This window comes from Balearica regulorum, chromosome 6 (assembly GCF_011004875.1).
Source record: "Balearica regulorum gibbericeps isolate bBalReg1 chromosome 6, bBalReg1.pri, whole genome shotgun sequence".
Lineage (NCBI taxonomy): Eukaryota > Metazoa > Chordata > Aves > Gruiformes > Gruidae > Balearica > Balearica regulorum.
Genome location: NC_046189.1, coordinates 34,367,316 through 34,511,494, shown reverse-complemented (window position 1 = coordinate 34,511,494; position 144,179 = coordinate 34,367,316).

The following is a 144,179-nucleotide window of genomic DNA, read 5'->3' as shown; positions in this document are numbered from 1 at the left end:
TCTACCTAAGTACTTAAGTGCCCAAAGCTAGGTAAACGCTTGGTGCTCGATGGTGTTGCTATGAGTGCACTCTGCTTAACTGAAGCAGCTGAGGGTTTAGGTGCCTGTGCCTGACTGCTCACTTTCAAGAACTCCACAATATAAATTTTCACTGGTACAAGTAATTCCTACTAGTGAGAAACCATTCTGTGACAAATACATGGTGTGAAAATAAAGTACTGGGCTTACTGCTTTAGTGTTATGTGGATGACTATGCAAGGGACCTGGGGGAAGGGATTAAATACTTTAGAGTGTGACCAACTGCTTTTTGACCTCAACATAGGTTTAATACTCAGTAAGAGATGCAGCAGTAGTGAATCAACTCCAGTACAGCAGAGTTGCAAGCTATTGGAAGCCTTGATTTTCAGTAAGGATGTGAAATTTCAGCATCAAAAAAGCAGGCTCTGATACTTATAAGAGTAATGTAAAAGCTTTTGATGGAGAAGTACATAAACAGAGACCTGAGAGTGGTTTTTGATTGTATAAATAATGAATACTTCCCAAGTGCTTAGTGAAAGGTTCTTATTTCCTCCAGTATAAGGAGTATCTCTGTGGATAAAATATCTTAGGTTTTGTCAAACCATTTATCGTTTGCAGTATTCCTGGAAAATTTCCATCCAGTTGCAAGTAGTAGTTGTTGTAAGAGTATAAAGAAAGGATCATAGCTCAGAGAATCTAGTCTTGGAGTCAGGTTAATCTGAGCTTCAGAAATATCGAAACAGTGAAATGCTGGTTGCCTCTCAGTGGATTTGACAAATGGACATTTCCACTCTACATCATCCAGGCTGCCAAACCCTTGAAGCTTTTCCCCCATGAATATGGGCAGCCATTCCAGGTCCCTCCAGACCCAGGCACCCAGGGATTTTGGGACACGTGGCTGTGGACGGAGCGGTGGCCACGCGTGGGACTGTTGTGGTCAGAGCAGTGAGGGGACCCAGTTACATGGTGCTTTCTATTTCTGCATGACAGCTCCTGTTTTCAATTTAGGCTCAGTCATAATCCTAAAACACAGGAATGATGGCCAGTCATGTGCTTGTCAGAGCTGTTATACATGCCAGTGTTCTGATAAAGATATGATTTAGTGGGCTACAGGAACTGCTGCCAGAGCTAGGGACTTTTGCAAAGGGGCAAGCATCTCTGACAGCTGGTATTGTTAGACTCCAGCCTTGCTGAGGAGAGTTTATAGGATTGCCTTTGAAACTTACTGCACGGGTCAAATTCAGCCTGCTTTCTCTTTCATTCCTGTCAAATACTGACTGACTGTGTTTTCCCTGCAGCTGATTGTCAGTATGATATACCAAAATAGGAAGAGCACACTTTCATTATTTACGTGTCAGACAGAGGGATATGTAGCAAAAGAAGATGATGGGAAGTATTAAATCCTTCAAGCAAGATGCTTAGGAAAGCATTAAGGCACAGCTAAAAGCAGCTGAGTGCTACGCCTTAGTGCACCAGCTCTGCTAACACCCCCTGCACCTGCACTGCAGGCAGAAGGTGTTTGTGAGAGGATAATGCATACGCAGGCATGGTGTTAAGAAAATGACACATCCTCTAAAGTGTCATGTCCTTCATCCCATAATGGGTTACATATAAAACATTACTTTACAAAGCATAGCATTGCACTGCATTACCAGTGTGCCCAGCCTGGGCCCATAACACTCCGCTGCTCCTCTGCTTTTGCTGCATCAGCTCCTGTCCAGCAATGTCACAGCTCAGGGTTTCTCTCGCTGTTGGGCTGACAATACTGACTGGGACATGGATGGAGGAGGAGGGAATGTAGAAACTGCAGCTTTAACGGATATCGATCTTTTAATGCTGCATAATTTTAATGCACCTCTGCCTTGCATTTCAGTTTACCTCAGAGGTGACAAACCCAAGTGAACCACAAACTGCACAGCAGGAGACAACTGGAAAGAGGTTAAAGCCCTCAAACTGCTGTACTTGCAGGTTTGATTTCTGTCTTGGTAAACTTTCATTCCCCTGACTAGCAGAAATGTGCTGCGTGGATGGATGGATGGATGGATGAACGAATGATGGTGTACAGTCCCCGCACTTTGCATATATAACACGTGGGTGCATCTGGGCTCTTCTGAATGGCCCCTTGGACTGTTGGAAATGGATCCAAATCTGGCTGGACTATAGGTTGCAGCATGAGAGTAGTGCTGGAGCCCAAACTCAGAAGACCTCACTTTTGTACCTATGCCTGGTGTTACTGTATGCCGGGGAAGAACTGAGATGCTGGCACGTATTCACTCCTTTGCTATAACCATTTTTTAAAATTGCTTTGTTGCTATCTAGAGCTGAGGTTTTTTGAGGGGACAGACTCAGAGCATGCTGCGATGCTTGTGCACTGCAGCGTGACAGGTACAGCTGTGTCCCCTCCTCTGATGAGTTCTTCAGGTTGCTTTTATAAGCAGATGAATTCTGAATGGGTTTCAGTTGTCCAAAAAAAAAAAACCCAAGAAAAACATGAGGTTGAACATCATGCCACTCATGGCATCCAGAAGTTATTTGAAAATTAATGGAAGATTATTTCCCACTCAGCCCACATAGACATCCGAATCTGGGTACTGTCAGCTACTGCAATGTTTTACATGAGAGCATGTGCAGAATGTTTTTAAAAGAAGAAAAATCTTTCTGGATTTTGTTCTATAAACCTTCATGCAGTTGCACAATTAGGAGTTTCAGCACTGAATCTGCAGTTCATGAGTACAAATGTTTAATGTGCAAATGTGCAAATACTATGAAATCACTTAAAGGTAATATAATAACGATAGGAGCAATACATATATTCTTTAGCGAGAATGAACATAAGTTGAATTTTCTGTCATCATGAGAGCTATTTTTAATGTCATTAATCCTTTTTTAAAGATGAAATGTTGACAACACATATTATTTGCTATAAGAATAAATGAATATTGATTATGTAGGTGACTTAATTTAAATTGAATTGTCATTTCATGCCATTTAGATTTCTTCTGAATGATTTTAAAAGCAAGAGAAACTTCTGTGTTACACAAATACATGGCTACTTATATATATTTTATATTATTTTTTTGTAACTGTCTTCTTGAAGTCTTTCTTCATGTGCATGCATGAATCTTTGAGCCTTGGTAAAACTCACATATGAGCTTTTATCCAACTAAACTTGTCTTTAGTGTAACACAGTACAACATGTCATTATAAATATTATTCCTCTCTTTCTATATGTGTCCATATTTTAATCATTGTGTCAACCTTGGCCAGACACTATAGGATAGTAAATGTTTAGTGAAATTTTAAAACCTTTATGGTTTTGATGTGTCCAAAGAATTTAAAAATTTCCATTTGCAATGCCTGTGTTAAAGTTATTATAATGTGATTCTCTCAATTGCTTCTTCATGTGTGTTTATGTAAATGAAAAAGTTCTTTATTTATGTAATTTCTTAAGATTTTCCTGTGTCTTAACACATATATGAAAGAAAATAGCATGCTATGTCATTTTTGAAAAAAGTCTTCTCAGGTATAGAGAATGTGAATGTGGTGTGAGCCATTGTTTCTTTGAGTTGTTTTGAATGAGTCCTTTGTGGTGTCAGGTAATACTTGAAGGAGAGCACAAAAATGAGACAGTGTTTATTAGGATTTTTAGAAAACTGTTATAAATATTACCATAGGAGAGAAGGTTCTGAATATGTCCAAAGTTTGATACCAGAAAGGTTAGAAGGGATGCTGTAGGAAATGTTGTATGATTTCTCCATTTCCAGGGCAAAACTGGCAAGAATGAGTGTATTAGTTGAACAAGAAATCTTAGTGTTGCTGTATTATAGGCACAGACAGTGTTGTGATGCTCTGTAAATCTGCCATGACAACGAGTTTCTACTTTTTGGGTTACATTTTCCAGATCCAAAATCAGCTAAGGAGTGTAATCACATGCTCAGTCTGTCTTTATTCAAGATACTCTTGAAGATGTTTATCTTTCAGAGACTTCAGTGGGGCCGAGCATATATTCAAAGATGAGCACACATTTAAGTGCTTTTCCAAAGGGTGATGCTTTCCTGAATCAGAGAGATGCAGTGAAACTGTTTTGAAGAAGGATACAACTCCCTGCTATCTGCTTCTGCTCCATCACATCCTTTTTGATCTGCAGCTGTCTGTACTTTTTAATGGACTGCTTTCCAAATACACCAGTGAAATGTCACTTGTCATTACTGAGGAGTGGTATGGTTTGGTAGTGTGGGGAGAGCAATTGTTTGGGAAGCAGAGGGTCTGGGTGCCCCTGTATAGCTGTGCTGGGGAGGCATTGTGCGACTTGGTGTAACCCAGTTCCTTACACCTTTGATTCCTTTCCAAGCACTGAAATGCAAATAACTAATAATAACAGAGCTGTTGCTGGGGGAAAGAATCATCCTTGTATGGGTAAGTTCACATCAGATTGAGTGGGATGCTGCAAACTTGAAAATTAGACTGGGGAGAACAAAGCAGAAACCGTAAGCTTATTAGATTCACAGAGGCAGTTTTATATGAGTTTTCCCAGCGTCCTGTAAGAAGAAATATTTTCAAAATGGGTTTGATTGCTAATCTGATTATGGCAGCTCAGAAGTTAAATTGAAACATGAAATAAATGAAGGCTTTTGGAGTTATGAATTAATTAGAAAACTAATTAGGACAGATAAAAGAAATGCAAGTCAGTGAATTGTTTTTCTTATCATGGAATAAGAACATTTAAATTGAAAGATGATATTAAACAAAGCCTACAAACAACTGGAAATCATGTTAGCGGAAAGATAAGTACTAATACAGGATTTTTTTTTTTACATCATGATATGGCTTTTCAAAAATGATTTCCGAAGAGGGAACAGCAGTTTAGAAGAGTGGCTGTCTATAGGGTCTGGGACAGCTGGAAGAGAAATGCTGCAGACTGAGTAGAGAGGAAGAAAGATTGAGCTGGTGAGTCTCAGCAAGTGCTCCACTGATGTCTGTAAAAGGAGTGCCCGTGGGCTGGCCATGCTCTCACACACCGGGATTTCAGGGCAGGAGCATTTCAGTACGCATCGTGTGGTCCTGACCCCTGGCTGGGTGGACGGGCAAGCCCTGGCCCTGGGCCATCCCTGCCTGCACCAGCAGCTGCCAGCGCCTTGGGGACCATCCCTGTGCCACGGGCAGCTGCAGGCACTCTGGTTGCCTCCTGCACCAAGAGAAAGAAGGGGATGTTTTCTAAGTCACTAGGCTGGAAAAGTTGCCTTAAGACTTTTTCTCTTGATGCAAGTTGTACAGGAATGTACCATAATTGCTTGAACCATCTGTCCATTACACTTTTTCTATGAAAATGTTACTGGGCTGTTTCATATATGGGAACACGGAATATAAACCGCAATGAATGATGAAAAATAGGTTGTTTGTACTTACCAAAATACAAACTCATTTCTGCTCCAGATTCCCTATGCAGAAAGGCAAATGCCGTTTTCATGATGTGGATATTGCTGGAGAAGTGACAGAAACAGCCTGTGCTAATTCTTGTGAGAAAGTTTCCATTTGTTAATTATTTTTCTAGGTGTTTGCCTGTACCTGCTGCCCCTTTACCCTCATGTCTAGAGGAAGATGATGATTCTCTTTATTATCTCCTCTCAGCAGCATCTGCCCTCCCAATTTCCACCAGTGACTGCTCCCTTGCACACCTGAGCTGGCGACTGCAGCTTCTTGTCAAGGCAAGAGTCACCCTCTCCTCTGCTGACAAAGAGCTTATTTTAATCAAGAAGAAAATGTTGCTTTTCAGATAGCACATAATCACTTTGTGGTACTTGCGGCCTCAAGATGGTGCGGGATGCCAACATTTTATTAAATATATTTAAGGAATATAGGTCCACTGTGGCTGTTAAACACAGTGGTCTTTATGCAGACCTGGACTCAGGAAGGTTTTCTCCTGAGGCTGTAAAATGGAGAAATATTCTATGTATGTACTGATTGCTTGCTGCCAGCATTCGTTGAATGGTGTGATCACTGATCACTGGTGGTCACTGGTCTCACTGGTCTCACCCATATCTTAGGAAAGCAGCGTTCAGTGATAGTTCAAGGTATGCACACATACATACATGTGTGTATACATCCATCCACCACCTCTGCTCCTCTCACCCCAGCTCTTCTTCCTCCATCCCCAAGGCTGTTACCTACCTGCTTTCCCCATAATGTTTTGTGGCGCCTCAGAATCACACTGTAACACATGCAGGAGTGTTTTGCAGGACATTAAAGGCCATTGGTAGAACAAATCAAGGGTACAAGTCAGGTAGGTTTTTTGGATTACTGCTCAAATTTAGATAGGATCATGGGAGAAGTTGGAAGGCTGAACTGTGCAAATGGTAAATGTTGCAAAGATAAGCACTATTATGCAGAGATTGAGTCTTCTGAGGAACTTCAAAGAGGATGTGTCCTTATGCCTTTTGTTTTTTTATGAAAACGCTATATGTGTATAAAGGGAATATTCGTATACCAGTGCAATGCTTTGTCTTCATTATTGTTAACTCATTATTAATATTTTATCAGAAGATTCATATGTCTTGAGTTATTCCAAATACCTTGTGCATCAGTGAACTTTGGTAAATTTGAATTTAAAACTCTTCTGAGTTTAGGAAAAAAAAAAATCTTAAAGTTCTAGAAATTTCTGTTCTCAGGAGTTGCAGGTGCATGGGCCAGTAGCAGGGGTATGATCCTGATCTCTGGGTATATCACATAATGTATTTTCTGTTTAATTTTCTTATGTGTGAATGAGGGACAGAGCTGAGAAGCTACCAGTAGTGATTCAGACAGACAAGCCAAGCTGCCAGCATCTGGCTGCTGAACTTTTTGCTTTGCATTTGCTGGATAAGCAGTTGTACAATCAAAAGCTGCATCTGCTTCAGTTTCATCATACACTGAAGTGCCTCTCTTCAGCATTTCAAGTGCTGTAAATGAATTATAGACAATAGTAAGAGGATCCTAATAATTCTGAGTTAACAGTCGACTTATTTTTGAGTGTGCTTAAAATCTCATGTTATGGTAGGGGAGTAATTCTGACATTCAGCTCAAAGGGAGAGGGGAGTTCCATTTCCCAGAGCCTTGTGCCTGCCCATGTCTTCAATCAGTGCTTCCTAGCGGAGCACTTTGCGAGTCTAACTCTGGTATGAATGGCCCAAGTAGGAGACAGCTGCCCTATCCTGGAATGGTCTTTGCCTTGCTACAAGTAAAAAATGGGACGTGGCAGCTTGCCCGTGTGGAGCTGCAACATCCCTCTGGGGACTTGCTTTTGGAGAGGGCTGCTGTGCTATGCTCCCTGTGTGGCTACCTCATCACTCGTGATTGTAGGTCCTTTGGCAGCAACTGCTGCAATTGAAAATCTCAGCAGCTCCAATGAATGTCTGTAAGGGAGGAATGTACCAGGGACTCACCAGGGAAATCAAAAGGCGCTCTGGAATAATAAATGTGTAAGTGTTTTTCTTTCGTATAGTTTGTGTGTGATGGGGAAAGTGATTATTCCCCTGAAGGGGCGATCATTAATAAATACAGTCTCAAACATGCCCACAAAAAATGCCTTGCCCAGCAGCTTGAAGTTAATCCTCTTCTTTTGTTGCTCTCTTTTTCTTCCAAAATACTGAGTTGGTAGGTAGCACCCACCATAGTAGCACCAAGATGATGCTGAGTCAGTGGCATTTTGCAGGACAGTTTGAACTTAGGTTCATTGAAAACAGAGGCAAGCGGTGTAGCCAAGTCTTTAAAGGCAAGTGCAATCAGCACAGGATGGCATCAGAGGTAGCTTCAGAAGGGCTAGGCTGGATACTGGAGCATGGCTATAAAGTTCAGAGCTGCTTTAACCCAATCTCTTGCAGGGCGGCTGATTTTAACCTTAGTTTGGGTATCTTTCAATCATACTGTAGCTGTGTGATAGGCACATGAAATGTTAGTGGCTATATGAAACAAAGGAGTGGCTTTGAGACAATAGCTTTCCATCCCAAAATAGGCAAAACACCCTCAAATCAAGAGTTGTGGCACACCTGAGAGAACTGCAATGCTGGATCAGTATTGAAAAGAGATCATGCCAACACTGCAGTTTAAAAAATAACCCTGAAAGAAGTTGTTCTGAAGAAGAAGTTTCTGACTGGTTGGAGACGAGAACAGTGTAAGGACCTGGTACCATAAGAATATCCATTCCTTTTCCTTTGTCACTGGTACTGCTCCCAGGCACTAGCTAATGTCTGAGTCAGGAGGTGTGTCCTGGTTTTAGCTGAGGGGGTTGATTTTCTTCACAGTAGCTAGTATGGGGATATGTTTTGGATTTGTGCTGGAGACAGCATTGATAATATAGAGATGTTTTTGTTCTATGGACCTGTTGTTGAGCAGTGCTTACACAGAGCCAAGGCCTCTTCTGCTTCTCGCACTGCCCTGCCAGCGGGATGGCTGGGGGTGCACAAGAAGTTGGGAGGAGACAGAGACAGGACAGGTGACCCAAACTGACCAAAGGGATATTCCATACCATATGGCGTCATGCTCAGTTTATAAGGAGCTTGGGGGAAGAGAGAGGGGAGGGTGGCGGTGTTCGGAGTGATGGCATTTGTCCTCCCAAGTAACCGTTACACGTAATGGAGCCCTGCTTTCCTGGAGATGGCTGAACACCTGCCTGCCCATGGGCAGTGGGGAATGAATTCCTTGCTTTGCTTTGCTTGTGCGTGCGGCTTTTTGCTTTACCTGTTGAAGTCTTTATCTCAACCCACGAGTTTCCTCACTTTAACTCTTCCAGTTCTCTCCCCCATCCCAATGGTGGGGGGAGTGAGCAAGTGGCTGCGTGGTGCTCAGCTGCCGGCTGGGGTAAAACCACGACAAGGTGGCATGGAGAAATTACTAAAATAAGACCCCTCATCAGCCCTACATCTGTTACATGTGGCTGCAAGGGGAAATTGTTCCACCCTGGTCCTAATTTGGGAGGATCATGCCTTGTCCTCACAGCCACTCAGGCTGTCCCACCACTGCTACCCACCACAGAAGAGCCAGGGCAACTCCAGTTCTGCCATACGTCTCACAGATAACAATATATAATTAAGAATACAGCTATAATGCCCTTGCTCACCTCCAGCTGATGCTGAGGAGTGACCTGAAGACTCCTGAGCCTGTGTTGCTGGTGCAGAGGGATGTGGCACTAAATAGCAGTGACCAGTGGGAAGGGACTCCTGCAATGAGGATAGGGAGTTAATACTGTTTTCTTGGCTACCTGTGAGAAAAAGCATGAATGGACTTGTTTGGGGAAGGGAAAGGGAAAAATGTCTGTCTAAGGAAAATCCCATACATCCCCAAAGTAGAAGATCATGGAGAACATTCCTTGCTGAGTTTTTATAAAACAGTGTTACTTCATGACAGAGCCTTATGAAGCAGTCTACTCTGTGATCTAGGAGTTTTGAAAGAAAAGACAAACTTGAAGGAAAAATGCAAAAAGAATTACCATAATAAAATACACTGTAGGAAGCCTGAGAAACTGAAGTTTGGCTTAATTGACAAAAAGTGTCAGTGAATAAAGGATGTGGTTTAATAATTGACCTTCTCACATTTTAATATTTTAGTCGTAGTCAGATATTGCGGAAACTGGAGATAGCGAAAGACTTTTTTTAACTGTTTCTTTGAAGTTTATGATAGGTTGATAGTTGCTGTTCAAAACATATTTTTTTCATCATTATAACCCACAGAAAGCTTTAGGACTTTAATGGACACAGGAAGAATTCAGATAACTATCAGAGCAGTAAGTTATGCATCATGTCTAAATGAAGTAAATCCTGCGACTCTAGAAAGATATTGCAGGAAAATGTGATCAGAAACTATCTAGATCGGTAGGAACAGTAATGACAGTCAATGTCAACTTTTCAACAATAAAAATTCTGTTCAAGTTAAGCTCACTTATGCTTTGTGGAAGAGTTCAAACACTGTCCATATTGATTGGATCAAACAAAATGAGAAAAAGGAGGATTTCTCTTCTGAGTTTATATTTTTAGCCCATGCAAACCAGTCTTTTCTGATCATAATTTGCACAATAAGTTCTCCACTGCTGGAACTTCAAGCTCAGAAGCATGTAGAAGTGCAGTATGGGGATTAGTCAGGTTTTGAAAATCCCTACAGCTCCCAAAACCTTCTCAAATGCTAATCTCCAAAAGGACTTTTTAAGTTGCATTCACTTAGTCTCAATTTTTAAATTTAATATAGTGAATTAGCAAAAGAGTTTTTCTTAAATTTAGAGCTATTGCCTCCGAAATAGATTTTGGGTTTGCATTGGCTATGGGCTAGCCTGTTTTATATCTTTTTTAGAGTGTTTATACCCTCTGGATGACTGAGACATGTGACTGGAACAGCTATATGTGGTATTATCAAAAAATATTTAGAAGGCCTTTTTTTTTTGGGCCAAATTTATGGCCAGCAAGGCTAGGTTCATTGTCTGATAAGCGGTAAAATGAGAAAGGCTAAGCCCAGAACCTCTGATTTGTCTTCCTGCCTGACACTGTAATATTTATTTCAAAGATACTTATAATACTATTAAAGAAACCTTAGAATACAGTGCTGAGTAGGGCAATAACGCTACAGCCACAAATACAGTTTGGAAATAGTCTCAAGTGCAACTGGAGATAATATAAATTACCTCTGTATCCTACAAGAGTTTATGAGTGTAGCTGGAAGAGCAGTATTGCTGTGTTAGGGGAGGAGAGGCATTACACACCACCAGTGAAGCCGCTGGGCAGCTTGAGCCTGCTCTTGAACTCAAAAAAGTGCCTTTGGTTGCCTTGTCTGAGCATGTGAAAAGAAGCCAGGACATCGACATGCTACGTGAACTCCTGCCCTGCAGAAGAGTCCAGGGTCCTGGTCTAGGGCTCACTGAATGCTAGATAAATAATTAGCCAGAGCACAGGCTCTGAGAGCACAAGCTCCAGAGCATAAGCTGAGTTTGTGATGAGCAAGAGAGGCAAATCCTTGCTGCAGCCAGCTTCCTACAGGCAGGGGTTAAGCTGTACTGTGGCGATGCCTCTCCCAAGCCAGGACTAGTGCTGGGGAAATTGCCTGCAGAACTGCACACCTGCACATGGCACAATTCACGCGCCATAATGATGCTGCAAGCTCTATTTTGTTTAAGAAGACATTGGTTTAATTTTTTATTAATTTTAAATTTTGTATATATAGCTATTTTCTGCTTTTTTAAGATCAACAGAGACACTTGTCACCATATCACCATGGAGGTAGAAAAGGAGAAGGGAAATGCCTTTTGAACAGCTAGACTGTCACCTGCCATTTGCACAGGCTTACTACATGGTAAGATAGATTTGGATACAGTTTTGTGAAGGGTGTGCTGCACAGATGCAGGCATGCAATTTCAAATTGATTTTTTTGAGACTGTAGAATTATAATACAAGCAATAGCCTTATTCCACCCTCACTTCACAGATCATTATGCCTCATGTGTATGTATGTGTATGTGTAAGTATGCATGAACACAGACTGTGTTTGAATAAACTAACGTATGCCTGAAATCAATGCTAAATCTGCTTAGGGTTAAACTAGCTGAAGTCATATTAAACCATCAGCAATTTTCATTCATTAACCTGATTTAATGCCGTTCCAAAGGCCAGAAAAAAGCATTAACTGGATAGCAAACACATTTAAAGTATCTCTGCTAAATTGCCACAAGCAGAAAACACTGCCTGGCCTTTTAACTCTGAATCGCTCCTGGCTCCTTAGAAGTTTTTCAGACATAGGTTTCTGATTATTATGCAAGGATAAAATATAATACATACACACTGTTCTGGAATGATTTGATAAGCCTGATAACCTACCTCTCATAAAACTTTGAGAATTTAGAGTGATCTTTTTCTGAAGTGTAATTTAGCTAATCAGTATGCGTCATCCTGGTAAGCAATGAATTGAATCACTTGTATTACAGATGATACTAACAAAACCTGTACTAGTTAATAAAACAGAATGGTTTGCTTACTCAGCTTTAAAAAGCAGAACGACTGGTAGTTACCTACTACTTTACTGAAAGTGCTGTATAATGCTTATGAATAAAATAGAACTCAATTTAGGAGACTGTTGCCAACTTGAGAAGAGGTGATAGTAGAGAAACAAATTAGCTTCCATGTGTTTTCTGTCTCCAAAGCGAAGAGCATTTTGTAGTCACATTTACTTTTCTTTCTCATAGTTCTACGCAGCACATTACTGTAATTGCTAATGATATGGGGCCTTTTCTGTATTTATGTGTTATGTGTGTTATGTCCATTAAGTAATTTTGATAAAAGATGTCATACAATTAAGATTTAAAAAACCCAGCTAGCATTATTTAGCCTGATATGTGATTCATGCCCTTTGCAGTTTACATTAAGTGAGTGAGTAAAGGATCAGGACAATTTCTAGGATTAGCACCAAAGTAATAACAAATCTATCAAAGTGTGCTGTGCATGGTCCTAAGTCCAGAACCACGTTCATCAAAATCCTTGCTCAACTCTTGCCTTGTAGTGGTGACATCTAAACTGCATGCAGCCTTTCTTCTGGTTAGCTACACTTAATTCATCAAGAAATGTCACAAACAATAAACCATGTTTAAATATTTAGAAAGTCCATTAAAGACAGATGACCTCATAAAATCTGTGTTCATTTCCCAAGGTAATCCTGGAGGTGCTTTAAATCTACCCAGAAGTGTGAGAAGACCTGGGGTCTGAAACGGGCCGGGGCAAAGGCATTGTATGAGCGCACTCACCCATGGGGGCTCTGGGGTAAAAAGTGCCATGGACTTTTCACCAGAAATCCTACTGGAAAGAAAAAAATTACCTCTTGTAAATCAAAACTGACATGTTGCAAGACAAGAGTTAATTTCTACAGAGTGGCATTTTTTTATAGATAGCTGTTTTGTTGGAAACTTTATGACCAGCTGCAACAGCAGTCCTTTAGCCTGTTCGTATGAGGTGCAAGGACGCTAACCCGGCATGGGCATTTGGGGAATATACATTGCAAAAGCACATGCCATCCCTGTAACTGGGGGTTAAGTGTTATACAGATGGTCTTGATGGCATCTTTCTAAGAGGAGGTAATCCATGCTGCTGAGGTGTTTGGATTGTAGATGTTTCTGGCAACAACAGCACTTACAGCTGGATTCTTCACCAGAAATAAAACTGCAGCATTAAGCAGCTGATTATGCTGCAAATCACCATCTTTTTGTCATCTAGTTTGGGTATGATATTTCATGGGGTAAGTAAGTGACTCATGCCTCACTTTTTGCTTTCAGAACAGGTACTGAAGTTTGAGTCAGAACATCCCCAGCGGGACTGTGATAAAGCACCTCATTTCTGAACATTTCACGGGCTCAGCCCAGTCCCAGTGCTTGTGAGTTCTTCTTTAAGGATGCAGCCACCTAAGGGAAAATGCAATGATAAAGGACTTGTTTCTGTCGGCTTATTTTATATCCATCCTTTCATTGGCCTTTTGAAATGCAGTATTATGCCAGAACTTAATTGCAGTGCTGTTAATTGCATGCAGAGCCATAAACACTGGGTTAATATATTGCATATGATTTTGCGTGTGTAAATGTCAATCACAGATTACTTAGCTACCTTTTTAGACATTAAATTTGTGAATGTTTCTTAGGAAAGAAACCTTCAAGAATATGAAGTCTTTCGAGCTACAGTGAGATATAAGCCATGCGGAGAGCTTACTTCCCCCACTGCAAACAAATTAACATTGGCATGGAAAAGTTTAACACATGAGACACTGATAGCTCATCTCTGGGTAAGATTCAAATATATATACCTGTCAAAATCAACAAGGAATATTTCTTACAGGTTAGCAGTAATATTTTACGAATGCTGACAGAAATAATTTCACAGAAAAAGTGTGCTGAGCTACTCCAATCATGGCCAGATCTAATTATAGCATTCATAGATGTTTGCTTCTCCTGCAATTTTTACTTCCGTCATCTTCGTAGTGTGTTAGTGTCATTCATTCAACATGCTCATCTGATCATTGTATTTTCAAATGCAACAGCAGTGTTGTACATTGCACTGCCCAAACCCAGTGGAGTTTCTAATGAGCTAGCGTTCACATTCCAGGTACCAAACTGAATGCACTGTGCGTGGGGCAAAGGGAAATTTGCTTCACCCTGTAGGTGTTGTAGGAGGTTTAAAATCCATTTTCACTATGCATGAAGCAGGGTGGAGTGGGCCAGCTTTTTCTGTCAGAATTGTCTCTTACTGGCATATTACTTTGCTAATTAAATGAAACTTTTGTGTGTGTGTGTGAAGTGTCTGCTTTCTGTCAAAACCAAGGATTTTTTTGTTTTGTTTTAAATCTAGAATTGAAACATAAAACATTGAAAATGAAAACTTTTAATCCAAAACCTGGAATATTTTTATTTAGAAATGCTTCCTTTTGGAACAGCAGCACCACCAATAACTAACTGTTACTAGCTCTTGCTGTTCTAGCACAGGTTTGCCTTCAGTAGCTGCTGCCGCTCTTGTCAGCAACTGCCTGCCTCCGTGCTGGCCTCTGGCCGGCTGCCAGGCTGCCCTCCTGGATCCCCCCAAAACCAATTGCCTTGTTGCTACAAGCATTTGTTAGGGGTTCCCCTCCTTTTAGGACCAGAAAGGGGCCAGGTGTGTACTGGCCTTAATTGTCATCTTCCAGCAATGCCTTTTTTAGGGACGTGCCTTCTAAATCATACACTATACACAGCTTTAAGTACTTGTGTGCATAGAGCTCACAAGCATTTATGCATCTGGCTTTTCTCAAAACAAAATGTTCTCTCTTGGGATGGAATCGAATACATTCCACTTCAAGTAATTTGTCAGAGAATTTCTATTTTACATGCAAAGAAGGGTTGCATTTTAATAGTCGTCTTAATGCATTCAGATCATTCCCATGGAAAGATGGAGCTAAACCAATACAGCAAACCCCTGCTCTCAAATTTCTCAAATGTTCTCAAATATTTGTTCACAGTTCACTTTGATCATTTTCCTGGCTCATGTAAGAGCATTCAAATTTTGTCTGGGAAGAGAAATTTAAAGTTAAAACTAAGAAACAAGATTTGATATTTGTGCATGCACATATTTTTACTATAAATCTTTATGCTTGTCTAATATGGGAACAGAAATACAGAAAGGAAACCAAAATACACCCAATTATAAATTTCTTATTTTTCTGGGGAATTCATACTGCAGAAGCTGGTCTAGATCATGTAGCGAATTTGGTAAAATAAATAAGCAAGGTGGACATAAATAAGAGAGAGTTGTTTTCTCAGATTCATCATAACAAACTTTATTTATTTACCTGCCTGTATCATTTGCCAGTCAAAATCAGGGCTAACAAGGCATCTTTAAGGCAACTGCTTGCTAAGTATTGGCATCTTCTGTATGATCAGATATGGCCTGAACTTTGGAGGAAGGAGAAACCAGTCTGCAATCACAGGAAGCTCACAAGTTGTCCATAGGTAAAGATCAATTGAAATATTTGAAAAATTAATTGATCCATTTTCTAAGGCGTATATTTGTGGTGCAGGCTAGGAGAGCATCAGAGGCATGGGCACCTAATGGGAGCCCATCACAGTGCTCTGTCTGCAGCCAGTCGCAGCCACTTGAGGCAGTAAACCACGCAGTAAAGGGATGGTGCAAAATGCATCTGGTGGGTCAAGCCCAGAAAGCGCAATCAATCTTCAAACACGCCAGCCCTCGCATCCCTGGGTGGTCTTGCGAAATGTCCCAAAGCAAAAACCAGCTGTGCTGGGGCACTGCCAGAGCGACAGCACAGCAGTGGTGCAGCTCTAAATGTGAGAATAATTTAGCATATAGATTAGATAATTTTGTTGAAACAGAATGGCGGTGCCGAAAAAGCTGCCACTTCTTGGAGGGAGCTGAGGGCATTCTTCTGTTCTGACAGAAGTCCTGCAGTATTTAGGTGCAGGAAGTTATTATGGTGCTTGGAGAGGGGATTTGACAATCACATCAATTATGCTTCATTTTGTGAGCAATTTCAGGAGCATAGTAGGGGTCAGAGAAGAGGACAAGTCTTGTTCCATGGTATGTTTAGTACGGTGGTGCAGAAATACTTTCCTCTTTCCCTGCCCTCCCCTCAGTTAAAACAAAAATGTCTCATTAAAATCCAGTAAAAGATACTGAATTTTTTATGCACCCATAGATTCACCATTGCTTTCTCTTCCTTGTGAGAGCTGAGACACACTGTAATGATTCAAATCTGTCCTTTATGTAACTCTGTTTTCTTCAGTTAAATTAAAACAGGGGGGAATTAGCCCTTTTGATATTTCTCTTCCAAAGCTGGTTAGAAGTGTTGTATATGTGGAAAATGAGGTTTTAAATGGAAGGTGAATGACTCATATTAATTTAAAACCAAAACTAAAGAGATAATTGCATATAATATAACTTCTGTTATAATGAGGAGTTAGTCATAAGTGATTACATAAATTTTAGAGTTCAAATGATTTTTTTAAAAATATGTTTAGGGTTAAATGCTGTCCTGGCTGGAATGGAAAATGCAGAGGCATCCTGCCTCTTTGATAGAGAGGCTGCTGCTGGCCAGATGAAAATTTATTGGGAAGGGCTCAGGGATTTGCTGAGGGAACACTTCCTTGCTTACTCCAGTCCTCTCATTTATCCAGCCAGTCTTGCTGCTTTTTGGCCGGTATGATAGAATCATAGAATCATAGAATGGTTTGGGTTGGAAGGGACCGTTAAAGATCATCTAGTTCCAACCCCCTGCCATGGGCAGGAACACCCTCCACCAGACCAGGTTGTCCAAAGCCCCATCCAACCTGGCCTTGAACACTTTCAGGGATGGGGCATCCACAGCTTCTCTGGGCAACCTGGTCCAGTGCCTCACCACCCTCACAGGGAAGAATTTCTTCCTAATATCTAATCTAAATCTGCCCTCTTTCAGTTTAAAGCCATTGCCCCTTGCCCTACCATGACATGCCCTTATAAAAAGTCCTTCTCCAGCTTTCCTGTAGGCCCCTTTAGGTACAGGAAGGCTGCTTGTTTATTCCCCATGCTACGTGCATTTGCATAGAGGCATTTAAGTTGAGTGCCCAGTGAAGCTGACTTACTGGCTGGAGTGGCTGGAATTCCTTTGAGATATTTCACCCTGTTGGCTCCTGTTACCTCAGGAGCCCCTGGCTTATCTCTGTAAGACTTCAGGTGTGCCGCAGTGTATCCAGCACATCTCCCAGCAACAGGCTGAGGGCCCTTGCTAGCACCCCATCCCTTTAACCTTGGCATGTCATCCCACATCTTGTCACAGGCAAGCCTGATATTATCCCCCTCCCACTTCAAGCCTAGTTTAAGTCTCTGTCAATGATCCCCACAAGCTCCGGAGCAAAGACCTTCTTCCTCCCTTTGAGAATGAAAAGGTGAATCCCATCTGACGCCAGCAAGCCTGGTGCCATGTAGGCCATCGAAAAACCCAAAATTGTGGCAGTGACACCAGCCACAGAGCCATGTATTAATAGACTGGGTCCATCTGTTTCTTCCAATGTCACTGCCTGCAACTGGAAGGAGAGAGGAAAAAATAACCTGTGCACCAGATTCCATCACCAACCATCCCAAGGCTCTGAAGTCTCTTTTTATCACTCTTGGACTATGCATTGCAGCTTCATCACCACCCACTTGGAAGAGCAGTAGTGGGTAATAGTCAGAGGGCTGTACCAGGCTGGGGAGTTTCCTGGTGATGTCACAATTATTCCTTACACCTTAGAGTTTCTTGGGTTTTGGGTTCAAATTTGCCCTCTGAAAGCCAAAAAGCTTTCCTTATTATTTCTCCCTCTCCTTTTCTTTTTGACCAAAGGTTATCTCTTATTTTTTAAAAAAAGCAATTCCTAATGCGGACTAGCAATATTCACTGCAAATATCTTCTCTATATGAACTGTGGAAGAGAGGCCCAGTTCTGTGGAGATGCAGTTCATTATTCAATTAGAATTACTGGATTGATTCTAATTACAGTGGTAGGCTTAATTAGCAATAGCTGGGAGAAAAATATTATTATTTGTTTCAGCAAGGCTATATTCCAAATGCCTTGGGAAAAACAGATAGGTGGCTAAACCATCATATGACTCATAAATCATCAGATGAATCATGCAGATAGGTGGCAAAATAATAGTAATGTTATGCACTACTATTTATTTTGAAATGTTGTATACATTGGAGTCTCATTTCACCTTAACACAAATTATTGTCTTGCCAGTAAAGATGAACAAAGCCTTTTTTCAAATTTAATGCTCTTTTGAATGCTTAGATCTTACCAAATTCCATGTTCTTAAAATAAAACAACAAAGCAACATTTCTCCCCGACCCAAAGCCTGATGTTTTGTATGTACCAGAGTAGTTTTGTTTTAAAAGCAGAGCTTAGATTTAAAATGTCTCAGTAGAGGGGCAGTTTCTTTTATGGTCTTTACAAAGCTTAGTGTAACAGCAGCTCTGATATTTTCTCTAGGTCTTTCTTACTCATATTGTTATAAGTATTTCAGTACTCTTTACTAAGTTATCCTGTCTTCAGTCTTGGCTCTTCTTGTTTGTGGCAGATACCTCGGGGAAAGAAACAACTAAAAATGTTTCAGTAACTTGGAAGGGCATGTTCCCATCATTTGGCATTCAGACCTTCCACTGACACAAAAAGAAATTTTGCTTTTAGAGAGATGTCAGTGTGACAGCTCTTACAAAATAAAACTGATAGGTTGCTGCTGCGTGATTTTTGTTTCTGTAATAGAAAGATTTACTTCCAATAAAAGTGTCCTGCATGAAATCACATTGCTTAGCTGGGTGTTAGGATGAGGACTCCCTAGTTGTTCTAGTCAGGGATATTATAGTGCCACATGTGTTCTATCTCCTTCTGAATAGGGTTTCCTTCCTCCTGTGACACCACATTGGGTGCCTTCAGCCTCCTGGCCCAGCGTGATGCTGAGCTGAATGCCACTTGCTGGCATCCGCTCTTGGGAGGGCATCCGGGACTTCAGGAGGTCATTGCTCTCTTTTTCAGCCTTTGCTTGGATCTGGTGCAAATGACAAGGCTCCTCTATTCTTGGAATTAATGAGTTGTGTCACCATTACCAAAAATGTGCAACATCCTGAGCTCAGATAGGCATGCTCTTATACAGTCAAACAGTAAATAGATACATATGTTCATCCCAGACATTTCTGTTTTCTGTTGCAATTTGTTATACACTAAATCGATTTTTCTTGCTTCTTTTTCTTGCAAATTCTCTCATTAAATTAAATAGTCTGAGAGGAATAGCCATTAAAGGTTCATTCCTTATTAATTAAGTGGTTTAAAATCTAGGTCTTTGAACACTTTCCTAATTAATTGTGTAAAGCCGGGTACAAAGTTAACAGGGAATGAAAGAGTATTACTTTAGGGAAGCTCTTTACAATAAACTAGCAAGCTATCTACCAAGTAGTGCAGAAGCTGTAAGACATTTGTGTTCTTACAGGCTAGAGGTGAAGAAGTCTCCTTCCAACAGCAGCTGTGATGGGAGTAACACCTCTCACAGTTACGTCCTGATTATAAACTAACGTGATACCAGGTGAGCTTCGAGTTATTCAATGCTGATAATATTTTCGTGTCCGTTGCACAACTCGTATGTCCTGTTCTGCCTTCAGCCTCCTCTTCTTCTCCTCTCCCTCTCCAACATTTTTAACAAGTCCTTTAAAAAATGTGAAAAGAATCCCTCTTGGGCATTTTGGGTTCTGCTTCTCATGTAGCCAGATATTTGGTCTACCCTCTCTCTCGTACCTTCTCAGTTGTGGACATCACATTTCATTGGGGATTTTCTATGACAAGTCCCTTTCATTGCCAGCGTGGCCAGCTATTCTATTTCCCACCTTTTAAGAAACTTTACTACTTGACATTTTGCAGTTTTAAAATCTATGTTACTCTGGCGATTAATTTACATAATCAAGCAGTTCCAGATATTATTGACTACTCAGTGGTCTTTAATGTTACAATGACTTTTATTAATGATCACTTATATCTGCTTCTAAATGCAATGTACAGCAGCACTGAACTAAGACAGAGATGTACATTTAAATTTATGTTTTAGATCTATCAGTTCTATAATTTTAATCTATTTAGCATGAACTTTGTTGTGCAGTGTCATAGTGCTCTAGTGCTCCTTCCAGTTAGAGCATCTTCTGGAAGCAAATCAAATGAGATACAGAATTTTATTCCATCAGTGCAGCTAGTTTTACAGCCAAGTTTGTACTTTAATGGAAAGACAACTTGAATTTTATTTGAGAAGACCTATTTTCCATACAGCCATGTACACTGGAAATAAGTATACTACTAAGTCCTAATTCTTTATTGATTATGTCTTGTTGGATATTTTTTGATGCTGAGATGTTTGCTCTTTCCTAGGGCCGTGGAGCTCCTTGTGTTTCACAGGCTGCTGTGATTCAGCATGAGAAGCACACAAACCCTGTCTTTTGAAGCTCCCATTGTGGAGGAGAACATGCACAACCTCCTAGCCTGAGCACAGCACGCCATGGTGCACAGATGTGCTTTGCCAGGTGAGTTTGCACCCACATCGCTCCCTAGGCACCACCCAGTGTTGGTCAGCAAACGCGCACAGCCACTGAGGCAAAGCAGACTGAGATTCTAGCAGTAGGTGAAAGTCTCAAATCTGTGTTAGATGTATATGAAGGAATATTTTTTTTCCCCTGTTTAGCTGAGGTGAGAACTTGCATAGATTTGCTGTTCTGAAATGGGGCAAGGAGAAAATGGTGCTTCTGAATTTTGAAGAATTCAACTCCTTTTAAACAACCTTTTCTCTTGTTGAACCTAATACTGTAAAGTTGTGTCTCAGCTTAAGGATCCTCTTGTCTCCCTCCCTCCCTCCCTCCCTCCCTCCCTCCCTCCCTCCCTCCCTTCCTTCCTTCCTTCCTTCCTTCCTTCCTTCCTTCCCTCCCTCCCTCCCTCCCTCCCTCTTCTGCTTTAATATCCTGAGACTGCAAAAGACACTTCCATCAGGCGCATGCCTGGTGCTGACTGAAAGTTACTGTAACTAGAACTAAAATTTCAGGACATGAAATACCTTCTGACAGAACAAAGCAGTCCATCAGTTTATAAAATGGATTTTATTATCTGGCCACCTGCAATAGCAAGGGACTGGACTGAATACCCCAGAATGTCTTTCCAGTCCAGTGTACTATGATTAGAAACATAGGAAGCAGCAAATATGTACTCCCTGTTATCAGGTCTCTGCAGTGATTCTTTATTGAACTCCAAAGTCAGTCCAAGACCTATTGTGCTGATAATCAAAATCCTTGCTGTTTCCAGACCAACATCTCACAACGGCTGCAGTCCACGAGACCAATGAAACCACAGATGAAGATTCGTGGGAACACTAGGGTCATCGAATACACTCTCTCGCAGTTACAAGCTCAAAGTTATAAATCATTTTCATAAATATATGAACACAGAAGATAAAGCTGAATTACGGAATTAACTCCTGTCTGCAGTAAAGGCAACAACAGAGCCTGTTTTATCCAGAATTTACTACAGAATCTTACTCCTCCAGTCCAATTTTTTTTTCCCCTTGCCTCCACTCACTTTCACAAATCCAGGTTTGAAGCCTGTTCTTGCTTAGATGCTCCAGAGAGAACAGGGGAGAAAGAGATAGCGTTACTGGTGACACTTGGGTAATACATTTCCAGATCCAGGCTAGTCCCTGGGCATTTATATGTCAAGAAATCGGGATGAATGAAACAGATTAGCACAGGGTGAGATTCCCAGGTGGTATAAATTGGCATAGCTTCTTTGGACAACTTTTCTACTAAATGAAATTGTTTTTCACCTCTTGAAGATGTGAACCACAAATTGAAGCAGTATGAAGATTGAAAAATAAATAAATGCCATATATTCGCTGATTTAGCTTAAGAGTTTAGCCTAAACCAGTCTCATTATAAGGTCTATTATTTATTCACCTTTTTTTCTTTGGCATCTATCTCTTAACAGACAACACAGAATAGCTGAAATTTCTAAAGACTCTCTTATTAAAGATGTTCATTTTGTTGCCTCTTTGCCCCCTAAAAAAGTAATAAGAAAAAGAAATCCATTGTGAGGCAATGCAATCAACCATCTCCAGCATCCCATTATGAAAACTGCTTGAATAATTCACTTGTCTTGAGTGTCGTTAGTGGATCAGCTGTCAGCAGCCCAGGGATCCTGAGGAAGGGCAAAAAAATTCCCACCTAATCACTTCTTTTTCTGTACTTTCGTAGCAAACTCCTGTCTCCCTGCTGAGAGATGCTGCAGCTGCCACCCAGGAGTGAAACGGAAGTGTGGTGCCATGTGGGTAGCAAAAATGGTAAGATTTCCCCCTGGTGCCATTTTATTGAAAAAACAAACAAACAAAACCCAACCCACCTCTCGAAAAGCACAGTTAGCTTTTCCTCCTTCCTAAGGCAGTAACACTCCTGATGACGAGCAGTGAGGCCAATCTTTTTCGCTGATCAGGCTGACTGCAGACACATTAGCCATGCAGATCAGATGCTGCAGTCCTGTTGTATGTGCTGTTCTCATTCAATCCATTAAAAATCCTGTATTTCCCTGACAGGTCTCTGTACATGTTTTGGTAGAGAAATACATTACAGAAGGCTGAGCAAGGGAAAAGAGTAAGTTTCCTACCTTTGAGACTGAAGCATCCTGTGGCATGAAGGTGTTTTGATTCAATTTCCCAGTTTTAAAATGTGGTAATAATATGTAGCTGTCCCTTAAAATGCTGGGCTTTGCAGTGATCTCTTTGGATCTGAAGACTGCCAGGGAGCTTTGCTGTTATGTTTATAACTCACATTGCAAAAGAGATTTTATTTTCCCCAAATTTGCCTTTTGGGGATCTTACAAAGTGAACAGCTAATGCTCTCAAAGTTTGTGCACCCACACTTTGTCGAGTGAGGAAAGCCAATACAAAATCCATGTTTTATAATACAGAAAGAGCCAGTAGCCCTTTTCAGTGTGAAAATTGTCTTGAAAATGTAAATGGATTACCAGTTAATTGTTAGAATTACATATCTATTCAGTTCCCCAAGCTTCCTTTCACCCAGCACCCCAGGGGTGCGGTTTGAGGATTAGGGAACCAGCAGCTATTTCACAGCTATGTTAAAAGACCAATTTGTATCACCATCCTCTGGTGCTATTGACAGTGTTGGGACTCCAGCAAGCACCCGTAGACTGTCTGCTTTAATTTGCTGAGCAGCTTGTAGGTAAATGATGATATTTCAGAGCTAGCACAGCAGAAGCAAGGCTCTGCCTGTAGGCCAGTATTTACCCAGAGCTTGGATGGATCAGAAATAAATTTGGTAAAGGAAAAGCGAAGTAAGCATAGAAATTGAGACCTTTTCTCTGTCCAGACGAGCACCTCCTGAAGCTTGGTATGGCTGATGGACAATGTTGTATCAAGTCCTTTCCTTTCTTAATTTCTCAAAATCATCGACTGAAATGAAAGAAAGGGTCAGAACATGCCTGTCAATGCCTAGAGTATTCCTAAATTTGGGACTGAGGATTGTAATAGATTTGGTTCAAACTGCCAGCAGGATAAGCGGCATATGTAAAGTTCTGGACTGCAAAGTTTAGAGAATTCCTCAATTCCCAAGTAGCTCCTTGGCATTATTGTTTTCATATCGGCCACATCTATATTGTGTATAAATTGCTTTGGGATCCTTGGGGTGAAAGGCTTTAGATAAGTGTAAATTACTGTGTTGCCTGTAATTATTTTGAAGTGGTGATTGCTGGGCCATGCTTTTTATTTGTATTATGGGGGGTTATGATTCTCATATAGAGATATGGCAGCTTTGGAATTGGAGATGAAATATGTTCTGAGACTTTGATTTATGTTTTTCTATTCTACTCTTTGAACATAAGTAGGAGGGCAAGAAGGAGAGCATGAACATTTAGTGAACGTGCTCCTGCAGTGTAATTCATCTTTGAGACTGAAACAGCAGGTTTATAAACTTGGTTAAGCAAGCTCAAATTTCTCTGCTCTTTTTCTTACACCTGCTGGAAGAGCTTTTGACAAATCATGCACTTTAACAAAAACATACTTTCAAAATGATTTGGAAAATATACTGCAATCAAAATAATGGCTGGATTATGTGTTTGGAGCTAGCGTCCTTTTATTGCAGGTACAGGATGGCTATGTTCCATTTGTCTCAGAAGTTATAAGTAAATGTAATGAACAGTGCTTGCCTATAGGTACTGTAGCTGTCAGTGATGCCTTGCATTTGAGGCCTTCAGCATTCCAATAAGCATAAATTGTAGTATTTTACCTAAACTGACACCAGGATAATATAATTTCTGGATTTAGTTATTAGACGATTGCACAATTGCCGGAAAATAGGTAACTACATAAGAGACTCAGTTGTTCTTGACAAATTCCTCCCAACACTGTGAGTCTCACAGGTCTTCAACTGCTCTGGGATTTACTAAAAGGCTCACAGCCCAGCAGAAAGAAGAAACCATTCTAATTTCATATCTTCTTCCTTGGTTAGTTTAAATATTGCAACACTGCATGCAATTTCCATTGAAACCATCCTTGGTTCATTGCAAAGTACAGGAGTGGATGATCCACACTATTTGTCCCCACATAGTGTTCTACCTTTTTATAACCAGAATATAAAAAGGATGCTGAAGTATAAGGAAATTATTTCTATGCATGTTTAAGTGATACTGGAATGAGCAGCTGGCAGTAATGTTGCATCTCATTAACAAGGTGGTATTTCCTATCTAGTTGGGTATGATACCTGATGTCACTAAAACTCACTAATATATATGTGTGAAGGTGCATTGGTACATAGCAATATGAGATGCAAATATCTCATAATTCTAACAAAAGGAAGTAAAAATGTTCACAATGATTTTGGGCAGTCAAAACTTTCACAGCTTGTCAGCTGAAGCGTGGCAGCAATCGTGGTCGCTGAGTAGCGTGGGTTTTTGGCTGACACACTTGTGATTGAAAAGAAAAAGAGAGATAAGGAGGATTTCAGATGTTTTCTTATTGAAAAGGCATCATGAATCTGAAGAGACTGAGAAACATTACACATGCAAGAAGAGGACTATTTCCAGGAACATGGTCAACAGTAGCATCTATGGCTGCAAACAAGAGCAGTTAAGGGCATTGCATGGCCAAGTCTGGTTCTGGACTGCAACCCCACTGTCATCTTCATAGCCCTGTGGCAGGGATTATATCTAAAATGTGAGGTTTATTGCCTCTTTCATTGCTCATGCTTTGGTCCAGTTCTTCCTTCAAATTCCTGTGGTCCATCTTCTCCTACCTTCATTTAGTAGTAGTTGTTTAAGCTTTTTCCCCACTGGCACTTTCCTTGTACCACCTTGCATTTTCCTTTACTGAAGCAACATTTAGAGATTGTGCAGAATCCTTGGTTGACCAGGTAGGTTCACTCTCAATATCAACATTGCCAAAATTCGCATGAAGCTGCTGCTATTTTCAGGTTGCTCTCTCTTGCTCCAGAGGTGGGGAGACAAAGTAATGTCCTTGTAACAGCCTTGGAAATTCAAGCTGCAGTCCTTCTAACAGCTTTGTTCACTATCTCATCTCTCATCCTGTTTAATTAGCATGATGGCTTTTGCCATGACAAAGAAACATGTTTACAAACTATGCCCAACCAATAAATTAATATTGTGAGGAAAGAATAAGCCAGATGATTAATCATTCATCTGCTATTTTATACATGTGGCAATGAGTTAGAGCCTTCTTCAGCATCCTGGGCGTCTTATAAAAACATCTTCGAAGCAAGGAGACAGGAACACATGTCTTATAGGGGTAAAAGACTGGGTTGGCTTGAGGGGTAGAAAAAGCATCTTTTCATTTCTGATGGCAACTGCTGCTTGTTACTCCTTGAGCAAACTGCTCTGTAATGTTTTAGGGAAAGTACTTATCTGATTGCAGATTATCTTTTATCTGTAAAAAACCCATCATGTTATGTGCCCTTAGATTTACACCGAGTGAAGAAAGGGAGAGTTTTCATCTGTTATTCAGTAACATTGAAGCATAATGTTGGGAATAATTATGGTTTCAGTATAATTCTTCTGAAGTTGCTTTTTTTTTTTTCTCCTTACACCCATAGGTGATAGCATGCTTCTAAAATTTTGTTTAGGTATGTGTTAAAGAAAAGGGTCTACAGTAGCCAATTTGCTTTCTCTTTTTTTTGCCGTTGTCATTGAACTTTTCTGTTTTGTTTAACCTGGAAAGCATCTGTCTTTCCTGCAGCCTCTGAGATCTAACACAACAAATCTCCTCCCCCACTCCAGTCTTCATAGCTACGAACTATTAAGTAAAACTCCAAACCTTTTAAATATGTGAACTTTCCTTTTTTTTTTTTTTTATTCCAGCTCTACTGCCAGCTGATTTCAGGATGCTACCTCTATATTCAAACAGCTTGGGGTAAAATTTCTCAGCCCAGCACAGTGGCTGAGAATGAATTTTGCTTGTGTGTTATATCTAGTGCAGATATCCCAGATGCAGAAGGAATCACGGGATAACTTCTTTGCATTGAGAGGGCAAAGAATTTAATCAGATCAAGTTCTGTCATAGTAAGCTTGCAAAGCCTTGACAAATTTTCAGGGCCACCTATTAGGTGCATAAATTCTTGGAAAGCTGGACTGACTCAGTGTGGGAATTTTTATAAAGTTTCAGAAGTTTAGCTACTAGCTGGGGTCTGATCTTTAAAAAGGGGAGTTGCTTCTAAGTAGCTTTTTACATATACTGAAAATAAAGGAGAGGATCCTGCTTAGACAAAGTACCCTCAGTCTTGACATTTCATTTAAGCTTGTGTCTTAATCTCAAACTTTCAACAGAGCCCCTCTGGACTGTGAATTTTGGATATGATGTCAACCCAGAAATACGATGCTTGAGCCTGTCTTCAGCAAGCAAAAATATCCCTGGAGGATCAGGGCTGTGATGTACTTGCAGACTAAGTATTCTGCATGGGGTTCAGTGTTTTCCATGGCAAGTGAGATTTTAAGGCTTAAAGAAGCATAAACTTGTAGAGAAAGACACTTTACACTACTTTTGGCATGTCTCCAGTATTTTGTGACAGTTCCCAAGTGCTGCGCAATGAGACTGGGAACGTGGCTGTGCTCATAGGTAGGGAGATGGTTAGCTGTGTTCCTGTAAGTCTTCATGCCTGCAAAAACATTACTCATCCTGCAGCTCTTGCATGGTAGAAATATTGAATCCTGTTAGCAGTGTGAGTAATAGTTATGCACGAAATGATATCTACTTCTCAAATCAGTCAGGTTCACCTTTTTCTTTTTATAATGCAATAGCTTCTGCAGATAGACAGCTAAATGAATGCAGTAGGATGGAGCATAGTGCTCCTGGGGTCTCCTGTGGACTTCATGTGAGATCGAAGAAAAAGGATTTGTTCTTCTTTCCCGAAGTTCCTCACATGTAAAGTATGTGTATCTGTCAATCAATTTTTTATTTTATTTTCTACACTTTTGAGGATTTTCAGGCCAGTTTGTAAATGCTGTGTGAGTTATATTCATACTGAGTAGAATATAACTTTGGTCTCTGGTGCCTAAGGAAAGATCACAATGTAAATAGGGAATCAAAATGAAACACTTGTGGGTTTTGGGCAGTAGTGTGCTAAAGCAAATTAATACATTTTGGTGGCTATTTTTTTTTTTTTTTGCTTCATTTTGTTTGTTTTCTTAAATAGTATTGGCTATTACTTTCAAGCCTCGTTTGAAAACCAAAAGGACTAAAGGCTTCTCTTTTCTCATTCCCTGTTTGAGTCTGGTAACAGGCATACACAAAACAGATTGAAGGGATCCTAAAGATACTCTTTCCTTCTGCCACTGCTTCTGATTCATCAGAATTCATTCAGCAGCCGGGAGAGACCTGCTAAGAGGTACACTGCAAAGTGCTGCTTGTAAAGTCACCTACTGTCTGTGCAGGTTTTTGCAGGTGACACGTTCAGTTCATTCAGGCACAGACCGTTTTCTCTTGCCTCTGCTTACAGTTTTCTATCTCAAAAACTACTTGCTTCTCTTCCTTGGTAACAAGGCAGTTGTATGCAGGCTGTTTTTCACTTCCATCGCTTCTCACAACATATTCCCCATACTGAGTCAGTGATACGTAGACATTACTGATCCTATTTTCATGACGTCCCATGTTTGCAGGCAAAATCAGTCAGAATAATTCATTATTATTGTAACAGGGAGGATTTGTTTAATCTTCTGGCTGTAATTTAATACTATTTACCTTCACTTTTACAGAAAATTAATTGAAGGAATCATTGTGTGTGTACCAGAGTATTTTAGTACACTTTTTGCTTCTAAAAAAAAAGGTACAAATAGTTAATCTAAACATTTTCTATTAAAATAAATATAGTGAATAAGAACTGAAAGTAATCATAAGAAATGTAACCATGTACTTCTGTGGATATTAGCTTGTACAAATGAGGAAGATCTGTATTTGTTTCTTCATCAGTTTCATATATTGGACTGGACATTGTAAGTTTTGAGCATGTCTTCAAGCAATGGTGTGAATTCTCCTTGATTTTGTTCAAAATATCAATTACTGAACCATACTGGGCTGTTTAGAAAACACCCCTCAAAACCTGAAGACAGTAAGCTGTGAGGGAATTTTGGTGCGGTAAAAGGAGTGGAAATACACACAGTGAGTAAGACAACACCTTGCAGGGATAACGCAGCACTTTCCCAATGGGAAAACTGTCCACTCTGAGGAATCCCTCATTCCAGTAACCAAACATTGACATTGAGGGTTAACAGAGCAGCGGCAGTTCCTGGCACTGCAGCCTGACTGAAGCCTGGCATCCCGCTGATTCATAGACCCTGTCTGAAGTTACACTTTACTTGAGGGAATTCTCCTTCACATTCCCTCCATCAGCTGCAGCCAGGTTGATGGCTGCGGGGGACATGGGGTTGTGCATGTGTGTACACGTGTGTGTGTGTAGGGCCGCATTGACATCCTCCAGGAACCGCTTTTCCCGGGATACCTTGAGCTGCGTGTGAACTTGCTGGCCATGACCAGCAGCGTGTGATAGCTGCTGGCCTTTCCATTGACAGCTGTTTGGGGTAAAAGGAAAGAAATAGAGGATTTTTGCAGAGCTGACTGGAGGGAGGCTATGCCCTCTCTTTGTTTCACGCAAGGCCAGCATCGACATACAGCACGGCTCCTTGTGTTTAATAATTCTGAGGAAAGTGGCAGCCTAGCAGTGATCCCCAGTCAGCCTCCCTTGTGGTATTAAAACTTCTTTGTCCATAAACAGAGAAGTCTGTAATGTGATTATGAACCGGTGTGAATTAGAAATTGAGTTCACTTGTGTCAATAGCTGCCAATGTATGTAAGCACAGAATTAGGCCCTGGGTATGTGGAACAGCAGTAAGGGTACATTTTCTGTGCTTGCATAAAACAGAAAAGAAAGCAAACAGCTATAAGAAAACGTGTTGTCATGAAATATATATAATTACCAATATACACTTTAATTTTTTATTTCTCAGAACAGTGATTATACAATATAATTGATGAAGTGTGACTCAAAAAATGAAGAAAGAGTTGGGGGGGGGTTTTAAAGAACATAAGGCTTAGAAAGCAAGCGAGCAAGCAAGAGGCAGGAAAATGTGTGGCTGGGGAGCTATAGCGGGAGTTACTAACAGCAGGTTACTGCAGGACTTGAATAGTGATCAGGAACCTTTGGGAACTGCCGTCTCCAGCAGCAGATCCGGCTGCCCTTTGCCACTCGCTGCGTTTGGGCCACAGGGTAGGCAGGGTTTGCTATCAGAAACAGACATTTTCTTTTTACTTAAACTTTCTGGATAGTTTAATCAATTTTCCTGGCTGATCTCGTTGATTTCTTACTCATTTTAAATATTTCAGGAAGGAGATTCGTTCAGTGCGCTGAGGGGCTGCTCTGACACCAGCAGGTACCACCTGCTCTATTGCAATATGTAACAGAGGCATCTGCTCGCAGCTTTAATATTCTCCAGCATATTTTGGTAATCACTCAGTTATTTAATTGCACCCTAAAGCACTGAAATTTTTGAAAACCTCCTTGCAGGGCTAACATGGATACTCGCATTAGCAGTCAGCATCCAGGGTGAACTGCGTTTTGCTAAGCAGTCAGTTCCCAAAGAAGATTTCACACCACGGAGGATTAACGGCTGCATCAAGGAACGGGAGAGATGGCAGTGAATGACATTACCGGAGAAGCAAGCAGCGGAGTGGTGCTCTGGAGGATTTCAGTCGGCATGTTGTGGAATCCTACTCTATTGATCTAACTTGTTTCTGAGATATTTTATAATGACAAACGGTACACTTTTAGAGAGTCATTACAACTCCTGATCACCTTTCTTAGGTTCATACTCTAATTAGGTTCTACCTTGGGAGAACGGGAGGTTAATCAGCAAAATTTATATTTTCTAGGCATAGATACGTTAAAATTTGTGGAAGTTGATTTAAAAACAATGCCAGCAAATTATCGATCTTATCTCTGTCTTTGGCAGCTTTTTACCCAAGTGGATTTTTCTTTGTTATTATAAGGAAGAGATTTCTGTGTTCACTTAAACCTGGTTTTGGGGCTTGCATGGAAGGTCAGCCACCGTGAAGCGTAAAATAAAGCATAACAACTTTATGCAAAGTTCTCACAGGAGCTTATAAAAATCCACAGATACTTAGTCCAACTAAAAATATTGTGAGTTCATTCTTTTGGCTTAAGTAGTTCCCATCTGAGATTGTTAAATGTATTTCAAGATCAAGAAGAAGAAGAATGTCTTTGAATCCTCCAGGCTGCCTCTGCTTGCTTGAGCTCCTGGTGCAAATAACTCACAGTCATCATTTTCTTTTCACGAGACACAATATGGTGAAAGTTGGACTGTTAACCCTTTTGCCAAACAGTTGTTTACTCATTCCCTCCTCCTCAATAGCAACTGAAGAACCTTCAAGTTGAATCAAGTTTCATTTTTCAGTGCGTTTTTTCCCCGTAAGTATCCATTAAGTTTCACTCCTGCCTGCGTACAAGGGAGGGAGGTGAAAGAGCACTGCTGAGCCCCTGATATGCTTGCTAAATGTGGTTTTTATTGCTCAAAATCCAATAAATCCAATAAGGTGAAGGAGGCTAATGCGAGCAAGTCCTGCAGGCTTAAGGCCAGCCCGGATGCAGCACTTGCGGTGCCCGGAGGTGACCGTGTCTGGGCCAGGAGGCACCCTCTTGCTGTGCCTTTACTCTGCATTTGGTGTCCATTGGAAATGACATTTTTCTGGGTATCACTGGAGTAAACACTGTCTGACAACTCTCCCCTCTCTGGAGGGGACGTCTGTACCCAGGGCCAGTTCCCGCACAGGGCTTCCTCAGCGGCTTTCTGCAGACTGAGCAGAGGACCAGTCTTTTCCGCACCAGCTCAATCTCTTTTGCCATCCATTGGCAGCAGTATCTGCCTTTGAGTCTGAGTTAAGATGTGCAAAATGAAGTTTGATTTTTGAGATATTGGATTTGAGATGATTCAAACCAGATTTCCTTCCAGGAAATTCAAATCTTTTGAAAATGAACCCCACTTTAAAAGAGCTCAGGTGGACATCTGAAGTCATGATGAGATCTACAAGCACAGTGCAAGGTCACCATAGTCCTGGAGTATGTGTTGAGCTGTGAGTGCAGCAAGGTGTCAGCCTTCTCCCTTTCCCCTCCCTTGCAGAGTGAGGTGGACCTCCCACTTGCACCTCCAGGCCTGAGCACAGGTGCTTGGAGGACATGAGTGGCCACCTGGCATTTCGACAGCTTGAAGTCTCTGACAAAACTTTGGGTTTTTTTTTTCCCTTTTTTTTTTTTTTTTGGCATCTCTACTTTTTGGACGCATGCTTTGTACAGTTTCTTCAAATTACTTAAAAAAAAAAAAAAAAGAAAGGGAAATGGGGCAAAACCAAGAGAGAGAACCAGAGAACAACCTCAAGCTGGGGCCTGAATTTTTAAAAGCCGTTTTATTTTTGAGCGATAACTTCCTGTGCTGTGAGTGTAGCTTTTGATAAGGTATCAAATGGTGCGCAACACGCTCCCTCTTGAAAGAACAGATGCTTCAGAGATGCCTGAAGCTGGAGTCTCGTGCAGTGAGAGACTCCAAATCAGCAGTTTCTTTGGGAGATTTGTGCCGTGGCTTGTGGCTCTAGTCTGTCCTTTTTCTTCTTTGCTTCCTCCTGAACCGACTTCACCTGCCCCAGCTGCAGTTTCATGCGCCCCTCAAAGACGTTCCAGGCACGCCTTGGTGGGTGGCACACTGTGTCTTGTTTTACTGGGAGGTTTCTCTCAAGTAAGAGATAATTTAAGAATGTTATGTGTATATAAAATATTCCTTGCTCATTATCAGCCTGGGGTCTCACAATCTGCTCACAGAGCTTACCAGCTTCTGTTCCCAAATCCTCTGGCTTTGATACCAGCTCTGGGCCGGGCCCCTGGAAAGAGCGTTTCGTGTGTTTCTGGCAAGTCCTGCTCATGACTCTGGAGGGGACTGTTTTTTTAGACTGTACCGCAAACAAACCCACAAAAAGTTATTTGGGTAAAAATCTAATCAGAGCTGCATTTCCTCTGCTCTATGGGGAAGCGTGGAGCTGTTGCAGTACTTCACAAAGCCCAGAGATTTCGGAAATCCCGTGTGCGCTGGCGGTGGATGCGGGGCTGGTGCTTGTGTCTCGTACCTGCGTTCCATAACACCGCCTGTATCCCGCTACCGCAGCGAGCTGGACTCCTGTTAAAGCCGAAGGAAGAGGCGGCAGGAGGGAATGGGGGAAGGAGAAAGGAAAAAAATGCTGGGGAACAAGAAGGAAAAAGCGGCCAGAATAAACTTTCTGTTGCAATCCTATTAATTTCAGCTAAGAGCACTGCGGGGGTTTGCTTTCACAGAGCGGGGGCTGCTTTCGCTCAGCCTCTGCTGCCCGGCCCCGAGGGCGAGGGCGGCGGCATCGGCTGGGCGCGACCCGGCCCCGGTCAGCTCCAGTCCCGGCTCAGCCCCAAGCCCCGGTCCCGGTCCCGGTCAGCCCCGGCCGCGGCTCAGCCGGTCCCGGTCCCGGTCCCGGTCCCGGCGGGCGGTACGGGGCGGTGCCGGGCAGGGCGGTGCCGGGCGGAGCGGGCGGGCGGCCCCCGCCGGGCGGAGCTGTCGCGGCGCCCCGGGGTGCGGAGCCGCCGCAGCCGGAGCCGGAGCCGGAGCCGGAGCCCCCCCCGGCAGCTCGGAGGCGCCGGGAGCCGCGGGCGCCCCGTGCCCGCCCGGCGCCGCACCCCGCAGCCCGCCGAGCCGCCGGAGCCGGTGCGCGTCGCGGCGGCGGCAACATGAACCAGACGGCGACGGTGTCCCACCACGTCCAGTGCCAGTCCTCCCGGGCCGTCAAGGTAGGGCTCGGGCGGGGCGGGCGGCTGCCGCTGCGGGGTTCGTCCGGCCCGGCGGCGGGGGAGCGCGGAGCTGCCGCCTCTGCGCCCTCGTACCCGTCGGCCTGGCGGGGAGGAACCGTGCCGGGCACGGGGAAAGTTTGCTCAAGGTTAGGGTGAAACGCCGAGGAGCGTGGGGGGCGGCGGCGGGGAGGGGGCGGAAGCGGCGCGGGGCGCGTTGCGGGCAACTTTGCCCGGTGCTTTCACCGTGCGCTGCGCGTCCGTGGGGCGCCTCTGCGGGAGCGGTGCCCCGCTGCTGTCGGCTGCTCCACCTCCAGGGCCCTTTGCGGGTCTCTTCCAAAAGTTTGCCCTGGAGGAGCTGGCTGCTGGGCACGGAGCTGTTGGTGCCTCCCCAATCATTAATCTGTAGTAAGTTACGGTTAAAGGCTGTGATGGAAGCATACAGCGTAAAATCGACTTGTTGGTCGTGATTTTGTCAGTGCCCGGTTGGAATGACCCGGGAAGGTAAAAGGCTGTGTGTCTGCTGGTTTTGTTGTCATATGTGGGAGACGCACATGGGTGCTGTGGCTGGGCAGTGAGGATGATGGTGGGGGAAGACCTCAGGGGAGTAGCAACTCTCGCCTTGATTGCCTTCTTCCCCAGCCTCTAACCTGATCCTGCCTTTGCATTGATCAAAACCTACTTTCTGGCCGAGGTACTGCTTTCTACGGTGATAAAATAACATCCCTAAACAGATTTGTATTCACTAGGAAGTATCTCTGCAGAAATAAGTGGGTTTCCCTGAAATAAAATAGTAACACAAGCAGTGACTGTATTTGTTTATTGATTCTTAGTTCTGAAAATACATCATCGAGAAATTTTACACCAGCGATTTCTTTTCATATAATGATGTGAGAGCTTGAAAAGTTCACTTCAGTGCTTTGGTGTCCGTGACTCAGGATCGCCTGGTGTGAGGCTGCGTGCAAGTTCATGTGGTGCGACGAAAGCTGCTGGGGCTTCGCTCCGTGCGCAGGCAAAGTTGGAGGGTTTGGGCTTGGTTTGTCTTCTCAGAAGGAGCAGCTGAACTGCACATCGTGTTAGCAGATTGTCGGTTGGGCTTTATCCAGTTAGTGCTGGGAATGAAAATCACGACCCAGAGTTGAGGCAGGAGGGGTCTGAAGGTATAAATCTTCTGTTAGTGCTGTCATTTTTATATAGGCTGCATTACACTTTGCGGTGTATAATCAGTAATGTAGAATGGCTCTAGGCTCGTGGGTGAGGTGGGGATTGACTTGTGGCTCTAATGACCAGTTGTCTGACGTGTAACCATGTCCATCACACCATAAATGGACGGTTAGTTCATGCTCAGATGGGCAAGGTCACAGGAAGTGATGAATTACAACTGCCCTGGCCACTTCAGAGAGTCAGCGTATATAATATTAAATTGCTTAAAACCATTTCATTCTCTCTAGGTCTATCTGTGACAGTACCGGGGAACAGAGCACAGCGTGGAACTTGCTCTGGGAAGTATTCCTCTCTTACTATTGGGACAGCCAATGCTAATTTTTCACTGACAGCAACATTTATTAAATTCATTTGGCTGGACTTCTATGCCAAAACAACAACCACCACCAGTATCAATATGCCATTAAAAAAAAAAAAAAAAAGACCCAGACAAGTCAATAGTCCTCAAAAAGAGAGAACATGAATCAGAGCCTTCTAGACATGAGTCCATTTTACAACCAACACAGTAATACTGATGCCATTAGAAAACTGTCTCATTTTTCTGCTCTTAATTCAATATGTCAGGTGTAAAATGTGCTTTATAAATAGTTTCAAGTGCTTCCATGCTAGGCAAATGGCTACTCCACGAGGAAGTATTTATGGCCACAGATGAGCAGTAACTGCCCTGTGGTAATGAGGACCTTGTATTTGAAATTACTTTGAAAAGACAGCGTTAGTGACCAGACAAATATAAATTGCATATTAATCATACTTTGCCAAGAAACAGTTAATTCCAGAAATTATGAAAATTCAAGAAACAAGGTTACAGGAAAACTTCACACCTACTGGAATGAGATCTATGAAAACCCTTCTTTTTTCTCATTTTGTTATACTTTGTTTCTCTCCAACACATAAAGCCATGACATCTCAGCTCCTGTGTGTTATGGTCAATGCAACGTTACTTCTCCATGTTCCTGGGATCAGGTACTCGCTGCTCTGTAACGCAGCATAAACTTTTGAATCCACATAACAAAAAGTAGAATGATCCACTTGTCCAGTAAATTGAATTGGGCAAACTTTATCTGTGACAGTGCCTGCTCTGAAGGGGCATCCCCTTCCTTTCTCACATCCGTCCTCGTTGAGGGAAAGGTGCGACTTTTCGCATCCAGGAGCGCTGAGAAGTGAGTGCACTGCAACCAATGTAGTTTTGGCGACGCAGAAACAAACTGACAGAGGAAATCTAATATAAAGCAAGAAAAAAAGCCCAGAGATACCAAACCACTTGGATAAAATGCAAAATCTCCTAATAAAGCCTCCTTTTACCTCTAAGCCTTTTTACAGCTTTTCTGAAATGACTGCAAATCTTACCACCTTGCTGAAGGTGCATTCATCTACTGTGAATGATGATCTTTCACTCTGAGATCTGTAACAAAAACTTTTAGGGTCTAGCTGGGAATGCTAAATCCCTGCCTTATTTCTGTACCCTTACAGCTTCCACTTCAGGAGCCCACCCAGGGCAACGAACCTGGTTCTATTCTTCCCGTTCTTGGCTCGTCTTGTCAACACGGCAAGTAAATTGGCTCTTCCAGGGGAATCACTCTGTTGTTGTGCACTTTCATGTGGCACTGATGGCCAAATGATTTTTTTTAAAATTTTTTTTATTCCTCTCCAACAGAGAAAAAGTCTGTTAAAACGTTGTTTGCCTTGTTTGGAGGAAAAAGAGAAAAAAAGTCCCACAACCCAGAAATAGAAAAGAATTATTTTCTTGGATGGCTATGGTCTGCGATTATAAATTCTTTCAAATCAAACATTTGTACTGAAATTACAGGCACCATGGAACAGAAATACTGAAGTCTTGCTCTTAACACAGTCGGGGCTACAATTTGCACTTAAAAAAACCAAAAAAAAAGGAGTTAAGCTAATATTTCTGTGGCTTTCTACATTCTTTAATAATAAAACATTCTCTACCAGATCATGACTCTCTGCTGTTATCAACCTAATATTGATCTGACTGGGAGCTGGATCATGGTAGGAGTTACTAATTGGCATTTCAGAAGCACATAATTACTGTGTAATATAATATGTATGTTATACCCTTTTACCCTACTCTTCCTTCTTCCCTGACTTCCTTTCACTTTTATTTATTCATTAGCTTTTAGATTGTAAACTATAAAAGGCAAATGGTGATATGTCCTTAGCAAAAATTCTGCAGCAAGTTTCATCAGTATCCAGGGACAGTATCAAGAATTTTTACATTTCAGGTTTATTGTAGTAGTGGTTTAACACTCATTAATTGATGAATAGTGGTTTACTAATGGTTTTCTTATTTACAATTAGGTTGAGGAGCACATATTTAAAAGGGGTTTGTTGTGTTCCCTGTGGACTTATATGTGTGTTTACAGCAAGGAAGATTTTCACACTAAACCTGCACCTTAGTGGGAAACATCTGCCTGCTCCTACAAACTACTCTACACACACCTCCTCCTAAAGAGAGACAGATACTAATACGTAGCTGTTCCTGTTCATAAAGGCTCCTCAGTAATACTTTTCAGGGTGAAACTTTAGGTAGATCTTTACATACCCACGGGATGTGCACAAAACAGGCTTTGTGCAGGTATGGGAATCATCCAAATCTACCAGCTGTTTGGGAAATAAATCCCTTAAAATGAGAACAGCATTTCTGAAATCCATCACATCAAAACCAAGTCACTAACGGATAATCTCAGTGAGTGTTCAATTATGAATTATCCAGGATAATACGTAACAAAGGGCACAGGTAATACAGGGCTGTGTTGTTGTGAGGAAGGCAGTCTGTGGCAGCATAATAATGCAAAAAAAAAAAAAAAAAAAAAGTGATACATTTAAAACTAATAGGTTTGCATGGTATTTTGTTTAAGGCATTGGATGATTAGAGCACTGCTGTGCCATGTGGAAACGTGTTGGTGTTGCCACGTGAGGAACCCCAGCTCCGGGGAAGCGCAGGGCAGCGGTGGCAGTGGGGTGGGAGGCAGACCTCCAGATGGGAAGGCAGGTGGCTGTCATGCCTCTGGACGTGGCCATCTCAAAATGCACGTCTAGAGCAAAGTAAATATATTTCTTTCCGTAAATGCTGAGCAGATGGGCAATGTCCTTGTGTTTATCCTGTTCTTGAGACTCTGAAGGAGCGTAGTGACCGTTAGGGTACACCAGAAGTGACGATAGCGCTGATCCAAGAGACTGGCTTGGAGCGTCAGAGGAATGCCTTGAGTCTTGTTCCCTGAAAGCGTTTGGCCTGCCGTGAGCTCGCAGGTGGGTTACGCTTCTTGGCTCTTCCTTGCCAGTACAAATGGTTAATACGCTTTCGAAACTTTCTGTTCTTAATTCCCCACTCTGTTCATAAAACTTAAAAGCAATTAGCAAAAAGAGTAACATTGGGTACTTCTGTGTGTTTAAGTATATATACTGATTCTGTGGTATAGATTTGATATATATATAATATATACAGGCACATACCCCAGTTTATTCTAATAAACATACACTATAACTTTCAATTTAATGCTAGGGATTTAGAAGGCAGTTACTTTAAAAGTAATATACACAAATATACATAAACATTATGATAAATTATATTTAACAGTAGGTTAGTACATTCCTGGACTATAATCATATAAAAATTTTCCTACCGCAAATCATTACTTTAAGAAATACAGCATTAAGTTTGGCTCTCTTTGAAGCCACTTAAGATATCGGTCTGTAAGTGTTAGATAACACTTTCCTGAAAGGATATCATATCATGAGGAATTAAATTTCATTCTTTAATCCAAAACTGGGTTACTAAACATGTGTAAAGATAATTTTGTGCTTACTTTGTTCACTATTTCATTCTTAAAATTAGCATGGTAAGACTTGCATGCTGTCTACCAACTGAATGTTGTTTTGGAATTTATTTAGGACTTTTCATGTTTAAAGATTTTTATTTGAGGTCCTCAAATTGAATTATAAATGTTAAATTACGCAACATCCAGGTTAGTGATCGTGCTGTGTTAATCATTTGACAGTTTTTTTGATCAGTAACTTTTGACTTTTCACGTGCTGACAACACCCAGGTAAGTGCTGGAAGCAAAGCATCATCTTATGCACCTACAAATTAACCTTTATGATTCCTAAAAATGAGGCGCCTGATAGTGGCAGAATCACAGAATGCCACAGAGGCTTTTTGTTTCAAAGAAAGAAAATTAGACTTGTAGGTTCGTTAGGCTGTGAATGGAGTTAAGAGTGACTCACAGCATATACGCCAACCCAAGGCACCTAAGGGAAAGCCACACCTAGAGTCAGAGTCATCAGCTTAATTAAAGGCTCTCCACAGTCCTGAGCTGTGAAGTTAATGCAGCTGCTGCAGATGAGGGCATGATTTATTTCATATTAAATTTAACCAGTAAAATAGTTTGAGTGAATTGCGCTTTAAAATGCTCATTTTTCAGTGTTGACGGCAAAGGAAGCACCAGCTAAAAGCTGAACGGTGGGCAGGTGCTGTGAGCATCTAATGGGTCTCGTCCCCACATCAGGAGTGCCAGAAGGAGGGAGAGTGCTGGTGCCATCCAGGGGCTTCCAGGGAAGTGGGATGGAGTCCAAGGATGTTTAAAGCTTAGTGTTAATGATGCTGGTCTCGAGCTGCTGACCTCTTCCTTGAGGATATATCAGAAAAATAATCTGAAATTTTAGTTTGGAAAGAGGGAGACTGGAACTGAACCGGTTTGTAGCTCCACAAGACAGAGACGGCTGTTCAGTTTGAGTTTGTGCGTGACCTTACTGAGGGAAGAGGATGTGGAAGGTGAGCCCTGTGGAAGTTTTACAGAAAGTTGAGACAGAAAGAGAGATGGTATCTGAAGGACACCTCGAGGCAATGACGGCAGCTTGGCAGGAGAAGGCAGAGATGGAGTCACAGGGCGATGGGATCCCAGAGTGCGACTGACTGTTAAAAGGCAACTGGCAAGTGGAGGAAGATTAGGTGGCAGTATTGTATTTTAGCTTCGGCTAAAAAGACGTTACTAGAGATATTGGCTGTTAGATTAGATTACGTTGCTAGATCTGGCCAGTCACACTAAAATTGTTGTAGAAAGTCACTTGAAGAGAAACCCGGAGACACAGAGATAACGTACTTTTATTGAGAACTGCCAGAGGTGAGGTTTGCAACGTTATCTCAGCATGGCCCCTAGAAGCAAGGTAGCAGTGTCCACAAATGTCATGCTGAGGAAAAACCAATGCTTTGCCCACATTAAACAGGCTTTCTACACCTTGTTTTATTTACTTTTTATATATACATTTGGAAGAGTTAGGCAATAGGGGGAAGAAAGCTATAAAAGTATAAACATGGAGTTAGTTACAATTAGCTTCCTTGATTTGTGTGGTAACATAGAAACAGTAACAAAAAAACCCCAAAACCATGAGTTTGTTGGAAAAGTTATGACAATAATTATGCAATTTTTTCCCCTTTTAAAAGAATGTTTTGGAAGCATACAAAGATAATATTTTGGTAATCTTTGCCCAAATTCAGCTACCTGTGCAATAATGGTTTAGCACCGTGAGAGGCAATGACAGTATGTAGGTGTTAATTGCTTAGTGTTTTCAAAATAATAAGTTGTTTTAAACTTATTCTGTAGTGTTTTAATTGATATAGCTTGTTATTATTGGAATATTCATTTTTGTAAGCCTATTATTTATTGTAAAACCTAAGCTACCTTTGTAAGTAAGAGATGTCAGATATAGTAATCCAGTGACATTTCTGCTCACAGTTTTCGAAGAATTTTTATGTTAACACAATTGTGGATAAATCAAAATCAAAGCTCTTTGCGTAACAAGCATGCGAGCTCCTGTGATTTACAGTAGTGAACGTCAGAGGCGCTTAGCAGGTTGCTAAGCATGGAAAAACAGATGTTACTATATTAAAGGACGACACTTAGGTTGTTTTATTTTCCTGTAGCTTGAGAAAGTTAGGACATACTAGCACTTAATATCAAATCTGCTTTAAAGTTTATATCATTAAAGAGATGAACTTTGTTTTCAAAGGTGAGCCTGTTCTTTAAGGTGTTAATGCTGTTCCTCCTCCTGCCACCGACTCCTGGGCAATCGCCGTGTCTGACTCCTTCAGTGATCTCAATTCTCCTTAGTGCTAATTGTGCTTCACCCGAGGAGAAGTCCCTGGCTGGCGATGTGTCCTGTGGCTGTTCATCAGAGAGCCCTGGTTTTCATCTGTAGGTGTGGTAGGTAGAGTTTTCTCAACCTGTGGATAAGTGAGATGCAAATATTTTCTGTGCTGATGAAACTGAGACCTGCTGAAGGTTTTTCATGGGTGACAGAGAAAGCGGGGGCAGGTGCCTGTGTCTGGCGGTGGCACCGGTGGCAGCAAATGCTCTGTTCGTGCTCCTGCATAAGGTGGGGGAATTTCCTGGCAGGGAAAGGTACTGGAGCTTTGCTCTGAGCTCTCCAACAATGTGCGATTCCATGCACCGAAGTCCATTAAGCTTAAGGGAAGTGGGTCTCCAAAAGGGTTAGATGTCAGTGGTGAGGGCTGAGTGCCCCTCCAGGGACCCCATGCCTCATCACCTGCTGTGGGGGAAAGGATCAGTCAGTGATCCGGCAACTTGTTGTGTCTGGCACAGGATTTACTCTTCAGTGCAACAGTCAAGGCATGAAGGAACTTTATTTAAATAATATTGGTTTATTAGCCTTATTTATGTTTTTAAAGTTGTGATTTAACCAATGTAAAGGCAAGTGTCTGTCCCTTGGCTTACTTTTCACTGAATATTATAGATAAATAGCAGGTTTACATTTTGAAATAAACTTTTTGCTTTCGTAAAATCAATTGCTTAGGCAGGAGAGTTCCTGACTTCCTAATTAAGCAATTTATCTAAAAGAAATCTTTTTTTTCCCCTTCCCTTTAGAGCATTAAACACTTACTCAGCTTGAAAGCCGCATCAGTCTGCCAGCACGGGATTAATGCCACGAATATTTCTCTTCATATTTGCTGCAGAGATGACCTGCAGACATGAGCATCATGTTAAAAAATAGCTTTTGTAATTCCTTGTGCGTGATAACTGAGAGCCGAAACCTGCCTCTGTGTTCCTTTATTTTTCCTACTGGCTAGAGGAGGGGAGCAGGTGTGAGACCCGGCACCCCCTCCCCGACGGCCCATCCGCCCAGCTCCGCTGTCTCCTTGGGCTTGAGTGGCTGCTGGCTTCGCTTTTGGGCTGCGGTCTTTGCCATGGGGTCTGGCTTTGCCATGCTCCCCTCTCGGTGTGCACTGCAGGAGCATCGGCACACGTGGTTCCCTCCATGTTCAACGCTATGGGCTGCTTAAGAGCACACCCAACCTGGCATCCTGAATCCTGAACCGCGCCTGGTCCCATTGAACAGCAGGAAAGACTTTGGGCTTACTTTAGCTTTTTGGATAAATCTAGGGAAGGGAGGACGCTTGTTATTTTTTTCTTTAACCTGTTTGCCCATTGTCAGTATAAATAAGTTTGGACATGTTCTGAGATTACCATTGCAGCTCCTGAATGCTGAAAGGAATCAAACCCCCAAAGCTTTTGTGCCTTCCCATCACTCGCATTTTACCCATACAAACAAATCAAATCTAGTGTATGTGGCACTGAGCTGCACAATAGTCTGTTCATTCAATCTCTGTCCTAACCTTGCTCCTCTGTGAGGTTGGAAGGAAATTGCTGTGCATCTGCCTTGGCCCCTTGTGGGAGGTATTAGTTTCTACTGCTTGTAACGATCCTTTCCCCCCCTCTCCTGCTAATCCAAACCCATAAAAGCATCTTGGCATTGCTGGAATGATTGACTAAAGGTTTTCTTGCTTTAATTTATACACATATCAATAATTACTTACTTGACCTTTTTTTTGCACAGGACACAACGTCTAGTGGCTGGAGCTAAAAACTGGAAGATTGGAGTTTGGGATGGGCTCACAAGCTCTGTTACCTCTGGCAGTAACAGTGTTCATCCAGGGAGAGATTCTGCTTGTTTACAATGTTGAGCTCTTCCATGGAATTAAGGCAAACTGTTAAGGTTAACTGTTTCTCTTTTGGAGGTGGGAGGAAACTTTCTGCTGACTTACCACACTGACCCAGCTAGCCGCAAGGTCAGAGTAACCTTTGGACTGCCGCGCGGGGAGCTGAGCCCTCTCGCTCGCTTTCCCTTTGTGCTGTAGTGCAACAGGTTTGTGGCTTTGCCTTTCCTCCTGGGTGCGAGTATTTGTAGGTTGTTTGCATGGCAGAGTCGTGAGCAAGTGATCAACCACGGCAAAAATGAGGTTATGTCCAGCCGCTGGACAGACTGGAGGGAATGGACTCTGGCTTAGTCCCTGCCTCACTCTATTGAGCCAAGCCTGGGGCAGCAGAATTTTTGGGTGGAAAGAGAGGAAAAAAGAGCAAGGATGACAAGTGGCAGGAAAAGACTGAATAACGAGAAAAGGAAGAAAAGTGAATCCCTCTGAGCTACTCTGGTGACCTCAGGAGGCATGTCTGTTGATGGCACATCATACATTCCCTGCTTATCTGTGCACCTGTTAGACTCAGTTTGATTTTTGCTTTACACTCTGAGGTGATAGGACTGTGGTCATACAAGAAATATATACACAATAGTATCTGACTTTTGGAAGTCAATACAGCCAAGGATCTGTCTGTTTAAAGACCAAATATATCATACCCATGACTTTTTCCCAGTGATAATTTTTGAACTGTGAATTCCCCACAGTTGCCTTCAGTAAAATCTCAATTTGCATCCATGAGTATGTATTTTTTTGTATAGATTTAGTCTGGAGTTTGAAAAATCTCGGTTTTATAATTCAACAGCTGTAATGTGTTTTCTGGGAACATTAATGTCTCTGAAATTTGATTATGAAATATTTGCAGAGGGCAAACAAAAGCTCAGCAAAAACAAATCCATAAAATAATAAAGGAAAGATTGGTGTTTTTCTATTTTTATAGTATTTACTCCTCTCTAAACATTTCCCAAACTCTCTGGATCTGTCTTTCCCCTCAGTGATTTAGATGTCTCTGGGGACACTAGTTGCATCCCAAGTGAGGTCACATTTACTGGAGACACCCATCAAGAGGCTGATGCAATCTTAAGATATCTTTGGCAGTCTTGTACAGTTTCAGATAACCTTACCAGCATCATCAGAATTATGACACTAAGCACTGTTCAGATTTGAGGACTCTTAAAGAATGAAGAAGAAGAATTTTAGATGGCCATTGAATTTAGGCCCCTTGGTTATTGCTGGGCAGCTGTGTTTTTCAACATCTAGTACTTAAATACCAAGTCATTGACCTGGTGGTTATGCTGTGAATGAGATGTATTTCATGAATTATAACTAAATAGTTTTCTTTTTTCTTTTTCTTTCTGTAAGAATTTTTGATTTGTCAGTTGTTTCTTGATATTGGCTTGAAATTCTGGCATCTACATGTTTGCTTGAAATTCTGTCGGGTCACTGTAGCAATTCTGAGGTAGAGAAGTTAAATTTGGATTGGGCTTCAGACACACTGAATCAAGCTGTTGGCGTATCCACAGCACCAGCTGAAGCCCCAGGTAGGGCTGCAGTTGCGGTGGTCTGAGTCAAGGATTCCTCTGGCACTGCCAACCTGCCAAAGTCGGGTGGTGGGGAACCACGAAGGGTCATAAGAGATAAAATGGGACCCCTTCTCTATTTCATGTAGTAGCTTTGGAAGTGAGAGGCTTGTTCCCTACCTGGCCTTGTGTTGCTAGCGCAGCTCTGTAATTCCTGTACTGGATTGGTGCTGCACAAAATAAATGTATTTATAGTCTCAGGCAGTGTTCAGAGTGAGTGTTATGCATAAAATTGCCTGCTGAAGTAACTTTCCTGATGCCGCAAGACAGCTGGGCCAATAGAGAATTTGGGTCACCATACCTAAGAAGATTTCTGTAATTAAAACAGCTTTTATAGAGCATATTTGCATTTTTACATGGAATCTTTGAAAAAGCTTTTAAGTTTCAACCAATCTATCCCCTTTCCTGCTGAAACATATTTTTATATCTCCAGATCTAAAGCTGAAAATCATTTAGCACCAAATTCTGATAAAGAAAAAATCATCTTTGTAGGTTTTCAAAAAGTTATTTCTCAGGTTGAGAAAGATTTCTAAACATGTTTTTTCCATGTGTCACTCTCTGAGTACTCCATGTACAAAGCCGTACAAAATAAAGCTGGCATGGGTTACATGCCATGGAAATAGAAAAAGAACGAGTTTGAATGAAAAAAACATTTGAGGCTCAAGATTTTTATGTTTCAGTTCTAAACTGTAATCCAAAAAGTACTGTATACTCTCATTTGATGAATGCTGCACACACTGCAGAAAAAAATGCATTGCAAGATTTTGGAAAAGTGCCTGAGACTGATACAGTGGGTTTTGGACAGAATTTTATTTTTTATGGTATTTTTAAAAATAACAATTCTCAAGCTGCCTTCTGCTCAGCTCAATTATTTTTTGAAGAGCAATGCAATGTGCTCATTATTTTCCAATATTTCTTCTATGTTGTTACTGTGGAGAAAGCAGACAGTACATATCTGAAACCTCACAGATCAGTCTTTGATGATTTTTAAATTTAAAGCAAAGGAATGAAATTACTGACATTACAGTTTAGCACAAATTTTTACTTCTATTTAATAACTGCTTCTAATGATGATCTCTGTGATCGTGCACACTTCCACAATTAGCATTCATATTTTAACTTTTTAAGTTAAAATGTTGAATACCTACTGATACAGAAGATATAGAGTAGTATGTGATAATATAAGAGTTCTCCAGAATAGTACTATGAATGTTTGACAAACTCTCGTAACGTCAAAGTTTAAATTATTGAATAGCTACAATTCTGCTGTAGAAAGTGCAATGTAGATTAATAGACATAAAAGGAAACATGTTCCAGGTGAAGTAGCTGAGTTAATATATCATGAAAGTAGCTAAATTACTGTAAACAAACAATAAAATGTCTTAGAGGAAATATCTCATAGAAGTTGCATTTTGGAGGAGTAAAAAGATAAATGCAAATTGTAAATATAAAAAAGGGAAAAGGCTGGATGACAGTTTTTTGATGTAATATTTAGATTCTCTTGGCTATCTGTCTAATAAAGTTGGCGTTCTTGAACAGTAATGATTATCCCCTCTGACACAGAGTAATGCATAGCAGATGACAGTCGATATAAGATGGATACAATCTATTTCTGCCATTAAAGACTTCTAATGGAATATTTCTGGGCATTGTAATATGAAAATGTTCAGTAAAAGTAAAATGCTGAGACTGTATACATCATTAATCAATTATAAGCCATCTTAATGCATAATGGAGTGATAAATCAGTCCCTAGATATTTGTTTTGTTAGTGAGCCCAGTCCTGCAGACTATCGATTGACTGTATACCATGCAAACAGCTTTTTTTTTTTTTTTTAAATTATCTTTGATAGTTTTAGTTTCCAAGAAAATATCCAGACTGGAAGTGATCACCCTCTACCCCTAAGGCTGAAGACGTCACATGTAGTTTTATGTGAAAGGTATTTGTGGAAGCATCAAAGTTCTTGTCTGCCAACCAGTGGCTAAATGCCATCGGCAGCAGAGACGGATGGGAGTTTTCAAGATGTAGCTAAGGTAGACCTGTGTTGTAAAATAGTCTTACTTACTTCACAGAGTACACCTGCAGTACTGCATCCAGCTCTGAGGTCCCCAGGACAAGAAAGACTTGGAGCTGTTGGAGTGAGTCCAGAGGAGGCCACAAAGTTGATCAAAGGGCTGGAGCACCTCTCCTGCGAAGACAGGCTGAGAGAGCTGGTGGTGTTTAGCCTGGAGAAGAGAAGGCTCCGGAGAGATCTTATTGTGGCCCTTCAGTACTTAAAGGAGGCTTGTAAGAAAGATGGGGACAAACTTCTTAGCAGGACCTGTTGCAATAGGACAAGGGGTAATGGATTTAAACTAAAAGAGGGTGGATTTAGACTAGATACAAGGAAAAAATTTTTTACAATGACGGTGGTGAGACGCTGGACCAGGTTGCCCAGAGAAGCTGTGGATGCCCTCTCCCTGGAAGTGTTCAAGGCCAGGCTGGATGGGGCTTTGGGCAACCTGGTCTAGTGAAGGGTGTGCCTGCCCATGGCAGGGAGTTGGAACTAGATGATCTTTGAGGTCCCTTCCAACCCAAACCATTCTATGATTCTATGAAAAAGGGGAATATTAAAAGTACTAGCAATGGCAGCCGAGTTGTCAATAATATCCCCTCCCAGCTAACAAGAGGCAGTCTGGAAGAGATGGAAAAATTTGTGTCTTGTTGGATCATACCTTACTTTGTGCTAACTTTTTCTCTTTTTTATTGTATTTTTCATCCTACTTCCAGTGGAGAACTCTCACGTAGATCAAAAGGTAGTGGTAATGAGCTGAGCTGCTGAAGCTTTCAGAAGAACAGGGGAGGAAAAGAGATCAAATACTGTAACTGTTTTCAGCAAGGGGGCTTGCTTGAAAATATTAAATTTCTGATTCACAGTGTTTTCTCAAAATGGTGCTTAAAAAAGATGATAACAGTCTAAGAAAATGAAGATAGTAAGAAATAATACTAAAATTACACTGATAACTCTTCTAAATTCAGTATTATTTCATGTTACTAATCTATTCATTATGATTTATGGAAAACATTGATGGCTACAAAAGCAGGATAAAAGACTGGTTTTATCTTTTTAATAACAGACCTAATCCCACAATCATTATTTAATCAGAAGTTCTTTTCAGAGTTCTTGCATGTCTGTGATATTTAAAATTTTCTGTAGGTGACAGTTTACATTTTTAAAAAACACATGAAGAAATGGTCAAATTCTTACCACGTGCCAACATGAGGAACAATTAAGCACTAGTAATTCCCTTTTATGATGGGCATTGAGGCAAAGGAAACCTAAATGTCTTGTGCATGGCTGCTGAGGAATTAGTGTTAAAGATGATAAGACTTTGAGGATTCCTATCTCTTTTCAATACCCAGCTGAAATATAACAATATTCAAGAGGAAAAGTACAGACATAACAGTTTGTAAAAACCCTAAGAAAAAAGAGAATCAGAAGATGGAAACTCAGCAAAATGAAGGCGCGCCTTTTTTTGACCGATCCTTTCCACCAAGTGGCAACTCCCTGGTCAGCACTCATCAGGTGTCTCATTTGGGTGGAAAGCATTTGAATCCTTAGGACAATTGCTCATTCATCCTAGTTATCCGTTGTATGTATTAGCCAATAAATGAGAACTTTGCTGTCTTACATTGTGTGTATCTGCCTTATAGTCTCTTTGCTCACGGTAAAAGTTGCCTGAACAATGTGACCTGGTGAAGAAGTGTTGCACATCTTTATATGATCAGTCTCCAAGACTGCAGTCTTGTTCCTTTTTAAGACAAAGTGGCAAAAGTCCCATTGATTTTTAAGAGGATAGTCACTGGGCAGGTGAATTCTAAATTCTTATATTAAAATACAATTATTTTATTTAAGTAAGGCAACTGCCTCTAAGATAAATCATACCTGAACAGGGAAGGATGATTGGTGGGCAAAGTATATAAAAAAACCTCCGAAGTGTGAATTTGAATGGACTCTAAAGCTTCATCTAGAATTTAATATTTGCTGCCAAATTTCCAGGTATCCTACAAGCTACAGGTCAGCCTTAGGCCCTCAGACAAAGTGTAGAATAATGCTGCTAATGTATTTCTCCCTATTGCTGTTACCCATGACATCACCAGATACTTTCCTTTGCCAGTGGTACAGCACCCAGGAGGGAAGAATCGTTCCTGGCCTGGTTGCCTCCTGTTCGCATTCCTTAGCAAGGGCAGAGCTCTGCTGGCGCAGCGATGGAACTGCAGTGTCTGTGTGTGGAGAAGCTGGAACGAATGCCTTTTTCATTGACTACTGCACTGAGAATTGCTTCTAAATGTTCCGCTTTCAAATTACCACTTCCTTCTAATTTCCCATTTTAATTTATTTTTGGTCTTCATCAATAATGGTTTTGGCAATCCAGATTATTTCACTTTATTTCCCAAGATACTTTTTATGGTTTGCATTTTTAAAAAAACAATATCCCATTGAATAATGTTTAGCATTTATGCCTAGTTTTCTTGAACAAAAAAGAATTACTGTGGCAGTTCCATGTTCAGAGTACTGTTGTTTTTTTTTCTCTTTCAGCCAGGATTTATATTATTTGTATTCATCTTTCCTAAAGAGACAGAATGATCTAAAATTTGGAGGAAATACATTCTGTAAATAAGGAATACTAGTATGAATAATTTTTAATTATCTTTGCATTGCCAAAGTAATGAACTGATGTCGTTATGATCTTCATTGCTGAGTGAAGAACAGGGTAGGGATTAAAAAAATAAACAAGTCATCTAATGAAAATCTTCCCTGTCCAACCACATTTGATTGATTTGCTTGTCTTTCAGTGAGAAATGCCACAGAGCTGGAAAATCCGTCTGGCTCTGTCTCTGCTGAAGGAGTTTGAGTTATGTTTTTTAATAATGTAGCTTTATATTTAGTGGTGACTTACAAAGATTTTGCCCTTCTTTCCTGGAAGGCAAGATATGATCCAAGTTGCCTGATCAAATGAAAGCTGGTGTTGTTGAGTGTAATCAACATGTATCAAATGATCTTATTAGGCAACTTAATAGTACAACTTTCTTGAGGCTGACTCTAGGGCTTATTGGATACATCATTTCTCTGTAGAATACCGAACACGCTGGAGGAATATACAGCATGTATAATGTATGCTGTACTAGCATGCTGATGAAATGTGGATGGAATCAAATAGTAAACCTGGAGAAACTGTTGAAATCTGCTGCAGGTACTGAGTGTAATTGATAAATACCTACTACTAACCAGAGTAATAACAGTTTTGCTATGCATATGCTCTGAAGAAGTTTGTTTTAAAGAGAAGTATGTCTGGATTTTTCTCAGGTTTCAATAGCAAGGCTGCACTGCAGCTGCTTTGTGTTGCCTTTTTGCTACACAGCAGCCTCATGAAGCCATGCTGGGAAGGAGACGGTGCTGCACAATGACTTTTTTGCGCTCTGGTGAACTCAGTTAATCAGAGCTGGGTAGGAACACGCAGAAGGTTACACTGGCTCAGCTGATGTGTGGTGACTTTGTCAGCTATTGGAGCAGCACCACATCTGACCATGGGTTTGTACCCTTCATTACTTGATTTCAAAACTGTTTTTGAAAACATGTGATTGCATTGTTAATGACGACACCAAGAGCAAGCTTAGATGGTCTCTCCACTTTGGCAGAAAGACTTCTTGAATGTTTAAGCACATTAAATTCACACAAAATAGTGGATGACTTAATGATTTAGTGTGATGATAGGCAACTCCCACTGATCTTCTCCTTCTTAATCCCATTTGAGTAGGTGGCTCTTGGAGAATTAAGAGTAGGAGCCTGCCAATGATTATGTCAATTTTATTGCCGGCTTCTAAATTTTATTTAATTGCTGTGAGATTCACTTTAGGTTTCCGATCCAATAACATTTCAGTCATTAGTGACCTAACAGACATACAATACTGCAACAGTCATTTCGATGAAGATTTTGTTGGTTAAAAGAATATCAGCCACTTTAACTAAGTGTAACTATGAAAATGGAGGACCAGCACAGGCAGGGGAAGAGAGAAGATCTTGCTTGTGTAGATGTGTACTGGTGGGACAACCAGGTCTGTCAGCCAGGACAGGCAGCTAGTGAGGTGTCTAAGGAGAAGGGGTAATTCCCATGAGCGATCAAGACCTTCAGCCCCTTAAAAAGCAGCTGATGAGATCTACCTGTCCTCTGGCTGAGGTGTCCTCTAGAGATCTCTTAGGGCTGGAAGGGACCCAAGATGGGTCTTCTGAGAGTTGGAAAGCACATTTACACCTGGAATGCTAAAAGTCGTGTTTGTGTGGGCCTGTAGCGATAAAGATGGACCCTCCCCACGGACTCCTGGCCACCGAGGATGTTTCTTACACAGCTGGAAGAGACTGTGTTGAAGTCTGGGATAGCAATGGGGCAGGGCTGAAGGTTTAGCCGCAAGCTCTGGGAAGGAACCACGGGACTCAAATGTCATGTTATGTGTTGCCAAACCGGAAATTTGCAGAAGCTTTTCCAAAACAGGTGTTTATATTAAATCCCCCCTATCTGTGAGAATTAAGAGGTTGCTAGTTTCAACGAGTAGTTTTGTTCCAAAGAAATTCTTTAGGGAATAAAATGAAGGAGATTTTCTCATTTTTGTATTAATACTTCAGTTAAATATTTATAAATAGAAGCTTCTGTGTGGTACTTTGAAGCCAGACTGTTTCTTAGATATGTGTTAGTGTCCAAATCTGTCACTATAACATCCTAAATCCTTTAATTAGGTTTGCCAGTTCATAAGCAAAATAAACTTTCTACATCAGATGTTTCTTTGAGACACAGATGATGTTTCCTTGATGTTTTGGGTTATTTACATTTTCTGCAATGCAAATTCTAGGCATAGTCTTACAGAAGGCAAAATTAGCTTGAAAAACAGAGGTCATATCAAAGCTGGTGTAGAGCTATGGCTTGCTGGTTTTCACTTTTTGTTGTTTCTAAATAAAAAAATCTTCAGAAATGAAAACTGCTCCTTCAGCTCAAGAGTTCATACAGTAGAAATTGCAATGAGATTTCTCTCTTATGTGGCAATAGACTTCCTTCCTTCCTTCCTTCCTTCCTTCCTTCCTTCCTTCCTTCCTTCCTTCCTTCCTTCCTTCCTTCCTTCCTTCCTTCCTCCTTCCTTCCTTCCTTCCTTCCAACAGTTTTTGCCCAGCTGTTAGAGTATAAAATTCCCTATAAATTAACAATATAAAAATATACTTAATTGATACACTTCTCCACATTTTCCAGGAGCTGTAGCATTTTATAGCAAGACGATCTTCTCTGTGGATGGAAAAGCTTTTCAGATTCACAGTTGTTGGCTGCGGTGTGAAAAACCACAGCTAATGCGATGAAACCGTCAGTCAGCATGTGGCATGGCTTCCTTCTCCTGACAGGGCATATGCCAAAAAAATATAAAAAAAATTAAAAAATGATGCAAGCTTTTTTGTTCCAAGGAACAACATTTCAAAGAAAAAATGCCAGTTTGGCTCATCTGAGGGTCCTGAAGGACCAAAGAATAAGCAGTATTTCTCAACTTGTCTAGATTTAAAGATTTTTAAAGGGGGGAAAGTTTAAGACAGATTTTAATGAAAAATATTTTCAGACCACTTGTATATTTTGCATTTAATCTTACCTTTAGAACTGCAAGTTTTCTGGGTTTTTTTTTCTAAAACAGAAATGGAACTTGAAGCACTAGAAGTGCACAACCCTACAATGTCACATTTTGCAAGCTCTTTGTGTTGAACTGAGGTCAAATTTCACATGCTAATAATGACATAAAGATTTATATTGTGGAGTAAAGTTGATGATCAGCAACAGCTGATTTTGGTAACTAAGTGAAGACTTTAGAAAATGTTATTATTTCAGAATAGTTCCAGCTCACATTTAAGAATATTTTAATGAATTCTTGGGGAAAAAAACCTAACAAATGAAGAATAATTTGGCATAGGATTTGTTGTTAATATGCAGTGTTATACATGGGAACTAAATGCAACAGAATTTGTCTTGAGTTTAAAACATTTTACATGATTCAGCTGAAAAGTTTGATATTGTCTTTTCTAGTCTTTAAGCTGATATAAGCTCAGGGAAGGCTGATGAGCATTTACTTCATTAGTGATCCCCCATGTGCTTCTTGCTGCTAAGTTGCAGAATAAAGTGAGTCCAAAAACTTACGCTTATCTGTTGACCTGGAAGAAGGACAAAATATGATGTAAATATAGGTTTGCAGAGAAAATCACATGGGAGAAAAACAGCACTTGTTTTCAGCATGGATTATTCTAATAAGACTTTAAGGTAAGAGTAGACTGTAAACTATACATTTTTGAGGACTGAGAGATTAAAATGCTGTAAAATTTAAACTTTTTGCCCTATAAGGAATAAGAAAGCTCAAAGCTGGTTTTGTAAGTCAAACTTGACAGCCTGTCCCCAAAACTTAAAGTCGTGAGGGATGTTGAGGCATTTTAAGAGTAAACAAATGTCCTGGTTTCAGCTGAGATGATAGAGTTAATTTTCTTTCTAGTAGCAGGTACAGTGCTGGATTTAGTATGAGAATAATGTTGATAACACACTGATGGTTTTAGATGTTGCTAGGTAGTTGTGTCTACACTAAGTCAAGGACTTTTCCCATGCCCTGCCAGGTGCACAAGAAGCTGGGAGAGCACAGCCAGGACAGCGGACCCAGACTGGCCACAGGCATATTCCCTACTGCATAACGTCATGCTCCGGATATAACTGGGGCAGCTAGCTGGGAGGTGGGATTGCTGCTCGGAAACAGACTGGGCATTGGGTTGGTTTTGGTTATTTCCCTTCCACATGTGGTAAGCAATTGCAGTTGTGCATCACTTGTTTTATATATGTTATCGTTATTATTATTATTCTCTTCCTTTGTTATCCTATTAAACTGTCTTTATTTCCACCCATGAGTTTTTATTTCCATTCTCCTCCTCATCTCCTTGGGGGGGAAGGAGAGAGCGAGCGGCTGCATGTTGCTCAGTTACCGGCTGGGGTTAAACCATGACAACAAATAAATATTTATTCTCTTTCCATCCCCCTCATTTGTTCCAGTTTGTAGGATTAAACAGGTAAGGAACAGAAGGCTTACAGGCCTTTCCAGAAGAGGAGCAGAAGGGTTGCAGGCAAAACTCCCTTTGGAGCCTTGAAAATACCAAGTACCTCTTAAAGAAAAGACAATCTTATTAAAGTTTATTTTACTGAAAATGGTGATAAAACACCAAATGTGCGGTGTGCGAAGCAGCTAGTTTTGACATTAAAGATTCAAAACAAATTCAAAATACCATAAAATTGGAGTGTTTTACAAAGTTTTAAAAGACTGACATTTTCCTTCCTCTGTCTGGGACTGTCAGAAGTTTCTGAATCTGACTTCTATAACTCTTGTTACTGCCTTACGGCGGTGTTCACAAACACAGGCACCTCATGGGAGCCTCTCTGAGGATTTTTCCTGGAGATAAAAATTGTGTTTTCTTTCGATTCAATCCCATGGCAGCCCTGAAGATATTTTTGGTTAGTTTCTCATCAGAAACTGGAGACTTAAAAAGCTAGAAACAACACAGAATTCCTCTTCTAAAAATGACATAATTTCCAGCTTCCAGTGAAGAATTAACATCAACACTGGATGAATTTGGTTTAATTTTTTTTCCATTCAGCTGGCTACTCAAGATGTCCTGAGTAAGTTTGTGACAGGCGCAGTTGCTGGTGCTCCCTCCAGCTGCATCAACTTAAGCCAACTCACAGCTGCAATGCTGTGCCACGTGTTGTCTCTGTCTGTTGGGTGTCAATTAAAGAGCCTTGGAGTAATTCTTGGTGTACAGCAAATTAATAGGTTTATTTGAGAAGTAAATAAGGTCTAAGAAAAATTGAAAAAAAATGAGCACCTGTGCATTGATCTGGAGTTTGTTCTTCTGTGATAAGAAAATTCATGTGTTGGAAAAGGAGGAACCTGTATGCTGCCTAGCACTGTAACTATGTATGCAGTGAAATGCAGATGGTTGAAGTATTCCTTCAGAAGTAGCAAAAATTTTCAACAGCAACAGGATTTGAGCAGAAGCAGCTAATACAGCCGTGGCTGTAATGGACATGTTTTTGGGCAGTCCAGTGTTACTACTGAGTAGCAGTCCAGGGAGGCAAAACTGAAGGCACATTTCTTAAGCTGATTAATAATGACATATGCATAATCTTTAATAAGCTATTAATTAGAAAGGTGCCTGCATTTACAGCCTCAACAGATACTGCAAAACTGAGCTCTGGAATATCTGCTTATGCATGAGTAGCATAGACAGGCTGAGCTGAGGCAGACAGGAACCACAGGCACACAAATCCCCCCAGCGTTTGAATATATGCAAATAGTGCATTAACGTTCCATGAGGAATTTGTGGTGGAATTAGCATCCAGGTCACCAAACTGCATTTTTTTGTCCCAGGCTGAACTGCTCTCAGAGAAGAAAGGTGGCTCGCGCCACTGCCACCCCCATGCCGCTCTGTGGAAGGCTGTCATTAGTGATTACAACTTTCATGTCTTTAATTACTGGGATATGTTAATTCAATCTGATACAAAATGAACTTAAGGCTCTGTGGATTCTTACTGTGCTTTTTTAAAAACAGGGTTTCATAACACAGCCTGAAATTTAGTTCACTGTGAACTTTCTACAAGTTGCCTACTGCCAGGGAGTTTGGGCCCAGTTTTGACCAAGACAGTTTACGACTTTCTGGGAAACCACATGAAAATTTGAGGGTTTGGAGAAGTTTCCTCATACTCATTATTTCATGTCAGAAGGGAAAGCCCAGGATATTAATTTTTTCAGGTTACTGTTATTTTTCAGCCCAAGTCAATAATTGCTTCTGTCTACCAAAAGTGCCCTCCAAACCAGACAGTCTCTATCTTCATGCTAAACTGAAAAAAATGGCAAAAAGTCCACTTATGGAGAGGAAAGTGATTTATGAAGATTAGAAGTGGATCAATGGTGAGGCCAAAAATATTACTGAGCTACATACACTACTTTTTCTCCTCCAGTCCAAAGCCTTCACTGAGCCTGGTTGTCTCTTGACTCAGATGGCTTTAAGCAGTACAGATGTTTATTATATATCAATACATATGTAATATAACAGCATTGTATTGACAGCTGTCTAATTTGAATAGGACTCACTGGTTAGTGTGCCTTATTGTAGAAACATAGGCACATGCTGTTCAAGTTAGCTATAAGACTCCACAGTAACAGGCACTGCACATGAAAAAAGACATGGTCCCAGCTCCTGAAGAAGTTGCCATCAAAGATGACGGAGGTGGGATTGAGCTGCCTAGACATGCATATTCAGTGTCATTTAGGATTGCCTTGGGTACCTGAAATATCCCTTTGGTTGGCATGTATGACATGGTGCCTACAGGAGACCCATGTCCTTCTGGGGCATCAGCTGGAGGCCAACCATGAAACCCTGAAGCATATAAAATGACCCTACAATCAAGTTTAAGCACCAGGTTTACTCCAGCGATGTCCTATGTATACACTGAGAGAGAGATGTTTGCAAGAAAACAGACATCATCTAAGTATAGAAGTAGCTTAGCTATTGTCAAGGTTCTAGCAGGTGTTATTACAGGGTAAAGTTTTAAAGAACAGTGTGTCCTTCACACATAGCTTTGTAGATGGTTTTAGGGAGCTGTCTGGCAAGGGAGATGGTACTAATTTATGTGCAGAGTTGTAATGCATATAAGCAAAAAGATTTTCCTAAATGCAGTTGAATGGCACTATCATGTAGGCCAACTAATGCAAAATAACAATCTGATTATCTTCCTTTTGTCTTGCGGCATTCAGTATTGATCTAACACAAAAGTAGAAGCCAGATAAAGAACAGCACTGAGTTAAGTGACTAGTATAACTCATCCTCTCAGTTAAGCATTTCAAGAAAGAACAAAGTGCTTATCTGGAGTCAAAGCTGCAACTGTCTGTAAATTGCTTAACGAAATGCCCTTGGTGCAACCCTTAGAAGCATACACTTAATTTTACTTAAAATATGGATGGTTAGCCTTGAAATGCAAAGAACATATCATAGCATAAAAGTAATTTTAGAACAACATAATTAAAAGTACACTGATATTCTTTATTTTGCTGTGGTCAGCATTATTATTATACTCTGCCTTCCTATTGCACCTGCCAGGCAAAATGGAGAAACAAAGATGGATGAGCTTGCTAGAAAACGTCAAGAAATGGATGTATAAATTACCAAGGGTATTTTCAGTGCTTTCCTTTGAAGGTCTTGCTTCAGAAGGGAAATCTGGGCTTCCTAAGGTACTTGAGAAGAGTGAGAAATCAAAATTATGCATGGCGTGAGGGACTACCTACAGCTAGCTAATGGAGTATATGAGGAAAAAAGGGTTTTCCTTGAACTTTTGCCATCCCTTTAGAGCCTGTGGGAAGAAGCATTCACTTGCCACCCAGAGACTTGAATCTTCTGAGGACCAGCCAGACCAACGCTTTTTCTCAGAAAATGAGTTTTGCAAAGGAAAAACCTACACTTTCATTTTGCAGGGGCTGAAATCCTATTTTGTGAATGATGCGCTATGCTGGGTGTGCTTCATGACGTGAGGACCGTTCCCTGTGGCATGAGGCAGCAGGGATACGTCCCTGCTGAGACCCATGTTGCTCCTCCAATGGGTCTGTCTGTTTGGGCTGTCAGTTTGTCCCAGTTAAGCCATTTTCTTACCTTCTGTGTGTTCCCAGTGTGGCCAAAGTTGAAGCCCAAAACCAATACAGACACATAACACATGGAGAATCCTTTCATTATTGTGTATCACCAGAGACTATTGTTTCATGGTAACTAACCAGGATCATCAATATACAAGATTTTTACTCTCTGCACTTACATATCAGTACCATATAGGAATTAGTATAACATTTTCTGAAATTGGAACCTAAGAAAACTGGCTGGCGCTGCACCTTTTTGTTCCTGTCAGCAGCAACAGCAGAAAAAGCAGGACAGCATGAAAAATGTGGTCTGTGAGCCTTTTGAGGAGAGATGAAGTGGGAGAAGAAGTGCCAAACCTCAGGTGTAGATAACGTATTTCTGCAAGGGTCAGCTGACAGTCTTGCACTAAAACTATACTATAAATCATCCCTGCCTATATGTTAGCTACTGTTTTCAGCTGCTTCTGGTGAAAGGAAAAAGTGCAAGTTATCTTACCATTTGCAAATACGTAACAAGTTTTTCTGCAGAAATCGACATTTTCATTGCTTTCATCCTGCAATGGAGGAACATTATGGTACAATATAGTTTTCTATTTTCAGTCTTTTACTTTGCTCTGATATTATGCCAGAATCTGCTGGGAAAGGAAATATAAATCTCTATGCGCTAACATAGAGTCAAATAGGATTTTTGAATATGTAAATTTAAAATCTAGGTTGAACTGGAAGTTCATTAGCTCAGTTAAAGGTTGTTTTCAAGAAAACTTTGATAGACTCTAACCACTAATCTTATCACTGGGTTGCACTTGCTACATATATGAGTGAAATTTAGGAAGGCTGAATAGGAGGAATGTGTCTTGGGTTGACAAGAGCAGTGCTGCACTGAAAAAGAGAAGATGCAGTTTATAAACAACTGCTGCTTTCAAGGCAGACGAGAAGATAACCTCACTATAGTCAACTAAAATCATCTGAAACATTTGGGGAAAGGTAGCAGGTTTCCCCAGCAGGTTGGCCAGTCTCCCTATGTTACAAGGGCTTTTCTGTGCAGCAATTTCTGTTCCTTGCTGGGACAGATCGGCACTAACGGTGCTGGGAGGTTGATTTGCTGCCTCTCTGATCTGTGGCAACTATTTTTATATTCTGAGAAGGGATGAGTAAAACAACCCAACTTAAATTGTCTGCAATCTTCATTATTTTATCTGTCTTCACCTTTTCAAAACCAAACATACACATTATTTTGACTTTTTCTTATGTAGCGTCATAATTTTTATGCTTGGAGGTTCATTCAGTCCCATCTCCTGTAGACAGCAGGCTTTGAAATGTGTTTAATTACTTCTGTGTTATGCCTGGTAAGTTAGGTCAGGCTGCAGCACAGAGGTTCTTGGAGGTGTAAATGCTCGATTTGGTCTGCACCAACAGCGATGCAGAAAGACCCCCATGTCCCTGTCCCTCTGGCCCCACATCAGTCAACTGAAATTTTGGTCTGCTTTAGCCCACATTCTTCACCCATCCAATGTCTGCCCATTCTCGTTATGCTGGGTAGGAGTGGATATATACAGTGAAAAATAGAGGCAAAGAAGTGTACCAGAGTAGGCTGTTAACTGAGGAATAAAAATCGTATGTGTACTCTATGTCATCTAAAATGTAACTCTTGAACATCCCTGGACCAAGATATTTAATTTTATCTCAGTTTTACAGTAATCTGTGCCCTCCAAGACACGTTAATGCACCATGAAAACTTTAATTTTGATGCCACCAGCCAGACTTCTCTCCTAAGGGCTGGGTTTCTAGACTGTGCTATAAAGAAAAAGAGAGTTTTTAAGCACTTTTTTTTTAAGATTGCTATCCTGTGAAACTTTAAGGGATTATAAACCACATCAGTAGCTACTGAAATCTTTAGTCACGAGTATTTTTTACAGAAAATGTCAGAAAAACATCACAGAATGTGCTAACTGTGGCTTTCTCTTACCGCATGATCCTGCGTGTATGTGCGAGTGTTAAAAAATGAGTATTTTGAAAGAAAAATTGGCAGCAGAACATCTAGCATTTTCAGCAGAAAATGTATATGTCTGTTGATGTGGATCATGCGTTAGGAAAGAAGGATAACCAGAAAATATCATATTCACTCAATATCACATCATACATAATTCTTTTAGAAATAATTTTCATCAGATATAGACTAATTTATTATCGTTTGTTGGCATTACCTGTTGCTGCTATGGGATATGCTTGCAGCAGTAATTTCAGGTCCTTAATGTTTATTCTGTTACCCTCTGTTTTAGTATTATTAAATCTCGCCTGATAATTTCAATAATTCTCCAAAATTTTTTATTCCCATATTCATACTATTCCTATTTTTGCACAGTTTATTAAAAGCTCATATAACATTACATGTTAAATCATAAAGAATGTGTGGTTTTGCTAAAAATTGTGCCAGTAATCATGTCTAGTACTTTGAACATAGAGCCCTTATCTAGCCGGAATGTGACCAGACTAGGGATATAAAAGCCTACTATCTTTGTGTTAGAAGAACAGCATTCAAAAGTCATTTGGGCAAAACACTTAGCAGAGAGCACAACCCATTGTACAGGTGAGCGCTCCATAAAAGCATTCACTGTATGTAAGCTGAGACACTAAAGAAACACTCAAGAAAAATCTGAATTATTTATTTCCACATGTTATCCTTTAAAAGCACTTTAAGATCATTCCAAAACACTCCTGTCAGCACACAGTAATCTCAGAAACAGGAGGAGATGAAAGACGTACTACTTGGGAGAGGCTTTGGAGAATGGAAGTGCTGATAACTATCACTTAAATGGGCCGGCACTGTCTTTCTCTAGTTCTTTAGACACTGTGATAGGACTGAGACATTTATTTTAATTTTGCAAACAATTTTGCCTTCAAAATCCCCAGGCCTTAGTGATCACCACATGATATTGCCCAGCTTTGATCCACATAGAGAACTTGTCTGTCCTCAGAATGGGGTTCAGCTATGCAGTTAGCTCCAAATATTTCTTCTTGGTTGGATGAGCTACAGGAGAGTGGGTGTCTGTGCCCCAAATGGATGTGAAAACGCATGGATCATCCCCCAGTTTCTTCCAAGAGAGACACTACAGGCAACATCACAGACCCTGAAATGACAGAAGTTATTTCACTGCCTAGCATAGCGCCGTGGCGCAGGCAGCCCCTCCTTCCCTCATGCCATTTTTGGTTCAGCCTCCTTACTGAGTAACTTAAAACAATTCTCTCAAAAATGTGAAAACAAACCTGAAGCTTTACTCCCCTCTAGGTGTCCGCTGGGGACATGCAATGTTCCCTCTGGATCTGGCAATCAGGCTTGAAAGGTAATAAAACACCATGTGAAAGGTGATCCCAAAGGGTTATTCTGCAGTTTGTTGTGTTGGTGGTCAAGATTTGTGGCAGAATTTGCTGGTGTAAGTACAGTCCCTTACCTTGCTTTTGTGCTACCAATGCGTGGGGGTGTGCTCAGGTCTCTGTCCCTGAGCTGTCTTCATTCCTTTTCGTCTGCTTTGTACTAAAATGTATTTTCTTCCTTAAAAAGAAAAAAGTAGTAGATAAGACAATTAATTCCTACCATATTTTTAGATTTCTTCTGTCTGTCATTTTAAATAAAAAGGAAATGAAGAGCATGAAATTCTGGGAAAGTAAGTTGGGTGTAAACGTGTATTGCTAACAAGTGTGAAATTCTACAATTCTAATTTACTGTAATGCATTAACTCTAAGAATATGTTTGTTTGGTGGTTTTTTTTTCTTTTTTTTTTCTTTTAAATTGGCCTTTTCATAGTGCAGAGAGACTGCTGCCAATATAATTATTTGTGTGGAGTTTCAAAAATCATAGATGTGATTTATACTCTATTGAAAATCAGTGGGATATGCTTAAAGTACTGCTGTGCTTTTTAAAATCCCACCAAGGATGTGTGCTTCCAAGGATGCCAAAGTACTAATTCAGCTACTTTGAACTCTAACATCGTTTTGAGGTGAATACCTGGCTTGCATTATGGGAAAGGAAACACATCGATCTGTTTTTGACAATCCCCACCGCAGATCTGAAGGCACAACTGAGACTGCTGGTTACACTTATGTCTATCTGGTGTTCAAATGGAGTCTGTGGCTGTTTTGCTTTTTCTGTCAGAGCATAGTTTTATGTTAGGTGATACGGCCAAGGTCGCAGGAGGGAATACCATAAAACTTGGATAGTTTTGCATAGTGATTGAAGCCATCTTTTTTCTTAAGTGGCAAAGCCGTTCCACGAATATAATGGAACAGCTGATAACCTAATTTGACCTGCTTTTAACTGCCTGGATTTCCCATTAAAATCTATGTCACTTGGTGCTATTGAAAACAGGAGAAAATATTTGTAAGAAGACTTTGTCACTGGAAAATACTGATTTTTCAAAATGGGAATGGTTTCTTTTCAGTGTGTTGCCTTGCTCATGAAATATGAGAAAAAAGTTTTGATATTGTGGGAACATTTTATTTAGACAATTTTGTGGAAAAATAAAAATTAGTATCCTCTCATAATTCAATTTGGTGATGAATATATTTCTAAAAATAAACTGAAGTCAATTAAAACATTTACAAAATATCGAAAAGAAATACTTGCCTATTTTCCAACTTTTTTTTTTTGTGTTTTAAAAACTTTTCGCCCTGGTTCAAGATGAGAAAAAAATTGTCTCCCTTAGCTCTCCCAGACCTCTTAAAATGAGTGATTCAGTACATAGATAATATTTGAAAGCAATTGAGTTTGTCAGCTTACAATATGCAGAAGCATAAAGCTTTACCACTAAACAAGAACAGAATACAGATTTCCTAGAAATGCTGTTGAGCTAAAAAAAGCAACTCTCCTCCTCCCACCAAAGAACCCCCTGCAAGTCTCTTACATCGCTAAAACACAATGCACTGTAATTCTTTAGGAGATGACCTTACAAGGACTTCATTTTTCCAGGTTTTCCAGTAAACTCTGCTCACATGTTAAATGAGCTTTTTTCTTCTGTAATGGAAATATCCAGAAGACAAACCTGCAATATTTATTGCACTTTACTGAACAAATCTGTATTTCCCTTCTGAAAAGAAGCAGCTGAAATTATTGTGTGCTGGATGGTTTACAGACTCTAAACCATAAATTGTGGAGAAGGCTCTCTCCCCTTTTAGGTAAACAAATTTTCATTTGAAAGGAAGACTCTACAAGTAGGTAATAAACTAAAATAAAATGCAATTTTCTCTAGTTAGAGCTTTGTTTTCCAGATGTACCACACATCACATTTACAACATTAAATTGAGTGCAAAAATTTTAAATATGCATAACATTTAAAAGTTATGGTAAGTAGCCCAACAATCGTGCATTTGTCTAACAAGTTAATGAACTATTGTTGTCCTTACCTGCTCTGATGGAATGTCATTATTTAAAAACTAGATAAACAAAACCTTCTGATGTTTTGGGAATTACTCATTACTTGCACTCTTTTTTTTGTACATAGAATTTAGTCATACCTAGATTGGTATCAAAAATCACTATCATCTTTCCTACATGTGGGTGATTAAATTTTAACTCCTCCTGAAATAGAAATAGCATTCATCAAGCAGTAGAAAAAAGCTAAAGAAATGTTACTGCATCTACTACAAGCTGCCCAGGGAAGTGGTTGGGTCACCATCCCTCGAGGTATTTAAAAGACGTGTAGATGTGGTGCTTAGGGACAGGGTTTAGTGGTTGGATTTGGAAGTGTTAGGTTAACAGTTGGACTTGATCTTAAAGGTCTTTTTCAACCAAAACTATTCTATGACTACATGATTCTACTCTTCTTGGTGTAAACTGGGGCCCCTGAGCTCAGTGAAGAGCTCCCTGGTTTAACCAGACGCAAATTAGACTCACCAAATTTCATGTTTTGCCTTGAATTCCACCTGTGACATTCACCAGTTTTTAAATATGGGTTTTATGGTTTTCCTGAGAAATAAAGCTTTTTATTTCCCATAGCTTGGGGCATGGTCATTCTGTCAGCATGTTTAAATCCAATGGACAGAAAATACCCCCAGAGGAAAAAAAAAAAGGTCAAAGTGAGCTTGGTCCTCATTAAACAACACTGAGTCCCTGAGGAAGAAATTTTTTTGGCTATGATACCATGGAGGAGAGCATGAGACTGGGCCTCCATTCCCCCAGATCCAGCAATAAGACCATGCTCAAAACCCCCCTGAAAACCCATTTCGTCAGTTTTGCTGCTCAGGGAACTACTTGATTACCTATAAAAATTGTCTGATTAAAGTATATTATGAACACCTATAAATATGGTCACTTCATTTTGAGGCAAAAGAGAGACCCCAGTTCTTCTGATAGTCTTCAGAATTACTCTGGCAGGTTGCTGTGTATTTATCTGTAATCAATGTGTTATATTTGACAAAGGGTGCCAACATCTGCTGCTGTCATCCTGCATTACTGTGAAGCTACAGGATTAACCTCTGTTAACTAACTACTAACATTCGCAGTTTGTACTATGTGTCTTTTTCTCTCTGGAAAGTTAATCTGAAATTCATTTGAGTCATTGCATAGATTCAATACATGATGGATCAAAAAAGCACTGGACACGACCATATTTCTTACCAGAGACACATGATCGTCTTGTCTTATCCATGTGTCTTGTCAGGGCAGGTAGATCTTTTTTATCTGGCTAGCTTCAACTTTATGGTGGTATATTTGGAAGCTGAATAAACTAAAATATACTGAAAAAAACCCCATCAACTTGCCCTCAAAACTTCCTGGCAAAATAAGGGCAAGCTGTCATTAAAGAGATCTCCATAAACCCAGTTTGTGCCTGCTCATGAAGGTTATTTTGTCAAGGCAAAGGAGACCAAAATAACAGTGGCAGTAATTATTTAAAGAACTACCAGCCTTGTCTTCCAATATTTTAAAACACATTTAGTGATATTAGATACTATGGTACCAAATCTTCCATTGCATTTTGCAGTGCACATTAGGAAATGCAAATTGAATTTACTTTAAAAAGTACAATTATCAGTACAGAATGAAATGGTAAGTCATCCAGTGAAAGTTATCAGAGTAGCTCAGTGAGCTGTAGGAAACACAACATCTCCCTGGCTCCTCTCTGGCTGACAGCTTCAGGGGAGGCACCAACAATGAAATTAATATGCTCAATATTTTTTGAGAAGAGCAACAGACTCTGCTTGAGTCTCAGCAGGCCAGAGATTGCTTAAGTGGGCTTCTCTGCAGGCAATTTTTGCCCTTGAATGAAAGTCTGTAAATCTTTAATGCCAGCTATGCTCCTTTACTTTTGTTGCCCAATTATTTTTCATGTATTTGGGTGTGCCACTTGATTCTGTGAAATGATCTACATGTGTTCGTTTAGGAAATAATGCTTGGAAAGATAAGCTTTTGCTCTGTTAGCTGGAGCATGTCTGTCTTCCCATGCAGGACAGCATTTTCTGTTTTATAGATGTGTCTGTAGTTCAATCCCCTGGAAAAAAAAGAAGCAGGGAAGACCACTTAATAGTCTGACCACTTGCTCACCCAGCTTTGAACACATGTCAAAGGAGCAGTTCAAGGGGGAAAGAACAACTATTTCATTTTTGTGGAATAAGTTTGTAAGGGCAACTTAGTAGCCTGGTAACTGTAGCAACAGGGGAATATGTTTTCTATTTGCTTTCATGTAGACAGAAAAAAGGAAGTAATTTCTTCTAATAAAAATGTGGGGGCTTTTTTGTTGACAAAATTATGGAAATTGTGCAAACAGATTTGCAGCTGCTAAAAATGTTTTAATGTACTGCACAGTAGTACATTAATGCAATGTTTTCTTATGAAAAAATAGTTCTGGAATTTTACAGAAAAACTTAGTGTAAACATAAATTTAAAATCTTTCTTTGTACTGTGTAATTGAATATTTATTTTCAATGAATTACTCTTTAAGCTCCTAAGTAATTTAGAGGAATACCCTGATTAACTTGCACTAGAATGCTCTAAAAGGTGAAAAAATAACATTGCCCTTTTATGCTATACTGTGAATAAATATGACAGATTAAGGTCAAAACAATTAGCTTAAGACTGCCAAAACAAGCATGCTAAACTTGATCACTTTACTCAGGTTAATTTTCAGTGCAGAGCACAGGCTTCGATTTAAGCAGTTAAAAAGAGTCCGACAGCCACAAATTATAGTTCAAATCCATGCATGGCCAAATGACAAAAATAATACCAGTAGCTGAAAATTCAGTGGTGTGGCTATAAGATTTGTCTTATTGTTAAGTTTATAGCTAAACATTTCATCCATGATTATTGGCAGAAAAAAAATATGACTGAAGGTTTAGGAGACTCAGACTATGTTTTGAAAAATACATTATTTTGTCAAATGACAGACTAAGAAGTGACTGAAAGAGTACTTTTGATACCTGTGTACTTCCTTCATGACAACAAATGTTTATCTTCCACCCTGTTTGGGTTTTACTGAAAAATAACTGTTAACTTCTGACTACATATCATTTGCAGTATTCAGGTGTTAGCACAATGCTTTACTAGTCAGTATCTCCACCTCCTGTACCTAATCAGGGAGTGCCCATCAGAAAATTGCTCCCTGCCTTGTTTCACATTATCAGTTTAATTAGCTAATGAGGAACACCTTGCAAACTATGCAATATAACCTTCTTCTAATAGCATATTGCCTTTTGCCATTCTTCCCCAGACCTGTTCATTGAAGGCAGACTTTTCCCCTGGTAGGCAGATTTGCTAATACAGTCTCTACTGCTTACAGCTATCTGGCTGGTAATAAATAGACAAATTTGGTGAAAAAAAATCTCAGGTTCTATCATCGCTGTCCCTGAGCCAGCAACTTCTTTGGACATCTACTTGCTGCTGCCTGGGTTTGACCTGCCTCTGAGTGAGCGCTCATGATCTAAGGTACAGAACAAAAGTACATGGGATGCAATTTGGTTTTCATATTTTATTCTTCTCTGCTGTAGTTTAGTTGGTACCTGTGAAAGTACTTGTTTCATAATGCTGCATGTAGGACCTGATGCAGGTTTTTTTTTTTTTTTTGACTTGCAGGCTATATTCTCTCAAAGTTGTTCTACATTTATTTTTCATTTGTGTTCAAGCAAAATAATCTACAAAATGCAGCCTAGGCAATCCAGTAGTTCTTGCAAGATTTTCCTCTCTAGCTGCTTGGGTGAATGTTTTTTTTTAGTGTGGACCTGCTTGAAATAAGGGTTATTCTAGTGCACAGCAGGCAGGAGATTGTAATTATGATACTCAGGGCTTTTTTGGTTGATATTCCTTGTTTTTTGATACTGTCCTAGAAAAGGGATAAATGTAATCAATTTAAATGCATCTATGCAAATAATTTTTAGCATATATGTGGTTAGAATTCTGTGAATGCATCTTGTGGAGGCTGGGTGTTTAAAAATGCTGTGAATACAGGAATATAGTTTCTGGTAGCAAAGCCAAACTTCTGTCTCTGATATTAATGTATTTAAGATGCAATGGGAAAAATCTAGTTATCCATGATATCTTATGGAGGTCTATGATAAAGGCAACTATGAAGTTGATGCTTTCAGCTCAGAAAAAAATGCTTGTAAAACTAAGCAAGATTATCTGGCTGCTGAAGAGATAGGATGCTTGGTTTTTGGTTGTGGGTCATATAAAAAGATAACAAAATTGAACATTAGATCTACTAAAAGCTCTAACTTTTGCTTTATTTTTGAAGGGGAAAGCTTCTATTTCAGTATTCTTTCTCAACAGAATGTATGCTTTAACCTATAATACGTTAATTTTACTCTATGGGATAATTCAGAATGAAATGTAACATCATAAAATAGGAAGATATTGTTTAAATACTTACGGTGTCTAAGTGATGTAGCTGCCTGTGAGTTTATGTCCACTTTGAAAATGAGAGGTAGTCTTAGAATTAGGATTTTTTTAATATTCTTTTTCTGATCTGGAATAACTTCTAAAAATCAAATATTTTTCCTCAGTTCAGAGCCCTAAAGCCAAATCAAGATGGCCTATCTGTCAAAGGCTTGGACTTTTATTTTACTAGCTTGGTTAAATATGCTCCATCTACAAGTTTCAATGCATGTACACAATCCACCTTCAGAATATTATTTTCACCTTTAACCTAAAGGACAAGAAAACACCCCCAGGGCTGAGGAAACCAGGGAAGGACACCCATGTTGCAGGCAGAGGTGTTTGCTGTTTGGGCTCCTGGTATAGCTTGTGACCTGACTCTGCAAATCCAGGTACCAGGAAATTTATCTGCTGCTCTTTCTGTCTGAAGCTAAAAATAATAAGTATTTTGTGAGTGATCATTGCCAGGAGCCAAGAAAGGATCAAGCTCCCCTGTAGCACTGTAGTAATAGCTATGGTCTGCAACAATTTAAGTGTAGTTCTGTAGGAAGATCTATGCTGATATACCATATGTGTGTTTATCTTATTCAGAATTGAGTTGATTATAAAGAATGAGTTCAGTGAAAGTATATTAAAAATGGTTGACTAGATTTTTAAAAAATTCCTAAAGTATTCCTAACTTTAAGTTGAATCTAACAAATGTCAGAGAAAAGTTGGAGAAATAGTATATTAAAGATTAGGAAAGTTAAAAGAATGGAATTCAGAATTTTCAGAGAAGACCTTTTTTTTGTTTAATTACTATGGACTGACTTCACAATTGCTGGAAGACCTAGCCAAAGTCAGAGTGTAAATAATATTGTAGCTAGCACTGATAACCTTATAGGTGCATAGTAAACAAGATCAATGAGCTAAGCCATTGGAAACTAATGAGGCTGAAAAACTCAAATGTTAGTGCAGTGCAGGAGACCTCAGGAACCATCAGCTCATGGTGGAGCTGGGGCAGCTGGTTATGGGGGCACAGCGACTGGCTATAGCAGGTTTTTGATGGAGCTTCCCGTAGATTGGTTTTGGGATCAATCATGTTTAATACTTTTATTAATGACCTTGGCACAGATATGCGTATACTTCTATGATTTGCTGAAGATGCAAAGCTAAGAGGTATTGTCAATAAGGCTTGAGATGCCCTACAGAAAAAATTGTATGACCTTGATTATAGCAACAGAAATGAAATTCAACAGTACAAAGTGAAAGGTCCTTCTCCTGGGGGCTAAGAAAGAATGCTAGGTGTTGGCTGGGAGCTAATTTTGCTGTTGGATACAGGCTTTTAATGTACAGTAGGTACAGTCAAGCCTTTTTATTCTTACAGTTGTTATCTTTTAAGCTTATGAGGCAGGTTTTGTGATTATGAAAGAGTTAATACATGTTGGTTTTTTAAATAGTTTTTCTTATGACAATTATTAGTTGTGTGGCTTATCTGGTTCATGATCGGTTACGTGTATATGTGTGCAAAGATGTAAACCTGATGGGGTGAGTGACAGAACCTATCTTCTTGTATTTACCTGTGAGATCAGGAGGCAGAAGCAGCAAGGAAAGAAAACTCAGCATTCATATACTTAGTTTTGATCAACAGCTCATTTACATATTAGCTGAATATATGTGGGGTTTTTTTTCCCCCTCAAGATCAGGGGGTTCTTGTAAGAGCTTGAGGAAAGCTTTGAAGCTTCACTTTAATGCTCTGGTCCCCAAACACTTCATGTGCATAAGCACAGGGCCAGCGCTGAACAGTCAACGCAGCCCGTGGGTGTTGGGTTTAACTCACCAGCTCTGTGGGCTCTCCACAGGCCACAGTGCTTCAGGAAATGTCTGCCAGCTCCTCTGTGGTCCCTCCATGGGCAGCAGGGAAATACCCACCCCAGCACCTGGAGTTGCTCCCCCCCACCTGACTTCGGTGCCACAGGGCTGTTATCCACGCTTTTTTTCTCACTGCTGGGCAGCGTTTTGCCCTTAAACGCCTTTTCCCTGAGGCGGCACCGGTGTCGCTGCCGGAGGCTCAGCTCTGCCCTGTGGTGGGGCTGCCGCAGGACCGGCTGTGTCCAGCAGGGGGCAGCCCCGCGCTCTCCTCACAGCGGCCCCACCCTCTGCTGCCAACCCCTGGGAAAGTGGTTCCAAATGTCAGGAATTAGGGAAATCCTTGGTTCTGAGGTGTATACCTCACACCATTTTTGACAAAGCACAAGAGGAGATGGAAAATGGTCTGTGACTCAGGAAATGCTGTCCTCTCAGCTTTGAGGTGGGAAACAGCCGAAGAGGAGAGTGTGGGTCCACAACCTGTCAGGGCACAGCTGATCCCTTGTCCTGACAGTCCTGAGGGCAAAAGGCAAATGCAAGCCCAGCTTGCATTCCATGGAAAAACTAACAAAATAGGTATGTAACTAAAGTTGCAGTGGTATGTGTTGGCATGTATTCAGAAGCCCTCACCTTCTTCCTGTACCACCAGTAGCTCCTCTGGCTGTATGGTGACCTGACTTGGCAGAGCAATCCAGCTGATAAGGTAGATACTTTTTATCAGGACAGGACCAATGGCTAATGGCTTTAAACTAGAAGAGGGTAGATTTAGATTTGCTATTGGGAAGAAATTCTTCACCATGATAGTGATGAGGCACTGGAACAGGTTGCCCAGAGAAGCTGTGGATGCCCCATCCCTAGAATTGTTCAAGGTCAGGTTGGATGGGGCTTTGGGCAACCTGCTCTGGTGAAAGATGTCCCTGCCTGTGGCAGGGGAGTTGGACAAGATGATCTTAAGAGGTCCCTTCCAACCCAAACCATGCTATGATAACAAAAGTCAGGGGAAAAAATTGGAGTGGTTATGCTTCAGACTTAATATATTCATTAATGGCCTTGACATAAATATTATGAGTGTACTTATGAAATTTGCTGAAAATGCAAAACCAAGAAGCTCCAGAGGAATAAACCTACTGGCCCAGGAGGCCATGTTCAGTTTGGGATGACCTGAAATTAAGTTTTTAATCTTTTTGGTCATTGAACTGAAACTCTATTTTTCATACTGTTTAAGTAATAATAGCATTTACTTGTGATGTGATTTTCTGCCTTTGATATAGTGCTACTAGCAGGAGCAGAGAAGAAAGGTGTCTATTTCTGAAAGAAAACATAAGACCAAAAGAAACTAAATGCGGAGAAAGCATAGTCAAGCTAGTAAAGAGTAAACACCATGGGGGGAAAAGTGTTTTGTGTTTTGCCTGCATTGAATTATCACAGTGGAGAATTTTCTTCAGGAGTAAATTCAGGTTTCTTAAGTTTCTGTCAAGGTCTTTAAAGACACAAAAGACAAAAAACCCAAAACATCTAGTTATAACATGGTTGTTAATGTAATAATTTCAGATATCCAGTGGAAATTTTGAAATTATTCAAGTGTAAAACTGTGTGGTTTGGGTGTACTTCCTCACCAACAGCGACTTGTGAGTATCCTGCTTTGTTTTGGATGTTATGGCTGGCAAGGGGAAGTTAAAGCCAAGGCTCTGTCATCACTATTTGCTTAAAGGAAGTCAATGAACACATAAATATGATATTTTGGACCAAAATAGATACAGGGATGAATAGGCCAGTGTCTAGATGAACAGGATGTTCAGGATCTCCTGTTCATTCTTGAGTTTGACTACTTCAGCAGTAGAGTAGGGAGCATCCTAAACTAGTATTATAACCTCTATGGAACTTCTACTTAAAAAAAAAAAAAAAAAATACTAAGGGAGGGCTTCAGTACTGTGCAACAGATGTGCTTTGGTAAGTGTGAGAGTGTATCATCTGATGGCTTTCAAGGTCATTTTTCTTTATTGTACATTTATAGCAGCTGTGTAACAATTATTGAATAATGGATATCTGCTTTCTCAAGAGTATGCAGAATTGATTTTTTTGGTGAATTACTGATTGGATTGATTTTATGCTTAAGACAGTATTGCACAATTAAGTATATAAGTTACTTTGATCTCTCAGATACTTTGCTTGATCTACTGTGGCAAGCTAAAGCTTTAGGCATATTTATCATGACAATTACAGAATCTAGAAGTGGAAAAGGCCTCTTAACTCCTTGAGTCCTACTGACTGGACAGGAATTTTGCTGCTATATTACTAGTTTCCTCCTTTTCCTCCAGCCTAGACTTACCTTGTCAAAGGATGTGATTTTTTTTTTCTTCTCTCAGTAGATATTTTTTTGAGATACCATTAAGTGGACTATATTAAGCACTTAGGTGAAAAATTTCATTGGAGTTCTATCTGTTTCCCTTGGGGTTAAACTTCATCTTTAGTCAGGGTGATTTTCCTGATGTTTAGATTCAAGTCTCTGTTATGGTTTTGTTTCCTGTCTTTTAGGTACTCTGAGAAGGAAAGGTAGGGGTAGCCCTGACATTATTACTGTTAATGGGATGGAGAGCTTGGTATTAGATTGGAAAAGAATTGTACAGATGCTAAAGCAAAAGACAAGCTTGAATCTGTGGGAAAGATAAGGAGGGATTCACAACAGCTTTGTCACAGTGTGAAGGGTACTGAAGCATCTGTATTTTCTTTGTGCTTTCATGAAAAGGGACAGGAGATGACCTTGCAGGTGCAGTATCTTACCTTTTCAGGGTGGATTTTTCACTTGCTGATTTCATATGAATAAATACAGCCCTCTGTTCTGAATAAGTTGCTAAATACTTCTGCATTTACCTCTTGGACTCTTCTTTATCTCTTGCTGGTACTTGCACAACCATGGTGTGGTGTTGTGTTATTGATAGCACCCTAACATCCATTTGCTTTTTTTGCCCTTAATCTATCCTTCCTCCATGGTGTTTATATACTGTTACTACAATATCCAAACACCTCACAGTCTTTATTGCTTTTTTCAATTCCCTTTCTCATTTGACAAGTACAGGACTGAGGTGCTTGAAAACTAAAGGCCATAAACTGAAAGATATTTAGGCACCTAAATGTGTAAAGTGCCTAATGTGATTTTCTAAAGCATCCAAATACATTAAGCATCTAACTCCCGCTGACTGCGATGGAAGTTAAGTACCTAACTCATCTGGATGTTGTTGAAAAATGTGGATGGCTGCCAATCTGTCTCTCTTCATATTTAGTTAGATAAACATTTGAAAATACAAGTCTAGATGACTTGCTCTATGCTACACGTGGAGACCCCCAACTGATAATCTATTATATTTACACTTTTTCTTCAGCTTTTTGGTTTTATATCAATTGGTTATTCTACTTATAAGATCATTTGTAATACTTTATCCTGAAATATTATAAACATGATACTTTAGCTGTCAAGTTTCGTAGCAATTCAGCAACAGTACCACACTTAGATTGAATCATGTTTAGATTATATTGCTCCTAAACCAGCTATTTTCTTAATGGCATTTATCAAAGCATTTTTGGAGCTGTTATGTCTAAATGCCGAGTGTACTTTTTCAGTTAGTAGCTGAGTAGGTAGGAAGGAGATTGTGTACTGACACTTAGGGTTCTGGATAAAAGCTATGTTTTATATTTCTGTTTTTTAAATGTTAATGGTATTTGATAAAGTGGTAAAATATAACAGCTGTATTTTACACTCCTGAATTAAATCACTTAAGTCTGGGACACTCTATTATTGTATCTTTATTGCAAGATTTCTGGAATCCTCCAGAGAGCCACAGGTGTGACATGTACCTGAAGGCTGTGTGAAGCTCCTGGCAGGATCCCCTGTGCACTTATGTACTCCAGCAGCTGCTCCATGTGTGCTTCAGACATCCGCCATAAAGGGCCTTGCCTTACTTTGTCATCATCCTCCTGCTTCAAGGCAGAACAGGAATGAGAAGTGGATCCCAGACCCTGGGCACATCTGTTCTCCTATCTATACTTGCATTTTGGAGGTGGGCATGTGACCCCACTGGACCAGCTCACCCCAATGCCTGCATTCAACTCCCAAACCCCGTGGCTGCAAGAAATCAATGCCTGGCGCTGGCCTCCTGCCATCATCTCCATGGTGCATGGCCCCTGTTTTAGACAAAGCTGTCTTGGGCCTTAAAATCTTCACCCCATGTGTGCCTCCAGAGCAGTTGAAAAGCACCTGGCAAAGACCAGCCTGACTTCTGGCTGTGGCTGGAATACCCTGAAATTAGGTATCTAGCTGTGCCTGAGTCATGGCTGGGCTAACTGAGCCTGGGGTGAGGGTTCTGGGCAGAAAAGGGACAGGATCAGGAAATGGCACTGGCACTTGCTCTCTCCAAATCAACCCCAAGAAATTGCTGGATTTGGTTTCTGCAGTACTATTTATAAACACTAACTGTATCAAGTATCAGACATGTTCAGCTGTAAGGGCCTCACCTTCAGGTGTGAAGAGGCTAAAAAGCAATTACAGGTGTTACATCAGTACCACTTAATGGTAATTTTACTTTTGATTGAACTCCAGCATCTGCTGGCTTGGAAGCAGACAGATACACCTCTCCCCTTTGCTGCAGCTACTGGCCTCTGCACACCCAGTGGGGCTTGTTTGGTGTTGGCTTTCTGGTTTACTGTGAAGATAATGTAATTAAAAATTACCTGTGTATGTTTAATATTGTAGCTCCCTTTGTAAAAATCCAGTACTCTCAAAATGAGAGATTCCTGAGGGTGCTCTGATTTTTGTTATTCAAACATTTTAAAAACTTTTTTCTTCCTCTGTCACACTGTGGAAAGGACTTGCATTGAAAGATTAATATTAAAGAGCCTGCAACTTGCTAAAAGAAGCACTCAGTCACTTTATAAAGCAATAGTTTGGTTTCCAAGTGGTTAAAACATGATTGGAGTCAAAATAATTTATAACAGCAAGCAACACTTCCTCCATTGAATTCAGATCTATTTATAGCCTACAGCATTAAAATTGCAATTAAACCCCCCACAATTTATTTTAATTAAATAATTATTCATCTTCTACTCTCCAATTAATAGGATATAATTGTATCTTTTACAGAAAGAAAATTTCTTTCTACACTGGAAGTAGTTAACAGTATTTGGTTTTAGCCACCTGACATAAAAAAAACATCCATCTTAAAGAATTTTTTGGGTTACTCCTTCATATTGAACTGAAGTCACACTTCAACTTGAAATAGCTAAAATCTACTCTGGCAGTGGATTGCTTTCATAGTTTTATGTGGATAGAATTTAGGATTTTTTAAATGATTGAATAGCTTTCCTTCATGTCTTATGCTGCTGGAATAAACCTGAATATATCTTCTAGTCAAATTCTTAAAACAGGATAATTTCCGAGATAAATTAAGGAAATCCAAATTGTAAAAAAATGACTGTGCCTCCTGGTGGCATTTCAGCTTTCCTGTCTACATTTTGCTACGTATAACAGATTTTTCTCAACTCTGAAAGCTATCAGCACCACTTCCAATAGATAAAGAAAATCAGCATCTTTTCCATTTTGCATGTGGCTTTCATGTTCAATGGTATTTTCATGAGTATAAAGATGACAACTTCATTCTTTTGGAGTTCAAGTCTGGTTTTATTACAAAATGACATATGCATGTGACATAATATCATACATTAAATGTGACTTGGCTCTGTATGTTGCTGGAAATCAACACCTGGTGAACCCCATGGTGTGGACATGGCGGCTGCCCTCAGGAGGTAAGACATGCTCCTCCAAAAAGCAGTTTTTAGGCATGAAATGAGTGTCCTGCTTTGAAGTGCCAGTGGAGCCCATCTTTCCCACTGCCTGTGGATTAGACCTTTTTTCAGTCTCAATCTAGATTTTCAAATATCCTCCTGGAAGCTCATGGAGATGTACAGAAACTAAGGCAGATATAGGAAGGCTGGAGCAGAGGGAGTTCCATGTGCACATCATTTTCATGATATTTCACAGAAGGAAAGCTGCCTTCAGCATGCACTGTGGCTGCTTTTTTCTCTGAGAGCATTTTACAGCACTGTTCCTGTATTATGTTCACACAATACCCCACAAGGTATCAAAAGACAGTGCATCTTTCTGTAGGTTGTTTTATATGGTCAAAGAATCTATGCTTAAAGTAGGGAGTCCAAGAGAGATTACTGAGATAGGTGCAGCCTCTCTGCTTCTACCAGATTGAAGTCTGGTTTGAGTTATACTTTACTCTCCTCTGATTTGCCTGAAACATTTCTAAAGCAAGTAGGAAGACTAGATTATAGCAGCTGTTGTTTAGCATTTACCATAAACATCATATTATAATATCCCCAAGGTAATGGAAGTGTTTCTTACTATATGATGAAGCTTGGCATAGTACAAGGTCTCTAACTGCTCCTGAAGCCTTCAGTGCAAAGATCTGTTTTGCTGTACTGGTCTTAGTGATTCCTACCCTTAAATTCTTTTATAGTTGAATAGTCTGTAGCTCATGAAGAGATGGGATTCATATTTAATTGTAGAATAAAAAGATCGTGCTGGGCAACAGCTGGGAGCCTTACAGCAAATGTGGAAAAATGTGCCAAGAGTTTTTTTCCAAAGTACTTGCTTTGGAAAGTACTTCAAATTTAGAATTTCACTTTGGTAGTAGAGGTGTGTTAAATAGGTAAAATGTCTTTTTCATTTGATGTTCTTTCACTGAATATGTCATTCCATCTCCAGTGGCTAAAACTTAATGGTCAAATGGCATAAAGTATACATAAACAAAGAGGACTACCAAAATATACTTAACCTGTTAAATATTTAGGATTTTTTCATGAATTCAGTAGATCTTTAATTTTGTTCATAAGAAACAACATGAAAAGACAGGCAAGATGTTTTTCTTCAGTTGTGTGGCAGACTTTCTGTCCATAGCTTTTTCACACACACTGTAAGTAAAGCAACAGGAAAGCTTTATTCTGTGGAAATGTTGCATGCATGGGTATGTAAGCATGCTAATATGGCAGAGAAACACTAAAAGTTAACTTTCTCAACTATCCGGTACTATTTGGAAATAAGTCAAGACAATTTCCTGTGGAAGAACATGGATGTAGGGGAGACAGATTTTATTTTTTTAATGCCATCAGTAACTGAGGTTTTCTGCTGAAGGGTGTGATTTGTGAAATGACAGTTATTTATGAGGCATAGCTAATGTGGTAGGACTTGGAGTTCTAGTCATGACTTCAGTTGTTGGAGGTGGTTAAGATGGTGATCATCACACCTATAATGACATTTTTTCAGATCAAGTTTCTGATTGTTTAAATAGGCTCTATCTGAAAAAGTAAAGCCTTCCATATATAAAGTATATCATGCTCTGGGGATGGGAAGTACTTGCTACTGTTCAACTGATCAAAGTTTGTTATATTGTATGTTCATAGAACTACTGTGGCAGCCCAGCTGTGTCTCTTATCTACTTGCTTTGAAAAGGGATGAGAGCTATTTTTCTCTTGGGAGTGCATCACTGAGTTTCTCAGTGTGGCAGCTAACACAGTGAGATGGTTGTCTTGTGGAGAAATGGTTCAATGCATTCTGGTGAGAGGTGCTGGACTAGGTTTGGTAATTAACTGTTGTTAAGGAGTGGTTTTGCCTAGCTCTGAAACTTGGTGCTGGAGCTCCTGTTGGATCAGTAAGTGAAGAGGTACAAAGGTCCACTTTGTAGTTAGTGGTCCTCACCTGTCTCTTAGTTTGTGTTATGTATTTGTCAAGTTGTCAACCTTTATTTCAGATTCTAGATGGATTTTTTTTGGTCTCTGCTTTGATTTATATCAGTTAAATTATGAAACATACTGCCAGTGGAGGCAAAAAAGCACCCAGGAGTTGCTATTTTAAGTTAAAAAATATATACACATTTCTTATTCTGTGACAGCAGTTTTGTCATAAACTGACTGAACTACCCAGAAGGGTGAAAAATTGCAGGGTGGTTGCTAATGCACCTTCCTTGAAAAGCTGCTGGAATGTCCTGACCTGTTGGAGATCCTGTCTAGTTATGTAGCAGGAAAAAAACTTTGAAAGGGAAAAACCAAAAATGTTTCATGTAACTATTTTGGAGAGTTTGTATTCCCTAAAATTGAGAGGACAACAGGTTTATCTCAGAATTTCTGAGTAAATAAAAACCACCCAGCTGTTTGCATTTCTTTAGCAGATTCATCCTGCTACATCATAAAATGCTTTTAAGCTGTGTTGATATGTGGTGTGAATATTACTGTCACTTATATTGTGCTTTTGTCTTTTTTGAAGATTAGAGAGTGAAGATTAACTTTTCCATGGCTCAACAAAGTAACTTGAAGGTCGTAGAAATCTCAGATCAAACTGGGAAATATTCCTAGCACTCCTCGAAGGTGAGGTAATGAGGGGCATATCCCCAAACATTCACACTTTCCTTTTGTGAGTGTGGTTGGATTAGAGAGACAACCTGAATACTTGCAGGTCTGTCTAATTGTGAGAGCATCAGACAATTAGAGTAGGAAAACTTTCACCTGTGCCAGCAATGGACTCTGTCATTGCAAAAATGTGAATGTTGGTATTGCCTTTGACATTTGTGCAATGGCTGTTGCTGTCATGGGGAGCCTTTTCACTCATATTAATGGATTTTTGGGTCAGAGATCCAGGGCCTTCTCTAGTTAAAGTGTACCTTTATTTGTGAATGATCAGAAATAATCCCAGTCTTACATGTGTATCTAATACTATGGCAGTAGTCTTAACTATCATGTTGGGTCTTTAACATCTAGAATTATATTTGTACTTCAGTGGCATAAATCAGGCTCTGTATCCATAACCTAAGTTTATGAAGCATACACCAGTTTCTTTTATGTTTTGTGAAGCCTTTTTGTTTTTTTTAACATCTCTTCTCATTGTCTGCTCCTGCCAGTTCTATCTTGCCAACTCTCAATCAGCTGTCCTCATATGCACTTTTGATCATGTCTCATCATCACATCCTTTGTCATCTTGTCTTCACTTGAAGTATTTTATCTGCTATATTCATCTGCTGCTTAAACTCTTCAGAGGTTTGAGTGACTGTACAATCCTCACTTCATTTCCAGAATGACTTCTTTTTGACCAAACGTTCAGATATGTTTTGTCTTATTAAATGGGATGGAGGGCTACCCTCTCCCCATGGTACATGCTGTTTTGGGGTTTTTTCACTTCCAAAGTCTGTTACTCATCTCTTTCCTCTAGTTGTCATAGATCAGTCCCAGGTGAAATCTTACATATAGAAATTATAGCTTTCACTGCAGCTAAAATATCTTGGTGCCATCAGCATGCTGTGTTCATGGGGAGATGCAGTAGAGAAGAATGACATTTCTAGTCACTGGAGTCATAAAATAGCATTCCTGATGGCAAACACTTGTGTGAATCTTCTTTGGGATTTGGGATTTTTGTAGTTTTCCAGAGAATAGACCAGAATTTATGGAGAATGACTGAAGTTTATTGCTATGAGAAATTCTGACAATGAAAAAAATTATCTGGGCATTTTTCCTTAATTTTAAAGTGAGATATTGAGGGAGCTCAGTAAAAACAAACAAAAACCCAAACAAAAAACTCCCATTATATTGTGAAGTTGACTCATGCAGAGCATCCACAACCTGAAGGTGCTGTGCCCTTGCTTTGTCCTTCTGATTTCATGCTGATATGGCCCTGTGTAATCCTTTCAGGAGGGGTGATGGTGATGGTGCTTTTTTTTATTCTTTTGACAATCCTTGTCCCACAGATATCCCCTCTTCTGTCTATATTCCCTCATTTTATCTTTCTATTCCCTATTTCTCTTCTCTCTAATTCTCTCAGTCCCTTCCTAATGCTCCTAATACCCTGCTGTTAGTTCTGGCAAGTGGTGTCCTCTGGGGTGATGTCCTTGTGCATGTCTCCTCTATGTTGCCTTTTTCCCCGCCTGCCCTATGGCACTATCAGGAAGATGCAGGTGGCTCTCTGGAAACCGATTTCAGACATCCTAATAATATCTGAAAAACTTCTCATCAACAAGAAAGCAGAAGGCAAAACAAGGGCATGGTCATTTAAATGGAAATGCTGAACAAGTAGTGAGTTGAAGAAACGAGCTTTAAAGTGCTGAATTAATTTGAATTCCTCTTTACCTTGATGTACAAAAATGTATTTAGAAGCAACTGTTTGAAGATGCATGTAATATTTAATGATATGCGTTTAGTCCTTGTGAAAGTTAATTATCAGAGCAGCCATTATAACTATGAACAACATATGTTTCCTCTGGAGTGCCTTTCTGAAGTTGTCTAAACATTTATTATTCTAAGAAAGTCATGCTGGAAAGTCTGTCTAGTGTGTGATGTCCCTAGACAAGTGTGGTCTAATCTTCCCTTGCTCAAAGGTACCCACTGGTGGTGGGTGTACATTATTAGGGTTTATCACTTTCATCTGTATGGGACCACTTTCTTCTTTCTTTCTCAATTTGGTAATTATGTAAGGTGATTTAGGAATTATTCTTGTTAGCATGTGAAGACTATAAAATTATTTTTGGTGTCAGAGTGGTTCCTTTCTGAGCTTTAGGTATTTTTGCTTTTTGCAGATAACTTACTTGATGTGCAATGTTCTATTTCAAATAGAGAAACGGTTTATTTTCAAGGAAAACAGTCTAATGGTTGCGCTGGACCATCCTGTTACTCGTGGATGTCTGAAAGTAGATGCCTCCCAGTCCTGAGCATCACAAAGCGCTTCCTAGGTGTGGAGATGTAATGTGCTGTATTGCTATAAAAAAAATAAAAATCACCCCATGTTGAGCAGTATTGAGCTTGCAGTGAGGTCAGTGAATATAGGCTAGGTATTTATATCTTTATGACTTTTTCAGGGGGAGGAAGTGTGCTATTAAATAGATTATGATACCTTTTCAGTGGGGTTGTAATCATCTATGATTTGGCAGGCCTATAAGTTTCTGTTGAACTCCTTAGGTAACATAGTTTTTCCTAATAAACTTTTCATTATTTGTCTAGAGCCTCACTGGTTTCATCCTTATTACAATCTAAAGGATTTCTCCCACAACAGTGACCCTCTGGGACAATTATGAAGCGAAAAAGGGCTCACGAGTTTCAGATTACCAAAACATTAATGTAGTTTTGAAGGAAAGTTAGTTAGAGTAACTACTAACTTTAGTCAATTTACTACTAAAGGGTAGTTTTCTTTAGGAATTAATTTCTTTAGAAACTCTTAGATTCAGAACCTATTGCAGACTTTTAATGTCAGCTGTGTTTTCCTTCTGAATGAAAATTTGTTTGTAAATGAAATTTGGTTGCCAGTTGCTAGCAGCAGTGCACTCCTGTTGAAATGTTTGCTGGAAAGTTATGCTCTTTCAGCAGTGTCTCTGCAGTTACTTGCACCAGTCCAGTGCAATGAGATGTTCTGAATTTAATTTGATCAAATATTTGTTTAGAATATGATGTTTAGAATCAGGAAGTAAATGAAGCTTCCGTAGACACACACTGTTGAAGGATGTTATTTATTCAGTTTATAAATCAGCCCTGTTTTGTGCTGCTGAATGTAATCCAAACATTGGCAAAGAAAAATAATGATAACATACATCATTGCTGCATAATTTTAAGGCATTTTATAGCCTGGAAAATGTGGTGGATTCCATAAAAATGACAAATGACACAACACTGTAATAAATAGCCATAGTTTATGCATTATGAATTGGAGTTTAGATTCAAATGGAAATTCTTTTTTCAGCAGATTGGATATCAATTCAATCTCAGAACCTCTCTACACAAATTATTTTGATTTCCTTATGTTTTTCTGTATTCTAATCAATGTTGGTATGTATTCTATTAGCTATAAATGCAGTAAAACTTATTAATATTTTAAAAGTATATGAAATCTGTTCTATGAATATAATACATTAAAATGTGTCTTACATGTATGGATCTCCAATAGGACAAACTGTCTTAATTCATAATGACTTTGATTTGTTGTCTGTTTAGAATGCTTGACTCTTATTAAATTTGTAAGTGAATGATTCAGGTATGTGTTGCATCTTTATCATGGTAATTAAATCCATCTTACTGGAGAAATTCTATTTCTACTTTCACTTAACGTATAATATAATATTTACAATAATGAAGTTGTCTGAAACTCTTCAACTTATTAAAATGTAGGATGACTTTTCTGGAAAAATGATGTTCCAGTGGTAGTCTTATTAATATTGGACAGACACATTACAGAGTACTTGCAGTTGATTTTTTTATTAAATGAATATGTATTGGTAAGTACTTTTTTGGCTGCAAAGAATTGTTAAGTGGTAGAAAACTGAACTAATATTCAACTTGATATCTCATGGCTAATTAAGCAATATAATAAGTAATCTTAAGGCTCAAATAAAATTTGTGGGCTTTGCTAAATTATTCCATGAGTAGCTTGACTTACACAATACCACATAATTATAGTTTGTATGGAATATTTTCATGACTGCATAGTTCTTCCCAAATGAAAAGTAAACTTTGGCTGCAATTATATTACTGTTTACCAGACTAGAACAGATTCTACTTAGCCTTGAACAAAATTAACTTCTAATGGTGCATCGCATTCAGGTTCAAAACTTCACCAATGTGGCTGAATTGGCTTGAGGTGGTGTTAGTGGCATAAAAGTCTTTCAGGTGGACTCCATTTAAGGGGAATATTGCAAATACACATAATGCTGATGTGCTCCATGAGATAGGAAAAAATATACAATACTGAAAGAATTCTAATCATATCAGTAAATCAGTATGGTTGGATCACAACATCAGTTTTCAAAACTCTGCAATGTAACATATCTGAACACAAAATACACTCTGGAGAATGTTTTGTATAGGCACTGTTGTATCAAGCTGGGCTGTACCAGATCTAATTGGGTATTCTACTGGCACCTGAGCAACATTTCGATCAAGAGAAAGGTACAAATAATTCTGTTAAAGGAACTGTAAACTTGCCTTTGGAAAACTGGTCACATCTCCCAGAGATTACCTTAAACTATGAATCATTAGTGTTTGCAAACTTCAAAATTTTTATTAAATCCCTAGTTGTAATTCTAGATATTTCAGTAAGCTTGCTACTGCTCTGAAAAAACCAACCCCACATAGGCTGCTCAAAATTACATCTACATACTGAGGAATGAAGTTGAGGAAAAGATCTAATATCAACAAAATTATTACTCGTATGGACTGGAAAAGTAATATTTTGGATGAAGTAGTAAAATTAACACTGAAATGACTGAGAAAATACATCAGAATGTTTAAAGTCTGCCTTTTAAATGTTTGTAAATTAAGCACCTGTGCAAGTACAGTGATGTATGTGTTTAAGAGGTTTTTTACTCTAGCATGGGTAAATATGGGGAAATTGCCAAAGGGTGAAAAAGATATGCAAATGAGGTTACTGAAGGATAAAGGGAATAAACCACCAAAATGAAACACAGTCTGCAAAAAATGGTACAAAACATACTGGAAAGCACAAAATTAATACGAAATTCTCCTGTTCTGGTGCCCTGTATCTTAGAAAGTTTGAAGTAGCACAGTGCTCTGCTAAGAAGGTTATCATAGGCTTTCAGTATAGTAATGTTTAGAAGCCAGTAACTGTCCTATAAAGATGTAAAGCTTCCTATGATTCAAATGCATACATCTCTAAGGAAATGCTTTTCCAAGTTTTGTGACCATTTAAGCTCCAGGTCAGCAAATCACTTGAACTTGTGCTTTATTCAGTATAAGAGGGCTTATTTGAATATAAGTAGAGCACTTTGACCCAAGGCAGAGCGTGTGCTCAAATGTTCGTTGAAATCAATGTCATTTGTTTGACTTCAAATTGCCATAATTTATCAATTTTTTTTCATTCAAAGGGAGTGTGGCTCTGCACTTTGAGTGCTCAGAGCATCAATTTCAAAGCAAAAAGTATCCAACCCAGGTAATAGTGTCCAATGCTTCCCTGATCTGGGAAAGTGAAAACAGTACCTAAAGCAGAATCCTTTGGACTTGAAACTCCTGGAGCTGTTACAGTACACTTTTCACTCAAGCATATTTTTGACCTATTGCACTTATTCTAGAATGCCAAAGCACCAATAATTTTAATTTTTAACTGTTCCTGACAACCATGAACATTCACTGAAAATGAAAATAAATATATTGACTCTAAATGACCAATTAAAAAGTGCTGTAGAAATGGCATGTTTCTTTGTGTAAATAACTCTGCAGATTATTGGCTTAATAATCTACTATCTTCAGAGCTGGCTGATGTGGTGTAAATCTGTGGCTTTACATGCTGTTTCCTGGCAGCCCTGAAGCTGGATTTGAGCTGACTGAGGATGATAAAGTTCTGTTGGATCTACAGGAGGGCTCTGGCTCTGCTGCCATCTGCTAACACCAGTAGCCAGAGCTCCTTCATAGTTTGAGACAAAACTGCAAAAACAATGTAGGTAATAGAGCAACAGTGACTTTTATTTTTTCCCCAGCTTTTATGTTAACTGTTGCACACTATATTTATATATGTAGGTGTTCGCATACCGTTTTTCTAAGTAATGCTTCTAGATAGATGTTAATAGTTTTGCTTCCTGTATCCAATCCTGAAAAGATGACCTCAGCCTAGAGGCAGTTGGGAGATTTTTAGAGTGCTTCATGTTGCATTTCTACAGCTAAGAGGCAAAAAGGAGCTATGTGTCTTGTGTTCCTCCTCATGTTACTGACAGAAAATAACGTAAAGCAATGCATCCTGAAAGTTCAACTACTTTGTGCTATGCGCAACTGCAATACCAAGGTATCTTCTTTTATTTTTTTGAAAATTTATGGCAAAATAAATTCATGCAAGTTGAGGATTAAAGGTACCTTTTGTAGCTGCAAGTAGTCAGTGAAATGAAAGTGCATTCACAGTGAACTTTCTTGAAGACTTTTTTCCTTTTAGGATGCTGCTTACTGGATAGTTGTTCATTAAGTATGAAAAAAGAACATCTTCAAATGTTGACATTATGGGGTTCTTTTGAAGTAAAGGGAAATTCAGCTGGCTGCTCTCTTGCTTATACACTCATTTGTCTTGAATAAATGATCAAATGTATTTAAATATGTAATGAATTATTTTGCCTTAAGAAAAATCTTCATGAAAATTATTAGCTGCTTTTATTTTTGCTACTATTTTATTTTTTTTATTTTATCAACTGGCAAAGATGTCACTGTGCCCAGATCTTGCAGCTGTGTCTCCCTTGATGACAATTCTCATTTCAGTTTTTAAAAGCAATCTTGAGAAGTAAAAATGTATGCTAGTACTTTACTTTTTCATAAGAAGCTGTTACCTAAAATGTCCATTAGAGAAAAGCTTTTCAGTTGCTTAACAAACCCCTTAGCTGAGCATCACCAGGGACCTGATGGGGGAGGGTAAGGAGGAAGGTGACATTTAGATTTCAGGAGGCTGAGATCCACTGTCAGAGCAAACAGTCACAGGGCAAGAGGTGGGAGAGACTCTGCCTGACACTTCAGGTTTAACTGATCTCCAGGTTATATCTAGCCAGGATTGTGCTACAGTAATCAATCATCTGTCCCACCTTCACAGAAATTGCAAACTATCCTTTTTCACAAGAACACTAGTTTGATCAGCCTTGAATATACAAATGAAATTTTAACACTGAGTTAAGATGTTGAAGAAGGAGTTGTTTTTAAAAGGACACAAGGAGCTGGTATAATTGAGCTGAAATTGCTGTTCTCTAACTTTGTAAATTTTGATGCTGTTAAGGGCATCACTGCCACGCTGGAGTAGCACATAAGACAACACTTGCGCTGCTGAAATTCAAAAAACATCTATGTAAGTGACAGTAAATACCCTACCTTGTGTCTGTAGGATTTCGAGGTGGAGGCCAGTGGGAATGGAAATTATTTAATGCAGAGCAAATATGAAGGACAACCAGAGTTTGAAAGAAAGGGCAGAGGAGGACGTGGGTTAAAAAGGTCTATGGGAAATTGGAGGCGATAGTGTGTTGAACTTCTTTGATATAGTTGCTCCATTCCTGGCAGTAACAGACTTATCCCCAATGTATTCTCTGAGGGGATTGGTACCAAGCATGGATCTTGTACTGTTTTCTAAAGTGCCTTTTTTGTGACTGGCCAGTAAATTTAATGGCAGAGTTTAGGAGAAGGTTAGAAATAGTCAAGTTGAGATGCAATTCAAGATGATGTGCGAAGGAGGAGTGGGGCAGGTCCTGGTGTAGCTAATGCTGGTGGTTCTGGCAGTGCCTTCCCGAGGAAGTGATGCAGCTGTGTAGTGGTAGGTCTTTACAGTGGGAAGGGAGTGGTACTGGCAGCTGTATGGGATGCCTTTCGTGGGTCATGGCTATGGTCTGGTTGTGGGACTGAGCACCCATCAGCAGCCTGATATGTGTCTTTGGGGGTGCCCTGGGAGTGTGCCAGTCTACTTGGTGCTGCAACCCCAGCTTGGTGAGCCAGGTGGGGGGCAATGGGGTTCCCTCAAATATGCATTCCCAGCCCATGCTAAAATGTTAGTGTAGGCTTACCCATTAGCTGTAACATGGAAAGTTACCTCTGTGATCTCCTCTTTTCCCACCTTTGCATCTCTGTTGAGGTTGGGACTCCAGCCTTAGAGGGTCTAGAAGATTGGGGCAAGGAAATAACGTTTTTGTTTCACCACCTTGTGAATCTATTTACTTCTATATAATCAATGAGTGGATCTACTCAATTGAGTAATTGCTTGCTGGTGTGCACAAACAGTTTGTATGTGTGTCTACAAGGAAGATAGATACATTTGGAAAATTAATTTAAAATTTTATTGCAGCAAATATTTACTCTACCAAAATATCTCTTTTATTAAAAAGTATTAATATAATGAACTATACTATTTATCTGTATAATCATTGCTTTTACAAGATGAACTGCTAAAAAATACATATTATAATACTTTATTGAAGACTTAGAATGTAAATTGACTAAAATGACCTTGAGCAAAATTAAAGATGATTGCTGAATTCTTGTCATTAATTTTTAATTGTACAAAAAATTAGTATCTGAGCATTTGCCTTATGCTGAGGGACTAGAGCTGCACAACAAAGCCCTGGAAGTAGAGGAATTTGACATCAGTTTTGGATGAAATCCTACATAAGCACTGCTAATGCAGTTCTTATGATTAATTCCACTTTCTTAAACTCTTTCCTATACCTCAGTAACAGGAGTTTGGAAAGAAATTCTACAGCAGGTTGTGTATTGTACTTCAGATACAAACTGTATGTCAGATCATAACAGGCCAGAAATGTCTTGTCCTGAAGGGGAGGAAGCCATGGGAAGGTGTGTGCTTTAATTGAAAGAATTAATGTCAGAAAATCAGGAATCTCTATCTCAGGGCCTTTCAGGTAGGTTCAGGTGTCAGCATCCTCCCCACAGGCAAACTGCTTCTTTGTGTAAAGCCACTAATGGGGTGCCTGGGGAAAGGAGCTTGCTCTCATGCTTTTTTTTTTTTTAAATCACTTAGTAGCTCGCTTATTAAGCTAACAAAAATGTTAGCTAAAGAACTGTCATTAACAGTGAATGTGTACCCAAAGGGAAATAGGTCAAATGAATAAGGCCAAAATCTAAGGCAGTGAGCAAAGTTCAGTAAAATGTTTGATAAAAGACATTCCCCACCTCCACAGTGAGAAGAGGGCAGGAATATTTGGTCCCGATGTTTGGGAGTGGTGGTGGCCCTCAGCGTGGCTCAGTGTGTGGCATAGTCATGTATCTCTGCTATTCAGGCACACCTATTCTTCCTTGGTGAATTTACTTGTAGAAGTATATAAGCCAAAGTATATGCATGCTAGATTTTCCCTAGACTTGGTGATTTTGGTATAAGTCCCTCTTCATGTGAAAATGGCATGATCACAGAAAACTGTGGAGGAGAACAGAAAGAATTGCTTCTTATCCATAGTAAGAATAAAAGAATAGCTACTGTTTCTCAAAGGTATCATATTTTTTGCTTTGCTGTTGAGATCCTGCCTACCCTTCCACTTGGCTGCCAGTTAGACATTTAACACACATCCTCAGAAGTAAATTGTTTTCACATTATTTTTAGATAACCATCTGACAACTATGATATTTTTCTATTATAAGTTCATTGGACTAAACTAATGCTTGTGAGTTTGATGTAGTTCCAACATACACAAAACTTGCCACTGTTTCCTCAGCTTGCTGGAAATCTGGGCAGGATGTGGGATCATGTACCTCTATATTCCAAACAGTTTTAAAATCTTTCTCACACCTCCATTTTGTCAGAGAAAAAACGAGCTTTGGTAGTTTCTGCACAGTCCTGTGACAAAACAGAGTGGGAAGGGTGTTGGGCAGAGACATGTGTCTCTGCACTCCTACCACATTCCCAAAAAGGGTCAGAGCAGGCATGACTTATCCTCTGACTACTTCTGCACTTTCCTAAGTAGAAATCCAGTTCTATGAAGACCAAACTGCTCCATAGACCTTTATTTCAGATACTGACAGATGGCTCAATCTTGTACTTATTTATCCAGCTAATTTAAGTAATTTTCCTTATAAGCAATGTGACTGGTCAGACCAATGTGTCGTGTTCAGAAATTACATCTTGATGCACGCTTTGGCACCTGTTGTACACAATGAGAAACGCTCTGTGGACATCATTCCAATAGCCAACAATAGAGAAACAAGACAGTAGGAAATATGTTTTAATGTTTTTAGCTGGTCTAAGATGTAATTGTATGAGTCAGGTAATGCTAGGCCAGCCAGAGGTGACAAATCCACTAATGCATTTATGATGATTTTATATTGAGGAGATGCTGAAGGTTAGATATTGCTAAAGTAAATGTATGCATATATATTTTCAGCTAACAGGGTCCATTTAGATGGATTTGTTTGTGGAATGCAATGTTTTTCCTTTTAAATGTTTACCTAAATTGCTTATGGTAGCATGGGAATGAAAAATCTTACTTGTTACCTACACTTCAGAGTCAGATAACATTTAATAATTTTAAATTGCCAGTAAATTTATACTGTCTTGAATTGTAAGGATATGAGATTAAAATAATCTCCTCTAATGACAAAAGGTAGTTTAACATTTATGGGGCCGCAATCATTCTGCCATATGAGGCAAATGCATTTTATCCATTTGATTTTTTTAAACTTTGATGTGATGGAGTTTGGTTTGGCTGATTCATTTTGGTTCTCAAGTTTCACATGGAGAGAGTCACTGTGATAAATTGATATATTATGGATTTGATGAATGGTTACTTCCTATTCTGTATAATTATCAGGCAATAGTTTCAATGGAAGATGCTGGGAAATGAAATTTTCACTTCAGATAACCATCCACCCTGTCTGGTGAGAAAAATGGATCTCTATTTTTGACATATTACTGTGGATCAAGGCCAACAGAGGGGGGGCAACTGTTTGCAAGTTGTGAAGGATAGGATAGATTTGAAAAAGTGCCTGTCTAAATCAAGTTGTAAAAGAAATTCTGGTGACAAATAAATGTACATGCAATGTTGAGAAACCTGGTTATTTGAGAAAGCTGGTTTTAAGTCATAACTGACAGGGAAAGAATTAACCATTTAAAAAAGGCACCCAAAGGTACTGGTAGCCATTACATTTTTTGATCATATGGTTAAGAGTTATCTCATCCATTAAGAAATGGGTAGTCTGTGCTTCTACTTGATAAAGGCATCACCTATGCAATCTCACAGTGCTCACAGAAGTTGCTTTGATGCTAGTTTTAGGGTTGTTTGATCCAGAATGTGCAGATGGTATGTTTGGAATAGCACACAGATTATTTTTCCAGGTTTTGAGACGGTTGTGGGGAAACATGGTGCAAATGGAGCAAATAGAAACACCAGGACTCAGTCTGCTGTCTGTAAATGGAACTCAGCCACTATATTTGTGTTTCATTTGTCAAATTTGCAAATGCTTGAATAACAACAAAAGCATTTTTGAGAACGTGACTGTTCTTAGACACATTTTGGTCTAATTACTGTAGTGGGTAGTATGTAACTAGCAGATCTAATAATAGCACATGAACCAAGTTGACTGTGAATGGAAGTAGGATAAGAGATTGTTAAATCAGATTAAACCTAAGATAACATTAAGATGTTTGTTTCTAATGACTCCAACTTTCAAGGACAGTGTTTTCTGTTAGTGAAAACCAAAATTTGTCATCTTCAATGAGAAAAATTCCTAAGTGATATATATGTTAGGAAATGTTCATGAAGATTAATTCAGGAAGAATAAAATTAATATTTTGTCTTAGATTAGAAAGTCATCTGTGATTTTAGTATTTTAGCTTCATGTTTCTAATTTTCAGTTTGTTTCTAAAAATACTTGTGTTATAATGTCAATTGGTTATTATATTGCCTTAAAAGCAAGAGAAATAGCAGACAAGGTAACAGTTTTGCCAGTGTTTATTTTGCCTCTTGTTATAAATCCTGTTAGAATTATAAGCAGCTTGACTTATTGCAATGTTTTAGGGAAAAGTTCCTTTCTGCAGAATTGTGTCAAGACTTACAAGAGTTGTTCACCTTTCCTATGTTAAGAACCATTACAAGAGATAGATAAAATATTCAATTTCTACAAAAGTTTCTTTTCAAATGCTATCTTACAACTTAAGATATGGCAACATTCTGTACTCTGAAAATAATTTGGGGAAAATGTATTCATCTACCAATTTGTGAGGACTGAGATAAGTTCTGTGTTGAGCTCCACCAGTTGAGCTGTGGTGAATGGGAATGGGCTCTTGTGTCTTCAGCATTATCTAGTCATTTCCCCATAGATCTTCATTTTAAACTACCTCTAGATTTTATTGCAGCTTAAAAATAATAATTTTTGTCTTTTCAATTGTCTCCTTGTTCTTTTAAAGCCTCTTTAGAGCAAATCCAGTAGAGTAAAAATAACTCTTCTTTTTCAATTTTTCTTAGCCTTACAAGAGCAACCACATGGGGGGAGGAATATTTCTTCTTTTCAATTTGTCTTTTCATTCTCTTATAGCTTGGATATAGAAAAACCTAGAAAATCATCTGTCCTTGATAATATTCTACTTGCTTAAAGGCCCACCTATTCTGTGGCACATACATATATGTAAGTGGAGAGATGAGTGGTGAAAAATATTTAAGACTGTATATGAAAGTTATTTTAAATTTTTTTCCTAGTAACTGACATTTAGAAACATAAATCTTTACTCATAAGTTCTGTTGACTTACGTGGAAGTTTTATGTGTGTGTGAAAAGAAAGATCTAGCACATGGTGGCTGAGTTAGACACAGCTGCCACAGTGGAGTTTCTTCTATGGTTTGGTAGAATGGAACTGTTTGGATTAACAGCTGTGCTGTCATGTTGTAAATATTAATTCAGGACTTGCAAGTAAACTTTTATGGTTTTAAAATATCTCACTGCAAGAACTTAGTGATTTGTACCATGAAAGAGCTTACTGTTTATCAGCACTAGATGGTCATAATCAGAGTAACTCTTTATAATCGTATTTATTGAGCGGTCCTTGGATCTGGGCTGTAGAGAACACTGAGCAAGTATTCCCATTAGCAGTGACACCAGAGAAGCCTGTTCTCCTGGGTTTTATAGCCTGAGGATGAGTGTGTGTGTTGGTTTCCTTGTCTGTAGTAAAAAGTGAACCTAAGATGCAGTCTTTCAGCAGGAGCTGTTCCTCTGCTACTTCTTACAGAAGATGGGAAATTTTTTTCCAGATTTGGTTGAGACTCATATAGGTCCAAAACATATTGGGGTAAGGACAAAATGACTGATGGACATCGCAGGCACCATGTCCATGTACAGAAGTCAGGTCTGATTTTCAAGCTGCTCCTATACTTTTAAGAATAGATGGTACAGGAAACTCAACACTGAAATGTTGAAAAGTTATGTCATGTTCCAGTAAACTGAAATTTATGATGGCTATTACAGGAGAAAAATAAAGAACAATCAACTACAATATCTGTACTAGAGATATAGTCTGCAGATGAAGCTTAACAATATGATATCAACATGGAATTATAAAAAAAATTAGTTATGAAACAATTCTTTTAATACAAGGATTTGGTTAAACTTCAGTTTGAGTAAACTGAGGCATATCATATTTTAAACTTACAATAGTATAAAATAAATATTAGGACAAGAGTGTTTAAAAAATTAGAACAATTACATAAAAAACAGAAAAAACCCATAACTGCTCTTATTTTCTTATAGAGTAGTGTAAGAACTTGAGGAAAATTGTCATTACAGAACTTGCTATTATGTTGTGTCTTTTGACGGAAAAGTATAGAAAAGAGTTTTTTCATCTTGAAACTATCTTTGTATTTCTTTTGTAATGAACAACTGCTCTCTAACTCTGAATGAAAACTGAGTTAAGTGACTAGTTATCTGAAGTTCCTGTTAGTATAATTTATATTTTTGCAGAAACTCAATTATGTAGGATTTTTGCTTTCAGGGAACATACTGATTATTTTATTCACATAAGTATACGTTATTTTCATGTTCTGTGGATTTTGAGGAAATAAAACAACAAACTGCAATATGAAGAAAAATGGATATACTAGCAATATGATCAGAAATATGATGCTTGCATACTGAGGAGCACATTTTCTGCAGCTTTTGTAGGAGATGTAAGAAAGAAGGATTTAAAGGATGGCAATTATATGTGTTTTCAAATCTAAATTAATGTCACTGTCTTCCTAGACTTTGCTGCTTTCTCAAGTCACGCACTTTTTTGAGCTCCAACTTTGGGCCTCATTTCACATAAATCGGTTCATCACAATTTGGATATTAAAGATCTGATATTGCAGGTCTGCCTCAGTGGTTATTTTGCTTCATTCTATGGTTTGTATCAGACTCTTAATAGTCTGTTTATTAATAGAACAGCTGCTGCTTATTCTGCAGGGTTTCTCTGGAAGTGTGCACTGGCCACCTTTCTCCACTAGGGTGTACAAACAGCCTGTGCAACTCCAGGCGATGGGCTAAACGTGATCTTACTTCTGCATAAATTTTCAATAGTAACAAGCCAGCCCAAATTAGTCATTATTCTCTAAAACAAGCAAGCAGATGGAAAGATGTTGATTTCTGAAGCAGAAATTGCTCAAAGTCTGGAAAACATTGCATTTCAGAGTAAATTAAAAGCATATATTGCAGTCTCTACAGCCCCTGGAAACTTGACATATTGTAAATGTTACTATGCATTTCAAATCTCTTGAAAGCTGCCATCTATTACGGCGAGATTAAAGGACCGAGAGCATCATTCAAGTAAATCTCATACAAATCTATTTTGAGTGGATCCCTCAAACATGTTGAGTAGGATACTTAAAAGGTAGATACTTATCTAAACATATAGGAGTACCAATCTTTATTCCTCTACTGGAGTTACCCTGAATATTTTAATGGTAAATAGGATAAGAACTATAGCTAGAATGTGTAAAAGCAAAGTCTTTACAAGTGACTACTGATTTGATGACTTGAATTTTTATTTCCCCAGCTTAAGTTACCTTTAAAGGCTAATTTCTTGGAGCATCCTTATTTTACCATTTGAAGCACTATCTGCTTTAGGATATACTAGTGAAATGGTAACCTGCTGCATGCTGTGTTCCTCCATTCCTCATTCAGGGAGGCTATGTCTTCTAGTTGTCTTCCCCATATTGTTGCATTCACTAACTTTATTGGGGAACTTCTAGACAGACTGCTGTTGCTGGGAAAACTGACTTGCTGCTCCCATTTAGTGCCCAGATCCTGGTACTTAGTGTGTGTCTTAAGTGTGACTGCCTTGGGCAGAAAAAATGACGTGTGCTGTGAAATGTTCAGGAGAAGGGGGGTGTCTGTGTGTGGAGGGGAGGCAATATGGGGCCTGAGCTGATGGGAAAGTGGTGTGCTGGAATAGGAGGAAAGGGAATGGAAGTGCAACTTTGTGTTGGTCGGTTCACTCTTTTCAGGCTGCTTGTCTGCTTGAGTTGAGAAGATGTTTTGTGCAAAAGGCCTGCACTTCCTGTGCCCTATGCTCAGACCTATTGTGTCTTTTTTCTCCTGATGTAGCATGTAGATTGAGGACTTTAAAGAATCAAAGATTTCTAGCTTTCCTGTTACATGGCCTAATTTAGCACATTCAAATTCAACACCAGTGTGTGGCCCAAAACTTGAAAGCTATTTAGAAGCAAGAATATTGAAACATAATACACCTGCCTTTATGTCAGAAGATTTGTGATTAGTCACATGGAGACACTTGAACATTAAGGCCAGCCTTCAGGATTTGAGGAGGAACAGGAGTTCAGAGTGCAGCGTAATGATTCTGGTTGCACACTTTTTGGAATTCATTATCAGCTCATTTTAAGCTTGTAGGTGATATTTCAGCTGAAAAATGAAGCTAAGGGGGTGCAAAAGGCATGAATAAATTTGTGGGAAATGCCAGTTTGCACTGTTTTACTTCCCAGTGGAAAGGAATATCTTGCGCTTACTTGGGAGCAGTGTTGTATGTTTACTTGGAGCAGCTTGGGTGAGCAGAAATTAGTTAAATAACTGTGGCATCCACAGCTTCTCTGGGCAACCTGTTCCAGCACCTCACTACCTGCATTGGTAAGAATTTCTTCCTAATATCTACTCTAAATCTACTCTCCTTCAGCTTAGGGATGGGATGGGTGGAATGCAGATGAAAGTGGGCTGTTGGGCTTCATTCCAGTCTCTGGCTGAGCAGCTGAGATGATGCAGGTTTTTATGTGTTATTGTATTATGTAGCCCAGGGTCAGGGTGGGCAGCACTCCTTGAGCAGTGATGAGTATGTACATGATGATTGACATGAAACCTGTTAAACACAGCATGTCACTCTGTGCACCCTTCCTCATTGCTCAGTCCTAGTAAGACAGTGGTTCCTCTGCTGGGACAGTGTATTTAGTTGCTGTTGTAGAAATGTGTTCTCAAAGATACTGAGGACAGCTTAACAAACAGCAACATGTATGTTACTTCATGTTCTAGTGGATGACAATGGGTTAATTTTTCCACCCGAATGCTGGCCCACAATGCCGTAAGTTCTTTATGGCTCTCCCCCTCATTGCTGTGCTGGGGAGAGGTAGCAACAGAGGGCTTGTGCTGCCCTGTCCCTCTGGGAAAGGGCATGGCTGGCTGAGTCTGTCAAAGGCAGGAGTAATAGCTGTTAAGCTGGAAAGCATTAAGTGTATTGTAGAGAACAGAGGAAATAAGACTCATAAAGGGAGGGACACACAGCCCAGGTTTGTTCAGCTAATTTAAACACTACCTTTTTCCCAAGGGAAAAGGAAATATGTAATCAATTAATTTAATTATAGATGCTCAAAGCATTGGTATTCTTAATTTAACTTTTTGTCTTAAAAGCTCATATGATGTCATAAAGGTAGAGAACAAAACCCAATTCTTGATGCTAAAATATATAGCTGAATAGTCTGATTTCTGACATGGGTCACAACAAATTGTTTTATGCAGATATATGGAAGATACCTGGATTTTTGAGGAACAGTTAATTTGTTTGTAAGTGTATCCATGTTAGTAACTGTAAGGGGAAATAAGACCTGTGTTACCAAGATGGTTTTCTTACCCCTTTCTAATCTATTTTTATGACTTAAGGTCGTTCTGTGCTTTTGCAGTGCATTGTAAGAAATGAAACATGAAACACAGTCTTGGCTAAATTTAAGATCAAAGCCTCTATTTTTTTTAGTAATACTTTATTTTCTAAAATCTAATTTAGACAAAAACAGACTGAAGCTTCCCTTCAATTAAAATATAAAATAAGATATATTAATAATAAAATACTGAAGTCAAATCTATACTGCACTTCTTTAGATGATGTTTCCAAATGCTAGGAACAACTACAGTTTATTAAATTACAGTTTATTATTGTTAGTGAAGATTAAGACAGCTGTCTGTAGTTCATTCTATTTGCGAATGCATGTGTGCGTGTATGATGGGGCTTTCAAGAAGACACTGGTAGATTTGCCACATTCTTCATTTTTGAAATATGTTCGTTTACCATATTTAATGTGTCAGAGTAATGTATTTTTGATCAATACTTTGCATCTATGACTATCATAGTCAACACTGGTAAGAAAATAGCTCCTTAGAAGTAATGCACTTGAAGTGGAGTAGCTGTGCTCCTCCCAAGAGTGTGGTGGAAGATGGTTGTGGCCTGTTGCAGCAAATCTGGAGGAGTGAGGTGGAGCTTGCCCAGATTCAAGTCAAAAGTCTTTGAGTTAGCTGAAAATGAGTACCTGGGAACTTAAACACTACTAAATCTGAGCAAGTGACATCACCCTTTTATGTGCTAGTACCTACAGAAACTGGTGATCCTGGCTATGTTGTTCTAACATCCTGTTTGTGTTTGTTACCATTGTATTTCTTGCAATAGTGGAATATAAGATTAGTTTTGGTTACATACATGTGAGTTATCTGTGTGAAGAAGGGCAAAGGATTCATTCTTGGAGACTGATTTTTCTGGTGGCTGATGCATGCTCGCAGTATCATGTGCAAGAAGCTTTTCAATATCATACAATAATATGAATTAGAAATGGAAAAGACTTTATTGGGAAATCTAGTCCATTTCTCTGAAGGTTGAATCCTCATTATCTTTTTGCATTGTGCTAACAGTGGAAATAAAAGGAAGTAGGAACCGACTGGTTTTGACTGCAGATAAAAGTCCTTCTTCTGCATTTGTTCTGCACCACTCTTGTCCAGTCATGCTTTCCTTCATACAGAGCTTATAAACTCTTGGGGGAAAAAAGACCATCTGCCTCTTGTATTTGGAAGGTACTTAACACAACAGGGTTTCTTGGTAAAGGATACCTTCTCCCTTCTCAAGCTTTCTTGTCATCCGTGTTTGCATGCTATGGTTCAGCTAGCTGTGTGGGAGATGTACATTAGTCAGGTGGATGAGAAGAAACTGAGCACTAGCATTTGGAGGAAGATTCCAGCTTGCAGTACTGCAAGAGCCTGACTGGGACTTGAAGAAAGCATAGCCAATATCAGACATGCTGACTGAACTTGCTTATCCACTCATTTAGCCATGGCTACCAGTATAAAACCAGAATTTAAGTCTGATCCCATACTCTCTGGGAAGTAGTTTTAGGTGCTTATGCAGTGATTTTTTTCTCTTGTTGACATTTATAGGAATTTCCTAGCTAAATTATGCACTTTATTTAAAATGTTAACTGCTACTTATTCAGCACATAAGCTGGAAATGAAATACTGGAGAATTTCAAGAATCCACATCTTCAGTATTGTAGGTTACCTTTAGTAGGTGGATCATGAGGAAGGATCTTTGAAGTGATAGGATGGGTTTAACAAAGGAGTCCTGTTACTTGCTGAGATCTGAAAGTGTGTGTCATTTGGGCCACAGGACTTTATAACAGCAAGCACAACAAGTTTGCTGCACAATAAAGATGCTACACACTCAGAATTAATTCAATCAGCAGAAAGGAAGAATTTTCTTTTCTCATCAGTCACTTTCAGTAACTATAGTAGAGAGGAAATGAAGTATGGTCTGAAGGTTAAAATGCTGTCTGGTGATCTGGATTCAGTCCTCTATCCTGAATCACACTGAAGTAAAATTTTGTCTTGTCTCTTTCTATTTTAGAAGACCATAGATTTGACTCATGTATATGAGTAGTGAAATGAAAAGCATTAATTTTATGTCTTAAAGATATAGGTTTAATATACTATTTTGAAAGACTCTTTTTTGAAACTCTTCAGTGAGTGATGTAAGCATTGTTCATTAGACTAGTATGTGCCTAAACTTAAGGCAGTTATACTTCTTGTTTTTAGTGTCATGGGAGTGTCTTGATTATATATTTATATTCTAGTCATATTAGGAGCAAGTGAGAATTTTGACATATTTGTACTCCAAGTTATTTCAAAGATGTGGAAAATTCAGCACTTATGGAGTTTGCCTAGAAATTCTTGTAAATGAGAATTATCCCTCCACTTTTGGAAAGTGTCATTAACTACATCTTCATAATATTCACATGTTCTCAAATCACCTGTAAACCTTAGTTTACACAGCCTTTTTCTTCATTAAGGATCTTATCTGTTAGTGGAATGAGCTGTCTCAAAGGATGTATTTATTCCCCTGCTTTTCCCTTATGCCCACTCTTCTTCCCTACACAAATATTCTTGTATCCAAATTACCACTTAACAATGAGGATGAGGTAGTGGACTGTAACAGGCTTTGTAGTATCTTTCATTTAATTGATAAGATAATGCTAACAGCTTTAACATTACAGGATACCAGAGTGATCAGGTCTGTTTCTGATTCTCAAGCACTGGTCACCATGCAACTAATTTTTTTCCTGACAGCCTAAAGACATCTCTGCATAAGCTGTTAGAGCATCTTTAAGAGGTTTGTACTATTCTATACATACGTTGTTTGACCTCTTTACAATAGCTGATTGGTCTCCTATTAGGAGACTTCTGTTTTTTTCTTAATTAAGATAGTTTCCTGATAATGCTTTCCAGATGTGGCTTCCTAGTGTTTTTCTTTAATTGCCTTCAAAATAAATTTTCTGATCATGCTTCTCAGGTGTGGTGTCCTAATTGCTTTTCCTTAATAAAACAGTATACATGCAACAGTAAGATTACTTGAATAGGTCACGTATAAATTTTTGGTTTAATTTCTTTAGAATTCATTTTACGCTGCCATGATTCATTAAAATAACAAATATATACAAGTAGTTAATAGTTAATTTATTAATATCTAAATATTCATGGCATTGTTTCTAATGTTAGCAACTTTTTTACTTAAGTTCCTTAATTCTTTTCAGGTTAAAACAATACCTGAGCCTATATTTTTACTATAATGTAAGTAAAGGTGTTGAGAGCCTACAAAATTAAGGTAATGATGTTGATTACTAGAGTAATGTCTTTATATCCTGTCTCCTGTCAGAAGGTCAGAGTTGCAGGTGTTAGCTCTGGCTAATGTGGCCAGGATTTGTGCATAGTGTTATTAGTTTTCAGCAAATTTTAACAAGATGTCAGATGAAAAAAATTCCATATGGGTGAGAGGAAAATGTTGCATGGGAACTCTGTGAATGAGATGTCTGTCCATATATAAACAGCTAATAAGTAGTTAATATAATAGATGATTATTCAGAAAATGATTCTGGTTTTGTCAGACTATATCCTTTGCAAATGTATAATTCATCACATCTCCAAAAATACATTATCTTTTGCTGTTTCCCTTGTGAAATAGGCAATTTGAAGCCCTGGGGGCAAGATCAGGAGAATATCACTTTATTACTACTTATTCCAGTGGCAAGAGAAAAAGACAGACTGCTTCAGCTTTGGTTTTCTTGCCAACAGGTCAAACAAGAAATATTTTTTTGCTTATTAATCTTTGTTAAATTTAAGTTTTGGATGAAGAGTTTTCACTGCTAAGCACTAAAAACAAATAAGCATTACAGCCTTGATAAATACACTTAAGACTGAGGACAACAGCAGGGAAACTCCTTGAACAAGAGTGGTTGGAGACATGAGTACGGAGGCAGCACGTAGGTTTTCCCATGTTGTGGCATGGAGTGTGGCTGCATGAGGCAGGGTCCTGCCTGAGGCATCAGCATGCTCTCAAGTCCTCAGCTCCATCCCCAAATTTCTGTGGTAGCAGCTAAGATCTGAGTGCAGGTTCAGCCAGATATGATTTAAGATGTAAGGCATGTTCTCATTATGTCTTTAAAAAAAGTAGTTTGGGAAAAATGAAAAATTGTTTGGGAGATCCCTGGTTAGGGGTCTCTTAAAAATTTATTTTTAGGTCTTGAAGCTGTTGCTGAGTATCAGCACTTGTAAGTGTTCACTAGTGTCAGAAGAACAGAGTTCAACCAAATGATTGAATTTTTGGAAGAGGTAGGGACTCTTGTATAGGCAGAAAGTAGATAAAATACTTCAAGAGTTCACAAACTGGCTAAGCTGTCACAGATATACAAAGCGTTTGAGAGGAACTTACAGGTTGTGAATGTAGCATAAGACTGGGAAGAAATTAGAATCCTTGAAAAAGTGTTTAACCCCTGCTGCTCCAATTGACTAGCCCATATCCGTGGCCACTGCACAGCCTGGATTAATATCCCCAAATTTCAAGAAGCTATCTGGGGTGACTACAGTGGGATGCTCAGCTTTCCTGTGTGTTTTGATACTTGGAGATTCATAGCTGAATTGTTCTCTAAAAGCACATTGCTCTCTCCCTGGGAAGAAACTGGAAGCAACTTGCTTCTTAATTCAGTTGCTTTAAAGATGAGCCTGGTGACAGGTGGGAGAAATCTGGGCTCTGTTGTCCCAGAGCAGTAAAAGGGCATCAGCAAAATGCCCTTCAACACCAGCCTTTTTCCTGTGGTGCTGTCAGGAAATGACTTATTGTTGATGCTCTGCATCATCTGGTTCCCAAATGGATGCCTGTGCTAATGACAGTGATGCCTTCCTGCTTGTGCTGGGTGAAATGGCTCATGTCTACCCTCCTCATCCTCAATGTGCTGCCTGTCCCAGGTAGTCTTGGGAGCAGCTGTAGCTCCAATGTACAGATTTCCAGAAGATATCTCTCTAAAAGTATTTGTTGCATAATTGTGCCTGTGTTATATTATTTGATACAGAGAATGACCAGAGGCTACCTTGTTCTAACTGTAGTAGAATTTATTGAAAAACACCTTTTGGCTTCAGTCTTGCCCCTCTCAGTGCCAGCTAGATGGTCTTGTGGATTTATTTACGCATAAGCCCTTTGTCCTGATGTTATTTAACTTATGCTCTGACTTGAAAGAACAGCTATTGAAGTATAGGTCTACTTTTATATCAGTATCTCAAAGGAATATGTTCTTTAATTCAGTAGTGAAAATGCTTAATAACCTGCCAGCAATCAGAATCTGATTGAAATTGCTCAATCAGAAAAAAACCTGAATGGGTTAAAAAAAATTGGAAATATAATACTGAAAAAATAAGCTTTCAGAAATAAATTTTAAACTAGACACGAAAGAACATTTTTATCATCTTCCCATTAATACTTAAAAAGGGAATCGGATTACAGTGGGATACATGAATGATCTGAATGTGAAAAGCCTGGTGCTGTGGCCTGTGGTTGCAAGAAGGGAGCAGCAGGAACAGTCAACAAGTGGGTCCAGTATGTAGCTCATGTTGAACTGTGCAAGTTGTGGTGGTGCTAAAGTTATTCTTCATCATTGTACCTCTGTAAAAAGTGCCTTATTTTTACACTCCCACCTTCCGTGAATAGGAGGAAGATACTGGTAGCATTACACTGGATAGACTCTGTTATGAAGTTCTCCCTTAATGTGTTGGCACAAAAAGCCAAACTACGCAGGGTTTGATTTTTATTGTTTTAAAATGCTTTTAATAGCATTGCTTAATTGATATATCAATTACATTCATATGATGCTAATTTAATTGGAGGGAAAAAATTCTGATAGAGCACTTCCAGATTTCTTGTCAACATAAAATAGATGACCTAAACAGATGCTGCACTAAGAATATTACATGAATGAAAATTAGGTCTAATTTTATTAATGAATTATTGATTTTGATGCATGGTTAGACATGCTATTTATACATGAATTTTAAGTTATGTTAATATATAATTGAGTATGAGTGTGAAGAATCACATTCTTTAAGTAAAATCGGAGAGGCAATAAGTAAATAGCCTATAATAGCTCAAGTAACTTGACAAATTAGTATGGCATACTGAGCAATGTTTGTAAATGGGCACACCATGTCTGAAGTCTGCACTGCTAGTACTGTGATTTAGCTGTTATTGTTTCTAAGCCTCTAACAACGTACTTGTACAACAGAAATGCTCTCTCATGCTTTTTAAAATGACTTTCTTAATTTTGTCTTCCCAGCATTGAGACTTTTGACTGAGGCACAGAATGACATTAACAAATGTAGAAATGAATTCTGTGTCTTGGCACTTTCTGCTGTCATCCCAACAAACTTTCTACATGTACCTAACTTTAAGAATAAAAGTGGTTTGCTTGAAGACTTTTTTAATGCTTGACTAGATTAACAGATCTACGTGCTGCTCCAAATATGTCATATTATTTTCAAATGCTGATTTTTTTAGTGGGGATTGACAATTACTAGTCTCTTGAAAATAACAGAAGGTGCAAATTGATAGCAGTATGGGGTAAGCCTTTGTAATATGAACCTGTGTGACCTTGTGCAACAAGCAACAATCTGTAGTTGATAGTATTTTACTGTCATCATTGGTTGAGAGTAGATTTGAGCCTCTGTTTTGGAGGACAGACATTTATTATTCAATGTCTGAGTCCTTGTGGATGTTGCATAATGTAGTGTGTAAGTTGGCATGTACTGGGTAAGGCTCATGAAGGATTCTTGCTATATTCAGCAGCAATAGGAGGCTGCATTTGGTTCTGAATATCATGTTTCCTGGAAGATACAGGGAAATGGAGAATTCAGATGGGGGCAACAATGGGAAGTCTTGAAACCATGAAAGAACTGTAGTTTATAAGGGAGTGGAAAAAATGAAGCAAGACACATCTCTAGTCCTAAGACACACAATGTGGAAAGAAATAAACTACATATGCTGTGGATGAGGCAGAGGGTAATGGGATTAAATTTAAGTGTGGCAAACTTAGATCTGATGCTCTGAAAAACTTTCCATCAACAGTGAGGATAGCGAGGCATGAATAAGTTACATGGGAATGCTGTAAAGTCTGCCACTATGGACTGTCAGAAATTACACGGGTATGACAGCAGGGCTTGGACTAAGTGGCTTCTATTTTTTAATTATTTGCGTATACTGAACTGTGAACATTGCTATATTGCTATGGGAATGCCTATGGGTTAGAATACGATCTCAGCATACAGCATGGAGTTAGGGGCCACTGAATTTTACTACTACTTGGTGTACTTTGGGTTTCCAAACTTTGCCTCTGCTGTCCAGTGCAAAGCTGCCCTGGCTATATTTAGTGAGAAGGTTCTGGGAAGAACAGAGAATATTGCTGTCAGAATGTGATCCTGCTGAAAATGCTTTTATATTTGCCAAGCAATTGATCAACAGCATAAAGCTATATAATGATTTGCAGAGATCTGAACTCTTTAACAAAAAACTTACACACAAATGAATGGGGTCTTTTAAAAGTCAGTGAACTGCCAACCCATTCAAAAGATCCAAATATTTTTTTTCTCAGTTATGTATCACTTCTCACAATAGCATTGATGCTGCTGTTTCAGAGGATGGCTGTATCTCATGGCAGGACTCCTGACATGTATTTTGAACCTTCAGGTTTTTGAGTGCTCTTATCTCCTGTGCTCTTGTGCTAGTGGCACCTTTTAAAAACCTGCTTTGTCACTAATAGCTCTAACTGGATAGATAAGATGATCCTACTGCTAGTGAGTGCTTTTAATAGATATCCATGTACCATAAAAGAATCTGAATAGAACAGGCACAGGTAAATCTGAATTTACTTCAGTGATAATCCTGTTTGACCCTTCTTCTGACAGCTATTTATTAACATTTAGTTAGATTAGTCCCATGTGAATGTGGAGATTTGCTGTGGTTTCACAGAAAAGGAGACAGTTCATCTCCTCAAAATTTAACCAGCAATCTGCCTGAATACTGCAATTTTGAGGACTGCATTGGCATTGAGTTACCTGGTTACTAGAAAGCTGGTAGTTTAGCACTACTTTTGTCATGTGTAGGGTAAAGTTTGCATATTTATATAAGTGTATGAGTTCTTCAAAGACTGTTTAGAGATTTTTAAATATTTTAAAGAGGAATTGCATTTAAATCTCTAGTTATGATACATAGCTGATGAAAGCAAAATGTTTTAATCTGGCTGGAAACAAATCCTGATTCCTGTTAAATGCTCATGTTTGGTGGCTCGCAACTGAAAATTCTGTCTATGGCCTGAAGTTTTGAGGTCAGGAACATGGCATTATTTTGCATTGACTTGAGTCTGCTCTTGCTGAAGACACTGGAAGCAGAAACAGCACAAGGCTGTTCTCAAAATCTGGCAAGCTTTGGGCTTGTCCATGCTGTGCTTTGGAGTGCAATGCATAGATTTCTGAGCTAGTTACTAACACAGCTTTGGAGTTGAAATCAGTCTGAGTGAAGTTGTGACTGAGTTGCTAAATCCTGCTGGGTTGTAGGCTACTTATCTTAAGCATAACACTGAGAAAAATATAGTTATATAGCCTTTAGGTCATGAACTAATAGCACAGTAGTGCATTGAGCTGCATGCTTGTACTGTAGTAAGTTCAAACTCCTGTTGGGATCTTTGCACCTTGCTCTATTACATCTTGTAAATTCCTCCTTTATTCTTTTCTGTTTGAAGATGACCTAAAGTTTTTTAGTACTTTTTCTAATACCGGGGGAGCTTGTCTGCCTAAAGGAAAAAGCAGCATTAAAATAAAACACAATTATAGCTCCTTCACTTCTCTGGACTAGAGAACACTAAATGCGAAACTAAAACCCGACTAGTCCTCTTTAAAAATAAAATATATTTTTGAGAAATATATTACGTATTATTTAACAATGTTTGGCATATTTAATTTTAATATGAACTGTAACTGTGATTTGCAATCTCATGTGGTACGATTTTTCTTTGTTATAGGTATTCATTACAGTCAGCTAATGTGTGATGTATATTATCACATAAACTTTAAAATATACATGCAGGTGTTTCAATTTGCAGTTATTCTGGAGCTTCTGTATTTGGTTATCATTAGTTTCACATATTTGTAACAGCAAAACCCTATGGCTATATAAAAAAAAATTTTTGAACACTATAAAACTGACCTCCTCAATGCATAACACATGAATTGCAGTTTATGAATTGAGGATTAATAGTAAAACTCAACTTAAGGTGAATTTAGAGATGAGCAAGTTGCTCTAGATCACTTGTAGAGAGATATTTAACCCTTGTGAAAATCAAACAATTCAGAGGTAGCAAACGATTTATTGGGAGGAATTAAGCTATTAAGATAACCTGCCAAGAAACAGACTATCATTTCCTTGGTGGTACAGTAGGTTAGGGTGGCTGCAGTAGAAACAGAAATGGTCATTGGAGCCTTGGACTTGATTTGTGAGAGTGGTGAAGAGGAGGGTGCAAGTTTGTCTTTTTGCTCAACTACAAATATAGCTTGAGTTTATGATCATGTAACCTCAATGCATACCACTTCCACAGCTGTCTACCCAAAATGAACATATTGACTGAAATACTTTTTAACTTTTGTTCTCTTGCCAAACACCTGTATTGCCAAGGGTGGGAAAAGGAAAGAAGTTTGCACATTCTACATCTCTTTAAGTGTAGGATCTTCTGTTTTCTCTCATGTGCTTTGCCCACCAGAGTCTTGCTTTGTGGTTGGAAACTCCATGGAGGTTGCTCCATTATTGCAGAGGAAAGGTTCTTTGAGATTCTTTTTACCTTCTGGTTATTTTCCCCTTGTTTTCTTTTCCCTTCAGATCCCCATTTTTCCCTACTACCTGTAGCATAAACAGTTGTTTGCTTCTGTAGCCTGAAGCTCTGTTTACTTCTTTGCAAGGGAAGACAGAATTGTCTTTTTCTTCCTAACGTGCTGTCAATCTTTATTTTCTTCCAAGGTCTTTCACTTGATATTTTTTCCTCCCGGATCTTGCTTTTTCTTTCAGCTGCCCAAAATTCCTTTCCTTGCAATGCTTGTAGATTCCTTTAATCTCTGCTCTTCTCTCTGTGCCCTAAAACCTCAGGGAATGCATCTCTGCTTTACCTCTGTGTCCTCGGAGCAGCACTACAGCTCAGAGTCCTTGCGATCTCTGTCATCCCTTCTCTCTGGTGCCAGTGGGCATCTTGGAAACTCTCTGCAACCACTTTTTCTAGGATGATGGGTGAGTGTGTGTGTGTAATTTGATGTACTCAGGGCTGTAGCTAAGCCAGGCACGGTCTGACATATAAGTAAAGGAGACTCATGAAAACATTAAAATCTTGGAGCACAATTAAAAGTTTTGGTAATACATAAGGGTCACAATCTGAGGCTTTTTTCATTCTGTGTTGTAATGAATATGTATGTGATGGTAACAATACACCAATTTTTATGTAAAAATTAATATTTCAGTTACTACAAAAAAGCAAGGTCTGCCACCCAATCCATGGTAAATGTTGTAGAACATTTTAATAAGGTTTTCTGGCTCAAGCAAAAGTCTATTTTAAAGTTATTAAAGTTCTATAATAAGCTACCTTTCGCAGCTCACCGATAAAAGTATAATATTCTGTGGCTCAATATAATAATTCAGTGAAATTAACCAAGTAAGTGGTCAATGAAGCAAATGATTAAAAAGCAGAAGATTGAAAAATGAAGATTAAGAAGGGATAAAATTGCATTTTCTATTACTGTACATTTTGTAGGTCACAATTAAAGTCCACTGCATAAAGGATAAAAACACCTTTTTAAAAATGTGCAAAAGTATGAAGAGGTGCTTACATTTTTGCCCACTGTATGAAACTATGTATGTGTTGTGGACTTTATGCAGTGTATGTAATAGGAGTTAACAATCTTACATTCATCTCTACTTCCATTGCTACAAAATAGATTTTTTCAGCTGTATTCGTTGGTGACTTCAATCTCTTATATTTCTGATAAGCACTTTTATTTTAAGTATACAAATTGTTGAAACTGAAAGTACATTAGCTAGAACACCTGCTCGCTTTTCATGCTCATATGTAAAGAGGATTACAAGGCTTAAAACACTTGCAAGAAAATCTTCAAACCAGGAAAAAAGTGAATAAATTATTGAAATAGTCTTAAGCAGCTGTTCTAGCTTTCCTGCCTTTCTACTGTTTTGTTTTGTTTTTTTTTTTTTGCTAAATGTCCTTAGCTGGGTTATACAGGCACTGTGGCATATAAGAATGACCAATATACTTAAGGACAGAACATATTTTTCAATTGCTTGTATGAGTATTTAGGAAGATTGTTTTATTTGCCCACACTATAAGATCTCTTCCTTCTTACTCAGCACTGAGGAATGATCATTGCAAAACTACTTAGTAGTTTGGGAGAGGTGCATCACACTTTGTGTAGTGGGTCAGGGTCATCTTAAAATCAGGAGGCTGCAGAATACAGTGACTGAGGCTATCTCTAATTTCTACACCACTTATGTCAAGGGGTACTTCAGGAACATGTCATAGCTACCTCATGGCCTTTTTTCCCTCTACCCTGGGAGTCTGGAAGTGCTCAGGACATGTACTTTGAGACTTGAACAGTCCCATAGTTCAGGTGGACATTGTAGGGTATATTTCAATAACAGGCATCTTAAGTCTGGATTCTTCCAAACACTCAAAGGTCCTTTTGCATTAGCACCTTCTGATGCAGAGTGCACTGTGTGCAGCATGGTTTAACACCAGCTACGTTGCCTTTTCCTGGTCTTATCACAACTGCATCTATTCCCAATACTCTTGTGCTTTCAGTGTGAAAGTAGCATTAGTCTGTTTCTTCCCAAGTGGATAGATGTCTTCATAGAAAATCTACCAATATGCTTGACATTAATTTGTAGCTTTGGTTATCCCAGTGGAAATGCTTGGATGTTAGAGATAATCTATTGCAGTCAGTTTTTGATAGGCTTCTGTCTCTGGGAGTGCTAATTCATTACCTTGTGCGTTAAAGAGATATTTACAATTAGGTTCATAGGTCATATTAAGGTGTTTTAAGGCAATGTTCAACCCTGATATTTTGCACAGACACAGAATATTTGAAGCAATGGGGACACACACTCACACACAACCCCCCTTCCAAACCCCCCCCCAAGCAACCCCCAAACTCTTTGCAACATTGGTTTGATACAAGCAATGATGGGTGTGCTTGTGTGAATGGAATAGCTACTAAAGGGAAGGAAAAGATTCAGGGTTAGAGATCCTGCTAGAGGGGATGTTAGTGGAGATGTGTTTGGAAGTCAGCAGGAGCTGTAACTTTACAGGCTGGACTATTTCTTTTAAGAGCTAGCTGCTCTTAAATATTATTGTCACTCAGAAAATTCCTTTTGACTTCATGATGCTGATGGTGACAAGCAGCAGTTTAGAGGCTCTCAGATGTGCGTTACTGTCACTTGTGGGCTGTGCTACATGGTTGACCTCATGTAAAGGCACTGGTACAGACTTGCTTTACATCAGCTTTGGATATTGCCTTCTTGCATTGATACCTGTATCTGGATCTTGGCTGGAATATTTTTAACTTTCATCCTATGGCTGGAATATTTTTAACTTTGTACTTGGCAACAAGAGTAATTTTTAGCTCTGTGCATAAATTAATGGCCTGAATTTCATCAATGTCAGACTTCTTCATTTCCTACTGGTGTCAGTGGAAATTATTTGAGCTTAACACTGCTGAACTTTAAGCTATTAACTTAAAATATCTAAACAACTCTCCTCAGGCAATTGGGTGTAAATGCAATGGCTTGAGTTTTGTAACACTAGTTCTATAAATCAATTAAGAACTATTACTCAATAACTTTGGCACTACTAATTTTTTAACTAATATTTCAACACTATAGGTATTACGTGGGAGTCTTCGAAAGTCTCAGTGTATTCACTTTTCATAATTAAATGTGATTTTTGCGGTTACCTTTAATGTCCCAACTTGGGGACCTCAATTGAATCTAATTATGTTTCAATTGAAAATAAGATATTCCACAGACTGAAGCTGTAGATCAGGGCTCATTACTAAAGCAGCTCATTATTTTTAATGAGCGACTTCATTATATCTGATTCTGCCGAGAACAAGACATAATTCTGTCGATGCAGAGAAGCTTGCTAAACTTTGGTAGCTAGCAGCATATCACGAACAGCCTGAATTGGGCAACAAAGATTAGTAAGGTTAAAGAAACTACCTCATAGATTCCAGCCTATCCCCACAAGTGAGTTATAACAGTCTGAAAAATAATTTTCTATTTTTTCTATTCTGTTAGTGTGAACTTTGTTAGGCTGGAGTAGTTGTATATTACATTAAGTGGTCTGTTTTAGAAAAGGAATTGCAAGGAAAATTCACAATAAAGCATAATTTTCAGGGAAGTTCTGCTCTAAAGAGTGGTAACAACATCTTTCTGCCAGTCCAAGTGCAGGCTGGGAGTGTTACAGTATGTGTTCTCTTCCCTAATGCAGCTTTTTTTTGGTGTCTGAATTAGCTTACAAATGTGTAAAATCATGTTAACTGACAACTGTCTGGAGAGGGTACAAACTGGCAAGGTATCTCAGGTAAACTTACTGTTAACACAGCACAATGCAGGTATTTGTGTGCCTCCTGGCAGGGAGCTCTATGCTGTCGTGCTGCACCAAATCTGTTGGGGATCCACTGTGAAGGTGCAGGAGCTTTGTCCTCTGGGCTGAGAGGGGCGTCTGTGGCTCTGCAAATCTGCTCCTGTATTTCCATTAATCCTTTATTAAAAAGAAACAGGTATTGTTAAACAGTGAGGATATAGCTAGAAAATGAGTTTGCCTATTGGCTTCTTGGACATAAGCTATTTGGTGAAAAATGCAAAATTTGAACTAAGTTTGAGAGGGACTTCTAGCTTATTTGTTGGTGTCTCGGGTCGTAAGATTGATGTTGTAGCATCTCTGGCTTTGATGATCCAGCCCTGTGGCTATGGGTAGTTGTTCAGGGTGTGGAGAGCTCAGCATCAGCTTGTCCCCCTTTCTGCCCAGGCAGAGTGGAGCCAGTACCAGCCCAGACCTTCTGATCCTGGGTCACTGGGCTTGCCTTTGTGCTCTCACACCTGTACTTAAACAAATATTTGAAGACCTGGGTGAGAAAAGTAAACTGTGAAATTCTTCAAACTGAATTTTTGTCAAGTTTAATTTGGGCCAGTCTGAGCACTGGAGGAAAGTAAGACAAATGGTCTCTTCCCCTTACGCTATGCGTCTTCCCTGCTCCGGTGGTGGTAGCAAAGCATTTTTGCAGGAGTTAGGGCTGCAGATGTGTGCTGACTGCTCAGGCATGGGGACTGGGAGATGCCAGAATAGGCATATTAAGCTTTCAGAGAAAAATAACGAACATCACTAATCATATTTCTTCATCTTGTTCTGGGAAACAGTTGAATTATTTTGTGAACGAAACTATAAACTCCCCGAAGCAGGTGTAGTGGATACATTTCAATGCGGTCACTTTGCTAAAGTTATAAGTAACTGAAAGTAGGGCTTTATAATAGGAAGTGCCTTAGCGGGCAGTTGTATCGGCCCTGTCTATAATATCTGTTTAATGATTCAGATTCTAAAAAAAAAAGATGGCTAGGTCATTACACAGTCAGATGAGCATCTGATTTAAAACTTTCAGTCCTGCATTAAAACAAATATATATATAAGGAACTGGGACCACTGCAATAACAGATAATGCAGAAATGGTCTGGTAAGACCAAACCAGCTATCTTTACACAGAGAAAAGATTAATTATGACCAGATCCTTTTATAATTCCAAAAAGGAGTAGCAAACATAGATGTGAACAGGAAAAGAAGTTAACTCTACTTCTATAAAATAAATTTTAAATTGACAATTCTTGAAAGATTCCGCGGAAGGAGTTTGTCATTAATCATTTTATTATGTACAGATTATATTGGGGGGTGGTGGGAGGGGTGGGGGGCAGGGAGGAAGATAAGGGCAGTCTGAAGATTCAAAAATGCAAACAAAACCCATCTGAAGTAGAGAACAAAAAGGACTCAGGAGGTTGTGTCCAAGGTAGCACCTATATATCTTTAGAAAGACTCTGGAGCAATTCTAAAACTTTCAGTCTGTACACAGGGAATGACAAAATGGTAAAAAATAATCAACAGCAATGTTTGAAGAAGGTGGCACATCAAACCTGTGTAACTGCCTTTGTGGTTTGTGGTAAGGTGGTGCAGTAATGTGATATATCAAATTTAATACTTTCCTATATGGCAGTGCCATTAGTTGACTTAGCAGATATAATGCAGATGAAATCATTGTAAGGAGAACTCAAAATATGAAGAACTACTATCATAGCATTTGCCAATTGAGAGTTTTAGTCCCCCAGGGACTTCTGGATCCAGCCATATATAATATTTTCATAAGAAGTTGGCTGGTGGAATAGAGAATATACTTCTTAAATTTGTACGTAGTATTTGAATTTAATTAACTTACGTTGGAAGAATCTCCTGACAAGCCAGACAGAATATAAAATAACCTTGATAGAGTAGTGACATGGTGCAAAATCAGCAAGATGGAAAAAACTAGTAAACACAATTGTATACTATATCTGGAAAGGTGAAGTTAAATGCATGTCCTGGTTTCAGCTGGGATAGAATTAATTTTCTTCCTAGTAGCAGGTGCAGTGCTGTGCTTTGGATTTAGGATGAGAATGTGAACACAGTGATGTTTTGGTTGTTGCTGGCCAATGTTTACACCTAGTCAGAGACTTTTCAGCTTCTCATACTGCCCTGCTGGCGAGGGGCTGATGATGCACAAGAAGCTGCGAGGGGACATGGCCAGGATAGCTGACCCCAACTGGCCAAAGGGATTCCATACCATATAACTTCATGCTCAGTATATAACTTAGGGGAGGCTGGCCAGGGGTTTAGACTGTGGCTTGGGAACTAGCTGGGCATTGCTGGTCTGTGGGTGGTGAGCAATTGTGCTGTGCATCACTTGTTTTGTATATATGTTTAGTATTATATTCCTTTTCTGTCATATTAAACTGTCTTTATCTCAACCCATGAGTTTTACCACCTTCTTCTGATTCTCTCCCCCATCCCACTGGAGGGGAGGAATGAGCAAATGGCTGTGTCGTTTTAGCTGCCTGCCAGGTTAAACCACAAATGTGCAAATAAAAGATGGAGAGAACTTGCTAGGCAGCAGTCCAGTGGAAATTTATTTGGATGTTAGGAGAAAACCAACTAAATGTACATCAACAGTTTAATGATAATTAAAAAAGACCTGGTTAAGCTGTATTAATAAATGGCAAAGTTTCTCCATGTTTGGGTAGAAGTTTTGTGTACTTTTCAGTGAAATAGACACAAAGATTTGTCTCCCTCTTCTCTTGTTGCTTCCCTTCTTATGTGTCATCTTAAGTTACTGGAATCAGTAACTGAAACCAAAACAGAAAATAGAGATAGTTCCTTACTGCTGTGAGTGGACTGTCTCTAAAACATCTGACTTATCCCCCACTTAAGTGGAAGATAAAGCAAAATATAATGCATTTTGTATTCTATTTTTCCCATTTTAAGGATGTTTTCTGTTGCAGAGGTGTTAATGTGGCATGTATAAGCATACCAAAATCATAGTTAATCTTGCAGTCCAGATAATTATAACATTGAAATCACTGTATTACAACTTACAGAAGGGTAGTATAACATTTGTCTGAGGTCTGAAGTGCTCCTTAGGCATTGAGCTTAAGTCCTACCTAATCTAGCAAAATCCTAGTTTGATGTTATTGAAGTTGATATTATTATTATTTCTTCTCATCTGCAACTTTATACATCAGTTAAGACTGAAGTGCTTGATTTTAACAACAACAGAATCAAACTCTAATTCTATTGGCTTCGCTCCCTGTCTCAAATCAGTTTTGTGATTTGGTTTCTGTGACTAGAATTAATATCACTGACCACTGGTAACAGTTTTGCATACTTGAAATTTTTATGCAAATCCCTTAAAACAGGTAAAGATGAACAGGAGAACTGCAGGAGTACGTGTTTACATAAAAAGGAATCAGATTTATTTCCCACCACACAGGTATGCTTTCACTTTCTTTGAACTTCAAGTTCATTTGTACTGTCTTTTAAGCTCATGATAAAACCTTCCTTCCTGTATATCTATTCTATTAATTCCTCTCCTTATGATATAGAGTGTTTCTACAACATGTAATCCTCTACTTAAGTAATTTCTTCTCAATCTAAAGCTGAGTGAACACAATTTCCATTTTATTGGAAAGACTTATTCAAATTTTCTTCCAAATCGGAACATGTCAGAACTAGAATTGATCAGAAGTGATGTTGTCTATTCAAGTCAGAAGCAATTATCAGTAGACTCAAAAGATAACAGTATCTGCAGAACAAAGGCAGCTGATAACTAGCTTGAAATTACATTTAAAAGGTATACTTCATGCACTGTTTTGATATGCTGTAAGATGCAGTGAATACATACACTGGCTTTGTAACAACACCCGGTAATGTAAAATTTATCATTTCTAGAATTCTTGTTATTTTAGTTTCACTCCTTGAAAATTGACCTATAACCTTGAAAAAGTTGGCTCTTGAAGTGAACAGACTGATACAGAAGTCTTGCATGATACAGATACTTCTCAAAACCTATAAGTGTGATCAAACAGAAGTCTAGCCTAATAAAAGTGAATCTTTTCTTTTTTAGTTATTTCTATTTAGTTGTCTGTGGAAATAGAGGTTGCATGAATCTTGAGGAATGCCATAAAGCTGTAACAAGAATTGGCAAGTTACTTGTGAAAGACAATGTGGAGGAGAATAGTTCACTGCTCCAAATCTGGAGCTTCTGCTTCCTTGAGCCAGCCATAGGGTCTGTAACAGGAATGTTTTAGTCTTTTTGACACGTCACTCAATTGTTCCCACTTACCAGTATGGAGTGTCCTCAGATCTCAAACTGGATTCCTTTCTGATAAAATGTCATCAATATGTGCTCTCCAGGAGTGAAGCTATGGTTCCAGCTCCTTGAATGACACTCACAGCAACACTAGACCAAAAGTTCAACATGAGCCAGCAGTGTGCGCTTGCAGCCCAGAAAGCCAACCGTGTCCTGGGCTGCATCAAAAGAGGTGTGACCAGCAGGTCGAGGGAGGGGATCCTGCCCCTCTGCTCCACTCTTGTGAGACCCCACCTGCAGTACTGCGTCCAGCTCTGGGGGCCCCAGTACAGGAGAGACATGGAGCTGTTGGAGTGAGTCCAGAGGAGGGCCACGAAGCTGATCAGAGGGCTGGAGCACCTCTCCTATGAGGACAGGCTGAGAGAGTTGGGATTGTTCAGCCTGCAGAAAAGGCAGCTCCGGGGAGATCTAATTGCAGCTTACCAGTATCTGAAGGGGCCTACAGGAAAGCTGGAGAGGGACTGTTTATCAGGGAGTGTAGTGACAGGACAAGGGGTGATGGGTTTAAACTGAAGGAGGGTCGATTTAGATTAGATGTTAGAGAGAAATTCTTCCCTGTGAGGGTGGTGAGGCACTGGAACAGGTTGCCCAGAGAGGCTGTGGATGCCCCATCCCTGGAAGTGTTTAAGACCAGGTTGGATGAGGCTTTGGGCAATGTGGTCTGGTGGAGGGTGTCCCTGCCTGTGGCAGGGGAGATGAAACTAGATGATCTTTGAGATCCCTTCCAACTCAAACCATTCTATGATTCATTCACCTATGCTGTGGGTGATGGCTTCTCAGCATGTTTTACTCTACAGAAGTGTAGACACTGACTGTCACCCTTCAGCTCTTGTCTGAATGGATGGACATTACAGATGAGTGCTGTCAATACTTTGTGATTGTTTTGACAATGAAAAGTTCATGCTCTAGCATTCTCTTGCCTATGTGCAAACCCTACTAAATATTGTGCCACAGTTAAACATTTTGATCTTAACTCTTCCTTTGGTCATGCAAAATAAGAATTCATGGCAATGAACAAATTAAATGACAGCTATTTTATGCATAATCAAATAACAGTTCCATCTCAAAATCTTTATTTTTCATGCAAATTGGAATTATTTTTTCCTTGTTTCAGGTAAAACTGCTATTAACCAATAACTATACCTCATTTGTTATGTATATATTTGATTTTGTCTTTACCTTGTGTCAATCTAATACTCTTTTGGAGTAGGCTATGTTTATTATTTTTTATAAATAGTAACCCCTCCTTCTATAAAAACAACTTGGATAGCATTTGTGTAAGAAATTTCTAACTTTACTTTCACCATCCTTTCCTTTTTTTGATACAAAAACCCTTTTCCTGGATTCTGAACAAGAGATGGAGGAGTTCTGGGTTTATTCAACTTCATTCTATTATTTTAGTTGTAATGGACACACAATCACCAGTTCGATAATTAAGCTTCTGTTTTAATACGCATTCCTCTGTTAAGGTACACTATTTAGAAGTCTTTACAGTTAAAGATTTGCCTGGAAAGCAATACGCTTCAGAATTCATTCTCAGATTTTTAAGAAACAGAGTAAATAAGCCTGTGTAGTCCAAGATAATACTGTGCTATTAATGATGCTTAGTTCTTATTGGTATTTCCATGCCAGCCTTTAATTTCAGCATGGATATGCTATATGAAAGAGATGATCAAGTTTGGAAACCAAGGCAGTTACATTATTTGAGAGGGTGTTTGTATAGCAGTTTAGTGCAAAGAATTTGTTTCTCTCCTGGTCTTTGACTTGGCGCAAGAGCCATGACTATATGTATATCTATAAAAATGAATGTCTCAAATAGGTCATGCATTTAAGAAAAACACAGTTTAATTAAGAATGATTGTGTGTTAACTCATTTCAAGGCAGGTCAGGTGAGCTATAGTTGTCCCTAATTAACATTCTTGTAAATTGTCTGTGTTTTGATTAGAATGGCAAAGACCTGAGGCTTCATTTACTTGCATTCAGAAGCATTTAATGAAAAAAAATCAGCCTCATTCTGAAAAGCAACAGTTTTTTCAGTCCTCACCAAATACTGACACCCACCAAAGCTCTGTATTGATAATAATGAAGTGAAACAATTGTGCTATGCAGAATCAGGTATTATATATGTAGTTTAACATAATCATAGTAAGTTATCTGGTCTGTTCTAAATGGGGTGAAAAGAAATAAAATAGTATTAACTTTTAATTATTTTTAATGGCTAATCTGTCTGAGAAATCATATTGATGTTTTGATTTCTGTTTTGAAGCATTTCTACAAATCAGTCCCCAGAAAAGCAGGCGATATAGTTGGATTGGTAACAATCTGGGAAGAAGAAAATGTTGAATCCCCTTCTGTAGTTCTGCTGTCATTCACTTGTTCTTTTGAGTGAGAAATATATTAAAGAAAAAAAAATCCAATGCGTTAGTTTAAGGAAACTTATCAGAAAGGAAGAACTATAGTTTAAAAAGCATGGACACAATCTTCCACAAAAAAATTTAGAAATATCTTTATTGGCAATTCATAATTTTGGAGGGTAGTTTGCTTAATTGAAATGAAAGTCATTTAATGGCTAACTAACTTCAAAAACAAACAAAAAGGGAGGAAAAAACCCCCACCCACCACCAAACCCCACAAAACTCCCATAGAAAACCCAAAAAAACCAAACTGTAAAAACCTCAAACAGAAAACAGTCAAACGTTCTTCTTAATACATGGTACACAGCAAGGTGTATAGAAAAAGCAGATAAAATTACTATAGAAATTCTTAAAGGACCAACTCTGTACATGTTTACATGGTGTTCGTGGTTTTTTGTCAGTGAGTTATCTAATGTGAGAGCTCCAAGACCAAGCCACTAAAATGGGACTCATAGAGGGCATCAATGTTATCCTTGCAAGTATTTTTCTACTATGACCTAAATGAATTCTGAGAATTCAGTGGGAAATTTCTTACGTGATCCTATTTATTTTTTTGTGAGCTGTGATTTATGTGATTTAATACATTCATAAAACCCCATGTCTCTATTTGTCTTTTGCAGTTCTGTGGTAGGATTTGTTCTCCTGGAGTTAGAAAAGGCTCCATTGTGTATTAAAATTGTACAATAAATGCATTTTATTCAAATACTAATCTGGAGAGGTGGTGCTTCATATTCAGCATTCTCTATAAATATATACTGCATACATAAGTTTGTGCAAGTTACATTAATAACATAAATACTTACCTGATTGCTAACTGTTGCATGCCAGATGTGTAGCACTTGGAATATCTAACCTGAAGTGTTTACTGGCACTTCTGTGCATGAATATGTAAATAATTTTTGCTATTTGTTTTCAGGTAGAAGTGGATATTCGTTATGATTGTAACATGTATATATATTAGTTTTTAAATGTGCTGGAAAGGGGTTGACAGAGTACAACCATGAAGTATGTACATACTGAAATTGTATGAAAGACTGTTATCTATATGTTCTATGAATGCCAGTGCTTTGTTTTGAATGGCCCTGTTCCAAACATCTATGGGTGTTTAAATAAAAGGATCATAATAGAATGAAGACTAATGTGCTTAGTTGAATTTTCGGAGTCAAAATGGGGTGGAAATGTGGATTTCTGTTTAATGAAATAGATTGATTCCTGTTGAATGATAGCAGAAGGCTCCTCTTCTAATTTGTTACAAATAACCTCTAACATTTTTAAAACACAGACTTGATTATAAAAGAAATGGATTGGCATTTGACTTTCAAATGCATAGTCCATCAAACTATCAAATGAATAGTAACTAAAATTAAGCTTCATATTTTGAAAACGCTTCTATATGCAAAAATCAGAATTACAGCCATGACTTAAAATGAGTGATTTCTGTTAAATTCAGGTATGTAAAAGATGTGGTGAACTATCACTAGCAAACTTCAGTGACAATGTTATACATAATGTGCCTGATCTACTTGAAAAATTTAAGTTTGAGAAATGCTGGAAAAAACTTCCTAAATCTGCTTGCAAAGGTCATTTTTGAATGTGTTTTATTCTTTGAAATGTATAAAATCATTATTACTTATCAGTAACATGAATGATACTCATTACAGAGGTTTTTATTTCATAATTATATTAAAAAAAGATAATTAATTCTGATTTTAAATGCCAAGTTCTGATTTTATGTATGCAATACTTCTGGATAACTCATACTTTTCATATCAGTTTTTTCTTGTTTTGTACTAAGGTTCATCTTCCTGAGAAGTTCCTTTAAATATCTTTAAAGAGATCAGAAGTGGATTAAATCTAGGGCAAATAGTTATAATTGATTCAACCTTTTAGGCTGATTTTGCCCTTTCTTCATGTGTCTGTGTCCCATATTGATCAATGATAGCAAAGCAACTAATCTAAGTGAGCTGCAAGGAAACCATTCACCCAGTGCTTCTCCCACCATGTCCCCTAGGTTGTACCTTCCTCAAGGGAGATAGGAACCCTGAAGAATCACTTAAACTGATCCCTGCAAAAGCAGGCAGATCTGGACTGACATATTTAGATATAGTTCTGAATCACTGCAATGCCAGGCCTCCCCTAATTTAGAAGTCTTTAGAAACTTAAGCTTTTCTTTAAAGAAATTATAATGGAAACTCTCTTACACCCCATGTAAGAATGGCCTGTCAGAATTTCTGTTGGCAGTCCTGCAGGTTTCTTGTTTGGAACAAGAAGTTGTCCTTGGCACTAGCCTACTTATGCAGTTTGTCTTGCATATATTGACAAATTTAAGCTTCAGTAAAGGATACTATTATGCTCTCGTTTGAAATATTTCCTTCAGTTTTTCCTTCTTTTTGTAGCAATAATTTATTGTCACAAAATGTTGATATAAGTTGCTGACGGAAAGGAAGACCTGGATATTCTAAGTATATTAAAAATTAACAATGAAATGCTGTTTCCAGTGCAAGTGAAATCAATGAATTAGAGAATTTCTCAGCACCTTGTAGACTATTAATGCTCGGTAAATACTAGTTTGTGTGCTATTATTTTCTAAATAGAACTCAATGGGTGTTAAGTAAATGCTGTGGCTGAGGTGATAAGAAGTAAGATTCAAGAAAATAAATGTGCAAACAAATGGTGTAAATTTTTGAAGATGACAGTTGCATCATTGTTAAGAATAAAACATACATTTTGACCAGGATTTTTTTTAAAAAAGTATACCATTTTTTCAGGTGTGCTGTTTGGTGTTTCTCAGAAAAAAAAATCAGTTTAGTGTGAAGTTTTTTTCTTAAGTTTATATGTTTTTACAGGTAGTTTATATTAATAACTGATCTAGTAAGTAATTTCAAGAAACCTAAGGAAAAAGAGCTGAAAGCAAGAATTGAATAAAGGCAAAGATTCTTCTTAAAGCAAGCTTTGGAAAGTGCTACCGTACTAAATGTATTATTCTGCACTTCACCTCTGCAGGCTGTCAGGCGAAAACCTGAATTCAAGAGCTAGCTCAAGACTGACAGTGGGACAAGCTTTATGGAAAAAAGTAAAAATCTGTGGTGAAGTTACTAGTGACCTTGTGCTATGCTGTGCCAAGTAGGATTGTGTACTGAAACACAAGCAATGCAGGGGCTTATCAGACAGAAGCAATGATTAAAATAGGTGCCCAAGTGGCATCTGGCCATGGAGATCCAGAGGAAAAAGGGAGCTAATAATTATCGGATTAGAGTTTCTTAATGTAGTCTATGGATTACTGCAGCTGTAAATATTCTTTGAAAGAGCCATGCTGCCAGGGTCTGGGTGATGAATAGCTGCCCTTGGAGCTCTCCTCTGGGGAGTATTTAGAAACTGTGGAGGTAGAAATAGCATAAATAGAGCACACTGCCTTTTCAATAACTTATACTGGCTTCACATACTGAGTTTTTTATTGATTTGGTTTTTTCAGTAGGGAAAATCTAGAAGAATCCAAATAACCTTCAGCCTTGCAGTATCCTATACTTACAGCTTCTTCTTGACTCAAGTCTCATGGAGGATTTGAAGCATGCCACTAGGTCAAGGAATATTATAGTTTTGGTGTCCCCTTCACCAGAGCTACTCTGAGAACAACCTGACACTTTTATTTTTTGCTTTCCTCTCCCAAAACCATAACTTTTGAGAAATGTTTGTATTCAGAATTAAATAAGTGGCAGAGTTGAGAAGTTTCTAGATTGTGTTAATGAACTGTATTGGTTAATACCATGCATTTAGGAATTGCCTAGATTCCTACGGACTCTTAGATAATCTCTAGGTATATCTCAGGAAGATAATAGTAGGCATCACTTGAATTTGAGTAATCTCCATTTGCTCAAAGTGGTAATGTTAACTTTTTAGTGACAGCAGATAGCTGAAGATCTTTCTCTGCAGAAACTGTGGTGCACAAATTAAAACTTGTTTTAAATAACATATGGAGATCAATAACAGAATGTATTTGTATCAGCTGCATGTTTGTATTATTAACATAACTATATTTCTTTAACATAACTATATTTCTTTAAACATTACTAGAAAAATAACTCATAAAGGAAATACGAAATGGTTTTGTACTTACCACATGATACAAGTGATTTATGGAATTAATATCAATTAAGTTCTTAGAGGTCATTGGTGGCTTTAAAAACCAAAACTGAGTACTAAAACTATTCTAAACTTTTCATATTTAGAGATTAGGAAACTATTTAGCCTTGCTCTTGATAAAAACCTTGCTGCAGTTCTACCAGTTTTCTATTTTTATCTCTTATATATAATTTCAGAATGTTGTTCTCAGTTGCAGTGGGTTACCTTTAACCATTGTAGTTAAAGCAGTATGACATTTTGCAATTGTGGACCACATACTGACTGTAATTCCTGTAGCAAGAATATGCTATAAGGTGATTTAGAGGCATATTATCAAGAGTTTTGACAGCCTGGATGGGACTGCAGGCCACTGTCACCAGGTTGGCAGTTAGCAGTTTAAACCTCTGTCTACATAAGGACTTACTACCTGCAAAGCAGTTGCCCAAAGGAACAAAGTAACAAGTGATTGCAGTTGGTCAACAAAGAGAAAGTAATGATTTTTTAAAACATGAAACTACTTCAGAAATGGCAATTGCTATCCTTTTTCTCCTCTTAATTAAATGTTCAATGAAAACTCAGAAAGGTCCATGATAGATAACTTTAATAAAGACATCTACATTACAAGGGAGATCAAGGTTCAAGTCTTCATTCTCAGCAGAGTAGAGACTTCCTGCATAAATGTAGTCCAAGGTGGATAGTCTGGAAAGAGTATTTCCTCTGGTCAGTCTCTAATATCTTTTTTTTTTTTTTCTGGAACTATGCTAAAACTGTCCTATCTGACTATATCTCTCTTTCTAATTCAGAATGAAAACATGTCAAAGTTCAACATTTTTTGTGTGACATATTCTTGGTTTCTGGCCAACCCTCTGATATATGTGGCAATCACTATTTATTTCAGTAAGTTCTGATCCAGAGAAACCATTAAGGATGTGTGTAATATTAACTGAGTAGTCCCATTGATTTAAATGGGGTAATCTTAAATTGTAGGCATTTAATTACTGCTTGGCTTGTACTGGGACTAGTTCAGGGAATCTAAACACATATCAGCATATATTCATGAATCTGTGAGCAGTAACCAGTGCTTTCTCAACTGATATGTTATGAAAAGATGGCAAAACCCCAAATCTATTCCCATGTGAATTTCAGTATTTCTGAAACTTCTTTAGCATTTATAGCAACATCTCTTGTCTTAACATCACCCTGTTCCATCAAGCACTTTGAAATCTGGTTGCAAGATTGTGTTGCAGGTGGGAATGCCCATATAGCCCAAAAGTCGCACTGCTACCTGTGTTGTGCCTCTGTAATTTCATTGATGTATTGCAGCCTGTCAGCTGACCTTGTAACTCTTGAGTTCTTATTTTTCTTCCCTTGTACAATTGGTTCATGATATGTATGTGATTTAAATGCCAACTCCCTTTCCACAGCATCTAATGCCTCTTTTGCTACCCTGCCCTTTAAGTTTGGTGTCTGGTAATTTTTCTCTTGTATATGCCTTGCTGGCTTATAGTTTTGTTCTCCAATATAAATAAAACTCTGGCTGTGTTTTCCATTTTAAATATGTTTTAAAACTTTGTATCTTGAGTACAGAAATTTTGTGCACACTGGAATTTAATAAGGATTGCCTATGAGAATAAAAATATTCTAAAAATTCAAACAACCCAAAGCCTTTAACTACTAAATCTGTCCTAAATTTTCAAAATAGGGATACCTCGGCATCTGAAAGTTTAAACTGAGATTCCTTCAGATTATGAATTTATCAAAGGGGAATGATCAGCATGTTCTGAGAAGCAGTACCCATTTTTAAGTATCTGAAAGCACTGAAACTACTAGTACAATAAAGTATCACTCATGGAAACATGAATGGCAGAATTTGATTAGCTAATCTGCCTCTTAAATTTATTGCTGTAGTATTTTTTGCTATTCATTGCAACTTTTTGTCATATAAATTTCTGAATATATATGATCTTTAAAAGGGAGTGTGATGTTACAGTCAATGTTGCATTTCAAGCTTGGAAAGAGAAGATTATTTAACTAGTCCAGTTCAACTAGTAGAAAGTGACTTTTACATTTGACATCTGTAAGAAATCAGATAGCTAATAGTGATCAGGCTGGCAAGTAGCTATTGGGACTTGAATATATATACACACAATATATATACCTGTCCACTTATGCATAGGTATACATAAACATATTTTAAATCTATGCAACTATCACTAAATTCTAAAATGAATATGATTATTTGTCTTTCTTTGGGGAAAATAATTATAGTAGTTGTAATGTTAACAAGATATGTGCCTTTGGTTTTATTTATTCCTGCAGATCTCATTAAAATGAGATTTCCAGACTGACCAGGATGTTCTATTCTATTATAATAAAGAAAAATAGCTAAACTACTCTAATGATATGGGGTGTCCAAACTTTCTGTTTGGTTCCCTGGGTTGCAAACATTTTAGGTCAATGACTATCATTATCTGCTTTTACGATGCCTAAAACTATACAGCATGGTTCTCAAAAAAATTATGGATAAAATAATCACTTTAACTCAAAACTATGACTCTCTTTGTGTGTCTGTCATTTCAAACTTGCATCTAATTGTTTCTCATCTGCATTTATGTTCTGGTATTAGGACTAATATCAATATTGCTGCTGTGAGTATCAAAGTGAGAGTCATTGTCCTGAAATCATTGAAGAGCAGCAGATTAAAAATGAGGCTTTCACAGTACATGTTACAGGTCTTGCTTTTGTCTTGGAGTAATTTATAAAACCTAATATTTGGGACCTAATGTTAATTAGGCTCCTTGCTGGCTCAGCCTTTTCCAGCCCACCTGCCCTAGACTTACTCTAAGCAATAGTTGGTTTGGATAGGCAAGGTGCCTGCTCCCTGCCTCCCACCAGCACCACCCCCCTGTGTGCAGCAGACAGGTCTCCTTGGTTGAGAATGGGACCCTGCTTGGAGGGAAAAAAAAAAAGACTCCTTCCTCTTGGGATCAACCAGGACTGACTTTCAGCCCTAGTTGATCCTTGAGGAGATGCAGGAAAACAGAGTTACTGACATCCACACAGTTGATTCCTTGTAAAAGAATTATGAGCTGCTGCTACCCTGGAGACACTGAGCTAATCTAGCAATCTCCTCTGCCTCCCCAAGCAGGCCATATTTTTATCAGGTATATGGACACAGTCCTTCTGACTGTGTGCCCTGAGAAGAGAGGAAAGAAAGAGGTATTTCTTTTCCTCTTGGAGCTGAACCAGTTGTCAGTGTGGAGGTGTGTGAGCAGTAGCAGGGAAGGTTCACTCCAATTGCTATATTTTTTTCCTTTGAGGCTCTTATGGCACTCCATAATCTCAAATTTACCATGACATTCCCTGAGGTGATACCTGTGCCCCCACATGTAACTTATCTGTTAAGCTGTGGAATTTAGGTACATCTCAGCTGCCTTTAAGGCAGTAAGATCTGGTGGTGGCTTCAGGAGGTGAAACTTAATAAAGGTTTATGTACTTTGTTTTCAATAATCTAGGGTGTAGACTTACCTAGGATGTCCTCTCAGCTGCTCAGTGGTGTTGCAGATGTGGGAGATTGCTGTTCTGGGGCAGAAAGGTGAGAGCTGGGCTGTTACAGGAAGAGGAAGAAACTGGCAATAGGGAGGGGATGGATGGAGAGAACCAGAAACTCAGACTTAGAGCTCTCGTGCTGCATGCTTTCAGATACATGCTGAGCTCCTCCATAGCACCCCATGCCCCTGGGAGGGAGGAGCAGCAGCCTTCAGCCCAGCACTCAGGCACAGAGAGGGTGGGCGGCTGTGCTTGTTCTGCTGCCCTCAGCAATCCACAGTTCTAGTCATCTGCCCATCTGTGCACAGAGACAAGTGAACATAATTTAAAAACAGAAACTAAAAAAACCCCAATAACAAAAAAATAAAATAATTGCATAAAGCCTAAATCTCAATTTAAGTTTTATTTTTGAGTAAATCGAAAGATATTACCAAGACATTCTTTAGTGGAGAAACTTTTAATTCCTACTTGTATGTAATATTTTGCAAACATGGCCACCAAAAAACCCCCAAAACTCTCTCAGACGAGAGTAACAGTAATTAGCATTGTTGCACTTGGAGCCTGACAGTAACATACTGTCTGTTTTAGTCGCTCTGTAATATATAATGAGTATTCCATTTGGATTATAAAGCAACATGATGAATGAATTGGGCTGTATCGATTGAACTTGTGTACCAGTCAGTAATCATTTTGTTTCTCAAGCTTTTACGCCCTCAGAGCGGGGAATTAAAAATGGTTTAATTAGAATGTGGGGAAGTATTTCCTTCAGTCAGCTTCTGCTAACAATAAAGATAAAGGCTTAAAGTAGTAAGGGTCAATGACTTGTCAAAGCAAGTGGGAAGTTATAAAAGATGGTTGTGTTTGTTTCTTAATCAGACTCTAAAAATTAATAATAATCTATTTTACTTTTTTATTTTAGTTTTTCCTCATTTCATCATAATATCTCTTTAAGCAACCTAATATTTTTCAATAATTGGCCATTTTTTTAAAAAGACTTGAAGTTAAATTGTCAGTGTTTCAATTAAAAATATTGGGAACCTCTAGCACTAGAGAATTGAGGAAATCAGTTCAAAAATAAACATCTTTTTACCATTAAGCTGCATAATCAGCCTGTATAATTTTCTTGTCTTCTAAAAGTTAAAACCCAAACCAAAACAGAGCTGATCCCTTTAGAAGTTAATGAGATGTCCATAGTCATATGTCCTTACTAATACTTTTTCTTACAGTTGGCTTTTCTGTAGAGCTGTTTACAAACATGTTTTTGTTAGTCTCGAACTTATTACCTGTTGGAATTGTTCACTATAGAACTGAAATAATTTGTTGGGTTTAGTTTTGCATGGTCTAGTGATTTTCTGTATCCTAGCAAACAGGAAATGTCTTCTACTGTGTATGCTAATGCCATGCATGTGGAGGGACACTGGATTTGCCCTATACATACATGAACATCTATCTCTGCACACCTGCAATTCAAATTCAAAGGAGATTCAAAGCTTTTATTTTGGAATCAGCATATTTTTAAAAATACATTAGCTTGGAGCTGATGAAAATACAGCGGTGAAATTTAGTCTACCATGGGAGACCTCACCTTCTGTAGCATTGAGACTTTTGAAGACTGTTACGAGGTGAAAGTCACTTTAACAGAGGAGGAGCTGTGAAATATAGCAGCTGAATTTTTGGTGTGAAAAACTCAGTGACAAAAATGAGTAGCAGGTTATTCACTTTTCTCTATAACAGAATTTGGAAATAGCTATTTAATACTCCCATTTTACTTTTGTTGAAATGACATTGGCTTCTGTGCTTTGAATTTATTCTGGTCTGTGATAGCACTGGTGATTTTTCTTCAAAAAAAACCCCACTCCAACACACCACACCCCCCAAAAACCCCCAAACCCCAATACTGTCAAATTAGATTGGAAGTGATTTCACAAAACCCAATAAATTCAGAATTATATGACTGTAATATTGTTTTCTCTAGGTTATACGCTAGCTGAGGACAATAGGTGGGAATTAAGATTCAATGCAGAGCATGAGAGGAACAGAGGTTCAGCCAGTGGTGGCCTAGATCTTGGTTTGAGTCATGCATTTTGGGGCCAGCTCCTGCTCCCAGGAGCTCTCAGTGCTGTTGGCACTGCAGCAAGGCTAATGGGGCAGGGCTGCAGCTCAGGGTACAAGAAGAGGAAAAAACCAGCAGGGTTTCAGAAAGATTAAATCAAGATTTAGGTCTGTTTTACTCCAGAATAATACTTGTTCAGCATCTTCTGGATACTGAGGGGATGGCTGAAAAAGAAGAGGGACATGTGCTTGAGTAATGAAATTTAAGATGAAGCAATAGTAATTTTCGGTAGACTTTGAATGCCCTGGGACAGGGATGCAGGGATGGCAGAGTATGTTACCTAGCAACTGCTGGAAGGTGATTAACTCTTTGGTACCTGTCCTTTCTGCCTCTCCAATAAACTGAGTGTAGAAGCTGAATTTCTACAGAGAAAAGATTGAGAAGGTTTCTTCTATTTGCAGTGTAATGTTTTATAAAGGCTGTAATTAAAATGTTAGTAAATAAAATAGCCCTGAAACTGTTGTAGCTCATATTTAAACTACTGTAACTATTTTAGGGTTTATTAGTGGCTTGTTCAGAACCACGATTGATATGTCTATCACCAGCTATAACACTCCTGCATTTCTGTGGTGTGAATTTCTGTAACATGTTACAAGCATGTGATGTCAGTCATTTACTGACCTTCTCCAAAGTGAATCTCTTGAAGATCAGAGATTGTTATTTTTTCTGCTACAAATGAAAAGCATAAAATACATCAGTGCTATATTGTAGATCAGACTCCCAGTGGAGTCAAGATTCTCCACTCAAGAACTATGGTTGTTGCTCCAGTTAAAGCAGTTAAATCAAAGTACCTAAACCAGCTGAGGACGTAACTGATAACAGAACTGTTGTTGAGATGAGAGGTCCTTTGAGATGCTATGGTTTTAACAGGTGGCTGAATAAGATTCTGTGAAATGTGTAGAAGGATGGAGGATGTTTAAAGGGCAGTAGAAGATAACAGATCAGGCTCAATTATGAGTATTGTAAACCAAAATAAAGACAAGTTAATCTTAAATTAGCACTAGTCTAGTTTTTGATACCTAGTTTGCATAACAATCAATATCTTTGTCAGGGTGCTTGCGGATACGTGATATTTTTTAGGTATTCCAGAGGAAAACTAAATGGGCCTTTTGTGGTAGTTATATAGAAACATTGATACCAGTGTTGCTTAATGTTTATTCAATTTTCCCGAACTGGGATGTCCTTTAGGTAGCTGTTACTGCTCATTAATATTATGATGGTAAAATCACTTGGAGATTTTTGTATTACCTAAATATATCAGAATATTACTGTTATAGTTTTCCTAAAAACTTGCTATATTTTTTTTAAAATTGCATAGAACATATCTGCAAATAGACATCACACAGGACAGTCCATCAATTCCCCTGTCAACAGTGGGGGGAATGAATTCCACTGTCTGGTGGGTAGATAGGTATATGTTCTTATATGTTTACATATAAAGGTGAAGTAAGAGGATGGTCTACACAAATGAGCATATAAAATTTTTTCCTAGTAGCATTCCCATGTTACTATATATCAGCTGTGAATTTATAGCATAGAGTTGCAGGCAGTTCCAGTGTGTCTTAGTAGCGTGCTACTATTAAGCAGTCATTAGAGCTGTTGGTTTGTGAGCCTTCATTCCATGAAAACGGAAATGCAGAAAGTTAAATGATTTCTCTTGCGGTTTCTTTTTTCATTTTAAAAAACTTGTTTAATCTCTTATAGTTTTCTTACATCTAGGTGAGTAGGGATTTAATAATACTAAATTTTATTACACAAAAGCAAAGATTGGCTGAAAACAGGGATGAAAACTCCAAAGGAGGATAACAGGAATATGATGTGCTAATAGCTGTATAGATAACTTTGTATCAACAGACTGTAATGTTGTTATTGTCTGTATAGCTGAATATTGACTTTGATTTTGATTGTGTGAGCTAAGTTGTCACACTTTCTCATATGAGAAATGTAACTAAAATTCTAACTTCTGGCATGTCAAACGTTATTCATGTTTTAGGTGACAGTTTAGGAATATCATATAAGAATATTTTTCCTTATTTTCTTCATTGTTCATGATTCTATCTGGCCTGGCTGGCTCTCTACTGGAGTAGAGTAAAAGTGTTCACCTGAAACCTCAATTACAGTTTATTGTGTCTATAATGGAGGTAGTCTGGTCTTTCATCTTCGCACGTGTTCTTTCAGATGAGATGAAAAAGTTCTCAGAGAGAATAAGACCAAGGAGAGTTTTGTGCTCATGTTGTGTTTGCTGTAGCTGATGATGACAAGGAAATTGTGGGGTGGTTGTTGAGATAATCGCTCCTGTTTTTTTAATTGTAATTTTGAACATAAATACAAAGTTTTGCAACATGTAACTTTCTTTGCATTGTAGCATTACAAGGGAGCTGTTTGCAAGAAATGTATTCTGTGAAGGGATGGTTATAGTAGTTCTACAGGGGTGACAAAACCTCAGAGCTAGAGGACTGTAGGAGCTATAGAAATCTAACTAGTCCACCACCAGTTACATTGTGCGAACCCTGTAGAAACATAAGTCTAGTGGAGTTGGAAATATTTTTATCTGAAGCATGGCATAATAAACCATCTTGTCCAGATTTATGGCCATCTGTAATTCCAGCACCGGGAAAGAGGCATATCTGCAAGGTGGAGCAATCCACTTTCAGACAGTGTTTCTCTAAAAATCTTAATTCCTCTGTGGAAAGAATTGTCATGGGACCGCCATCCCCTCTGCACCATTTTTTTTACTCACATGAGCATCTCAGGATGCTTTCCACTGTTCCCCACTCTGTGAATAACCCAGAGTGACCAGAGACCTCCTCCACCAGGCAGTTGTGCAAACACTGCCATTCTGTGTTTTGAATAGCTTTCACTAGGGTGCCATTAATAGCAAAATCTTTCTAGAAATAATTTTAACAGGGGAAGAAGTAGTATAAATCCTGGTAAGAGAAAGCAAATCTCTATCTTCACATCTATCAGAACAGCATTTGTGTCACTGTGAATATAATCTTTGCAGTTCCTTTCTCTCATGTTTGAGAACTGTCTTTTACCACAAATGGAAATCTGTAGATGAATTTTTAGAAGAATATATATCTATAGATGAATTTTTGAAATGACTCGGTTATATTCAGAGACTGTCTAAATGTCTGCTTATGTTATCCTTTCTCTTTTTGAGAGCCTTTCTCAGAAACAACCATTAAAATTGGAGATGATTACCTAAAACTATCAGACATTACAGGAGAGTCTCACAAATGGATTTTATTGAATACTTTCCAATTCTAAATTAAAAAGCATAGGATTTTGAGATCAATTATTTCATAAAGATCTACTTATATTTGCTGTCACAGTACAGATTTTTAAAAACAGTCAAACAAGACTGAAGTCTTAAAACATTTCTCAAACATAAGTTTGAAAGGTATCAGTGGTTACTGAAGAAGACAGATATGGAGACAAATTTCAGTTTTTAGGTGATGTAGACAAACTTACTTGCCTCTGGCTGTATCATCCTTTTTTGTTTAAATACAGTAAATGTTAGTTTTTGAGAATTTACTGATAAGGTGGAATCAGGATATTCTTGATGTTTTTCCTTCTTTCTGCTGACTCAGAGTAATAAAAAAGATACAGAAAACAGAACAAAGCTGATATTAATTGCTCCTGCTTAGGAGCAGTTTAGGATAGCTGCAAACAAATGCAGCTATCAAGGGACATCCTTCATTCCCGAAGTTGGAAATAATCAGGAAAGATGTAACTACTAACCCAATCTTAAGCTGCTTCATCTTACAGTACAGACAATATGACTTTAAAGCCAATTTTTTAATTGTAAATCCTTGCATGAAACAGCTATGTTCCAGGGCAGTAAAACTTGCATTTATGTGATTTCTATGAATCCATCATCCTCATCCTGGTGGAAGACTGGAGGCTAATAGAGATGAAAAACAGAAAGGAAAAAAATAATATTTCTCATTCTATTTGCACTGCATTGGGCTGTGTTTAGACAATACAGGAATTGCCAATGAAAGCAATCAGTGGTTAGTTTTTGACTTGTTGGCTGCTGGGATACTGTGATGCTTTCTTATGCTCCTGAAAGGCAAACAGGAGGAATTTCGCACTTGTCCTGTGCCTGGCAGCTGGGTGCAATGAGAGGGCAACGCACACTGTTGCTGTTGGTTCTACTCCAACATCCTGGGTGTTCACCCTTTTGATCGTGCAGAAACTGGAGCAATAGGACCTTCCTTCTGAGAAACCAGGGCAGTGGTCCTCAAACAAGATAATCAGATAAATACTCTTCATATTTTGCCCAAAAAGGCATTTCAAAGTTGAGGTCTTGCTTCCCAATTCAATCCTGCTGGGTTCAAACCTGTATGTCCATGGCATATGATCCCAAATCACACACCAGAAATGTACTTAGTGACATTTATTTCACAGAGTTAATAATATAGATAACTGGCACATATATAATGAATGGGAAATATTTTTTCCCCTGTACAATAAGGCTTTGTTGGGTGATTAATTTGAGGTAATCATAGATGTCCATGAATTTTAATAGTAATTTGTTCAGCTCAGGCTAAAGGGTTTGCTTTATAAATCATTAAATGGCTCAAACTTAGAGACATGCTTTGGAGTTGATCAGGAAAAGCACGGACAGATGTGACAAAGCTATCTTTGTATGTGCCTCTCTGTGCTGTACACTACTCTTCTACAGAAAGGGATCTGTCCAGATCATTTGTTTATGGATATGTAGAGTTGAACTGATTTTCTTTTTTTTTTTTCCTGTGGCTTTTCAGTATCTGTTCTAGGCTCCATGTTGTTAATATGGAATGTTCTAAATAAGATATAATTTTCAGAACAGTACTGTAAAGAAAAATTTCTATTACCCACTGTGTGACATCAGACTAAAGACTAGGTTTTCCTTCTGCCTTTTTACAGCGTTCAGTTAAATGATAATTACTGATGATCCTGTCAACATCCTACCAAGTAACTACTGTATTTCAAAGGCACATTTCAATGTAGAAGGTTAAATTGCAATAGGACAACAGCAAATGTTTTTCTGTGACTATTTGAAATGCTAAGCTACACAGATTTCTTTCCCTTCTGATTTTTCTCATTGTCCTTTCACAGATATTAACACAACTCAGGCTTAGAATATAACATGACATGAGGCAACAGCAATATAAAAGAGGTCTTTGAAGCTGTTTCTTTTTATCATGCTTTACCCTTAACAGGGTTTCTCTGGTCTAATTCCTTTGCAGTTCTAAAGAGAATTACATTTCAAGTTCTATAATTGCACCAGGGAATTGAAATCTTGTTTAAAAAAAAAATTATTAAAGTATTCTGTCCAAGACTGATTTTATTATCAGCTAGTTTTGATGGTGATGTGTCACAAGAAAATGTTTTGAGTAGTATAAAAAAATCCTGCTTATTATGAATGTCCATGAAAAGTACAACAGGCATTAATTTAACTACTTTTGATACATGCTTTTTTGCCCTCACTGGAATGTATTGGAGAAGTTGTATGCTAGCACAAACACCACAAATTTTGTAATCCTAATTTTTTAACTGAAACTGAACTATGACATTCATTGATTATTATCTAAAATGTGATGTCTGAAGTGCTGCTTTGTCTATGTATTTTTAAGGTATTTATGCATGCATTAATTTACAGTTACTACTAGTTATCTTTGTAAGAACAGATGGATTGTATATTCACAGTTTTTACGAACTTTGTGCTGAGCTGAATGTGCCTTTGCAATAATACATATTTCGCTACATTACCTGTTTTTTCCTGAACAACTGACTACGAAAACTTGATTGTATCCGTGTGTGCTTTTGGAGTATTTAGGAGAAAGTACTGAAACGGGCTTGTCTTATTTGGATTTGCAGAAGAAGGTATGGAGTACGCAATTCCTCAGAATCCTTAGCTGATGCAGTCCTCCTCCTTTTGGTTGTCCTCACCAGAAGGCTTGGTGGGGCTCTGCTCTATTCAGTCAATTTACATATGTAGCTGTTTTACAGATATTGTAGGTGGTCTTTATCTCTCCTGGAAGCATGCAAATAATGTTGTATGTTTTTTTATCATAACTGGAAAAACCTTATGTAGGTCAATCCAAATATAAATTTCTTGAGAAAATGAAAAACTCTTCCTGCAGCTAAAGCATTTGATCTAGGGGAACTATGTTTGCAGCTTTTTTTAAAGGGGAGAGCTTTTTTTATCTCCGGAGTAACAGTTGTGGAACTGAAATGTATTTATGGTGCCAAAGAAGTGTGTGTTCATTCTTTGCTTATTTTACATAATAAATGATGAACATGTGATCGTGCATCCTGAAATGGCATCAGAAAACTTATTTTTGTTAAGGAGTGAAATAGAGATTATATAGTATCAGTTTTGAAAACTCAGGCTGATCTCTGGCCAAAGAAAACCATGGCAAATTATTCTCCCTAATTTACAACTATACTCTTTTCAATAAAAGAATATCCGGATATACTGCAGGTCATTTGACTGCTGGTCTGATTTAAAAATGCATCTAAAAGATCAGCATATTGTCTATCCTGATTAACAATAAGGTCTGTGTTTGTTTTGAAAGGTGATACTTCAGCATTCTTTGAGAACACATTAATTTACATCTATACTAGAAAGTGTTAAGTTTATTTAAACAGGTGGTAATTTACTAATTAGAGTTACAGTTCAATGAAAAAGGAATAAATATTGGAAAACTACAGATGGTCAAGCTATTTTGGATAACTTGTTACTTAGTATTGTAACAGAGGTACAGAAAAAAATTGTTTAAATGAAAATTACTTATAGCTGCATGAACTGTGAAAGGTTAAGTCTTGATGTCTTGGTACATAAGAAGCAAACTACGTACCTTCCATAGAAGTATTTCCATTCATCAGCAGAAAGTTCTGCTTACTTTACTTCAGCTTCAAGGGAAGAACTCCTATAGACATAACCTGAGCAGTAGATATTGTCCGAAAGAGATGCTTTATTTTAGGGGTAATACGACAGAACCCCAGATTTTCTAGGTAACATCTTTTTCCTTGCCTTTAAAAATAATTCCATTTCCATGTGTTGTGAGTGAGGAAGAATACTTCAATGCAGATAAGGAAATGACCTGCTCTTTATTACTCTCTGGGTATCTAAATAGACACCTAGCTATACAGCAGTAGCAAACTATATTAGAACATTAAATTATTTTTAAATGTTATATTGGAAAAAAAAATTAAAAATGTTGCAATACTGTTGACAGAATTAATTGTAGAAAGGTATGGCTGAATGCCATGTGAGCCTGCATTATTGTTCCAACACAGGGAATACAGCAAATTACTTAGGTAAAAATCAATTATATGCAGTATATTTAAATAAAAGACTATAGTTATAAGAGAGAAATATGAATTGCTCAAAGTTTTCTGTAGAACTCAGTTGGGATTTTTTATTATCCTCCATGTAAACCTCTACAATGACAGTTTGGCTTTTTTCTTTAGAAGTGTGAAGCTTTTGCCTGTACCAGGAACCCAGTGTTTGCAAGCACTGAGACTCTAAAGTAGTGCCTTATTTCATTTAACAGTGGGAAAAATCCATTGAGTAAGATTATGCTGAGAAACAGTGGATGGCACTGTTGGTTTGCAGCTATGAATCTGCAAAAATGAAGCAGGACAGGGCAATCTTAAAAAAAACCCCAAAAAACCCCAACCAAAACAAAAAACCCACTCCCCCCAAAATACCCCACCTTACCCTGATAAAAAAACCCTAGAACTAAACCATAAAGCAGTATCTTCTTAAAATGGGTGGAGTAATTCTCACACTGTGTGTCAGTGCTCAGAAATTCTCAGACAGATGAAGATAACATATAAGATTCATAAATCCTTTAAACAGAAGAAAAGTACAAGTTAGATAATTTCTGTCTGTTAGCTTGACATTGTGATTTTGTCACAGGAGGAAAAAAGCCCAGCTGGCTGAGGTGGGAGTTAATGGTGGTAAATTAATTTGGCAAAAGCACTGGAAGATCAATGACTCCCTCACTCAAGGCAGGATTGTTAGTCTTTGTGGGCTTCCAGGCTTACTACAGCAAGATCACACCTATGCAGAAGAGCAAAGGGAATGTGTTCAGTCATTTGGAAACTACTTACAGATAGCTAGAAAATAGGTTGTAGTTATTAAGACTAGTTATTGGTGTGTGTGTGTTGAAGGATTGATGTAAGCTTGGAGTTCATGAAGAAATAGGCAGCCTGGGTTTTAAGACCCTGGTCAAAAAGCACAATGAGTCTTGTGAGATTCCTCTTCTTGATTGTAGCAAGCTTTGCATCAAGAGATTAGATGCATTTGAATGTTTGGTTCTTTGTTTTTGAAAAGATCAAATGCATGTATGTTTTGTCCAATTTTATTTTGTGGTACACATTTGACTAATGTGCCATGGGGAAGTACAATATGGGCATGGCCCGTCTCCTCATGAATGTACAGTAATCAGTCTAAATCATATGCACAAAAAAATCTAATATTGAGCAACAAAATTCCTGTGTATTGGCTCAATGCCTTTATGCTTGGTTGTCAAACACTGAAATTTAGTTCCTGTCATGTAAATGTCATTTAAACAGAGAGTGAATCTATTAAGGGGAAATATCACCAGAAGATGAAAGCGACTGTCATTATCACTAATCCTTTATTTCTGATAATAGTAACATCTCCAAAGAGAGAGAAAACTTATTTGCAAAAGTTTTACTCAACATTAAATTCATAATTTTAAAATTACAACATTTCTCTGCAGTCAGCACTTTGTATGTGGGTAGAAGAGTTGCTGCTCTTCATCCATTGCTCAACGTTGTCTAGAGGTAGGAAACTGAAGATGTGAAGAGTAACAGGCAGGCGTTGTATGTTACTTTGTTCTATTCTCATGAAAATTTCTGGTCATGATTGTATTTCTTCCTGTAATTAGATCTAGATAGTTTCACAATAATAGTCGAAAGACTGACTTGGCTAGTTATAGGTAAACAGTATTTTGATCAAGGGATGTTAACTATCAACCCATTGATGAGAGATGCCTTCCTCCTATATGCACATACTTGTATGAAAGCTATACTTCAAGAGTGATAAAAACGTTCATATAGGTTGATAAATTTGTGTTTTAAAAGGAAATAATCATTAGATGAAATTTATTTTTTAAAAAGTAGTACTGGTGCATCATCTGTGTTTGCGTTCTCTGAGATTGCATGTGGTTTAGGAAGGGGCATGTCCTAAATTAACTCCTTTTAACACCGAAGTAGTACATAACATTGATTCTATAGCTATTTAATCTGCATCCCGTAATCATCATGAAAGACAATTTTTATTTACCTAAACACATTCATAGACTAATAATACATTGCATTTAGGAGATGGTAATGAAATTATACCACTCTGTTAATTTTCCATATCTGAATTCCCTACAATATCTCTCTAGCTTTGTGCCAGCTCCAAAAATATCACACATAATAGTCATCCTAGCTGCTTCTGGAGCATGTTTTTAATGTGCCATGGGATGACAAGGGATGCTTGTGTTTCACCTGCCAAGGGGACAGTGCCACTTTTGCATACTCAGGCCATGAAGTGATCAGTTCAGCCTACTTTTGATTTGTATGGATCCTTTTTGCTTGCACGAGGCTAAGAATCTGATCTCACCAGTAAATCTTGCCTTTTCCAGCCTGGATGCAAGGGGAACAGACTTCTTTGTCTACACAACATAATTCAGGATTAGGTGCTCAGGAGCATTGTAGCAGCCAAAGAAATCTTATGCTGATGTTTGTTTTTCTACTTGGTTAACTATAAGTAAATACCCACCTGCAGAGGTGGGGAAGTAAAAATTGGGCTTTCAGTGTTGTGTAGAAACTTTGGCTAATATGTTACCTTTGCTCTTTCTTTTTCTTTGTTTTCCTACTACACAAAACCAAGGTAGTTTCTAACTCACAAACTAAGGACTCATTATCAGAGCAACATACCTTACATTAGAATCCTTTGAGATAAGGAATATGGTTGCCAATTAAAAGACTATAGGAGGAAATAAAACAATTTAGTCATGGAGGAGGGTAAGAAAAGTGCAGTGGTGCAATTCAAAGAAAGGAGAGAAGAAAAAAAAAAAAAATGAAATAGCTAGCTGAAAGTAGCTTCAAAATTTAAGAATGCCAAGCCAATCCCTTTTTCTGCTCAAATTCCCAAAGAGGAAATTGAATGCAGCCCTCTGAAATACTAGGGGAAGTAGGCTGTGCTAATAGAAAAACCTCAACATGGATATCAGCCAGCATTAAAGTAGAAAAATATGGTTTTGTGCCAAAAAATCAGGTTAGACATAGTGAGTAAAAATGCAACTTCAGTGTTGCACTTTTCCAGCTTGTAGATCCTGATACATCTTGTTTATAAATATGCTTTTTTTGCCAATAATTTACAAATATGCTGTGATTGTTGCTGTTTGTTATTTAATTTGTTAAAAGCATAGTATCTTCAGGAATAGCTATGATGAAGGTAGAAAATCTAAAAAAAAAAAATGGTCTGGTTAGACTGAGAAGAGGTATTACACAACTTATTGATTCCACATCATACATGCTCCATGTATATGATTGCATAATATGGTCTATCTGGGTAGATGAAGCGTTTCCATTACATGAGTGAAATCTTACTCCAATGAGGGAGTCTGTTTAAAAGCTTTGTTATCGCATCAAACCAGTACTTGGTTAACATTCTGGGTATCACTTTTAGTTAAATTCACCAAGTCCTCACTTCAGAGCTGATACAGAAAAATAGAGCTTCCTGGGAGGTGATATCCATAACAGGATACAATGGTCAATAGTGGTTCCAGAGCTGAAACCGTTGTTTGCTTTCTGCATGGCTGTGTTGAAGTGTCTATTTCCTCTAAAGATAACTGTAATTTAGAGGAAGAAGCAGCAATGGTACAAGTAACAAACCTTGAAAAGGATGCAACAAATAAATGGTAAGTGTGCCCTACCAGCAATATGATGAGCTAAATGTTATAATAGTTTTTTCATGTCTAATTCCTGTTTGCATATTAGCAGTCACTCTTCAATTTTCACCAAACTTATGCTGGGGTAAAATTGTTATAAGCAAACCCAGATCTTATGATTTGTTTGTTAAAAGTGTGTTTTGTTTGGGAATTTCTGAAGTCCAGATTGTGATTGGCTAGTACATGGGTCACATCTCTATGGAGACCTTGGAGAAGACTCTAGTATATAGTCTGATCTGGTCTTAAACCAGATAAGGAGTTGTGCTGAAGCCTACAGGACTAGTTATGCTATTAAATCCTTGGAACACAATTATGAGATCTGTGCGAGCCAAGAATGAAAGGTAAATATGGTTGCCTTCCACTGGGGCCAATGCTTCTTACTGTTGATGGCCTTTGCCCTTTATTAGATTTTTCTCTTTCCTCCCCTCTTTTCCAAAGTGTTTTAACAGTCCTGGCATAGTTTGTCCTTTACTGGTTGCTAGACAGGGAGATGTGGTTCTGTGGTGTGATTTTTGCCCAGAACTGGTGCTCTGGGCTATGCTTTCATAATTCAAATTTTATAATTAGATGCTTCTTGAAATATATCAGTTTTTTTAAAATGTTATGTTGGAAGGGCCTGGTGTACTTTTGTCAAGAAAGGTTTTTTTGGGCCTTGGCTGGCCTTCCTGATTAAAATGTGGGATTCACCTGTATTAGCCAACAGGCTGACAGGTAAGATGGGTAGGAGATATAAGGCCTAATAAATCTCTCCTACAGGAGCTGTCCTGCTTAGTGAAACTCTATTGAAGCAACAACCTGAATCCTGTTTATGCATATTTGCCACATTCCTAATCACTGAAGAGTCTAATTTCTTTCTCTTCATTCTCTGCTTTCCTTTGTATATAATTTACTTGATAAGCTGGATGAGAAACTGCAAAATAGACACAGTGAATTGGGACTTCAGCTCTGTAATCAGGACTATCACCTGGGGAGCTCTGGTGACCTTTAAGATCCCATCTCCAAACAGCATATTGCTTCTTTGGGATAATCCCTTTTTTATTTTGAAAAATTGGGAAAGTTTTATGCTTTTTCAGTGCAAAATGGAATATTTTGAATGCTTTGAAAGCGAAGCAATACTGTTCGTGTCTAGATGAGAAATGTTAATCATGTTTTTTAGGATTGAATGTGTTATGTTTCCAGCTGACCCCAGCTAAAGGAGTGGTCTTTGTGGTAAAGTGACTTCATGTGAAGATAAAACCCATTATGTTATTTGAATGACATCAGTGTCAATGATATGAGAAATAGGGGATGGGAAGGAATTATAAAGAAAGAAAACTTTTTAGAATTAAAGAAATTAAATCAACATACTATAAAAACTAGATTTCAAAAAGCTAACAGCAAACGGCTGAGTCATTGAACATTAAGTTCTAGAGAGCTTTAACAACACTTCTACAAAATGTAAAGATATATTCTGATATATACAGCTGAACATCAGGAGATGGCAGTAGTGCTTGCTGAATTGCAAAATAAGAATATTGGGGAGAAACCCCTAGAAATTAAAATAAGCCATTTTGTAAGCTTGCCAAAGCAGAGAACAGTATTCTAATTTATTAGAACTGTATACAATCATCCTATTATAATTGCAAGTTTTATTGACTATTTGGTATTCTTAGTATAGAATTTATTTTTTATTTAAAAGCATTGAAAACTGCCATGTATGTTTATTGATAACATTAATATTAGGACTTTGTGATACTTTCAATCAGACATAAGTCTGATTTTGTCCTTGTCCAAATTTATAATTTGTCTTGAAAGGTTAAAATATAAGTCTTATTCAGCATAGCAGTTTTTAGCAGGTACTACATAAAATAGTAATTGCTGCTTCCTAGATGCAAAACTATACTGCTTCATATACAGTCATTTAATTTTACTGAGTATGTGTGTGACTCAGAAATATATACTTGAACTCATTCTATAAAATAATGAAAAGGGAAGTTCTTCTTTTATATGCAGAGTTTCCACATGTGATCTTTGCATTGTAAAGTACCTCTGGTTTCCTTCACTATATATCTGATACTTAAAATTTATTTTGGAAGCTAATCACACAGAGTTTAAATGCTTTGAAGTGCCCCAAAGGGGGGGGGGGGGGGGGGAAATCTTTTTATGAAGTTAAAGGAAGCAAATTTCGGAGGAAGTGAAGTTATGTTTTATTAGTGAAATATAATTCAACAATAAATGTTGAATAGTAGCATATAATGTCTAGCTAATGAATAAATGAGGCTATGTGTTTGGGTTTTTTTGCATTTATGGAAGAGAAAATACTGAAATGCAGAAGCTCAAAGTATTGTGACTCTGTAGAGAAAGTATGTTTGTAATTGCTCATTATTCTAACAACATTATCCTTAAGACCATGAACAGCCTTGCACTTTTAAAGAAAAACCCATCCACACATTAAAAAGTTAGCATTATTAAATAACAGTACTTACAAAATATACCTTGATATTACTGAGCAGGAGGATAGGACACTAAAAGATGCTTTTTGGTAAAAATGTGCACCAGCCCACTACAGAGCCAGCAGAAGTTGTTCAAGCAGCCACACAGTTGGGTCAAACCTCTCAGTGCTTGATTCTGTGGCTGCATAGCAATCCAGACCAGGGATATGGGTCCTTGAAAACTGAACATCTTTATTTTTCTTAGGATAGGACATGGAGACAAGGATGGGACCTTCTCTTTTTGGAGGCAGGCTGCACTTGGGTTGGTTTAAGTCCATGAGCAAGACTCCCACAGCTATGGAAGATCTTAAAACTTGTTGGCTGAGCCCTTTGTGCTGTTTTTCCATCCCAGGACTGAAGTTGGTTGTTCTTCAAGTTGTCCTGATTCATCTATTTAGAGACCATACTTGAAACTGTATCGTAGCAAGTTCAAAGGTTAGAAAAGAATATCAGAAAAAAAAAAAGCAGTCAAAATGCAAAATATCACACAACTTTTGTCAGGCTGCAATGCAGGGGCTTCCTAAACTGGAGGAAATTGCATTCAGCCTATTAAGTTAATCACTTTTGAATTTGTGTAATCAGTTTTTAAATCCATCTTTATTGTTGGCTGCAGCAATCAATCCAATAATTTACATGTGTGTGAAAAAGATTTTCCTTTTGTTCTAAACCTGCTGCCTGAAAAATTCATTTAGTGTCCATTAGTTCTTGTTTTGAGAAGTAGTGACTAATCATTCCCTATTCATCCATTCTCACTTGGCATTTTTCCTCAGCTGAGTCGTCTGACTCTATTTAAACTCTCCTCATATTGAAGCCTTTATATGTCTTTGATCCTTGTTGCTTTTCCCTTTTATTATGTCCTTTCTGAGATGGAACAATCAGAACTACATGTGATGTTCAGGATGCAGGAACAACATGAATTCATGTAGTGGACTAATGATATTATTTTTGTCCTTTTCTCTATTCCTTTGCTAAGAATTCCTGGCGTTCTGGTTGTCGTCTTGCTGCCTTCTGAATGATGTGCTGATGTTTCAGGGAACTATCCACGAGATACCCTTCCTGAGTAGTATGAACCAAATACTGTGTGGGTGTGGTAGGGTTACTTTCTTCTCCATTCAGTGTTTTGTATATGTCAACACTAAGTATCTCAATATTATGAAAACCTCTTGCAATTCTTTGTAGTCTTTTTAGGTTTACTACCCTGAATAATTTTGTATCATCATTGGATATTATCACCTCTCTATTCATCCTCTTTCCAAAGCACTTATGTGTGTCTCAAATAGCACAGGTTCCTCTACAAAGCTGTGAATGTGACCTCTGTGTTTTGAAGTATCTTTTACTCCTGCTGTTCCTCTACAGTTCTGTTTATCCCTTTCAGCTTTTTGGGGGATAATGAAGTAGGGAAAAGGCTTTTAAAGTCATAGCTTTTAAAGTAGTTTGTTTACTTTCTCTGTTGTGTTTCAGGTCACAATATTTTAGTCTTTTGGCTACTTGTAATTTTCTTTTGGTGAGTTTTGACACTGTCATGCACTTCCTTTTTTGAAATGAAACTTTTTGTAGTAGGTTTTTTCCTTTCTTTTCATTTCAGGGATGTTGAATTTGAATACCATGTAAGAATACAGTATCAGAGGGGTTACATGTCTCGTACAATTTTTGTCTAAATTAAGACCTCTTGGGATTTTCTGACTAGTTGCTTCAAAAGAATCATTTGTTTTAAGGAGTTATTTTCCTTGTGATTTCTCTTAACATTTCACACTTAATGCATTAGTTGGTTGTATTTCACTTGCACAACCCTTTTTTTCTTTATGCAGGTAACAAAAATTCATGGGAATTCTGCAGTACTTGTTACACTAAATTTATTTGATTTGGCTGTAGGCTTTCTTTCACAATAAGGCATTTCTGACACAGCCAATTGCATCATTCCTGCCAAGTGAGTTCTGAAATATTAGTGTTCCAGTTGTTTTCAGAGAAAACAAGCTTGCAGTCTTTTTGTTGTTAGATTATAAAATAGTTGCTGAAAGTGTTATTAATTTTTGTAACGTGAACACCTGACATCATGTCAGTATTATGTGTCTCTAACTGGACATTTGGAAAGATATACGTGGTGACCAAAAGCTGTTATATCTGTCCATTCTTGGCTTCTCTCTGTCAGGGGTTTATTGACTTATCAGTGGGACTTGAAAAAAATTTTGATCTAACTTTATCACAATGGTAATTTTTTTTTTGTTTAGGAGAAAATATTACTACTATGTCTAATCCTGCTATTGATAAGACTGACGAATTTTTTTCCCTAGGCTTGGTTCTTCCTTTTTGAATACTTCTCTTTGCAGTAGGCGTAGCTGGAAGAGTTTGGAGAATGGCAAATGATGTGTGTTGGATTGTGTGTGACTGTGCAGCTAACAAAGGCAGCCAATAGGCATGGCAGTTCGAGCACACAGAGGGGGGCCAAAATCAGCCCAGGACACCGTACACTTTTTCAGCAATGGTGGTGACAGGCCACAGAACATGTGCCCTCTGGTGCGTCAGGGGCCTTGACTCAGTGAGGTGCTGGTCCATCCTGCCTAGGATGCAGCTCCTTAGGCTGGGGCTGAGCCTGGGGCAGGAGGAGGTGATCTTGTGTGCTTACAAGGTTGGGAAGTGGCAGAATCTGTGACAGTGAAGGCTGGAAGCTGGTGTTTTCTGGCATGAGGAGTAAGTCTGCTCCTCTGCCAGCAAATTGACAACTGCAGAATAAGTTCAGTGCCACAAGAGCAGGTGGGGGGCTAGGATGTCAGTCCGTAAAAGTGTCTATGCTGGCTTAGCCCAAACTATGCAGGAGGTCTGTGAGGAAGAGGTGAGTTGTTATTCTGGGAGACTTTCTGTTGTGTGGGACAGAGGAAAAACATTGTGTATCCGAAGTGAATTTTGGTACAGAATTTTAAGCAGGTTGGTTGAGTTTTCTCCTATGTGTCAAGAGTTGCAAGCTGTCAACAGAGAAGATCAATAAATGAAGATGACTGACCGTGATTTTCCTGTTGTGGTTTAACCCCAGCCGGTAACTGAGCACTGTGCAACCACTTGTCACCCCTCCCTCACAGTGGGATGAGGAGGAGAATGGAAAAAAACCCCAACTCTTGGGTTCACATCCAGATAATTTATGGTTATTCTCTTCCTTTGTTATCTCATTAATATATGTGTATATATCTCTCTATAAAACAAGCGATGCACAAATGCAATTGCTCACCACATGCAAAAGGGAAAAAAAACCCAAACCAATCTGATGCTGTCTGTTTCCAAGCAGTGAATCTGCCTCCTGGCTAGCTTCCCCAGTTATATCCAGAGTTATATGGTAGGGAATATCCCTTTGGCCAGATCAGCTGTCCTGGCTGTGCTCTCCCAGCTTCTTGTGCACCTGGCAGGGCATGAGAAGCTGAAAAGTTCTTGACTTAGTGTGGACGCTACAACTACCTAGCAAAAACTGAAAACATCATTGTGTTATCACCATTATTCTCATACTATAAAAACACAGCACTATACCAGCTACTAGAAAGAAAATAACTCTATCCCATCTGAAACCAGTACACCTTTCTTTTCCATATTACCGCAATAGATGACAAGTTGGAAAGGAAATTTATGGATGTTTTTTTAATCTTTTCCATAAGATCTCTCAAGTCTGCTGTTCTTAACCCTGTGGTCCTCAGCTGCCGTGTCCTACCATAAAGGTGTCTGACTGCATGCTCTCATCCCCACTGTTCAGACCGTTACCTTCTCTCTTTGCGCCATAAGAATGGCAAATGATAGGTTGATCTATAGACTGATACTTTCACAATGTGGTAGCAGTACTATGCTGTTGCTCCAGACCTTGATTACATCAGCATTAATTCCCTTAAAAACCAATGCAGATAGTCATAGCAACACATTTTCTTAATAGGTGTCATGGTGGGATGTGAGGACTTAATTTGTATAGTTAGACCAATCAGGATCTGCATACTCTCTGTTAGTGCCAAGTGCCTTTGGAGTGGTTGTTTTGCTGCCCTGACCTGATTAGGAGACTCTCTTTCTCTTGGTAGAGATGAATCCATTTGTTGTACAGGCCATAACAAAGCTTACATCAATACATAAAGGAACAGGAATGTTTAATTATACAATATGCCACTATAGGCAGGTAAGAAAAATTTTATCAGTAGTAATAGTTTAATAAAGATAGCTGAATGCTTTCTCATGTATCTATTTCTGTACAGGTACTGAATTCATGTTCAGCCTTGATTGAGTGAAATCTTTAAGGATCCTAACACCTTTCTCATAGCATTTTCATGAATATGAAAATGCAGAATGCATTTCAAATGATGAATAATAGTGAAACTATTAGGAATAATAGTGTGACTGTATTGTATGTGCAGGGACGTTGTCAAGGTGAGTAAAATCTGGTTTAGTATATTGACTTGATTGGCAAGTAACCATGGTTTCTGCCTTCCTCCTGCTCTCCATTCACACATGTTCACTTACTGGATAAATACCCCAGACTACAGGAAAGAAATTGTTTTTACACTTTGAGGAGAGAGAATCAAAGCAAAGCATTGCCAGAGACTGAATGGCTATGTAAATCAAGAAAGAGTTGCAAAAAATACTGCATAATTATTCTAAGGAGTTTTTATCACAGCTGATTAGAGTGACATTACCAATGGCAAGATTGGCAAGCACAGTCATCGGTCATTGAAATGATGCCAGAGCGCTAAAGCTTTAAAGCTCAAACTTGAGCTTTAGAACAACTATCAAGGGGTACATGTATGCCCTAGAGGCAGCTATTATTCAAAATTCCTTTCTATTCTATTGTTGAATTGTGGCTAGTGAAAAGAGAACTTTTGCTTTTTATTGCTAAGTAAGACTGCAACAAATACAATGATCTGAGTAGTAAATCTCTAAGTAATATGTTAAGGGTCTACTATTGTTAAATAACAAAGAATTTTTCAAACTTTGTATTACTAAGTGCTGTCTTCCTTTTTTGTCTATGAAGTATAGCTAAAGATCTGCTTACTTTTAATTTTAGATGAGAATAAAAATAAAATCTACACAAAAGATCCTACCTTTAACTAAAACTCTGAAGTCTGCACAATTTTCATAATTAAATCATTGTTTTTGAGGACTGTGATAAACATCCATTTGGCTTTGACAGGATTTTATCAGGCACTTAGGTACATTTAACTTTACATTAGTAAATTTCATGGCATAGTACATATTGGTCGGTTGTTTTTAATGTGCTGTCTACTGGTTTTCTCTTTTTAAGATTTGCTAGACAAACTAATTCTTGATTTCATCTGATTCCTTTGCCATAACAATTATTAAGATCGGAAAAGTGCAACAGCAGTTTCAATAGCAAAGCTAGACTTCTCAATCAGTAATTAAAATTGTTCTGATTAACATTTGTTTTAAGTTCAGATCTTCACAATAGAAATAATGGGCTGTACTTAATATTCTTTTTTACATATTAGCCTTTGAGATGTCAGCTGAAGCAGTCTAAACATTTAGAGCTTTAAAGTTGATTCTTTCAACAAGATAAAGCAAAGATCTGGTATCTAGAAAGAATAATTTCTTTGGGGTATACTGAGCTTCGTCTGTCTCAAACCTCTTGAAAATGTTAATTAGCACAAAATAAAGAACAATGAAAAATGTCTGCAATGTTCCTTGGAGACTAAGATTTGGGACAAGTAATTTTGCACGTGAGTTGAATGTGCAAGTGTAAAGAGATTTAAATATCTGATTTTAATAGGTTTCATCCCACTGGGAGAGACACTTTTGATTATCTATGACCTATACCAATTATGGTGATTCTCCCTGTAGGCTAGCCATAATTTTAATAACTAATCAAACTAAGCCTGAAGGTTCTGTAAAATGCCAAATATGTACTTGCACTCTTGCTAGTTGCAGAGCTCATACTTGCTACCTGACCTTGTTTCAGTTTCTTAAACTACTTATTCTCAATCTGTTAAAATATTTATCTTTTAAAGTAGGATTTCTTGGAAAGAAAAAAAATTGATAACATATAGTCACTTCTTTTTTCTTGTTTTCAGATCAAACGTAGTCATAAAATAGTGTTAGATTTTCAGTTTAAATGAAAGTTGGCTTTGATGGATGCTGAGGCATGAAGTGTGTCGGTAGTGCAGTGGTACAAATTAAGTCAAATTCTAAAGCAATAGTCCCATTAAAATTGGTATGCAGTTGACAGTACTGACCTCACCTTGGTCTGGGTCTCCCTGGACTGCCAGAATTTCTGCAACAATTCCACGGAGAGGAATTTCCAAACCTGGCAGCTTGCTTACATGTGCACTTATCTTTATCTCTTTCCTATGC